Genomic DNA, 113,422 nt, shown 5'->3' with positions numbered 1-113,422 from the left:
TGCACATTATGTAACAGGAAAAAAACCAGACCACTACACTCTGGAAAGACTTAGCTACATGTGACACAGGAAGCTGATACTTATAAGCGAAGAGGAAGTGAATTGCAGTGAATGAAAAAGCAGGTATGTAGGAGGCAAAATATTTTACTAAAGCTACTGTGAAAATAAAAGTAGATTACCCTGGGGTGAGGAAGGGAACATCTGAAACAGAGCTCTTGCTTTCAAAAGGAAAGCTTTCAAGTGATAGCTGTAAAATGCAAAGACATGAAAGAGCTTCTCCTATACGTACCCATAATGTCTACAGGAGGCACAAAGCATTCTCCTGCTAGACCAATGTCCCATATGGAAAGCTGACGACAATCTGTTGGCTTGCTGCCATGTCAAAACCTATGTGAAACAAGCACGTTTTCAAAACTACTCTCTCTGTCATTGACAGGATTGACTCTGTGACGTACTCCTACACTGAATATTCCAAGCAGATCGAACTCTTCTGATATAAGAGAATTAAAAAGTCTATTTGCATATAGCTCACTTTCCAATCCACCTGATTCAAAAGAGAAAAGAGTGTTTAAACCCAAATTACAGATTGCTTCTCCATTTCATTAAAAATAAAGATTTAGGGCCCACTCCTCCATTTCATTGTACATGAGAGAAGTAAAGTCAAACAAAAAGCTGCAGAATAAAGGCCTTGAACAGACCAATATTGTTAAAAACGTTATCACAATTTCTATTCTTAATTCAAAGCACTGTTTGGATTTAAATATTGGTGTCACAGGCAATGCAGTACATTCTAGTGCTGGGGATTCAGACTGAAATGCATAAAAGTAAAGCTTTAAATTTTTAAAATTCATTCACTTTACACATGTTAAAATATAAAGGTTAGGTTTTGTTTGTTTAAAGAACATGCTAGTTTTAAATGGACAGAGTCATTCTAAAGCCAAGCATTGATTGATGCTTAGATAGATAAGATATTGATATAACAAGCAGCCCAGTAAGAAGCATTCCACAGTCTAAATCTAACATATTGGACAAAATGTGCACTGGGAGAATGGCTCTGTGCATCATTTTATTCACCCATAGGCTCAAGCTGAATGAAAGCCTTAGGCCCCTTTGCTACCTGTTAATTTCATGGGGCTTTGCATCAGTGCCCTAATTGTATTTGCTCTTTAAAACTTAAAGGGGACATAAGGTCCTCTGCCCATGATGAAATGTCTCCAATTGCAGGGAAGAGGACCAAGGCATAACAAGAGTTCTGTGCCAACATACTCCTGTTATACCAATAAGCCTACCTACTCAGACACCCACTCCTTCCTATTTTTTCTGCTCTGAGTCTTTTACCATTCACCCGATCTGTTTCTCTCTCACACACCAACACACCCATTTCCCACTGAACCTCTTCATACTTGTCAACATAAGCAATTTTACTGGCATTGCTACAGAAGCTATTCTGGAATAACTCATTAATGTTGACCTACTATTCTGAAATTCTGGATTAAAGAAGCTTTCATTTCAGGAGCTGAATGTCCAAAGAGACTTAATCCGGAATAGCTAAAGCAGGATATTTTTTCCTACAGTTATGTCAGGAAATCTTCCCCATATGTTTATTTTTCTTTCTTGTTATTTTTGCACATTTTTGATGACACATCTGAATCTATTATATTCTTAACAGACAAAAGGAATGTAAAAATTAAACTACAAAAATATTTTCCTCACTAGCAAAAAGAGACAATTCAAATGCGTGAAGAAGAGAGGGACAAAACACGTTCATAAAAATATTAAATATATAGGTTGAGATCTGGAGGACTAATACATTGAACATTTACACTATCTAAATGTAAAAAATAAATAAATAAATAAATAAATAAAAACTGAAGTTTACTCTAAAACAACCCCACACACTCAATGACACAATAGTACCATAGGACCAAGCAAACGTTAAGGAATTATGTTTAATAGATGCAGAAAGGCAGTTGCTCTAACATTCACGTTGGTCCACTGAATGCACTTATTTTCCCACAGTTAAATTCAGTTTGCATTATCATCTCTCTCATGAGAGCTAATACGTACAACTAGGATAGAATGCACTCCTAGTTTAAATAAGAAGTCAAGGAATGGGAGACAGAAAGCATGTGAATGGATTCTTCTTTAAGAAACAAAGATCTCCAATCTGCAATTTGGATGAGATCCAGTCAAGAAACAAAAAAACAGTTATAGCAAAGCCCACATCAAGCCAGTTCCACCCAGCTGTTAATGAAAGATGAAAGATCAGTTACAATGGAACTGCAAAGATGCAGTTAAATTGCAAGACAGCACTAGAAGAGTGATGTTCTCCACCTCTCAGAGCAGTTTACAGACATCATCCAACAGAAATATCTCCATCAGTTAGTTCTCTCCACCTCATAGGATGGACTTTGAAGTGCATGTTCACCCACGGAAAGGGCAAAAAAGTATTAAATGAAGAAAGTGTGCAGAATTACAGGGCTAGCCAGAACAAACGGCTAAGGACAAATACAAATCACAAGACTGGAAAAATAAGACCCTCCCCTCCACTTGCCTAGATAGGTAGGGGTATAAATACTATCTGACAGAATTTATGAAGTGCTACTGTGACCTCATAATAGGAATCCACACAAAAATCATTGCAATTATCACCAATTTAGGAAGTCTTAACATGAGGGGTCTGGAGAATGAAAGTCCCTTCATCAACATGTGGTCACTACAGAAGACAGCTAAGGCAGCACTGGCAGAAAAGTATAAAAAAGTTGTGCTGTAACTTCCTGTTCTTGCTCCATTATATGGATGAAGAAAAGGACTTCATTCTCCAGGACCAGCAAGCTGCCACCTAGGTTGCTTTGTTTTAAACAAGATGATGACAAGATACTAGAACTAAGTTTTGCCAAAATACATGTTGCTCATTCTTACCTGAATAGGTAAATCAAAGCAAGGAGGGAAGCTCATAAATCTCAAAATGTATACATGCAATTCCCATTAGCTTTAACACAGGTAACGTGCACTCTGTAGAGGATATTCCCAGAAGACAATGCATTTCCTTTTCACCACATGCTGAAAATTAAAGCAAAAGTGAAACTGCAACATGCAGCAGTGTCACACTCACAATGCCACTTCCGTACAGAATGGAGGTGACAGCTAAAATAAAACAAGGGTGACTGAAAATATTTGATAGCCAATACCTTTTTAGAGTGGCTCCAAGGTACTCAAGAGATAAAGAAGGTCTACAGTTGAATTAAAATGGCACTTTGAAATATGACAAAAAATTGCTGAAACTATCTGAAAGTGAAAAAAGAGCGACACAGGAGAAATCTTGATACAGCGAATAAGAGTTGCTGAGCTGATCCTGCAGTGAGCTGCACTAACAAAGCCTGTACCTATGCAGTTAGCAACATCTCAAAGCGGTTCACACAGCGATGATCATGCAGATAATTGGTCTCTTTTAACCTCTACAATGACTAAACTGCATTTCATCTCCATTTAAAAAAAAATACTATATCTTAATAGGACAAAAGGTCTAATTATCTTTAGTGTGTCGAGCGTTCACATAAGCCCCTCCAGCACCTACAAAAACAACCGGTAATGCCAGGGAACTTCCTTAATTTTTAACAATTTCCCACCATTAGACTGAATTAACAAGCAAAGACTCTATGGACTATGCTACCTGGAGGAAATGAAGCTGACACAGACTAGTAATTTGTTTGTTCATAGTTTCTAAACCCCGCTAATATTCCTTTAAGTCATGTATCCTTTGCTAATCTTTCCAGGATCCTGATCTCAGAAATGTAGTTTCAGTGACTCAGGAGAAACCTAAGTAAATATAGTGGACCTTCCATAATATGATAAGAGAGACTATGTGGAGATATTGTGAATGATTAACTAAATGCACTGTAACTATGTAATGAGATGCCCAAAAGTAGCAAAACCAAACACCAAATAGTAGGCAACATAACCTTTCATTCTGTATTCTTCATTACATGTAAAAACAAGTAGGTCAAATGCACAGAAGCATGTAGGGGAGCAATAGGGAACCCAGGCATAAGAAGAGATCTGTACCAAAGTTTTATCATCTCATCTAGGGAAAAGTGAATGCCCTAATATTCTGGACCATGGAAATGGCATGTCAGACCTGTCCTTGAAATATATCAAGAGCAGTAAGAGACCTCTCTGTGCTTCCCCTTCACTTAAACCACAGGTTCTGAGAGAGCAAAGGGAGTTGATGCAAGACTTTAAGTAAGGGACTAAGCTATTGAATCCTTTAAAAGTCATGAATTAAGATATGCTAAAAAAAAAAAAAAAAATTCACCATAATTCACATAAAGCCTCCAGAGACTGAGGACAAAATTGTCCCTGGAATTCAGTGGGTTAAAAACTCCAAAAACATGACCACATAAACATAATATAGTATGTCATTGATCCCTTTTCAGGATTCAGAATGTACTCTTCATTTTTCCCCATGGCATTTTTAATTTAAACCATCAAAAGAAATTCTTGATCAGGAACTAAATGTTTATAATAGCTTTTCAAACTAAAAGTTGTGAAAAAAGGTTTTAAAAACTGAAAGACAACATTCCCCCACCCCCTTTCTGGAAAAAAAGTTATTTTTCAATAAATAAATAAAAATTCTCTCTCCCTCAAAAAAAAAAAAATCAGCTCTACCTTGGAGAAATCTTGGGTTGGGATCAAGTATCAGAGCAGTAGCCGTGTAAGTTTGTATCCGCAAAAACAACAAGAAGTCCTGTGGCACCTTATATACTAACATATTTTGGAGCATAAGCTTTCGTGGGCAAAGACCGGCTTTGCCAGATGGGTTGGTATCACTTCCCTAGCTTACATCATGCATCATTCTGAGACTGTTTTACTGGGGTGTAAAAGTGAGTAGGCTCTAAGGTATGTTTTTCCATACTGTTTAGAAAAACATGCAGGAGTGGGTGATGTATGCTAATGATTTTCTGACATTTTTAATGCAAAAATTATAGTTTAAATCTGATGTTTGAAAAATCTGAAATTTTCCTGTTTGTGTCCATTGGTGTACATTACATATGGCTGGAACTAAGGCTGCTGTTTGCTGTTCAGAATGATGGCAGGTGGTGGATGGCTTGAGATAATGGAAGATAAGAAGGGAAATCATAAATGCACTGAATAACTTTGCTTATTTCCTGGTGTTTAGAATATCCATGAAAAAGCTACACAGTCTAACAATCTCAAAACTAAAGATTTTTTGTGCCATGATCCCATCAAATTACATAATCAAACAGATACATATTCACTTAGATGGCAGTCAAATATATGTATTATATACTCCATATGCCCCGTTGCAGCATCCCAGTTTCCAACATCAATGCACTCATTCATAACCTTTTGCTCCTTAACTGAACAACTCAACTTGGGCAAATGAACAAAATGAAGTGCAGTTTCTGCCTTTGCCACTTAGATGTGCAGACATACCAATCCTACAAGCAAGCATGCATGTATAATGTCAGTAGATCAGCAGTCTACTGTTAGTAGACCAGTAGTCTCAATATTGTGGGAAGAAAGATGAATACATGCATATTTGCTGCAGCAAGGCCTGAGAACATGGTAATGATCTTGGTAAGGAAAAGTCACAAAGGAAAAGCAATCTTGAATGGAACTGGAATTAAGTTTCTACCCAACCATAATATTCGTTGGATACATTTTACATAATTACTTATTTTGAAAAATAGTTTTGTTACAGTTCAGGATTTTGTCTGTTTAACATTGGTGTCTTTTTAAATGCAGGCAACAAAGTACATCAGTCAATTTGACTCATTTAGGGACGAATGATGTATGGTTGGATGATAACTGGGACAAATAAACTGTAAATATTTAACAGCATAATATCATAAAAAATTTTGCATGTTTACTAATTGAGAACTATACCCTCCTTCACTTCCCTTTTAATAAAAAACAAACCCCTTCTTCTCCACTCAACTCCATGCTGTTGCAGAGGCCTAAAATCTGAAGGCTGCCTGTGTTGCCAATGGGAAGGAGGGAAGGGGTACTGGAGGAGAGGGCGAGAATAGAAAACAGTTCTCAAATATCAATCATTAAAGACATATAGACATAACAACAACCAGGAATTACATTGAAAACAAATGTTCAGGCTACGCTTCTCATCAAAATTTCTGGAACAGTTTGTTTTTAAACATTGGTACAGGAAAGGAAATTGAAGACAATCAGTTGTGTGCTTGTAAGCAAATATATTATATAAATAATGTTTATTAGGAGCTGCATGACCCTTTGAGCCCCTTACATAAATGAAGACCTTATCCCGAAAACCCTCTTATCTACTTCAGAAGGAACGTCATGCTTGCATGGCTTGCCGTTGTGGGTGCAAATCCTCTTGGCTTCTCTTACAAGAATAATCCCCATTGAAACCAAGGAAAGCAAGATTTGGCATCAAGCAATACCATTGAACTAAGAAATAAACAAACTAGAAGCCCTACAAATTCAGAGTCATCCGCATAGAGTACAATTATCCCACCCCGACTCTGAAGGCAGGAGATGGCTAGAAGAACAGCTCATTCATGCCAGCTCCCTCTCCAGCAGCACAGTAGGGGGGTGGGCTTTGCCCACTCTGCCCTAGAGTTTGTGAGGCAGGTTCCCACCGCCCCTTCGAAGGGGGTGGACAATGGCCCCTGAGGAGCGACGAAATCTCCCTTAATCAAGGCACTCCCCAGCCCCACCCCAGCTCTGGAGATGGCTGCTCCGTAGTTGCAGAGGGGTGGGGCAGACAAGCCGCTGGCCAGGGCCATCCCGCCTCAGACTGAGCCCCCGGAGGGCTGCTGGCACTGGCGGCCACCCCACAGCCTCAGGGAGGTGGGAGGCAATTTTCCGCAGTGAGCAGCCACCCCGCGGATGAACGCGGCAGGGTGGGTCCCCCCAGCCCTGCCCGGCGAGGGGTGGCAGCGCAGCTTACTGCATCCCGCCCAGCAGGGGCGGGGGTCCCGCGGGTGGCCGCCCCCTCCCGGGGGGCAGAGGCGTGGGCGGGGAGAGGGGTGGAAAGCAGCAGCCTGGCGCGCAGCGCAGCCATGCCCGCTCCCCCTCCCCCCGGGCGGAACGTGGTACCCACTTGCCCCAGCAAAGGCTCCGCGACCGGCTGCATCCTTCGCCCGGGGCCGCTCGCGCAGCCCGCCGCCCAGCCCCGAGGTGCTCACCGGCGCCGCAGCGGAGCCGCCCGCCCGGACCCCGACGCGATCCCCGGAGGAACCTGCCGCTGCGGCTGCGGCTGCAGCTGCAGCGCCGTCTGGATGCAGCCGGGGAGCAGGCGGCGCACCGCCCAGTGTCTGTACCTAGGGGCCGGCTCGGGACCCCGCCCATGCTCTCCAGCTGTCACTGCCGGCCCGCCTCCGGGAGGCGGAGAGCGCCGCTCCCGCCCGGGGCCCGCCCCCGGACCACTCTGCTGTGCGGGGCTTTACCCGCCCGGGAGCTGAGAAAGGCCGCTGCGGCCCAGCAGGCGGGTGAGGAGGAGAGGCCGGGCGGGAAGCGCCGCGGCTGCTGCAGTGGGCGGGCAGCGGCTTACGCTGGGCTGGACGGGCGCGGGGGCGCAGAGCTGCGCTGCAGGTAGCGGCGACGGAGGAGGTGCGGGGGCAAGAGGCCGCTCTGCACGCGCCGGGGCTCGCAGTAGCGGCGCCGGGCACCCGGGAAGGGAGGGAGGGAGCGAGCGAGCGAGCGAGCCTCGTTCTTCCGCTGGAGCCGGTTGCCGCAACCTCCCCGCTTCTCCGTGACCCTCCTGTGCCCCTCTGGGCTGCAGCAGCGCCTGCTCGCGCGCCGTGACCTGCAGGCGCCCCACTGCCTGCCCGGCGCTGTGTTACTGCAGTACCCGGTGGCAGCCAGGCGTGCGCCGCGCAAGCCGGGCCTCCCACGCTCAGCTCAGTGGGAGCCAGTTCCCGGGGCACGAGCCCTCCTTGTAATTCCCCTTTGTGGATGTGTTTTGTCCAATAGGCGTCTTCCCGCACAGGGCGTGCCCCCCCCCTCCGTCAGCCGAGCCCCTAAGTGCCACAGAACAGGTCGGTGATATGCGGGTTACGGGGGAGGTTGCTTAGCACCACTTACGCTTACTGAGGCTGTGTCTACACTACAGTATAAAGTCCACTGTCAGGCACTTAGTTGGATTTTACAGTGTGACACTGCAAGTACCTTTAGATGGATTTTAAGGGGCGCTGAGTTCAAGCTACATCTACACTAAGGCTGTGGCCACACTTGGCCAAAATTTCAAAATGGACATGTTAATGGCCAAACTGAAGAAAACTAATGAGGTGCTGAAGTGAATATTGAGCACCTCGTTAGCATGCTGCGGGCCGTGGTACTTTTAAAGTGCCATGTTTTGCTTGCACATGGCTTGGCTACACGGGGGTCCTTTTCAAACGGACCCTACAGACTTCAAAATCCCCTTACTGCTATCAGCTTGAACTCGGCAAGAAAATTGACCTTAGTGCCCCTTAAAATGCCCCCCTGTGTAGCCAAGCCACACAGGAGAGAAATGCGGCACTTTTGAAGTGCCCTGGACAACAGCATGCTAATGAGGCCCTGAATATTCATTTCAGTGCCTCATTAGTATTCTTCAGTTTGGCTATTAGCATGGCCATTTCAAAATTTTGTCAAAGTGTGGCCACAGCCTAAGAGATAAATTCGAATTTATTAAAATTGATTTTATAATGCCATTTTTATTCGATTTTTAGTATCCTCACTTCCTACAGCCTCCCAACAAATTCGACACATTGCTTCCACACTGAAATCACCAAACATCGATTGTTGCAGCAGTGCAGTGTGGGAACTTATCTCACAGTTCCCTCAGCTCCGCATTCTGAGCCAGGAGCCAAGTGCAGCAGCGCTGTCAGTTTCCCAGGTCCAGCAGCTTGGGTAACCTGGGAAACTGACAGTGCAGCACTGCTGGCCAGTTTCCCAGCACCCACTAGTACCCTAAACCCTCCATTTAATGAACTAATGGGGGGAAGGGCTGTCTGTTCTTCCCAATAGTCAGTTAAATGTGAGGGTTTACTTCCTCTCCCTGCAGGCTCTCCCAGCCCCAGTCCCACTGTAACTTCCCCCCAAAAAACAACCCCCCCAAAACACTGCCCCCTGCAAAAAAAAAAAAAGAGAGAGAGAGAGAAAACCCAAACCCCTGACACTCACCAGCTCTGGTGGAAGAGCTGCTGGAGCCGTAGGAGGCCTGGCCCCATGCTGCAGGAGTGCAGCAGCCCTGGTCAGTGGGAGCTCGGAGCCAGGTGCAGCTTGCGTAGCTTTGTGGATACATAGGGGACACTTGTGGAGGCTAATAAATTCGATTTTAAGACATGGCACTTCCACACTAGCTTTTAATCGAACTTCTGAATTCGAGCTAAATGCTATACCTGTCAGGTAACGGCAATATGTAATCTCGATATCAGTGCTCCCAAAATCAAGCCAATGATATTTACAATGAAGACAGTCACATGATATTGAGCTAACTGCCTTATTCGAATTTATCTCATAGTGTAGCTGCAGCCTATAGTTAAAAGGTTGAATTAATGCTGGTGTGGAAACTATGTTACTTTAAATTGATTTTATCAGCCTCCAAGGTGTCCCACAATGCCCAGAATGTATCCATTCTGGCTGCTTTCACCTCTGCTACTCTCCAGGTGGGCAGAAAGTAGGAAGCAGGAAGCCCGGCAATTTGAATTCATTTTCTGTCTGGACAGCATGGCGATCACATCTAGCCATGAAGGAGAACCCCAACATGGAGCCATGAGGAGAGTAAGAATCTCATTTTGGCTAGTGGGCTGGCCCTATGAAGCAGCCAGCAGGCCCACACCTGCCCCACCACACTGCATGGCAGCTGGGCTGTGAGGATTGTGTTTGCAGACAGTGGCATGCCCTGCACTGCACATGGTGAATGCCTCTTCCCTGCACAGGATTTAGCAGCAGAGTCTGAGAAACTTATTTTCTGTGCTTCACATTTGTACTGGGCAGCTCCCCTCTCCCGAACAAGTGCCATGCAGCTGGCAGGCTATCCCGTGCCCCACCATTCCACATGCTGGCTGTGCAGTGCAGACGAAGCTTCCAGACAGGGAGAAGGCTTCTTCTCTGTGAGAAACTAGTTTTTTCTACTTCACATTTTCCAGGTGGGGCTCACCAAGACTGGCTCCCCAACGGCAAATTTTTTCAGGGGCTGGCCCCTGAGATGCAACGTGCACTGGGGACAGGGCTGGCCACCCGGCAGCAAATATTGCTGGGAGTGGCCCCTTAAAGAGCAACAGATATTTTGGGGGCTGTCCCCCCCACCTAGACAAACGGAGCCCCTGCCAGCTGAGTTTTTTGGGAGCTGACCCCTCAGAGGCAACACATGCCAGTACTCTCCCTTCCCAAAGTATGTGGCTTGGGGGAGCCACAGACCCAGCAGCGACAAATTTGGCATGTTTTCACTGGGGTGGGGAAAGTAGTTGAGCAGCTTGTTGACATGACACAGTCAGCTGTGGGCTCTCAGAGCTCATTTGCTAAGGATGTGTCAGCTTCTGAGGCCCACCATCTGTTTGGTTTTCTTTACCCTGGCATTCCTTACTTTTCCTTCTTTCCTTGAGAATAGTGCGAAGTCCTTCTCTAGTTGCATGGAGCTTGTTTTCCACTTGGGCATCGTGGGTACCTGGTACAGTCAGCTGGGTGTATTTTCACAGGGGGAAGACTACTGGTTTTCATGGTACAGTCAGCTGGTTGCTCCCAGCACTCATTTGCGTGCTTCACCTTCTGAAGCCCACGTTTTTGGTGTATTTTCCCTGGGAATTCCCTACTTTTCCTTCTTTGCTTGAGAATAATATTAAGTCTTTTCCTGTCATATGGAGCCAGCTTGTTCCACTTGGGCAGGTGAAGCCCACCTGTTCGGTGTTTTTCACTGTGGGAGAAGTAGTTGAATGACCTTTTGATGGGTAAAGTCAGTTTATTTTTTAAAGTCACTGAACAGAATGGGACAGAATGGAGAACAGTGCCAGCCATGGATGTGTAGAAATGGCTGGGGAGCGGGCATAATGCGGATGAAGCAAACAATTTCTCTCATTGGGCAAAGAGACTTAAAAAAAAAAAAGTTGTTTGTTTTCAATGGGAGGGGAATGAGGGCAATGCATTCTGGGAAGATGACGTCACACACCCACAGTCACTTGCAGGGCATTTTTTTTCATAATGCACCAGCAAGAAAAACCAGAATGCCACAGGGCTGAGGGTACTGTGGGATAGGTTCCCACAGGCACTGCAGCAACAGTCAAACGTTGTCGATTTACTGGAGACACACTAAGTCAACTATATGGGCAGGTGCAGGAACTCAACTTCAACTTTATAAAACCCAGCGTTACAAAGTTGACATTAATAAATTTTTCAACTTAATTTTGTAGTATAGACATAGCCTGAATGTATATAGGCATGATATTGCTTGTTTAGGAAAGCTTCTTTATAGATTTAATGTAGCGCTATTGATCACCATTAGCTCAAAAAAAATGAATCATGAGTAATCATGTGAGTCAACAATCGAATACCAATTTAAATGTATTAAATATGTTGGATGTTTTCCACTTTGTCAAATATATTGATTTCAGTTATAACATGGAAAACAAAGTACACAGTGCTCACTTTATATTATTTTCATTGCAAATATTTGCACTGTAAAAATCCAAAAGAAATAGCATTTTTCAGGTTAGTCTGGTATTGTAGTGCAGTCTCTTTATCTGGAAAGTGTAACTTAAAAATATAGGTTGTTGTTGTTGTTGTAGTATAACTGCACTCCTAAACAAATCAATATAAAACTTTAGAGCCTATTAAGTCCACTCAGTCCTACTTCTTATTCACCTGATCACTAAGACAAACAATTTTATATACATTTATGGGAAATATTGTTTACTGCTTCTTATATACAGTGTAACCTGAAGGTGAGACCAGGCATTTGTGTGGCACTTTTATAGCCATCGTTGCAAGGTATTTATGTGCTAGATATCCTAAACCTTCATTTGTGCCTTCATGCTTTGGCCACCATTCCAGAAGACCTGCTTCCATGCTGATGATCCTAGTTAAAAATGTGGTAATTAAATTTGTGACTGAAATTTTTTGGGGGAGAGGAGAATTGTATGTCTGTTGTTTTACCTGCATTCTAGCATATATTTCATGTTACAGCACATTTGTTTAAGAACACTTTCACAGAAGACATGACAAAATATAAAGAAGTCTAAAAATAGCTATAGTACTCAACTCAAGATTTAAACATTTGATATGCTGTCCAAAATGTGCAAGATACCAGGTGTGGAGCATGCTTTCAGAAGTGTTAAAAGAGCAACAGTCTGATGTGGAAACTACAGAATCCAAGCTACCGAAAAAGAAAATCAGCCTTCTGCTGGTGGCATCTCACTCAGATGGTGAAAATGAACAAGCATTGCTTTGCTTTGCTTCATATCTTTATCAGACAGAAACCAACATCAGCATGGATGCATGTCCTCTGAAATGGTGATGCAGGTTGCATCTCCCTTGTCTGGCACCCTTGGGACCTGATACATTCTGAACAACAGAATTTGTCAGACAAGGGGAGGTTCCGTGCCCGCCCTCTCCTCCAGCTCTAGCAGCCCTTTACTTGCCACCGGCCCCAACACCATGCATCTGTGGCTCCAGCTGCTTGCCCCTCGGAGGGTGGCTCCAGCTTCAGCCCCAGATGGGCTGATGGCTCCAGCCCCAGCTGGGGAGCCAGCACCAGGGACATAAGCCCCTGGCCTCCCTGCACAGGGCTGCCAGCCCCGCTGTCACTGGGATCGCACCCAGCAGAGCTCCCTGCCACCCTCCTTTCTCATAGCAGCCTCCCAGCCGGCACTCTCTGATCCAGTAACATCCATGGTCCTGCTGGATGACGGATATTGCTGGACAGGAGAATTCTGATTTTGAGAGGTGCAACCTGTAGGAGCATGCAGAGGCACATGAGTCTTTATTGCACCTGGCACATAAATATGTTATGTTACTACTCAAGCTACAATAGTGCCATATGAATGCCTGCTCTCATGTTCAGGTGACATTGTAAAGAAGGAGTCAGCATTATCTCCTACAAATTCTAACGAGACTTGTTTGCCTGATTAATTGGTTGAACAAGAAGTAGGACTGAGTGGACTTGCAGGCTCTAAAATTTTACATTGTTTTATTTTTGAATGCAATTTTTATCTAATTCTATATTTGTAATTTTATCTTTTGTGATAGAGTTTATATTGCAGGACTGGTACTAGGAGAATGGGAAAAGACTTTCCCAAAGACTTTTTTACAGAGCAAGTAACCAAAAATAAAATATATAGTAAATACTGTGTATTTTCTATAATTTATTATAATTGAAATCAGTATATTTGAAAATGTAGAAAATGCCCATAATATTTTAATAAATTGAATTCTATTACTGTTTAACAGCATGCTGAATGTTGTGATCAATCACAATAATTTAAGTGCTTGACAGTTCTAATTTAATTCTTTCATAAAGGTAGATTCTTGCTCATTAAGATTCTGAGGAGATGCCATTTATAAGACTCCTTTTGTTATTTTATGCACTATCACTATCCAATTGGCCCAATTGTCAATTTAATTCAGTTTCTAGGATTTTTTTCCTCAGGACCAGACAGCTGTAGTTTCGAATTGTTTCAAAAGTCTTGTTACATTTAGAGTCTGCTGTTAAATATAGTATCTGGTAGAGGCTCCCAGGCTTTGCCTGCTCTATTGTGACCTCAACAGACTGTGACTTTTTATCTACTGCTGTAAATAGGCTTTGAGCACAGCTTTGCTTTTGAATATATCTGCTTTCCAATATTGTCTTCCTCTGATGGTCTTTGCTATGGATCACTCTATATCAGTTGGCAAAATGGGTGAAAGTGAACAGTGTTACAGTTCAGCCACACGTAAGGTCATCCGTCTGTGAACGAAGAATGGAAACTGTAGCAAATCAGAATCTGTCCTGAAAGTAATGACTCTGAAAAATATTTATGGCAGACCAGTCAAGTCACAGTGGGTAATCTATTAAACCTGACCCCCGAGCACACAGACTATAGCTGTAATGTGGTTGAAAGAAATTGGCTGGCCCTTTAAGGTCTGCTGAACTCAGCCACACCTGTGTCAAATTAACTACCCCCATCACCAGCAGATGGTCCTGATTGGATGGGTAATGTTTTTAACAGAGCTGAGAAAACTCAGTTGAAGAGAAATCATAAGGAGCAAGTTAGTTCTTGTGAAAGGACTCTAAGAAAAATAGACTGGGGATCAGTGCTCTATGCAGAGTCAGAAGGCATGTCTACACTACAGTTAAATACCCCCAGTGGCCCATGTTATCTGACTTAGACTCATAAGCTCTAGACTCTGGTGACATTTAACTGCACTGCAGACCACGGGTTGGCAGCCTTTAGCACACAGCCCATCAGAGTCATCCATTGGCAGGCCACGATACATTTTGTTTACATTGACCATCTGTAGGTATGCCCTGGCCCAGCTCCCAGTGGCCAAGAAGCGTGAACTGCAATCACTTGGATCTGTGGGACCTGTGCCTGGGGATGGTTCACGTAAACAAAATGTCTCACAACCCACCAGCAGATTAGTCTGATGGGCCATTTACTGATGGTTGCCGATCTGTGATATAGATATTCAGGCTCAAGTTCAAGGCAAAGCCCTGGAACCTTCCTCCTTCAACTTGTATTACAACAGCAGCTGAGCTTTATGCATGTCCCTTCTGGAAGCCTAAGTCATGAGAATCTCACAGGCGGAGATTGAGATAGGAAATATTTGCAGCACGTTTGTCCAGACGGCAGCCCAAGAGGACAGCTGTGCTCTATGTGACAGGGATTCTTACGTGTATAATCAGTAGTATTGAGAAAGGCTATATTACCTCTGTATTTGGAGCTGTTGGAATTTCTGCTGAAAGTTTTGTGTTCAGCTCTGAGGTCAGCAATTCCAGAAGGAGGTAGATAAGTTGGAGAGAGTTTGGAGAAAGGCCCCAACAATATTTAAAGGGACAGCAAACTTGCCATAGGGTGGGAGACTCAATCAGCTCAACCTATTTAGCATATCAAAGGGAAAGTTAAGGAATGTGTTGACCTGTCTGGAAATTTGAAAACAGGGGGGCTCCAGTCTAGCAGACAAAGGCATAACAGGCTCTAATAGCTGGAAGTCGAAGTGGACAAATTTAGGCTAGAAACAAGCAGGGCCTTATTAATGCAAAGGCTATAGGGGCTGCAGCAAAATAATAAATAAATTAAAATATAAATGCTAGACAGTGGTCACAAACCCATTGATCACAATCAGATGGTCAAACCTAGAGTCTCTGCCAAATGATTGTGATCGCCAGGTTGCTAGAAATCTGATGGATCAGCAGGGCTCATGCAGGCTGACTGCATGCCATGACCTCACTCCACTCCTGGACATGGCTGGCTATTGGCATGTTTCTGCAGCCCCCTCAGTGGAAAGGGGGAAGAGGTGGCTCCAAATACGGACCCCACCCCCCAGCACAGACCACGGAGCTTCCATTGGTTGTTTTCGAGCCAATGGGAACTGCAGAGGCAGTGCTTGTGGGTGTGGGCAGTTGATGGAGATATGCTGACCCGCTTCCCAGAAGGTTCACAGAGACATGCCATTAGCCATCTTCTTCCAGGAGAGGAATGAGGCCATGTCATGCAGGCAGCCTGCCTAGGCCCTGCTGCACTTACAGTGGGAGCTGCCTATGTTTTACAGGGACCCCACAAAATCTAATGGCCCAGAGCCTACAGGAAAATTAATCCAGTTGGGAAGTGTGATACAAATTTTAACTTTGAGGCTAATTAATTGTTAAAACAATGTAACAAGAGTCATGGTGGATTCTCCATCACTGGAAATTTTTAAAGCGAGATTGAACTACAGCATATCTTTTACAAACATCAAAACAGGAAGTCCTGTGGTCTGCGTTATGCACAAGGTATGGTTAGATGACCACTGTGAATCCTTCTGGCTTTAAGTCTATGAAAGTCAAGGGCATAATCGAGGGCCTGGTCTTAGATACTTATTCTTCTCCCAGTATCAAGGTGTTAAATAAATGCCATATACAAGTTTTCTAGGCAATATAAATCAGTTTGAAGTATACACAGGATTCAACATGAGATAGTCCCATTGTCCTTTATGAGACATTTTGACCTAGTGTTGGCTCCTCTCATCAAAGAGAGAGGACGCTGCTGTGATCCATGAGCCAGAACCCATAGGGTAATCATGTTCAGTATCAGAGCTTAGGCTGATAATTAAAAACCTACGCAGATGCAGAAATGTGGATCTATATCCAATCCAGATCTATCAGGCTCAGCTTCTCATCTGATCCATAGTCCAGATTTTACTTCCATCCACACAACAAGTCTGGACTGGGGGGAGGGAGCACAAGGAAGGGGCAAGCAGCAGGAAAGCAGGGACCTGGGGCTGGAGCTCCCCAGGTTGATACTCACCTGGCAATGAGGGGAGGAGGGCTGTGAAGGATCAGGGAGATTTAGTTTTTCCTTCCCCTGCTAGCAATGCAAGTGCCCAACCTCCAGACACTTTGCTATCAGTGGATATCCACAGATGTGGATATGCCAGGCTCTAATTGATTAGTATTCCATTGCAGCACTTACATTATAGTGCAGCACAGCTATTCTGATTCACATAAGATGTCTAGTTTCAATGCTGCATATGGCTATTATATTTTCAGGTCCTTTTTGCTCATGTTGGAAATTGTCTTAATGAGGTTTATACATCTCATGCTGCTTCATATAAAACTAATATCCTGACCAGCAGTCTGTTGCTTGGTAAAATAATACAGGCTCAGATGTTCACTTCCTACAGTCTGTCACAAACATGCATAGGAGTTGCTGCTTTGGCAAGATTAGGGTTGCGTTCACAGCTGCTATATTACCACATTTTAACTAATTTTCCCAATACTTAATGAAGCATATGAGGTAGAACACCTTAGCTACGTCTACACGTGTATGCTACATCGAAATAGCTTATTTCAATGTAGCGACATCGAAATAAGCTATTTCGATGAATAGCATCTACACGTCCTCCAGGGCTGGTGCCATCGACGTTCAACGTCGACGTTGGGCAGCACCACATCGAAGTAGGCACTGGAGGGGAGCATCTACACGCCAAAGTGGCCCACATCGAAATAAGGGTGCCAGGGACAGCTGCAGACAGGGTCACAGGGCAGACTAGCACTTCCGGGGCAACAGCTAGCCGCTCCCTTAAAGGGCCCCTCCCAGAAACACTCAGCCTGCACAGCACGCGGTCTGCAGAGCCACAGGCACGCACACCCTGTCGAGGCAGTATGGACCCCAAGCAGCAGCAGCAGCAGCAGCCAGAGGTCCACCCACCCGCCCCTGCAGGAGCAGTGCTTGCCCTGCTCAGTACTATGCAGGAGGCAGCTGACCACCTCCTATTCGCAGAAAAGGAGCTGCCCCCAGGGGAAGAGGAAGCAACCCCAGACCTTGCTGCCCTCCGACCCCTCCCCCCTGCCGCACACGCTGCCAGCTGTGGAGCTACCCCATGAGCACCGACTGGTGGGAGCGGCTGGTGCTCAGCGAGTGGGACAACGAGCGCTGGCTCCAGAACTTTCGCATGAGCCAGCAGACATTCCTGGAGCTCTGCCAGTGGCTCACCCCCGCACTGAGGCACCAGGACACCTCCATGCGGCGTGCCCTCAGCGTCGAGAAACAGGTCGGCATCACTGTCTGGAAGCTGGCTGCTCCAGACAGCTACAGATCCGTGGGGCAGAAGTTTGGCGTGGGCAAGGCCACCGTCGGGCCTGTCCTCGTGGAGGTAAGAGGACCCGGGGGGGGGGCTCTGCGGGGGGAGCCCTGGGGTGGAGAGCAGCCCTGGGGGAGGGCAGCCCTGGGGTGGAGGGCCAGACACACCCTGCACACCCCTCACTGGTGCTCTCCCATGTCCTTCCCCTGCAGGTCGTCCGCGCCATCAATGCCCTGCTCCTCCACAGGCTCGTGCGGCTTGGGGACCCAGATGCCGCCATCACGGGCTTTGCCAGCCTGGGCTTCCCAAATTGCTTTGGGGCTCTGGATGGGACCCATATCCCCATCTGTGCTCCAGAGCACAGCGGAGGACGCTTCCTGAACAAGAAGGGCTACCATTCGGTGGTCCTCCAGGCCTTGGTGGACAGCCGGGGCAGCTTCCTGGACATTTATGTTCGGTGGCCTGGCAGCACCCACGACGCCCGGGTGTTCAGGAATTCAGGCCTGTGCCTCTGGCTGGAGGCGGGGACCTACATCCCCCAGTGGGAGATCCCTGTGGGGGACACCACCATGCCCCTCTGCGTTGTCGCAGACACGGCGTACCCCCTCCGGCCCTGGCTCATGCACCCTTACACGGGCCATCTCTTAGCCAGCCAGGAGCGGTTCAACACGCAGTTGAACCATGCGTGCCAGGTGGTTGAGCGCAGTTTTGGCCGCCTCAAAGGGCGCTGGAGGTGTCTCCTCACCCGATTGGATGCAGGCCCCACCAACTTCCCCCAGGTTGTGGGCGCGTGCAGCGCACTCTACAACCTGGTCGAGAGCAAGGGGGAGGCATTCTTCCAGGGCTGGGCTGTGGAGGCTGTCAGGGCTGACCTGCAGCCACCCACTGCCCCCCGAGGGGATCCAGGTCCGGGAGGCCCTGCAGGCCCATTTCGACCAGGCCGCAGGGTGAACGCTGGCAGGCCCCCCACTGCACCCCCCCATCCTCCACAACACTCCCTGCCCCCACACCGACACCACAGAGCACCCAAGAGCACACACACACACACTTTTCTTGCAAATAAAAATGGACCTGTTGTTTTTGAAACCAAAAAACAGTGAAATCTCTTATTATTAATACTACAAATATATATATATAGTAGAACAAAAGGGGGGAACTATTTACATGGTGGGGCAGGTACTATAAAAGAACAGGAGTCTAACACAAACTATATACAAATATATGATGGGGGATATGTACAAAGTGGGAGTGGGGGCCACGTCCTCGGCCCCGCACTCCTCTACTGTACGGCGCCCGGGGTTGGAGGGCGCGACCCTCGCCTCGGCCTGAGCCCTGGCCGAGACTGGGTGCGGGCCGGGCGAACCGGCAGGTATGGCCGGCGGGTGTCAGCAGCCCCAGGTCCCCCTCAGCGGAAGGCCCCAGGGTGGCAGACGGCGGTGGGACGGCGGTCGGAGCAGCGGGTGGAGCGGCAGGCAGGGCGGGCAGAGCAGCGGGCAGCACGGCATGGAGGGTCAGGTATTCCGCTATGCACTTTTACGTGCGCATGAAGGCCCTCCATGCCTCCTGGCACCAGGCCAGCACTCGCTCCTGGAGCTCCAGCCACCGCTCCTCCACCCTCAGGCGCCACTCCAACACCTCCAGCTGATGCCGGAGGGTTGCGAGCAGCTGAGGGTCTGTGGCCGTCCTCGGGATGTGGCTCCGCCGTCGGCCCCGTCCTGGGGCTGGTTGGTGCTCCACCGAGGGGCTGGCCTACAGCGATGGCCCCAGTGGGCTCTCCGGGACCACGGAGACTTCGCCGATGCTCTCCAGGCCCTCCGATGATGCAGCTGCGGAACACGGGGGGAAGAAGAGTGGAGACAGCCGTTAGTGTGGGCCCCAAGCCGTGGCCCTTGTCCCCCTACCCCTCTGCTGCTGGTTCCCCATCCCCGGGAGATGCTGCTGCTGCTGCTGCTGGGTGTCCCAACCCCTCCCCCCCCGGGGGACCCTAGGTTCCGCTCCCCCCATCCCCAGGGATGGGGCATGGCGTTGTCCTACTGGGGGGGAGGGGCTGATGCACTCTTCTGAGGGACATGCCACTGCTGTCCTTGGGGCCATGGTCATCTGGGCATGTGGAGGGCCCTGGTCATGTCTCTTGTCCCCGCCCCTTAACCCCAGGGGTGTGCACCGGGGGGGTACATACCTGGCGGTCCACTCCCACGGTCGGGGGACACCCTCTGGGTGGATGCGCTGCTGGAGCTCCGGGATGGGATGGTGATCCGCAGCTCCCTGTCGCTGGAGGAGGATTCCCCCTCCTCCTCCTCCGGTGTCCCAGGGGTGGGCTCCTGGGGTGGCCCCTGGGGTGCGGGGCTTGCCTCCGTGGCGGACTCCGTCTCCGGGGCCTGCTGGGGCTGGTCGCCCGAGGTGTCAAGAGTGGCCGGGGGGGAGGAGGTGTACCGGGGGCCCAGGATGGACCTAAGCTCCCTGTAAAAGGGGCAAGTGGTGGGGGCGGCCCCAGATTGGCTGGCCGCATCCCGGGCCCAGGCGTAACCCTGCCGCAGCTCCTTAACCTTACTCCTGATGTGGTCAGGAGTGCGGGCAGGGTGACCCCGGGCAGCCAGGCCCTCGGCCAGCCGAGCAAACGCATCCACGTTCCGCCTCTTGCTCCCCATTACCTGGAGCACCTCCTCCTCACCCCAGAGCCCCAGCAGGTCCCGGATCTCGGCCTCCATCCAGGAGGGGCTCCACTGCCTCTTCCCAGACTGGCTGGCTGTCTGGGAGCCCTGATTCCCCTTGGGGGGGTGCCCTGGGGGCGCTTCGGGGGCTGGCGGGCGGCCATTGCAGTGGGGGTGGTGGCTTGGGGCTGCAGGGAGGCATGCAGGCTGGCCGCGTGGCAGTGCTGCCGCCTGCACGCGCTCTCAGCTTCCTGCACAGGAAGGCAGAGGGCAGGGAGTTTTAAGGGGCCGCTGCACGCGGCGACCATAGAGCTCAGGGGCTGGAGAGCTAGTAATGCGGCCCCACAAGATCGTAAACTTTTAACATTATTATGTGATTTATATACATTAACTATATTATATATTTTGTACGCGGCCCAAGACTATCGTCACTCAATGTGGCCCAGGCAAGCCAAAAGGTTGGACACCCATGCTGTAGAGGTTCTAGGTTCAAGTTTGTCTGTGGGCAATTACACTTCCATTGAAGCTAATGGGAATTTTGCCCTTTAGTTCAATGGCAGCAGGGCTGAAGGGGCTATAAAGAGCAACTATTGGAAAATATAATTTAAAAAGTGTTTTGCTGTGTTCAAAACTGAATAGTTAGGAATTACAAAGGCACTTTGATTTGCTTATAGCCCTAATCTTAAACAAAACCTATATAATTAGTAAGGAAGATAAACTCATTATTTCTTCTCCTTACGATTTTTTTTTGCACTGATCTTAAAGAACCTGCACTTAAGTCTGAAGGGCTTCCTCGCATCAGATCAGTGTCATCCTGGTTCTAAATAAACTGCTACCATTAAAAACTGACCTGACACAAAAACATTTTAAATTAAACATCCCTCTCTCTATATTCAAAATCAAGTTGTAAGAATGTCTTAAAAGTTCAGCTCTGAATAAGTACACCTTACACTAATTCCAGAGGTGGTGCCAAATAGATTTATAAAGAATGGCTGAAATCTTCAATTTGTGAATTTAGAAGGCTCTCACTGATTTTTTTAATTGAAAGTCAGAGGCACATGTCAAAAAAGATGTTAGTTTTATATTGTATGTTTTGCAGCTATTAAAATGCAGCCACCTGCGATCAACTGTTTAATAATGCACAGCAACATTAGAAAAATTATATATAATATATTGTCGTATTTAAAACTTCTCATAGCTTGGTAATGAATACTATTAATGTATAATAATTCAGGTCAGAAAATGGAGAACAAACTATTCCTAGGGGAAATTTTAGGGAGGCAGAAAATAATTATCCACTCTAAGAATTGGTGTGTGGGTAATTCACATATGTGAATGAATTATTTTTTTCTATGAAGCCTGGTTCCAAGACCTTTAGTTCAGTCTGAGAGGTTCACAATAGCTCAACTAGAAGTTATTACAAGGTCTTGAAACCTGCAGTGTAGTTTCATGTGTTAGTTATTTTTAAAATATATATTCAAAATAAATTAATTACATTGTAATCACACAGAGTGACACACCTCTTGGGGTGAACTGACACAGGGATAAAATAGGGATTGTCAGGGAAGTGGCAGCTGTTTATTTGCATGTGATACGTCTGTAAGCCTCTCTGTGAGGTCAATTTATAACAACAGGCTAAGGGTAAAGCTGCACCAAACATCCCATGTAACTGGTGCAGGGGCAGCAGCTCCAAGAATTGAATGGTAATTCTGCAAGAGATTTACATTCTTGGGTTGGTGGCTGCATTTTTACCTCACATTTCACTTGTCTAGAGCCTAAACTATTGTGTTTTGTGGGAGTGGAATGAATTTTGGCCACAATGCGTAATTAGTTGGAACCAAGTCTTTATTTTACAAGTAAAAATACTATTTTGTGGGTGAAATTATACACTTATCTAGGATATGCACTGTAAAGATTTCACTCAGTGCACTGACTTAATGTGCCATAGGTGTATGTGCACTAGGTTGAAAGTAGCACATTACTTAATACTCATTCCAAATAAAGACCATTTTTAAAGTGCTAAACAGTCAAAGCAATATAAATACAATTAAGGACTAAATAAAGCTTTAATGATTCTAGGTTGAAGCGACTACTCATAGAGCTGTGCAATTCTGTCTTTCCAGTGTTTAAATATATATTTATCTCTGGGACACCTGGCACTGGCCACTGTCGGAAGACAGGGTGTTGGCCTAGATGGTCCTTTGGTCTGACCCAGTATGGCCATTCTCATGTTCCCATATGTGTGTGTGCATCAGAGGTGAAAGTGGGCCGGTACGGTATATGGGTAAAAACCAGCCACTGGTACCCACCCATACACTGCTGATGTTCAAGTGCTGCTATTGCAGCACTTCATGTCAGTGTCTCTTTTGCTTTCCCCTACTGGCAGCCTGACCAGCTGGGGGCAGGAGCAAAAGGAACAGCTACCCCAGGCCCTGCCAACATTAAAGGGTCTGGGTTTCCCGGCTGCTGCCCCAGTTTAAAGAGTCCTAGGCTCTTCTAATCACTGCCAGAGACCTGGAGGTCCTGGCTGCCGCCACAGCCCTAAGACTCCTGGCCAGTGTGACGGTAGCACCAGCCACTTCCACCCAAGGCCCCACCTCTTTTGGGGGCTCAGAGTCACCCGCGTCACCTTGCCAAGGAACCTGGTGTACTGGTAAGTCCTGGCAATTATTTTCACCCTGTTGTGTTTGTAATTTTCCCATCATCATCATCATCATCTGTTCCAAAAACAGAGCCATGGCCTGGTATTATCACTCAGCTCATGTGGTTCCTTAGAACTACAGGATGTTGACGGGCATTGCATGAAGCTCTGTTCAGAGATTTGCTAGGGCTAATCGTATTCACATTTGGGTCCTTCCTCAGGTCCTGCTTGTTCTTGTTATCGCCAGTCTATGCTACGCTGCCTCTCACTGTATTTACACAGCATGCAGAGTGTTTGTATGAGGTTAGTGCCTGGAGGATGTCATTCTGAATTAAGTAAGTTATCTATGATACATCTACTTTTGATAGCAATATATGGGGAATCACATTTTTAATGGAAGAAGAATGCTGTGCAAATACACTGGTTAAAAATTCTCACATATTATGTACACAAAACAGCTGAATTAAGCAAAGTCTGACAAACTGTGTCTTTGTATATTGTCAAATCCCATAAAATTAGTAGTGACATTAACATACGTAAAAAAAATCAATGACCATGCTGCCGCATAGCTCAATAAAGTGTTTGGAAATGATACACAGTAAACTAAAGGGGAAACCAGTGAAGTTTTATTAATGCATTGCTGAGGAGGAGCAATATCTGCATCAGAGATACAGCTTTTAAGCACCTATGACGATTGATCTCTAATGCCACATGCATGACTTTCTTTAACACAGATGTGCATATTTACATGATTAGCTGTAGTAAAAAGAGATGGAGGATTATAGTGGTAAAATAGAGGATACTATGGTGCCTAAGAAGAAAATCCCTGAGGCCTTTATCTGTGGCTCACTCTTGATTGTTTTAATACATAACTCACTACTCAGCTGTTAGTGTTTTGCTTCTGAAAGGCTGCTGAAGTGGGTCTTTAAACAGGGGAAAGTGAACATCAGTTATTCCCTATTCTCTCTTTTTAAGGACAGTTATGTTGAAAGGATCATTATTTTTTTCCAAAGACTGAGGTCTCTCCTGTAAAGAGCTCTTCTTTATATGGGCAATTTGGAAAATTATCCTCCTTTTCAAAATAAAATAAAAATTCTACATGCCAAGAAATAAAAATAAAACCAATGTCCTGAAAAAAATAAAACTAATCCCAATGTTAATGGCAATCAAGGTACTGCAGCTGAAGCTGTTTAAGCAGTCAGGTGTGCTTGTTCTGATGGTTGAAATCAGCAGCATATCTGCTATATTTTTAATTTGTGGGTTTTTTTCCACATCAAGCACTATTTTATTTTATTTTATTTTATTTTATTTTATTGTGCTCCTTGTATTCAGTAGTTGCTAAAGATTGCATTTCAAAATAAATCACTTGCGTCTTGAGCTAGGAAGTATTGACATTGGTGGGAGATGCATGTGTTTAGCACCTGGCAAGACCAGACTTGACATGAAGGTTAGTGAGTCAAATTATTTTCTGTTGCACAAATAAAACTCTGTTGAAGCCATTAGAATTTGTATAAGATTAAATGAGAAGAAATTTTGTTTTGTGTCCCTTGTCTCTGTATCTATCTCTGAATATATGCCATATCAGTACATATTTCTGTGGTCAGTGTTTGCTTTCTTCTCTGCATCTTCCTCCAAGTACACCAGTACAAAAAAGGCTTTTACCATAGGCCTGTTCTTAGTATCCAAGCAGGCTAATAATTAAGAGGTGGAATTTTTGAAAGCACTTTGCTTTGTCTTAGTTTTGTTTGTATTCATTTCAAGGGAGATGTGAGCAATTTTATAAAATTCCATACTAACATGCAATTTTTGTACAGTAACAATAATTATATATTAGAGCTATAATGCATAAGAAGTATCTTTCCCTCCCAAACAGAACTCTGTGGATTGCTGCAAATACAAATAGTGATGTGTTTTCGCATATAAAATGATAAAACAAAATATGAAGTTAGAACAACAAACAGACTTTTGATGTCTGACTTTTGATACATTTCTACACTACTTGGCTGCCTGAAATGCTTGTGCTACAATGGACAGTAAAAGTAAAATTTAATTAGTCTGTTGATTCTGACTTTGTATAAAGCAATCACTTTCACTATTACAATATTTTGTCTCCAGTACTAAGACTGCAGTGTGTGTTAGGTTTAATGTTGATGTATTTCAGTGATGCATTTTATATACACCATGGCTTTTGAAATTGCATCTGATGGCCAGTGGATATTGAAAACAGACCTTGTCTACATCAGTAAATTGAATAGAAGAGCAACTCGGGTCATTACCTAAAGTAAGGTATTTTGGACTCTTGATTATGTACTGTAATGCCCATGTTGCATAGAGCATAGTAAAAATGCAGAACGAATACATATTTTGAAAGTATAGGAAAAACACAGCATTTTTAGTTAGCTGCATCTAACATGAAGATGTACAATATAAGAAGAAAGATGAAGATGAAGAAATACAGTATGGCCGTGTCTACACTAGCCCCAAACTTCGAAATGGCCATGCAAATGGCCATTTTGAAGTTTACTAATGAAGCGCTGAAATACATATTCAGCGCCTCATTGGCATGCGGGCGGCTGCGGCACTTCGAAATTGACGCAGCTTACCGCCGCGCGGCTCCTCCAGATGGGGCTCCTTTTCGAAAGGACCCCAGCTACTTCGAAGTCCCTCTATTCCTATGAGCAGATGGGAATAAGGGAACTTCGAAGTAGGCGGGGTCCTTTCAAAAAAGAGCCCCATCTGGATGAGCCGCGCAGCAACGAGCCGCATCAATTTCGAAGTGCTGCGGCCGCCCACATGCTAATGAGGCGCTCAATATGTATTGCAGCGCTTCATTAGGAAACTTCAAAATGGCCATTTGCATGGCCATTTCGAAGTTTGGGGCTAGTGTAGACATAGCCTATAAGATTGCTAGATAGTCAAGTTAGTGTATGAAACAAACATGAATCATCTCCAAAGGCTATAGTAGTAAAATTGTGCCCAAGAACAGCATAGTTCAGCTTTGTGGTATATTGACTGAATTCAGCCAATGTGCACAATAAAAGGAACACATTTCAGGCCATTTTACTATAAGGATTTTGTTTTAAACCTGTTGTCCTTGCAGCCAATCAAGCTGCATTTCATTTCAGGGAAGACTGGGGGGTTGCCTTCTGTAGGACTTACCTCATTTTACAAGTAATTGGGGGAGTCTAGTTGAATCAGTCTTATTGGGAGTGGGGCAGGGATCAAACAGCCCATAAAGGTAGGGGAGAGAGGCCAAAAATGTGCCTTCCATATTCCTTCGCTACTGGATCTACCATTGGAAATTAAGTCCATGTTGGAATGGGGAATGTAAGGGTTTCAGGCCCACTTTCCCTCACCAAGAGCAGTTATTCTGGTGGATTACGGGGAGCTGGGAGGTGAATAATAGACTATTGTGGTCACTTGTCCAACACTCATACTTGGTGGTGGGACAAATATTTAAACAAAGGATATGCCTGAGGACAAGCAGAGGCTCTGCAGAGCTTTAGCTGTTGAACTAGATAGGCTAAAACCCTTGTGTTTTCTGATGCAGAACATAGGAGAGGTCATCCTGTTAGAATTCTGAAGCTGTCAGAATGGATCACCATAACTGCATTACAGAGTGTTACGCTGTCAAAGGAGTAACGCCTTTTGACAAACTTAGCATGTCTGTATTCGGCAGCATTTGTAGCTTGTGTCCCAATTATGGACATACAGTCTTTGATTAACACATTCAGCAGGCGTTACACAATGTCTGCTGCATCCAAGAAGGATACAAATATAGGAGGGCAGTCCTACAGTCCTGGTTACAATGAGACTGTGAGTCCCACCCCCTGGGATAACAGCTTGGGAGTCACCTACGGTGTCAACACATCCAAGCTGTTCTTGGAGATGTGTTTCATGTGCCCATTACATGATGCCCCCTGCTTTCCTGATGCAGAAGAGTCGGCCATCAATTCTGGTGTGAGGGAACTGAAGAAGAGAATGAGTGATTTTTGCTCTTCATACCCTCACTTTCGAGTACAAGGGATATGATAGGTGAGGCTGCCCATAATGCACATGGATTTTTTTCCCCTCATAGAGTCCTGCTGGTTTCAGTGGGCATCTTAAGAGTAAGGCTTTGTGTGTTCATGTCTCATTGAGTGTGGTGGCCCAATATAACAGATGATTGTTTACATTTACCCAAATTCAGACCTGTTTTCGGCAGGTCAAGTCTACTGAAGCAAGGAGCTACATATTTACATGAGGTCTCTTTTTGACCAGTCCTTTCATGATCCACTTTAATTTTCATGTCTGTCTTCACTGCTATTTTTACTGCTTCCTAACTGGTTTTCTCAGTCTTTTTTTTACTATGTTTGATACTACTCAGCTCGTTGAATTTTGAATATACTATACTTAATTTTTAATTAGCTCAGTGTGCTGACTTTTCTCATTCACGTGCATGCTCTTGTATTTCTAAATCTCAACCCCTTTGTCGTGAAAAAAAAAAATTTGTCCTACCTTTAGCCTTGGGAACATTCCACTGTACCAGAAATAAGAAATTATAAATTAAATTTGTGACTAAAACCAAAAGCCAAGTAACTTTTACATTGTCATGTTGAGTTTAGCCATGTAGTTCAATTTGTCAAAATGACTTGTGTGTGCCAAATATTCAAATCTGGGAATAAAAATGAAATTGTTTTGTCATTTTCTTTTCTCATATACTGGTGACTGTGTTGTGTTCTTAACCTAAAACCTTCTGTGCCATTTTAGAGACAGCAGTTGAAATTGGACATGGATTCTGCAGCCATAAAGGCATGCATATGGCAGAACTTTATAAAATGAGCTTGGATATGTAAATATGGTTCCAGAACTGCTCCAGTTTCATTTACAAATAGTGGACTCTAGTAAGTATTTTTTCTTTCGTTTTACTATTATTCAATATATACCATACAGAGCTGTTCAACTGTGGTGAAGATATTTGGGTTTGCGCTGGAGCATGGACTCTGGACACCCACCCACCCCATCCCCTTGCTGTGAGGAGGGAGTGTTGTTAATTGCAATGTAGACAAACCCTGAGTCCAGTTCCTTGGTGTCACAGACAATCACATCTCGTTCATAAACTTAACCAGGTTGCATCTTCAATCTAGTTAGATTGTTTGTCCTTCTTTTTTTTTTTTTTGTTGCAAGGCTGTACCCAAACTGTACTGCTCTGATTGCTAGAAAGCATTGTTTAGTGTTTAGTGCATTGGCTTTGTAAGCTCAAGGGTATGAGCTCAATCCTTGAGAAGAGCCTTTCAAAGTCCTGGGGCAAGTTAGATTTTTTTTTAAAAATCTGTGAAGGATGACTATAGGTCTTGCTGTGAGTGCAGGTAACTGGATTTGATGACCTCTTGAGGTCCCTTCCAGCTCTGTGAGATTATGTATAATCCACATATACACAACTCCCCCATGATTTATTTATAGAGAGCAGTCATATCCCCTCTCAGCCTTTGCCCTGCTAAGCTAAACAAGTCAAGCACTTTTAGTCTTCTCTCCTAAAATGGGCTTTCTCTAGTAGCCCTTCTCTTCACCTGTTCCAGTTTGCATTCATCTTTTTTGAACATGAGCGATCAGAGTTCTAGTATTCCAGATAAGATTTTACAAGTGCTTTGTGCAACTACATTAATACTTTCCAATTGTGACTGGAAATACCTCACCAGACATATCCTAAGATCACATTTGCCTCTTTCATGCTTGTATCGCATTGCTGGCTCATAATCATCCTGGGATCAATTGACATAACCAAGTCTTTCTCATCTGTTTCCAACTGATATGTCCCCTCACATAACTGAAATGCATGTTAGTTCCTAAGTGTATGACCTTGCACTTTGTGCTATAAGGCCTCTAGGTCATTCAGTTCTTCCTGTATAATTATCCATTTAATTTGTACCATGTTAATTTTTTATCATTATTGTGTTTTAATCAAAATGCTATCCAGTACTAAGTCAAACCTGTTGCCAAAGTCACAGTATATATGTTAGCACTTAATTTGACAACCAAATGTGTAATCTCACCTTAAAGTATATCAAGCTAGTTGACGGGATCTGTTTTCCATAAACCCATGTTGATTTATGTTAATTTTCATTCTTAATTAATGGAGTCCTGCATCAATTGTTCCTTTATCTTACACAGGATCAATAGCAGGCTGAAAGACTTACATTTACCTAGGTCATCTCATTTACTTGGGAACTTAGTCTTCTGTAATGACACAACTTTCAGTAGTACGTATCTCTCTAATAATATTAAAGATAGCTCCTATCCAAATTCAAATCAAGACCTCTGGGTCCACTATAGTTGTGCAATAGAACCTCTTATAAAATCCTTCTCTGAAGAGATTTTGACCACATGACAGGGCACACACCTTGACCCTCCGATTTTGACCCCTTGTTCTCTCCTTGCAGTGAATCAAGACACATCAGTCTGAAGCAGTACCCATGCTCGCTGTTCATGATCAGCTTTCCCACCACCGGTTCCCAACTACATACAGGCCTTACAACTGCTTGGCTTACCACAGCTCTGGCCAACAACAGGCTTGGAGGCTCCAACTTCCCTCTGAGCATACCCTGACCTTCTCCTCTTTGTCTCCATCCCCCCGCCCTCTTTCTTCTCACTTCCATCCAGCCTTATAACTCCTGCTAATGAGGCTGGCATGTATGGTTGGGAACTCAACCTCTCCTTTTCTACTGTCTTCATCTTTGCTTTGTTGTCTAAGGTTTAGCTCTCCCATCCCCTGGGGACTTGCATCTTCCTGCTCACTGGGGCCAAGTGGCATAGGGTGACTGCTCTCTTTCTACTGGTGGCTCCCCTCCCACAACCTCCTTCCTCCTTTGGGAAGGAGTCCCAATCTGTTCCCAATACCACAGAGTAGAGTTACCCCTTTACCATCCCACCTGTTGCCAGGCAAACCTGCCCCCTACCTCTATGGAGCAGTGCCTTCAAACCCCATGGATGAACTCTAGCATCATTCTCACCCTGGGGATAAACCCCGGTGGCGTTACCAGTCCTCTCTAATTGAAGGAGTGGACCAAGGGCATGTCCACACAGGCCCCCTCTCCCTCCTCACTTCCTTCCAGCCTTATAGCTCCTGCTATTGAAGCTGGCATGTGCACTCAGCAAGCAAACATAGGGTTGTTCACCCATTCCCAGTCCTTTCTCTCTGAGTGGGGCTGGAGTTGGAGGAGCTGGTTAAGGGCTTATAAGATACCATGGATACATTAATTTGCAAGGGTCTAGACTATATTAATCTGCAATTTCTGTTGTTTTCTCTGCAATGAGATAAGTAGTCATCCAGTTTTGCACCAACTCTTTTCTCTCTCACCATAGCAACACAAGTAAAATAATCTGACCTTGTTGCAGAAGAGTGGCTTTGTCACTGAGGAACATTGTATTGTTTAAAATAAACAGCAGCTGGCATTTATATCACCTTATTTAATGGCTCTGATGTCTTCAGAGCTGAAGGAACCTTGGTCCAGAAACTAATATTCCCCACCTCACCTCCCACCCTGCTTTCTATCATCAGTTGTTTTGCTTTTTTGCAATCCAGTTGTGAGCTTCAGAAAAATGAAGGAGAATGTTTTATATATTAACTTTCAAAACAACAAAATTAATTCTGCATTGAAGTTTTGAAAATCTTTCTTTTTATGTTTAAAATATAAAGTTACATTTTCAACAGCAGTCATAATTTGTAGAGGTCTCATTGAGCTCACAGTTAGCTATTCAACATACCCTATGTAATGGCAAAGTTCTCTGAATTCATGTGTGTACCCCAATTCAGTGAAGTATTGTACTTAAGCACATGCTAAACTACATGTGTGAGTATTCCCATTAAGATAAATACATGGAGGTAGGCATGTGTTTTAAATACACTGCTGAACTGGGACTATTCAATATGACAAAGGTACAGTTTTAACAGGATCCTTAGGCTGGAATTTCCCCTTCTTCCTACCTGGTGATAGGAAGAAAACTGGTGGGGGGGTCCTTTCGGAAGGTCCCATCTCCACTGGCGGCATACGATGCGAAAAGTGCACTTTTGAGTCGCCGCAGCCAACATTATGCTAATGAGGTGCTGCATATTCATTGCAGCACACATTTGAAGGAAGAAAACTAAAATTAAAAGTGAAATAAAACTGGCCTAACTAACGTGGGCTTGGAGTGGCTTCATAAAAGAGGAAAATCGGAGATGAAAATGGAGAATTTTAAACTGAATGGACCCAATCCTTTGCATTTATAGCAAGATCATCTGAGCTCCCTTTATGTCTCATTTGCAATGAGAAATTTGCCAACAACAAAAAATCTTCCTTGCTATGGTGCTCACTTCTGTCCTGCCTTAAGGTGGTACGGGTGGTACTCCTCATCCTTACCCCTCCCAGTGCTTCCTGTGCGCTGCTGAACAGCTGACCGCAGTGGGCAGCAAGCACAGGGAGAGGGGAATGAGGAGATCAGTGGGTGGGTAGGAGGGCTGAGGGAAAGAGAGAGGAGAGCTGATCTGTGTGGCTGGGAGTGGGAACTAAGCACCCACTATTTTTTTCCCTTGTGTGCTGCAGCTCCAGAGCATCCACAGAGTCAGCACCAATGGTACCTCGGATTCCAAAAAGGGACTGTCCCTTAAAACTTCTATTCCTTCAGTGCCCCAGTAAGTGCAGATTCTCCCCCCAAAATTCCCTCAGCCAGTATTGAGAAGGGAACCTCTTCACCTTTAACAAACCATCAGTCCCACAAATTGAAGTCTGTACTATTTGGGCCCTTGAACTTGAAGCTTAGCACCCCCATACCATCTGAAGGCAGCACAGAAGTGAGCACCATAGCAAGGGTGATTCACAACAGCCATCTTCTTCCCTGGAGCAGGAGAAACCTAAGAAGGGGAAGCCAAGTCAACCCCAGTACCAATGGCCAGCACTAGTAATGGTCCCTCTCATCTCTATTAAGGATACCAGTACTTGTATCAAGACTCCCCCAGTACAGAACTTAATATTTATATCCAGGTCTTTGGTGTCCCTGTGGCTTTAACATTAACCACAAATCAAGAGTTCCGGCAACAATCATGGTGCCAGTGTTACTGGTGCTGGCTTCTCTACTGCTTAGCAAATATGTCACCCGCCGTACTCACATTTCTATTCATGAATGATTGTTTCTTTATATATAAATAGGCATAAACCCCTCCAATCTGACAGAGAGCAGAAGTATTTCATTTGAACAGTAACATCAACTTGCCCAAGATCCCACAGGAAATGTGTGGCAGAGAAGGAAACTGAGCCCAAGTCTCCCAAATCCAAGGCCAACATCCAGTTCCAAACTTTATCCAAAGTATGGGTATGTTTGGAGACAGGGTTTAGGCTAGGGCTGTTTTTATAGATATATCAAATTTTATTGTGCTGAACAATGAGTCTAACTCTCATTAAAATCAAGGGAGTTAGGTGCCTTAGGACTTCTAAAAATCTGGTCCTCTGTGCCATACTTTTCCCAACTACATAATGGGGGTAATATCGCCCCACTCCCTCAATGGGGTGGTGTGAGGATAAATATATGTAAGACTGTGAGGGGCTCAGATACTAGAGAGTGGAAGCATACAAGTACCTTTGAATGGCTGAAATATCTAGCTGGGAGGAAGTGAGGCCAGAGGAAGTGGGAATTAGCTGCCACTTTGAAATCTGTACTCGTAATTATTGAATTGTCTCTCCCCACACATTTACACACAACATGCCTCTGGACACAATGAGCTCAATCTGTCCCTGATACAATATGATGTAGCTGACTTCAACAGAAGAATGCCAGGGTTTAATTTGGTCCAGTTTCATCAACAAAGGTTTGATAATGCTTCTGTGTCAATCAACCCCCTGACTTCAATACAGGTTGAACCTCTCTAGTCCAGCACTCTCTAACCCAACAACATCCATGGTCCAGCATGATTTTAGTTAACCAGATATCTACTTATCATGGGTGTGACCAAGTTTCCCATGGTCCCATAAAGTTTATTTACAGCCACCTGTCCTGGCTCCCAGTGTTCTATGCAGTTATTTAGCTCTAATTTACCCTTAAATATCTTTTAGGAGCCCAGTAAGTAGTGGAAGTGTTGGTAATGTGCTAGACAATATTTACTTTCTGTAGTTCTGCAAATGCTCTGGTTTGGCACCAGTCAGGTCCCATGGATGCTAGACCAGAGTGGGTCTATCTGTACCAGCACGATTGGACTCTCTGTAGGCAGGTGTTAGAGATATAGTAGCCTGTCCACTTGAGGGCAGGAAATCATTAAAGAACTAAAACAATTTCAAGGGTATACTGTAATGGAGAACCTTCTTCGGAATACGCTTCTTTCCAAAATCCACAATTTATATAGGTACTCAGATACTACAGTAATGGATTTTAAATAAGAACCTAAGTGGATTTTTCATTCATTTCATACTTGGAGACATGGATTTGATTTGGTCTAAACATTTGCTAGTGAGATTTGTTTTTTGTCTAAGCTTCTGTCAATTTTAATCAGTAAAATAAGAGTTTATATTGCCTATTCCTTAATTCCTCAAAGTCAACATGAACCAATGCAAATTCTGCCTTGGCCATATAGTATTGTTCTTCTTTCTGTTGTGTCATTATCTGGGAACTCCATCATACACCAGGACCTCTTTTGTTAATATTATACAAAAAGAATAAAAAGTCACTACCAGTCCCCTTAAAAAGCTTATGAATCCCTTTTTGTAATGCAGCTGAATTGATGTTTGTAATATGAGGGTTTGGGGAAGCTGCTTTTTCTAATTATTTTATCTTTTCTATAAAGATGACCAATTTTCCCCAAGAGTCACTTGGCAAATATGCATTTTTGCCCTTTAGCAGAGAAGAATGAGGTGTTCAGGAGCCATCTGGTGGGAACCTTATGAATGTCAGTCACATAATTTAGGATCATGAATTAGTGCAGGGTTTAGCAAACTTTTTACATCATCCCCCTTCCCCTCCCAACCTGTTTAATGCAATCGAAACTGACAATAGTTTAGGTTATGTTCATATGAAAAAAAACTTTTGGCATATGTAAGAAAATAAGTATGTAGAATGTAAAAACTTGTTTAATAAATATGTAGAATGTAAAAACTTTATAATATACATGCATAAAAACAGTAACATAGGTCAACATTTTAATGAGATCAGAGAGCCTGAGATCCAACAGCTGATTATGCTGTGCAAAGTTACAAAATTTCATGCCCCTCAGAGAGAGCCCACCCACCGCTTTCCACACCCAAGTTAGCGCACAACAAAATTGTCCCATGCAAGTTTGTCAGATAACAGTGACAATACCTTTGATCTGATGAAGGTGGTGTTAGTGGGGATCTATTCTACATGGAGTACCACTAATTTGCAGCCATTTGCAGATGTGGAACTCTAATTCTTGAAACATATAATCAAAATCTGCATGGGAATAGGTATCACAAACAGCAGCTAAATTATTAAAATCTTTCTCTGGAAGGTAAGGGATTGGTCATGCAGAGAGAATGTTTCAGTTTACCTGATCCCTATTTGTGTAACTACAGTGGAAAAATATAGGGAACTTTTAAAATGTGAGCTTTTTGATGATGTAACTATATAATAATTATTTACCACTCTCCCTTTCCTTTCACACCTGTGCTCATACATTTATGTTCAAAGATTGAATGGCCACTTCTCTGGGCAGGAAGCAGTAAAGACTTGAAGGTATCCAACTCAGTTTCAGTTTGAATATTTCATTCCTAAAGTAATGCTTTTCAGAGTTTAAATAAAGGGCCAAATTCTGTTCTCCACTATGCCAGTAAAACCCCAATCAAGTTGTAGGAATTGATCTGTGATAAAATAAGTGAGAGTAGGCTCTGACCTAAGATATTTCTGCCATGTGGTTTATAGTGAAGTCAGAAACTCTTTCATAGTATTTTAATTTCACATTGTAAAATGTATTAGTTGGATCATAAGAATACCTCTTACAACATACTTTCTGGCAAAGAGATTCAGCATTAAGACATGATGATTAAACTTCCTAGGAAGGGATGAAATGTAAACCTACAGAGAGAAAGAGAAATACAGGGATGAGTTTACTGGAGTGTAGCAAGTGTGGGTTTGGAGGAAAGCAAAACAGATTGCATTCTTGGAGGAGGAGACTAGTTGGCTTTTACCTTGTCATGAAGTTTTGGAGAGCGCAAATGGGAACTTCAGTAGAAAAGTTTTTCACTCTGCAGCTATGCAGAAATGTTTTCATCAGGCCTGGGCTGAAACTGAGCAAAAGGAAAAGAGATTGTGCTTAGCTAAAGTTCTATTCCATTGCGGTTAGTCATTTTAAAATTCATGAATCTGTTGAGTCCGTGCATTTTACAGCATTCTTTCTAGAAGACTATTATGTGAGTGTCACAATTGTAGCTCAGAAGCCAATACGTCTGATTATAGCCTACAGGGCTACACTGCTTGCTTGCCTAAAGATATTTATATGTTTTATTATAGTTTATAGGTTTATATCAAAGTAATCTGGCTGTAATGCAGGAGACCTACAGGCCATATCCTGTACGTTAAGCTAAGGCAAGTTAGTATTTTTGTTTGGGACCTTTCACCCAGATAACACAGTTATCTTACATATGCTTGGGATCTTTCACCCAGACAGCAAAAGATAACTTGCATATGTTAGGGACCTTACACCTAGATAGATGGTGATAAGATAGAATGACTTTTCATGGTATCGGGGCTTCCAATAGTAGCCTCAAGTTAACAAGTACATGAAGAACCAAAATAACATAGAGCTAACACAGGTAATAATGTAGGTCAGAATGATCTAATATCATGAATATGTGTACACAAGTCATCAGTACATACAAATGTATGTGTCTATCCTACGGCATAAGTTCACCCCAATAGTTTGTGGGAGAGGAAGTTAAATTTGGGCATAGAAGCACAGCCCAGGATCCTATGCTTATAAACAGGCTACCCAGAGCTTTTGATTAGAAGAATAATAGAAGTAGAAGAAGAGAAGAGAAGAGAAGAGAAGAGGGAAGGAGAGAGAGAAAAATGAATTTCAAGAAAAGCTAGGAGTCGAGATTAGTCTCTAAACTTCGTCTTTTCAACTTTATTTTTATAATAGTTTCTTAGTTTAATCTAGATTATGGTCAGTCAGTTAAGTAAACTAAGTTAGCTTTAATAAGATTTGATCATTAGCCTTTTCACCTCTCAGTAGGGGACTAAGAATCCTGTACCTGAACTGCTGTACCAGAGGCAAGGTGCATCCTTCATCTCTTATCAACAGGTTATCAGGACGAAGAGTGAGTGTATTAACCAATGTTTTTAGAAAAAAATATAATATGCATCTTAGACTAATAATACTGCATTCAAAACTCTGATTTATTTACTACTCAGACTGCTATCTGATTTTAATTCTATATATTTTAACAAAGCCTAAAATTAACTTTGTCTCAATGTGAAATTTTGTCACACCCTGAAGGTCCCTGGTATAATGTGTATAGTCTGATTCCAGGATAAGAAACTTATCTTCTGATTAGTTCAACTGGTTAGCCTGCAACTCAAATCCTTAAAATTAATAATACTTACAATCCTTAAATTGGGCTACATGATGCAAAGCTACACCAGTTCATATTAAAAACACTTTACATTTTGGGGTTCTCTGAGGGTTTTGGACATTCTCATTGTCACCAAAATACCTCATGGCACATGAAGGGAAAGCTAAATCAGGGTTTGTTTGTTTTTTCCAGATATCCCAGCAGATTTGTAAATTCTATTTTCCTCTTACTGGCTTGGGTTTGTTTCTTTTTTTTAAGGGGGTAGGAATTAGTAATCCATAAAAGACACAGGCATTTAATACATGTGGCATATGTATCTTCTCCAGCTGGCAGCTGGATAGAACACTAGGCTTTCATCACTAGCTGATAGATATGACATTCATTTCCACTAGAGGTCACTACATGCAAATGATTACTTGTCCTCATTTTAATATCAATTACTTCTGTTGGTTTACAGGAGAAAATTCGTAGCACACTTAACAATTCAAGAGGTTAATGAGGCCCAGTAGAGATGACAAAGTGGGTTTTTCCCACAAAAGATCATGACCTCATAAATTTGTTAGTCTCTAAGGTGCCAAAGGACTGCTCTGCACACTAACACAGCTACCCCTCTGAGACAATTAACTGGTAAGCATACCAGTAAGCACAAGGCTTTTACTTACTGATTAACCAGCCCTTGACAGCTGACAGATCTCAAACAGTAGTTGTTCATGGGGAATCATTATCAAACATGAGTGTTTCTAGTGTGGTTCCACTGGGATCAGTAGTAGGTGTGATAGTCAACATTTTGACCTGGAAGTAAATATAAAAGCACCAAGGATAAAATTTGCTGATTGCACAAACTTGGTGGCATGGTAAATAATGATGAGAATGGAACAGTCTGGATCACTTGGTAACTTGTATCGGAGGGGTAGCCGTGTTAGTCTGGATCTGTAACAGCAACAAAGGGTCCTGTGGCACCTTATAGACTAACAGAACAGTTTTGAGCATGCATGACCTCATGCTCAAAACTTTTCTGTTAGTCTATAAGGTGCCACAGGACCCTTTGTTGGTAACTTGTGTCCATTAAATAAATTGTGTCTGTACATCTAGGAACAAGGAATACAAACTATACTGTGGCAGGGTTCATGCAATTCCTGGGCCCCAATCCTCTGTTCAGGCCATAGTCCTGCAGTGTGGAGCCCGGTTGCCCCTGCTGAAGGTTCAGTCTTTGGTTCCAAGTCCCAAAGTGCATCAGGAAGGAGACCCACCTGGCTCAAACAGGCTCAGTCCTCAGTCCCCTCAGCCTTTGGCTGAGCCCTCAGGGTACCTGCAGGAGCTGCTCCGTGCCTCAGCTGTCTCTGGGGTGAATATCAGGTCTCTGGACTGCTCTCTAACTTCCTCCTTACTTGTTTGAATCTCCAACCTCCTTACCTACCTTCTCTTACATATGCCAGCTGATTCCTGGGAACAGTGTAGAGGCGGGCACTGAGCTTTCCTGCCCCACTGTAGAGGGGCACAGGGCAGGTTTTGATGCTCTTTTCTTCTTCTCCATCTCTCCTCATCTGCACTGCAGCGGAACTTCTCACATTGTGCCACTCCCTCACAGATTATCATTCTCCACAGAGGACAGTATTGGGTAAGGTTCTCTCAAGTGTCAACACCAATGCTGCACTTTGTGTGCTTTCAGCCTGTCCTTATATTGCGTTCTCTGGCCCCCAACGCTCCTCTGTCCTTCCTCCAACTCAGAAAACAGAATCTATTTTGGGAGGCACAGATCAGACATCTGAACTTCGTGACCAGTCCAACAAAGTTTTTGATGAATGATAATGGCTTCAATGCTGCTCATGTTTGACTCTTCCAGGATGCTAGTGTTTGTGAGCCTGCCCTGCCAAGAGATATTTAGAATTCTCCTGAGGCAGCGTTCATGATATTGTTCAAGTGCCTTCAGATTACACTTGTGCATTATCTAGGTTTCACCTACGTACAGTAGTGTTGGAATGACCACTGCATGGTATACAAGGAGCTTACTAAAGACCCGAAGAGGGCGAGGACGTTGCCTCCAGAGGAAGCTCTGTCATATTGTCTTAGCACTGGTATTGCACTATCTATAGACTGCAAGACTAATTAGGGACTTCCATCCAAGGAATGCTACAGAGAGAGAGTGCAGACACACGCACACTTGATTAAGAGGCACCCATGAGAGGTGAGTGCACCACATTTGGGTCCCATTCCTGGTTGGCCCCTAGGCACTAATAATAATAATACCTAAACTCAGTAGTTCAAGAGGTGTGCTAGAGCCCTACATTCCTGATCCTATTCCCACTACACTAATTTTATGCTGGTGTAATGCCAAGGAAGTCAGTGGAATTTTACTGGTGTCCATGCTGTTAGACCAGTTTAGAGTCAGACCTAAGCTCTGGATTGAATGGGAGAGATCGTTCAGCTATCACAAGATTTATTTCTCTCGGTGCATTGCCTCGCATAATACTCCCGATGTTGCACACAGTGTGCATGTGCCACATGGCAATTTCTGAATCCTTACCAATTGCACAGCAATCAACCTCTAACTAATGCTTCATGAAAATATTTATCAGCTTCTAGAAACTGTTCCAGTCAGAGTACACAGGGTTTGTACATAACCTGACTGATAAAATGCAACGAGAAATTGGTTAAAACATGGACTAATAGAAGAGATCACTATATAAGTGTATGGTGTATTTGAATAGAATAGAAGGGAAATAGGTCAGAATAAATACTGTTCTCTTGATTAAACTGTTAAAATTATCACTAAGAATTTCTTCCTCAGAGGAACTGTAAGATGTTTTCATTGAGGCTGGGGAATTACTTTCTTCTCTGCTATAGTGACCCAGAGCTGGTTCCATTTCAGCTGTGGTGGAGGTAGATAATTGTGGGAGAACCTGTTTATTATTTTTAATCACTAAATGACTACATTATATAAACTTGCAGTATTATAGTTGTTTACTGTGATATCATCTCATTATTTTTGTATGCAAAACTTTCCTCTAAGGTCATGGTGTCCAACACGCTAGCCACTAACCACATGTGACTATTTAGCTGGTTAAGTGTGGGTAGTTGGCTTGAGCAATAACTATATTTCAGGATAATGTGGCTAGTTCACTATAGTGCCTACTGCTTGAGAACTGGTTGGACACCACAGCTCTAATGCTGGTGCTCACTTTGGATTACAGATGCTCCAGTAGAAAATAAGAATTTCAAAGACTGCTCCACATTCTACAGCCAAAGTGGGGGATGAGCACTGGCCCCAATGTAGACAATTAACGTTATCTTCAGGTGAGTCTGTTATTTCCTCTATTCCCAGAATTCACCAATACATGTATACTAAGAAGCAATTTACTTCTGCCTGTATGCCAAGTATACCATATATAAGTTCAAGCAATGATTTGTATTACTGTCTCCCATATCTTGATTAAACAGTCTTTAAAAGAACTGGCCAGAATCAATTAGCTCTGACTCTCACTATAAACAGTATTTGTGAAAGCAATTTTGTTCCTGCACAAAATGACATGGAGTGGCTCAGTTATGGGATCCTTTGTTCTTGTTGCTATGGGATTTTGTATAAGCACAGTAAATGTCTGAAATTGAAAGGGCTTGTAATCAAAATTATTGCAATATTCTCTGATTATTTTTGTCTTCTCTACAGATGTGATTGGCAGCTACACTACTGCAAAATCTGACAGCAGCAAATGCAAACCAATTATGAGTAATAAAACATATTGGGGCAGTAAAGCCACTGTAGTTGTCAATGGAAGTTTATACCCTGGGTGAATTTGGTTCATGTTCAAATGGTATTTTCAGCATTTTATATGGAATTTTAGCTGGTTATTTCTGTAGAAGTTAGTGAGACAAACACAGCAGTCAGGTAAATTAATGTAAATGTACATATTAGATATAAACTTATCATGGAGTGTATTGTGTACTGAATAGTTAAGTGCAATGATTGGGAGTTATTGCATGCTGTAAAGACAATATGCAGCCTCAAAGGCAGAGGGAGTGACATGCCATGGGTGAATAAAACCTTGAGGATGATACAGGCATAAGTAACAGAGGAAGACTTCATTTTCATTTTACACCTTTGTGCTAGTTGTTTTTAATGCTATCACCCTCACTTCAGCATGAAGGTTAAACTTGCTGAGTACACCCACTGAGTGTCAGATCGATTGTTCTGTATAGAACTATATCTTAACACAAGTATAAATTGGTGGGGGAAAGCAGATTGCAGTAACAGGATTCATTAAATCTAAATAAAACCAGACTTCCAGCCAAAGGAAGCAACTGAACAAATAACACAATACATGCATTTAAGTCCCTGATAAACACTTCAATAGATTCAGACTGCAAAAAAGTCACTTTCTTAAAAACAACCCTGTTGCTCTAAAATGTCATGTTCATTCGGAGTAATTAGAATTTTAACTGCATGGCTGCTGCAATAAGCACACTTCTCAATTTGCCTCTGAGCTAAAGAAAGAAATAATATTGGCATGACTTCCAAATGCTCAGGAAAAAGTGGATTCCAGAAACCATCATACCTTCATCTCTGGGCAAGACACAGGGAGGGACTTCATTTATGTGCCTTTAGAGATTTTTTTTTCCAAAAATTGGAGTCAAAACTTTGGCTCCGAAATTGAAGATATATTTATTATAGCTCTCCTTGACCTGCTGGATGCACAGAATTTGAAAATCAGGATTTTTCCTTAGCTGTGTCCTATTTCTGAAAATCCTGGCCAATATTCACATTTGTTAATGGTTCTTAAAGTCCTCTGAAGAGTAAAAAATGCCTGTATAAACTGCTAAATATTATTACAATAAAACTTAATTTAGTCCTACCATAGCAGTAACACCATGGTACAGTTATAAAGACACCACTTTTTATACACTTTGAACCCTATAGTCTTCTGTTTCCATGAAGTTTTATGTCATAGTATTACACCATGTCATTAACCATAAATCCTATGCAGATCTAGGAGCTACTTAGTGGTATTCTCCCTCTCCCCCACCTCCCCACTTCCTCATCCCCCAGGATGCCGTTTATCTTACAAAATAGAACTTCGATAAAATATGCCCAAAAGGCAAGAGATTAGACCATAAAATGCTTTAGGGGAATTGTTTAGTTTCTTCTGAAGAGCAGGAAAAACTGAAATTGGTTAATCAACCTGGATTCAATTGTCTTCAATAAAAAGTTCAAATTTTCTCAGACCGCATTGCCAGTTGCTCCTGAAATTAACTAATTTATGTCAAGTTGTGAACCTTTTTAAAACTCTCAGTGGAACTAACTTACCTTTTTTATTTTTGTGATTCACCAGTACTGAAATATTAGTAGATAAACACAAAGTATTATTATTAGTATAACACTGACTTCCAAGATTCCACTGGTATCTTACAGAAGCTGTAGGGGAATCATTGTAATGCTAATTACTTTCTAAGATTCTCTACTATATATAGAATAAAATTATAGGCACCATGGATGGAGTTTGTGATCTTCATATAAGTACTACTCTTTCTAGAGATGACTTGTCTATGCTCTGTCTGCCCTAGTTTTATCCCATCTACTATTAAGTTCTACAAAATAGCTGCTGTCAGGAGTGCCAAAACACAAGGACTAAATCCGCCTACTAGATTTAAAAAACAGGCTGGATGTCAGGGGTGTTGTTTATATGGTCAGTAGCAATTCAAAAGCGAAATTGTGTGTAAAATATCACAGATGTAACAAGCACAGTGATAAATTACAGAGAAAAATGTTAGGGATATGAAGCACACCCCAGAAAAATTACTCATACTATCTTACTATTAGCACACTGATTTATATACAGAGAAAGGGAGAGAGAAAGTTATTGGGCTTCTGTTCATTGTATTACAAAAGCTAAAATATTAAAATTTAATCAACTTACATCATGAAAAATAATTCCATAGTGAGCGGAACAGTTTCATTTTTGAAAATGACATTCATAGCCATGCATTTTGAAACATACAAATATTTCAAAATGTACCTCATTTTCAATATATATGACATTTTCTTCTCGGTAGATGATATTTATTTAACATTTATTGCATCTGTTCATTTTAAAAAAAAATCAATTAACATTAGAACATGGGAATGGCCATATTGGGTCAGATCAATAGTCTATCGAGTCCAGGAGTCTGTCTTCCGACAGGAGCCAGTGGAAATTGCTACAGAAAAATTGAACAGGCACTTAAAGAGTAATCCATCCTCTGTAGTCCAGTCCCAGCTTATGGCAGAGGTTTAGGGACACCCCCGTACAGACGTGCATGGCTGGACATCTTGGGTAATAGCCATTGCTGGACCTATCCTCAGACTTCTATTTTTTTACCCACTTATACTTTTGGCCTTCGCAACATCCCATGGCAATATGTTCTAGGGGTTGAGAGGATTTGTGTGAATGTCTTATGTGTGTTTTTAAACCTGCTGCCCATTAACTTCATTGGGTGACCCCTGCTTCTAGAGGTAAGTGAAGGGAAGTATTACAATTCCCTATTTAGTCCCTCCACACCATTCCTGATTTTAGTCCTCTCATAACACCCCAATCATTTATTTTATAAACTGAAGGCACCCTGTCTTCTTTATCTCTCCCCTCATTGGGAAGCTGTTCCATCTCCCTAATATTCCTGTACCTTTCCAAATTCTAATATAACTCTTCTGACATGGGTCCTACATGCAGTATTCAAGATGTGGCTTTCTATGCATTCATATAGTGGCATACGGGTATTATTTGTCTTATCTACCTCCTTCCTAATGGTTCTTAACAACATGTTAGTTTTTTGACTGCCACTCCACACTGAGCAGATGTTTCTCTAGAACTATACACAATGACTCTGAGATCTTTTTCTGGAGTGGTAACAAATAATTTAGACACCATCACATTGTAGGTAGAGTTGGGATTTTTTCCAATATTCATTACTTTCCATTTATCAACATTGAATTTCAGCTACCAGTTTGTCCTCCACTCTAGTGAGAGCCCTTTCTAACTTTACTACCCTGAGTAATTATGATCCGCAAATTTTGTCATCTCATTGTTCACACATTTATCCAGATCATTTATGAATATGTTGCCCAGTACAGATCCTTAAGGAATCCTTCTGATATTTTTCTACAAGGTGGAAAACTGACCATTTATTCCTGCCCTATTTTTCTTTTACTCTGTTACCGACCCATAAAAATACATTCCCTCTTATCCCATGACTGCTTACTTTGTTTAAGAGCCTCGGGTGTAGGACCTTGTCAAAGGCTTTCTGGAAGTCTAAGTAGACTGTATCAACTGACTCACCCTGGGAGCTTCCTGAACCCTTCAACAACTGAGACTGGTGAGGTACGATTGCCATTCATGAAAGCCATATTAAGTCTTTCCCAGCATAACGTGTTCATCTATATCTAATAGTTCTATTCTTTAGTTTCAACCAATTTGATTCCACTGTGCATGTATAGTATTTCCTTTGTATATGTTACTGTACTAATTTAATGGTTCTACAGCTTTTTCCCCATCTCTTGAGTCCTGTGTTTTGGCCTAAGTCAACAATGTAATGTTCTACATTAGTTTAAGTTCTATGATTGTGTATATGGGTGTTTTGTTTTGTTTTATAGTTTGGGGGTAAAGGGGGTTGGCCACTTAAAATGGTGAAAACTTAACCAGTTTGCTTTGGATTGCATCCACTTGCTGCATGCCCGTGCCTCAGTTTTTTAGTCTAAATTAAAACTAGCTTCTGCTCTGTGCAGATTGAGTACTTTGCAACACCATCATATGATTCTACGAAGCCTTATTCCTGTACATAAGTGAAATTTGACTCACTTTCTAACTTTGCATACTTTCTCCCACTCAGAATGATTTTTTTCAGCATAAAAAATGCCAGTGTAGAATATTAGCCTATTTCAACCAGAGAAGAAAAAAATACACCAAAGATTTAGCGGGGAGGCAAGAAATGGCACTGTTCGTGGTTTCCAGTACCTACATACATGCAGTCACCTTTTTTTTTTACTGCTTTACAGAAGGTACAGGGATATAATCTTCATGGTGCACACACAGGCAGGTTTTGAGCAAGCAAGGTAGGACCAAAGAAGGTTGTAAATTACTACATTTTGCTGAGGTAGGGGAAAAAAAACAACTAAAAAAACTTGTACGACTTTTGGAATTCAAGACTAGGTCCTAATATGGTTTATGTTTCGAAACTTTTGGGATGAAATTCCAGTCCCACTACAGCCAATGAGAATTTTGCTAATTCAATGAAGCTAGGACTTTTTGAGTATGTGTGCATGTCTTTTTTGAGAAGACTCTTCAGGGAAATTAACATACATGTTACTCCCCTTTAACTCTCCATCTGTGTATTAGAGAGCACAATTTAACTCATAAAACAGGAGATTGGATTAGGAAAAAAAGCATGATAGGGAGACCCTGTTCTTTCAGGAAGCAACACAGATATCAGGGTATGTCTACACTAAAAGTTCTACAGTTGCAGAACTGTGGCCCTGCGGCTACAGCACTGAGCTCTGTGGTTTAAACACAAATGGTAGGGGTATTTTTGCCGATGCAGTAAATCCTCCCACTGAAGAAGCTGTTTACAGAAGAACTTTTTTCTGAGATTTACAATGTTTACATTGTTTTTAGGATGGCTCATCTCCATCCCGAGCATCAGTGTTAGGTCAGTGTAATAAAGCTATGGCTGCACTACGAGAAAACCCAAATTTAAGGCAGTTACCTCGATTGTACCAAGTGACTGTCTTCATTGTAAATACCATTAGCTCGATTTTGGGAACACTAATATTAATATCATAACATCTTTGAAAATGGCAGGGTGTAGCATCAAGTTTAAAAGTTTGAATTAAGGCCAATGTGAAAGTGCCATGTCTTAAAATTGAATTTATTAGCCTCCAGAAGTGTCCTGTATATATCCAACAAAGCTATGCCGTTACCCACCATGTATGGCCACTTCCATCTTCGCTGCTCTCCAGGTGCACAGGAAGTAGGTCATAGCAAGACTGCAAATTTGATTTAATCAAAATTCATTTGAATTCATTCAAAAGTGCATGACAGTCTGGGAAATCGCCATAATGGTTTGTGAAATGACTTGAAGCTTTGAGGATCCATGCTTGCGCTAGCACTGTGCCAGAGAAAATGGCACGATCTCCTGTTCGTTTTCACGCTGTTAGTAGGCGCTCTGAATTCTGGGACAGTGACATCAAACACCCACAAGCAACAGAGGCAATCTTTTTCCCCACAACTCATTGGTACAGAACCTCCAGAAAGCAATAGGGCTCAGGCCCTGTGGAAGAGGTACCCATAATGCATTGCTCATGCAGTCAGACTTGGATAAGGCAATGGGGACGCAGTAACTCAACACTTAGAAACGAGGGGTCAAATTTCCAGAAAGTCTGAGGACACTTAAATTCAAATAAGAACGAGGATAAAAAATCAAATTTAGCAAAAGTAAAATTTATTTCTAAGTGTAGACATAGCCTAAGTTTTAGGTGCAAACTAGGCATCATATGCAAAACCTAAACACCTTTACAACAAGTCGAGGTATTTCTCACCCCTGGTAGGAAGAAAGAGATTGGTATCTGTAAATATCTATGCAGCATTCAGACAGTACAACAGAACCTCAATGTCACAAACTTAACAAATACAGTAATGTGTGTTAAACAGAATTATGAAAACCAAAGTTTAAACAGAAGTTTGACAAGGCAAGGAAGCTGTTGCTGTATGTGCTTTTAATTTAAATGAAGAGGTTTAAAAGCACAGTTTGTATGTAGCAGTTTCAAATATGCATTGCCATTTCTAAACTTTTGATTAGCCATAACATTTTGTGCAGCTAGTAGCACTTTAGAATTATGAACAACCTCTGTTGGTGTTAGTAATGTAGATGTCCTTTTAGGGTGTGCACATGCCCACAATTCATCACTAAATATGTTTTACCAGTTGGGTTATCTCACCCAGGCCGGGCTGGGGCCTTACACGGTCTGCAACATGACCACCTACCCATTTCCCCAATCTGAGGTTCTGCTGTGTGCTGATGGGTACTATGATACTTCCTAGATAAAGGTATTAGAGGGGAAGCTGTGAACTACTCCCTTGCCCCAGTCATCTCCATCTGCCCTCTCCTCCTTCCGGAACACAGAAGTCTAGTGGGAAAGAAGTCCAGCTTTATTGTATTTCTTTGTAGTCCTCCCTCCCCACCCCACACCACCCCACCCCACCCCACGCCCGCCTTGCGGCTCAGGCATTAGCCTGGGGCATGGGAGAGCTGGTTAACATCTCCCTGGGGGACCTTACTGCCCCGTGAAAGGCGCTGCTAAGATGCAGAGAGGAATGCTGACACGGGCAGGCATTGAGAAGAGTTCCTAAGCAGATCCAATGACAGAGAGGTAGCCGTGCTAGCCTGTATCCTAACAAACCAAACCAGCAGCCCTGCAGCACTTTAAAGACTAACTAAATAGTTCATTAGGTGATGAGCTGTTGTGGGGCAGACTCACTGCCTCAGCTCTGGAGATAGCGCTGTAATGGAAATGCAGATCTAGCAGGGACGACGCTGGGCTCGCTTGGGGCGGGTCAGGCTGACCTCCCCCCGGGAGGCACTGCACCCCCACCCGGAATCCTGCCCGGTCCAGCTCCGATCGGGTCCGAACGCCGCCGCTCGCTGCGGTGCAGCGCCGTGACTCCCTCCGGCTACCCCACTTTGCACCGCCCCCTTGGTCCTGTCCTGTCCTACCTGGCCCTGGCCCTACGGGCGCCTCGCGCAACCTAGCACTGGCCCGCGCAGTTCCCAGGCCGCTCCCAAGGCCCAGCACAAGGGGAGTGACCACCGCCCGTCCGCCTATCACAGGAAAACACACCCCGCGTCCCTGCCCGCCCGCCCCGGCAATACAAGGTCCCGCCCCCTCCCCGCCGCTCCCAGCCAGCGGCCGGCCGACCCGCCCAGCAGGGGGGCGGGAGCGCGGTGAGTGGCAGGCGAGCTGCCCCTTCGCGCGGCGTCGGGCAGGGATCGGGGGCGGGCTCGCAGCTTCCCCGGCTAGGGCTGCGGGCAGGCAGCGCAGCTTTCGGAGTCTGCGCGCAGCCGTGGATGGAGCCGGAGCTGAACTTCGTCGGGGACTCTTCCTTGCCGGGCGCGGGTGAGTGTTTGGGGGCCTGGAGTCTCCGTCAAATAGTGGAACCTCCCTGCCTGGCTGGGCACGGCCAGCCTTGGGGCGCTCTGCAGCCCTTGGTGGCGGTTGCCTGCACCTTCCCCCCAGCTGCGCCCCCTTCTCGGGAGCGGGACCCCGTCTGCCTGCTCCCGTCCCCCAGCTGCGCGCCCTTTTCGGGAGCGGGACCCTATGGCCCATGTTTGTCTCCCCAGCTATGCACTCCACCTTTGGGAGCGGCAATCTGTTGTCTGTTCCAGCCAGCCGTGTACCCCTCCCCAGCTGTACACACCCCTTCCAGGCTGGACCCCCCCCCCCAGTTCTGCTCCTCCCTTGGCTGTGGAGCCTCCCTTGTGGCTTCCTTTATTTCCCTTTCTCCCCTCACCCTTCTGCGCAGTGCCCAGTGGAAGCAGGATCCAGTACAGGGACCCTGGACCTAGCACTGGGCAATGCAAATAAGTTGCATTGTCATGTCCAGCTTCTTTTCTATGAGCTAAGATGCAGACTCTCGCCAGTTTCATCCATTCCGGGGACCGTTGCTCACAGCACACACCTGCCTCCTAAATCTCCAGCCTCCCCCACTAAGCGACTGCGGGGAGACCTGCGGTGCAGCCCCTAAGATGTACTCAGTTCATTTTCTTGTGATGTTTGCTCCCAACCTGCTAACCTGGAGCAGCTATCTAAGTACCTGCTCTTTCCTAAGCATATTGCTTCCCTCCCTCTCTTGTGCTGTTGTTTTGATGAATCCCCCAGAGCTTCGCGGTTAAAAGTGGTTGGGCCCTGCCTTGCTGAATTTCGGTAGAGTCCCTTCAAGTAACAGTTCTGGCAAGGGCAAACAGAGCATTTGCTCTTTTTGCATAGCTATGCTGGCTCATTGGAGTAAACACCTTTTTTGGTAAGCAGTCTGAAACAGTCCTGCCTCAAACACTGTTTCTTGCATTTTTGTTAAGTTTCTTACATTCCTTCCTGTCCTTTGCAGGATCGAGAACTTACTCTTATTTGGAAAGTTTTCTGAGTGTACAAAAGACTTTTTTTTTTTTTTTCAAACTTGGCTTAGAAACCCTCACTGTGCGCATTCCCTTTTCAGGATTTCACAAGCAAATCATAGGATAGGGATTGTTTCCAGCGTTGTCTGTTGCTGAGGGCTTTTAACATGAAAAGACAGTGAGTTCACTGCATAGATTGGGTCACTGAACAGATACTAGAAATGCTTTGCATTTTGAAAAGGCTGATCCTCTTATAAATCACATGTCAACAAATTTGCCTACATTACTAGTAATCTTTTGGATAATAAAAGTAAGATTGTTTTTCAGTGTAGTTTGCTTTTGTTTAAACTCTTCCTTTACTTTCTGTGTTTCTTTCAGCTTGGACAGAAAGTCAGTTCATGTTTATACAGATTCTTAGTGCTACAGTGGCTGAATATTTTACTTGTTTTAAAAAAGTTGTCTTTGTTAATTTTTCATTGAAAAACACTATGGGGCTTGTTTTATTTTTTCATCCAGTTGAAGGTGCTACAGGTTGAATCTCTCCAGTCCTGCAACATCTGTAATTGAGAGTGCTTTCAGTTAGAGGATCACTTATCATGGGTGTGGCCAAGGTTCCCATGGTCCAGTAAAGTTTTATTTACAGCCACCAGTCCTGGCTTTCAATGTTCTGTGCTCTTATTTGGCTCTAATTTTCCCCTAAGTGTCTTCTAAGAGCCCAGTAAGCAGTAGAAGTGTTGTTAAAGGGGTAGACAATATTGACCACCCATGGTCTGGCAAATTCTCTTGTTGAGCACTGATCAGGTCCTGAGGGTGCTGGACTAGAGTAGTTCAACCTGCACTTTCTCTAACTTTTTTATAGTAAGTTTGTTTTCATCTTCCTTTGAAAATGTTGGAGAGCTGCTTTCCTCACCTGTTGAAGTGAAGAATTGAGAGGAACACCCCCTCACCCCAACTCCAAGAAAACTTTGTAACATAAGATAACAATAATTCCACTACTTTATTGGAAAAGGTCATTTTAATCTGTGTTTTCCTGCATCTGATAAGGCAGAACTGTTTTAGCTGTTCATGCTGTGAAATAGAAGTTGTAATGCAAGATAGCTAGTACAGCAGTCACCATTACTGTAATAATTTTCGGAGCGATAGCTGTGGTAGACTGTTTCAGCAGAAACCACACGGAATCTTGAGACACCTTAAAGACTAACAGTGTTAGTTGGGCAAAAGCACAAAAGCTTATGTGCAAATAAAATTGTTAGTCTTTAAACTGCCATATTACTATAATATTCTTCTTAATAAAAAAAGTCCTGTGAGTTGTCCAAATTACTTAGTACCTTACAAGATAAATATTTATCATAGACATTTTTATTGTTTTATGACTTAGGATTTTAGCGATCACTCTGCTAGTACAATTCAAATTTTGAGCCCCAATTTATTGAAGTCAGTATTCATCTTTGTGACTATAATTATAGTTACTAATTTTGAGCTTGTGTTCATAGCTTGCCTCTATTATGCATGAGCATACACATTTTTTAGGGAAAAAAATGATTAGAAGAGGATTTAATAGGCTGATATTTTAGCTACTCTGTTAAAGTGGCTTCTGTGGAGTTTTTGTGCTCAGGCTTTACACTCAGTTAAGTCAATTTCAGACATAAAGGCTGAGTCTACACTTAAAACATTAAAGTGCTGCTGCTGCACCACCGCTTTAAAGTGAAAGTATGGCCACAGTGGGAGAAGGCACTGGGAGAGGGTCCCTTTACACTAGTGCTTTGCAGTGCTGTAACTTGCTGCAATGGAGGTGAGTGCGAGTGGGTTTCACACCACTGAGCCAGAAAGTTGCAGCACAGTAAAGTGATGGTGTAGGCATGGCACTAGACTTATCACGCTCCTTACTGCGTGGACACACATCTTTGTGTTTCCAGCCTTGTAAAATGTAAACTTCAGTATTCCCTTTTTTTCTGTACAAAATAAATGACCTTTTAATCTTCTAGGGGGAGATTATCAGTCAGAGTTTTTGTTCCTAACTGCCTTTTATGCAAGACCATACAACCTAATTATTGTGTTCTTTTTCTCAGTTATAAATTTAACTTTTTTTTTTTCCCCCTGCAGCTGAAATGGACTCAGAGCCTAATCCTTCAAGCCCTTCTCACCCACAGCAGGGCAGATCTCAGCTAAATGCAGCTGCTACTGTGGGCCATAGTGAGAGTAATCAGAAACCTGGTTCCCCTTCAGGAGATCCATTGTCCTCTGCAACTTTTTCCCCTTCAGCTGCCAGCCAGTGTAACAGCAGGGAGAGGACTGAAAGAAGCGGTGAGTCTGAAATAATACTTGTAAAATCAGAACATTAGAAATACTGTCAAAGTAAATTCCTGCACTTGAAGGGACATGATCAATTTGAAAAAAAAGATTACTGCAGGGATTTTTTTATATGAAAGATGGGAGAAATTTGTTTGAGTATAATTGAGAAACTACAAAAGGGAAGCAATCTGTTTCTCTCTTTTGTGAACACATAGCAACAGAGCACTGAGAAGGTTTATTTTTTAATCACAAACTAATAGGGGGATTCAAGAACAAACAAACTATGTAATCAGAAACTGCTTTTAACTAACTTCTTAAATTAACTAGATTACACTCTTGGGGAGCATCTACTTCGGGGAAGTTTGACCTGGTCAGTGTCGATCTTCCAGAATTCGATTTTTGCATGTCTGATAAAGATGCGCAAAATCAATCTCTTTGGGGTCAGCAAATGACCTTTGTACTCCATGCTATCGCATGGCGTAAGGGGTGTTGATGGAGGGGAAAAATGCTCTTGTTGACTTTCCTTAATTAGGACATTCAGATATATCAATTTCCGATATGTCGGGAAGCTTGCCATAACTTGAATTGTGCATCTGAAATTTGACTTATTTCCCTAGTATAAACTAGCCCTTAGGTCAGGGCTGCAGTGTAGCCCTATCTCAAAATAAGTTACACAGTTTGCGTTGTGCAAAGCGTGTAACTATTATTCTCAGGCATCTTATTTTGAACCCAGTGCAGGCTACACTGCATCAGAGTTCAAAACAAGTGCTTAATTCAAACTCGCTGTTTTCCCTTGTACAAGAAAGGTTACCGGGAGCGAAACACCGGGCTTGGAATAGCCCTGCTATTTTGAGCATCATGTTTGGCCGTGCAGTTTCTATTTCCGAATACAAATGTATGCCAAAATAGAAATAATGGTGTAGCTTTAGCCCTAGAAAGACAGCAAGGGTCAGGCAATATCTTATACCAAATCAACTTGTGTTTATGGAAAAAGATAAGCGATGTCTCTTACACAGAGCTCCTTTTCAGGTCTGGGAAGGGTACTCTGATGTCACAGCTATATACAAGGTGGAACAGATCCTTAAGCATAAGCATGTTACAAGAGACCATTCCAGGTGAGGTGGGCAGTTAAAACTCTACCTTTTCAGAACAAAGGAGGTTTAGTAGGTTACAGATTGGATTTATGGCTTATTACAGCAATATTTTTCAGTTTACAATTTTCATTGTCTAGCACAGGCATCCAGGCTCATCTTTTGAAGGTGGTATCCAGGTTTCTGTTGAGATATCACATATGTGGTGACTGCTTTCTGAAAACTGTTAACCTTGGGGTGATATGGTGTATCTGTCTTTTATTATTTTTTTCTCTTGTGTTCATTTGCAAGCTTAATGATTATCTTGCATCACCGACCTAGTAGTTGTTGGGGTATTAAGTGCATTAGATGAGGTACACCACATTGTGTGATAGGCATGTGTAGGTGCACCTTGTGCTCGTGAATGAATTCACAGGGCAAAATGGGGATAGATTAGTATGTATGTAGGAGTTCTGATCAGGATTCATGATAAATGTTGAAAATCAAAATGCTACTTGCAAGTTACATGGGGGAAAAATGTAATGCATTATTAAAAGTGATGGAGAGTGAAGGTGGTCTCTTTGTAGTTCCTGGAAGAAACAAGTGTCCATCTGCAGTATTTTGGACTCCTGAAAGCAGGTTTTAAACTTACTCTGCAATCTCACACCTGTATACCACTTTAGCCTGTTCCAAATTTCTCCAGTCCACTGTTCTCTTTTCTCTTTTTTGTTGGGGTTTCCCAGTGCTGCAATCTGCTGCTTTTTCTTGTTCTGAGTTTAAGATGGAAATCCATATGAAACTGAAGTGATATAAGTATACTAACAGTCCTGCTATTGATGTTTTTTTTTTGTTTTGTTTTTTCTTTCCTCAGACTGCCACAAAACATAATTTTGAGCAAATATATCTTTGGGTTTATGCTCATATATTTCAGATGTACAGCTTTCATCTAAGCAGGCTGTGGCTACTACAAAATTAAGGCCGTTCACTTGGGCCAGGGAGCAAATTCAGTGGTTGGGGTAATGATTTGTTGAAGTCCCAACTTTCTGATTTGCACCGTTAATATATTATCAGCTTTCTAACTCGCCCAATGAGGAAGTACTACAGAACTGTTGAAGAATTGACACTTTTGACATTAATTACATGATTATGAAATTGCGATTAGAGCTAAGAGGTACTTGTTTCCCCTCTCCCTCATCCACCTGTTTCTTAGTACTCTTCAACATGAAAAAGACAATAGCAACAATATGAAAACCCTGGCATTGAAATGTATCGGGCTTTATGTAATTTTAGAAAAGAGTGGTATTCTATTCATGAGTTATGCAAAATTGTGAAAATATATGCCAACCATTACTATACCGCCATTACATACAGAGGATTCTGATAGGTATGACATCTCCTTTCCAGTCAATTTTGATAATTTCTAATTCTCTATAAATGTCTAGCTTCTTAAAATACTGCTAAACTTTGTCTCTCTTACATCTCTTTGCAGGTCCTTCACTGTGTTAACAATACGTTTTGTTAATTTTACAAAAACATACACTTTATTTTAAGTGTGTTGCTTTTTCATTTTATTTAATGTGCCCTTGTTGTAGTAGGAGGATAAATAATAATATCTGAACAATCTGTATAATAATAAAAACAAAAAGCAGTCATGTAATGTTGTTAGCCTTTAAAGTGCTACATAACTGCTTTTTGGTTTTGTGAGGTTACAAACTAATGCAGCTACCTCTCTGTGACTATAAACCTGTATCATATTTATTACTTATCCCTCATTAAACAAGTACATTACTTATGGGAACTCGCTAAAACGAGGGACACACGTACTTACTTTTGCTCACTAGACGAGTGGACACCTCCCCGCTGCTGATACGAGCCTTACCCCAATCGCCATGGCCCCAACTGGCTCCACAGCCCCACTGGAGCCACCACCAGGTTTTAACCCTCCCTCCCACTTATAGCCCCAAACTGCCCCCAGCCTTTAACCCTCTCTAACACCCCCCACACCACCCCGGAAACCCAAGGTTCACTTACCTTTCAAAGGCAGCACCACATCTTGCCACTCCTTCACTGAGTTAGGAGCACTAGGAACCAGCAGAGACTTTAACCTAATTCTTGACCTTCTTCCCCCTCCCCACCCCTCCACTCTCTGATTTGCTCACCTTGATTATCTTTTTCTGATTTGTCCTCCTTGCTTACTGTTTTTGGTTCTCTGTGCCTTAAATATTGAGTCTGGTCTGGTCTGGCTATGGTCTGAAGAAGTGGGTCTGTCCCACGAAAGCTCACCTAATAAACCATTTTGCTAGTCTTTAAAGTGCTACTTGACTGCTTTTTGTTTTGATAGACTTTAACCTGTATTTAATGGTAACTTAGTGTCCCTCTTACAAGTCTTTTGCCTATGAGCAGACAGTTGGGAACCAATTATCCTGGTATAGCGAGGGATGAGTGTATTGCATTTACTTCTATCATATTTCTTCTCTAAACTATGGAGTGTAAATGTTTTCAGCTCTCTCATTTTGAAAGTGTCTTGATGCTTCTAATTCAGTGATTGGCACACTGTGGCTCATGGGCTGGAGATGGCTTATCAGAATTGTGTGTGTGGCTTGCAAGACATTTTGTTTACCATTGCCAGGTGCAGAGTTGCCAGATTCTGCTGCTTTTTGTCTACATTGTGTTTTTCCTACCAGTATTAACAAGTGACACCCATGTAAAGCAAGGATCCATTAAGTGAGGTGTATGGTGATTGTGCACAACATTGACTGTGACAGCTGGCTGTGCTTTCTGCCTTCAGTCAAAGCGCTGCTACATTTCAGTTGGTACACCCTGTAAATTCTAGGTGTGCAATCAGTTAGTGAAACTATTCTGTCATAACAAAGATAATCTTGTGGCCCTCAGAGATGGAGTACCACTCATGTGGCCCACTTCCTGCCCTAGGTTGTCCATCACTGTTGCAATTACTTTCATCCTCTGCCCTTTTTTCTTTTATTTTTTTCTTCCTCTATCCCTTCTTTTTGTGTTATCTTCCTTGAGATTTGAGCAAAACCAAATACCATTTTGGTTCAGGCATACCATCAGTTTGTAGAGTAGTAGTAGTATGGTTTTGGTATGATTCTCTATCCCTTGCATAATGTAGTCCCCAACATTTTAAGCATTGCTGAACATTAAACAGCTGTTTTCAGTGAGCTGTCTACCATGACCCCTGGGTTGTTGTCTTTTTTTTTTTTCTGCATGATTGATTACATTTAATTTAGACAATATGGCTGTCAAGGCTAAATTATTTCAGGCAACAGGCATGACTTTGCATTTTTCTCCAGCAAATGCTATCTGTCTTAACACTGATACCTTGAATTTGTGGGAAGGAGAATCTCTGCAGTAGCCTCTTCTCCCCTCCAAAAACCAGAACAAAACCTAAAGCTTTATTTGCAGGAGGGGCGTAGAGGTCGTCTTCTGCCCCAACCATGGCCAGTTGAAGCTTAAACATAGAATAATATGGATAGAGTTTTAAAGAGATTCTGATTACAAGGAAGAATAGGTTACTCAAAATGCATTGTTGTTTTTTGCAAAGTAGTAACACTCAAAGACAGGGTATCTCCAGTGGAGAATGACGGAAATCAGAATATCTGAAAGCAGTGGTATTAATAGGAATTTCAGGATCACCACAGTTTATCCTGTCCCAACCCCCACCCCCAACTGCTGGTGACTCACCAGAGCCACTGCTACCACTCTGGAACCTCTGGGCTTTCATGAGCCGCACTGGGCCCCGTGGCTTGCACTGCGGCTGGAGCTGTGCTGGCCACTTCAGGCCACGGCTAGGGCCAAGCCAGCCAGGTCAGAACTGCCACCGGGCACTTGTGCCACCAAGTGGTGGAGGGAACTCCATGTAAATATTGGAGACATATTGGACACCACAGTCTTAAAGTTGTCTCTAAATGAGAGCCACTTTTATTGCTGATGAGCCAAGGAAGAATGAGGAATCGAGATTGTAAGTAGCAATGTTGGCTGATGTGGTCTTTCTGGTTTAAAAAACAAACCAACAAACAAAACCAGAAATAGGCAGCAGGCTCCTCAGGAGAGATCAGATTCCCTTTTTTACTTGGGTGAATTAATGAGTCAATAACTTGGAATAACAGCTGGGGGTCATTATCTTTTTTTTTTTTTTTTGTGGTGATTGAAACTGTGAACAAGGAGGATAATAGTCCATTAAAGTGTTGTTCAGAAATATGTGTAAAACTGCTTATTGTAAATACTTTTTAACAGTTTCAGTGTGTTATCCTTGTAACCCTGAATGAAGTATAGCTAAAAGTTGTGAAATATTAAAAGTACTGACCACTTTCGCCTGACTCATGCCATACAACTAAGATTGCCAATTCTACAGACTTAAATTTGTAGATGAAGTGATTTAAAAGCAGTAATTACTAGTGGCTTAAAGAGTTACTGTGAGGAGGGAGAATTTAGATATTATGGTTGTTTTAAGACTTTTTTTAAAAGATGCATACAGTGTATCAAGCTTGTCTACCTTGATAGCATGATATAAACATATTGGCACTTGTTTGGGGTGGCCTACGGAACTCCTTTATGACTCTAGTACTTCCATACACCTACCAATAATAACTTAGAGAACATCTGTTTATCTTAACAAAGAAGATTATGAGATGGTTGGAATAAAGTCTGAAAGTATCTGTATGGGGAACAAATAATTGATAATGGGATGTTCTGTCTGGCAGAGAAAGCTATAACATCTATTGAAAATAAGACAATTTGAGACTAGAAATAAGGCATACATTTTTAAAAGAAAAATTAACCACAGAGCAATTTACCATGGGTCCTTGTGGATTTTCTATTACTGACAATTTTTAGATCAGGTTTGGATGTTTTTTCGAAAAAGATAAGCTCTAGGATTGGAATTATTTCAGAGAAACTCTGTATCCTGTATTATAGATTAGATGATCACAATAGCCTTGGAATCCACATCTTTATAGTATATTTCTCCTAACTTCATCTGTGTATGCTGCGCTTAAAGGTATAACAATGTTATGCAGATGTCACGAGAACTTTTGTGCTCTAGGTACCCTCTTTATCTTCATTTAGGGAGCAGTCCTGCAAGTTGTTGAGCAGGCTGGCCTTGGTCAAACACATACTCTTAAGCATGTGCTTAATTTTGAGACCATAAGTAGTCCCATTGGATCAAGCTTCTTTTATCAACAAGTCATGCAATCTCTCATTCTAGGTATGTCAAATGGTTAACTGATAAGCATAAGATTCACTGGTATGCTTGCTAGTTAATTGGCCCTTGCTGGTGAACTATGATAGCTAGACTAGGCTGGCTAGGCTGAAGTGGCCATGGAGGGGCCAGCAGGACTGCACGGCTGCAGAGAGGCTGGTCGGCAGACCTTGATTTAAAATGGTTAACTTTTAACATCCCTGCTCAGTTCCTGTGTTAATTTGCTGTTAGGGAATCTGTTTGCTTTCCAAGGGTTATTCATATAGTTGACTTCACTGTGGGTGGTAATGATAACATGAGGATTCTTTATATAAATCAGTACTGGTTTGAATGTAAACTCAGCACGCAACTGGCAGAGACCCAGCAAACATAAAGCACGGAGTCTATTTTCAGTAGAACAAAGGTCCACTCTCACCTCACCCTGTCAGGAATCGTTCAAGTCTTTATGGAGAGCACCTGCAGAAATAAGTGTCTGTATGTTTATGAGAAATGGGGGAAAAGGGTGGTGGCTGAATACTAAATAAAAATAAGAATAACTTTCTATGGATTTAGCATGAGTGTGTCTTGACAGGGAATTTGTCACTGAATTATGTGTATAAATGAGTAATTAGGGCTTCTGCAGCTTGGAATTGATGCATCATCTCTATCATGTCTGAGATTTACAGTTAGTAACCGCTTAAAACCAAAACAATCCTGGTATTCCTCAGAAGTAGTGAAAATACAGAATACCTTTTGAAAATGTGGGAATTGGCTGAGACGACCAGTCTGGACCCTCGGTCCCACTTATAAATTTTACATGTTACCTTGAAAATAGCAGAATAATTAACCCTTTTAAGCTGCGGTCTCTTAGACGAGATTAATTGATGAGCTTCTTTGCCATTAACAATATAGATGATACCCTGGGGCCTGGGCAAAGCTGGGGAATGGAGTGAAGGAGGCTGTCTTTGTGCATATTCGACATACTTACCTACCATAACAATTGTGTTCTACCTGTCAGCAGGGTTTGAGGGGAGCAGTGGGAAAAGGAGGAAATAGTTTGATTGGGAAGTCTGAAAGGTTTTTGAAGTTAAGGACTTTTATTAAGAATTAGGTAATGCTTTGTTTTGTGCATTTGCTCTTACAGGTGTATGGATTTTGTTTATTACAAGCCTATTAAAGAAGGGAAGTTGAGAGCCCTTTGAATGGGAATTACCTTTTATGCCATACTTGTATGTATACTTGGGATTCTCAACATCCTTGGATGAGTCTAGTTATTGTATACGTTTTACAGAAGAGTTAACCTAACTACTGTCGGTTGGGAAGCTGGTGTTCCTGACCCAATGGAAAAACACTTTGGCTGTGTCCACACTGAGATAAATTCAATTTTTTTTAATAAATTTGATTATTTAACCTCGATATTATGAATTCAAATTAAGTGTCTACAAAGCTTCTTGAAATTCGACCCATCTTTTTTTTTCCATTCAAGTTTTCCCATCGCCATTGCCCTGTACAAGTTCAACAGCATGGGCATTGTATCATGAGTACCTATCCCACAGTGCCTTAGCCTCGGTTGGTTGTAGGCATTTCATGTTTGAATCCCAGAATTCAGAGTACCAGTAACCATGCAAAAACTAACTTTATGATGGGCTGGCCCCTGCCCTGAAGCACAGCAACACAAGAATGAGGCCAGCTTTAGCAGGTCAGAAGTGAGTGGCAATCACGCTGTGGAAGTTTTGCAACGCTTGACAGTTATCGGTTAGTGGCAAATCATTTTGGGATGGGCAGATCTACAGTGGGATCCGTGGTGATGGAGGTGGTCTATGCAGTCTGTTGGCATCTCCTCCTGAAGACTGTGACCCTGGGAGATGTACAGGCCATAGTGGATGTCTTTGCTGCCCAGGGGTTTACTAACTGCGATGGGGCAATAGATGGTACACACATCCCTATCATGGCCCCAGACCACCTAGCCTCTCGGTATGTAAACGAAAAGGGACACTTCTCAATGGTGTTGCAGGGGTTGGTAGATTACAAAAGTTGTTCCACTGACATCAGTGTTGGCTGGTCAGGGAGTGTTCATGACATGCACATCTTCTGAAATTCTGGACTGTACAGAAAGCTCCTGGGATGGGACATTTTCCCCCAGCTGGGAAATCACCATTGGCGACATGGAGACACCTATTGTTACATTGGGCAACCCTGCTTACCCTCTGCTCCCGTGCCTTATGAAGCCCTACACAGGAGCCCTGGACCCCAGCAAGGAAAACTTGAATCCCAGACTCAGCAGGTGCAGAATGGTGGTAGAATGCACCTTTGTCCATTTAAAAGTGAGGTTCCGATGCTTATTAACCTGTCGACCTTTCTGAAACAATTGTCCCCACCATTATTACAGTGTACGCTATTTTGCACAACATATGAGAATCCAGGTGGGAGACATTCCCATCCATCTAGAATTCCTAAGCTGAGGCCATAGGCAAGGCTTACATGTAGCTGCCTGCACAACTATTCACCAGTAGCCATGCTGAGGCAGCAAAAATAAGGGACACTTTAAAAAAATAGCTTCATGAATGATCTGTAACGCACATGCTGTCAATGTATTTCTCTGACTTAATGTCAATAAATCATACTGTGTTTTAATGAAATGAATGCTTTTATTTGGTAGGAGGGGCTTAAGTTGCAATAAGTAGAATGCATGTGGCAGGCAGCTGTGCTTTCAGCTGTCCCCCAACCACCCAGTGCTCTCACCCCATGTCTGCTGCAGACCAGGGAGTATGGCTGTGCCTTCAGCAGCAGCCGCGCCCCCCTGGCACACCAGGTAATCACACCGAGCTCAAAGGAATGATATTATTTGGTGAGGAGGAGAGGTTTATCTGGCCAGGAAAAGAAGCCTTCTCAAGGGTACTTGAATGGCCTTTTGCAGCAGGGGGCACAGGACCTCAGTTGCTCCATAACTGCCGTTATGAACTCTGTCATGGTATTGCTCTGCGTTGCCACATGCTGCTGCTGGAAGTCAAGCATTTTCTGCTGAAACTTTGCTTGACTGTGACATCAGTGAGTAGTGTCCTTTATCAGCATGGTGTGCTCAGCTTCATTCCTCTCCATGTGCTGCAGGATAACATCCTGCTTGCACTTCTTTCTTCTGTTCATCTCTGCTGTGCTGGACATTGGTTCTGGAAAATGAAGGTCATAATTAAGATACAAGTCACGTGTGGCTTTTTTTTTTTTTTTGAATGAATGGATCTCGGGTGTGTCTACTATCAGGGAAAGTTACCTTTCTGAAGGCTTATTAAGGATGGGATAGTAAGCATACATTTCACGATACATCATTTGCCTTCACTTAGCACTTATTTCTTTGTGGACGTGATAAGCTACAAGCAATTGTCCACTTTTTGGGGAAAGTGGAGGGCTACAAAGTGGGGCAAGCCTCCAGATGTCCTGGCCAGGTGTCCTGGGGGTATCCTGTGGCAGGGAAGAAAAATTTTCAGCTGTTCCTAGAGCAGTCCTCTGCATTGATGAAGCCACGTAGAGGGGATGTTGGGGAAGGGTTTGATTACAGACACGTGGTCCGCTGTGTGGAGGGGTTCAATGTACAATAAAAGTAAAGGAAAAAAATAAATAATTCAAAGAGATGCTGGATGTAAAGGCACATGGGAGGGGGGGCACCCAGCAGTGTACAGCAGCTGCGTGGCACCAGGGAGTCCTGAAAAATCCAAAAGAAATGCTGGTGGAAAGAGACATGGAAGAGGAAATGCCCAGCAGAGTGGGGTGGCCATGGGGCCCAAGGGATTCCTGAAAAATGAAAAGAAATGCTGGTTGGAAATGGACATGGGTGGGGGGACAAGCCCCACTGACCCGGCAAACTGTGTTGCGGGGTGGGGAGTGGAGCACCCGCTGGCTGAAGCAGGCAAATGTAAAGGGGCAGAAAGCATGTTTTTAAAAAAAAAAAAAAAAAATCCAAATTTTTTTGCTTCTGCAGGTTGCCAAAAAAGAGATCACCCTCCTAAAACTAACATATGGAAAAAGAATATCTCCGCATGCCATGTGACCGAAAGCCTGGAAAGTTTACTAAAATGCTTTGTGGTCCCATGACAACACATTGCTATCTGGTTGTCTGGCATGGCAAGGTATGCTACCGTGGAAGCTGTAACAAGTCAGGTCTGCCCAAGAACCTCCTGAAACAAATAGAAGAATGCCTGGATGAGGCCTTCGAGGAGATCTCTAAATAGGAAACCCCTTCCATCCCAAGAAACATTAACATGCTCTTCTGAGGGGCAGAGAATCATAGCTAGCAAAACTGTACTCCTCCACAACCCTATAGCTATACCCACCCCCAGCCTCCTTCTAGCATGCGCCATACTCACCCGAACTGCTTGGTCCAGGGTGCTTGGGGGCTGCCGTGGAGGAGACCAGTTCCAGGTCTATGATGAAGAGCTCCAGGATGTCTAGCAGAACTTCCTCTGTCTCTTGCTCATTGTCCCCTTCCTCCTCCTCTTTGACCTCTTCCTTCTGGCCCACCCCAAGCTTCTTATCAGGGCCTCCAGAAGTGTTGTAATTCAGACTGGGCTCCATAGTGGGGTTGCTCCCCATAAGCACATGCCGCTATTCATAATAGCAGCACATACGTGACTGCTGGTTGACTTCCTGGACTTTTCATAGGCCTACCAGAGTTCTTTCACCTTCACCTGGCATTGCATTGAGTCCCGGGAGTCACCTCAGGCAGTCGTCTTACACAATATCTGATCATAGATTGCCATGTTCCTCTTGACCTCCCCCCCCCCCCCCCGAGTTTCTTTGCCACCAATTGGTCTCCACAAATCGCAAGATGTTCCAGAGTCTCCTGGTGGGTCCAAGCTGGGGCTCTTTTGTGACCCTGGGAAGTACTAGGCAGATCACTACTCTGAGTGCTCATGATTGCGGTATATGGCTAAGGATGCGATTGTTACCATTGCGGTGCGACACGATGGACAAAGGGATTTTTTTCATAATGGATGCCCATTTTATTTGCAGAGCTGGGCTGCTAAATTCCCATCCAAATTTTAATTCAAATTCAGTCAAAACTTCGCAGGCTTCCTGTGATGATCTTCCTGTGCATCTGGGTGGAGAGCACCGTACAGTGAAGGCTCACAGTGTAGCTTTGTGGGATACATCCAGGACACTTCTGGAGACTGATAAATTTGGATTAAGGACATGGCGCTTCTACACTCATCTTGATTTGAGGTTTTAAATTCAAAATTGATCCTATATGTGTCCTGTAATATTGATATTTTATTGATGATATGGCTCAATAAATCAAGCTAATAATATTAACTGTGAAGACTGACATAGTTCCTTCAAATTCAGTCACTGTAGGCTATGTTTTCACTACAGGTTATGCCACCATCTCTGCAGACCTGTAGCTATGCCGCTGTTTTCCCTATCTAGATATGGCATTAGAATTTTATGGTTTAGCTGGATTTTTGTATTTAGCATTTTGATAACTTTGTATTTGTATTTTCAGAGCATTGTTAAATGAAAACAGATGCAATTGAAATTCATAATATCCATATGTTCCAGAAAAGTGCTCTCATCCTCAGAGTTAAGGTTGCTAAAAGGCTTGTCTTTAAAGCCATATTTAACACTCTGGTGGGAAACTTTCCCATCAGGATAAATGCTGTGTATTGCTGTCTCTTGAAACTTGCCCTATAGTTACCACTCTGTGTTGAAAGATTATGTGATAGCTATGACTGTAGTAGCTATCACCTTTATCTTAAAACCCATGCTTGGATACAGTCCTATGCAGTGACTTGCTGTAAGAATTTTATTTCCACTTCTCATCCTGTGGATATCAGAACCATTGTTTAGTTCTTCACTTTAGTGGAAGTATAATTGATCCCTGTGTATTTGTGAAAATATGTTGAACCCTCTTGATGTGTTTGGTGGTTTTTTGTTTTTTTTTTAATTAAGGTAGGTGATAACTAATGCCGATAAAACATTTCCTTTTCGTCAAGTGATAGATGTCTGTGTATTTGCCATTGCAGGACCAGGATTTTAGGTCTGACAGTGTAGGTATGGGTGGTTTACTATCTAAATGGAGGACAGCTTCTCCATAATTAGTCGAATACAGTTTCCCACAATAAAATTTATATTTATTCCTCTTGTAACTGCTCCCCCAAAAGATACTTCATTTGTAGAGTTAAGTATCTTTGACAACTATGGCTCCTGGATATAATTTTATAGGGAATGACTTTAATTTTCCCCATCGCTTTTTTTTTTTAATTTGAAAGTTGTTAGCGTTTCTTTGTGTCTCTCTGTCTCCCCCCGCACAATTCCCACTACGCTACAAAAATTAAAACATGGGAAAGATTTTATTCTGGGTGATGGAAGCAATGGCCTTCAAGACAAGGACGGTACAGACAGTTTGAAGAAACTGTTCATTATTTAAAAACTGGATACAAACACTTGCCAGTGAATATGTTTAAGTATACTTTATTCACTGCTGCCAATACAGTAAGGACTACTCTTCAAAAGTGAAGGAAAATTCCAACATTTTGTTTTTTTGTGATGTGTAATCTGACATTTCTGGCAAGTAACCCAAACGAGTAGTAGTCTTTCAAAACTGTGATCATATTTGAAGCTAGACAGCCTTTTAATCTAATGGTCAATGACACAACAAATTCCAGTTGCTGGAAGTTGAAGCTGGAAAAATCACATTGGATGTAACACAACTTTTTATCGGTGAGGGTAATTAACTGGTGAAACTTAACACCTGGATTATCACGTGGACTCTTCAAAATGAGTTTGTGTGTTTTGTTTTTTTTTCCCAGAAAGATGCTCTATTTCAACTGTAATTCAATACTACTCCCTTACGTGGTAAGGAAGAATAACTCCCTCAATTTTAGGAATTCTAGAATGCTAATGTAGTTCAGAAAGTCAGATTGGATTTTAGCTGTCTCTTCTGGCTTTAAAATCTATGAATTTATCTGGGGAATGTAAGAGTTATAATTTTACCTATTTACGTGCTTGGATTTCTTAAATTGTATAATAAATTGCTAAGTGAAAACATCCCTTTTTCAAGTAAATATTTTGTGTTATGCACTATAGTAATGACTTATCCTAACCCAAAGCGAGCAAGAGTTTTGGTGCGGGATATTTCTGCAAAAAGAACCTTGTGCAGGGAAAAAAAAAAGTTGTATGTGAATTATTTTAAGTGATTTAAATGTTCATTGTACAATAATAGTTACAGTGGAAAGGAATGCAGATTTCTCTCAATGCCTTTATAATCTTGCTTTTTTTGATAAATCTCTTAAAATATGTAACTTCTGTGATATCACCACTTTCATTTTTCCACCTACACACTTTTAACTGCTCTCTTATCTTAATTTTGTGGGGGTGCAGAAGTTGCTCCCTTTGGAGCGTAATGCAATTTGATTATTTGAGATTGTAGTGTAACTAACTCTATTAACATAACTACAAAAATACTCTGCTGTTCCTGGAGAAAGCGGCACTCAGTTCTTATACTTTTTAATGACCTTGTGAGTGTGCCTGTGCCACAAATGCATTTTGTCATCATGGGTGTTTGGCCAGTGGTCTGTGGAACTGTTTGCAGGCCAAAAAGGGTGAGAACCACAATTCTACCTGATACTGAAAATGGAATGCTTGACACCATTCATTCTGCAAATACTTGATTCAGAATATTGAAAAATATTCCAGGCTTCTTTTACGCAACATATGGAAGTGCCACTTGAAAGATCACACTTCTCATGCCTCTTATAGTATTAAAAGGCTTTAGGTTAAATTTTATGTACAGTAAACCCTCAAGTTACGCAGGGGGTTGCATTTCTGCAGCACCTGTGTAATTCAGATTTTTGTGATTCCTGACTACCTTGGGCTTGCAGGAGCAGGGCTGGTCAATTTCCTGCCTCCCAGAGTGGCAGGGAGGCAGACTGGTTCCTGTCTCCCTGCTGGTCGGTTTCCAGGGTCCCACAAGTGTCAGGGAGCTGGGAACCAGGGCGTGGCCTGGCTCCCAATTCCCCTCTGCTTGCTGAGATGGGAAACTGAGCAGGGCAGTAGCCTTGGTCAGTTTTCTGGCTCCAAGGAGTGGAGGGGATCTGGGAGCCTGGCTGCTGCCCTGCTCAGTTTCCTGGCTCTGCACGTGGAGAGGAGCCAGGAGCTAGGAGCCAGGCACTCTGGGGACTGGGAAACTGCTCCTGTTGGAGGCAGCAAGCCTGACTCTCAGCTGCACCCCAGACAGGGGTGGTTTCCTGCTTCTTTCAGGGCAGCAGTTGCATTAACCTGAGACATGCACAACTTGGTTGTACGTATCTTGAAGGTTTACTGTACCAGGTTGGCCAGTATTGTCTATTAAGCTGCTTTGCTTCTGATTTGAACTGAGTTCCTGAGACTTGATGCCATGGGCCTACAGAATTGTCTCTTACTTCTTGTACTATTTAGCAGTAATTCAAGGAACTGACAGACCTGTTTCCTGTAGGAATTTGTTTTAAGCATGTTAGCATAAGGCTAACAATCTTTGTATTTTGGCATAGGTAGATGGTTTAGCGGTTGCCCTCATCTTTTGGAAGGTTGGGATAAGAGGAAAGCTTATGCACAGCAAACTCTGTTCTAACCGACATTTAAACAATCAGAATTCTCAGTTACCTGGCATTCCCTCCCTCTCCAGACGTAGATGCTGATTCCCCTTCTTACTCTGGTGGTTTCTTATGCATCGCCCAGCATCCCTCCCTGCCACTGCCCTACGTGGCCAGCAGACTCCTCCATTCTACAACATAGCTACATGTGAGCCCCACGTGGCTTCTTGCATGTCACTCTGCCCCTCGCAGGCTAGCCAAGCTAGCATTCTTCCGTGCTGCAGCCACGTGAAGCCAGCTGACTCCTCTACTCTCCAATGTGGCCGTGTGTGAGCCCTGCATGGCGCAACTTCTCATGCATTGCCCCACCTCTCTCGGGCCGGCCTGCCCAGCGTCCCTCCATCCTGCGGCCGTGTGCGACTGGCCAGCTCCTTCTCTCTGGTGCAGCGATGTATGAGCTCTGCATGTAGCTCCCCAGTGTCCCCACCAACAAGGTAACAGGGCAGTGGTTGAGTGGGAGCTGGTGCTGGAGATGTGTGCGGGGGAGCTGAATTTTGTCATTTGGCATATTTGAATATCCAACAACCTCCCAGTCCCAGGGCTGCCGAATATGAAAGAGTTTCCTGTATAGTGATACCGGTTAACTGCAGGACCATTGAACTGATAACCAATCTTTGATATTTTAGGATAAAATTGTCGGCAGGTGTTTAACAATTTACTTGCTTTAGCAAATAGTTGATATCTAAAGTAATAAGAACTTCATATGCTAACCTATATGATAAAGGCACCGCAACATCATTATTAGAGTGAGGAAGTTATATCTGGACATAGGAGGCATGGCATCTATATGGATATGTATTAGAGTCATCCTTAGGCCCTATAATAGACCAGATCATTACAGAGAGGGAGTTGATCTTTGGTCGTCATGGAGCTTGATCTGGACTTGATTGGCATGCCACGTAAAGAGTGTTTCCTTTCTCTCTCACTACCATATCCCCAAGAAAGTATGTAGGTGTATAAGCATATGCCAAGAATGGTAGCAGTAATACAGAATTAGTGGTATCTTTGATATATATTTGGTTTGGAGTTTTCTTGTCTTTAATAATTGGGCTTTATTTTGCTCTTAGTCCCTGTGTCTACACGTGCCCCTTCCTTTCGAAAGGGGTGTGTTAATGAGCGGGTTCAAAAGATACTAATGAGGCGCTCCAATGAATATGCAGCACCTCATTAGCATAATGGCAGCCGTGCCGATTCGAAAGTGTGGCTTTTCGAATCGCACACTGCCCATGGAGATGGGACCTTCCAAAAGGACCCCCCCCCCCCAGTTTTCGAAAGCCCTTCTTCCGATCACCAGATAGGACCCAGCCAGTGTGAATGTCATTGCTATGTATGATGGGGTTCTCCACCATATATTGAACTTTTCTTATAGTTCTGTTATGTCTGATTCTGGGTCTAGAACCGTGTCCGCTCCAGCTCTTTTAAATCAGCACTAACTGGCTATCAATAAGTATTAACTGCATGAATCAAGCTATTTTACATCTTACATATGCTGCAGTTGCACACTCAAGCTGCAAAGTAGACACATCCTAAGATCATATAACATGGAAGCAGAATCTGTGGAATTGCAATTGGATGATATATCTCTTTTTAATATGGCTTTTATATTGCAATGAGGTCTGCACTGGCAGATCTCTGTGCCTGCACAGTGCTCAGTTGATATCAGTAAGTTGCTGCGTGGATAGATTCAGGAGTCTATGCTCATGGATGAGTAGCTGGTGAGTTCAAAGCCGGAGCTAAGTTGAAGAACAGCAGTAATGTTGTGCAAAAAATGTTGTGATTATTTCCAGTCAGGGCTTGTCTGTGTGTATGCTTTCCTTGTTCTGTAAAGCTTGCATGCATGAACATAATGCAGAAGATCTGCTTTTAAATACTTCATTCCTGTATAGGCACAATATAGAGCAGTCCAGAACTTTTTGGAACTTGTGGAATGTGAGTAGGAGTTTTTCTCCAGGGAGGCTGAAACTGGCTCTTCTGCATGCTTAATGGTACAATCTGATGACATTCAAAAGCTATTAGAACACTAATTTTTGTTACAAATGTACAGATCACTTTTCAAAAAGTGCATTGGTAATAGTCTAAATTTGCATCAGAGAACCATTTAAAATCCTATTTATAGCAATCTCACCCTCTCAAGGAGATACATGCCAAACTCCTTACTTTTGCATAGATGTTGTAGCAATATTTTCTACAGCACCAGTTGGTAAAGTTTATTTTGTCGTATGTTTTTATCTACACCTAGAGTGCAGATGGATCTTTTAAAAAAGCTTATTTCATTTTTCAAACTATCCTAGTTAAAAATTCGCAGACCGTTACTAGATAGAATTGATTCAGTATCACAGTACTTTGTAATGATCTTTCTTCTCCCCGGTGCTACTGTTTCCCATCCCAGACAAATGCACACTTTTTTGTTTTTTGAATTCTCAACATATGAATGAGAGAGGTTACCATCTATATGCAATATTATGGGTAGTAGCTGATTGTAACACTTTGTTTCAGTCTTTGATTTTTTGGCATGGCTATTTTTTGCTAAAAGTGGCAGGCAAGATGTAGGCAATAAACAATAAATTTATCGAAGCTGGAGCCCATCTGCCGTGGTGCTGAATTAATGAAATTTTCAGGAAGTCATGGAGGTCTTGTAAAATCCATGACTGACCTTACTTATATTTAGTCTGACTCACGCTTTCTATTTTAAAATATTCCTGTGACCTTTTGTTGAGAAGCCCTCTGCCCTCTATTGCTTGTAGCAGACCTTTGATGGTCAGCAAGGGGAATTCCCTCAGGAGACCAAAGTTAATTTTCTTTTCTCATTAAATTCCATTCAGCTTTTGCTGACCGAGAAGGTGGTAAGGAATTCCCATTTCCTTGCTTGCTTGAATTCTTCAGGAAAATTCTGGCTGCCTGCTGTAATAACGGAGCGCACAAACATTCTGAGCTGTGCTGATGCTGTCTTTACTGCAGCTGGTTCTTTAACACTTAGAAGCTGCCACAGTACCTCTAAAGATGGAGAGAGAACATACCTCCATGACCAGTGATCAGTCTAACCCAGTATTCTGTCTCCAGCAATGGCCTAAACGAGAGATTCAGAGGGACCGAACAGAACTGTGCAATTTATTGAGTCTTTCCTGGCTAGCTTCTGGCAATCATAGGTTTAGGTTGCTCTGAGCATGGGGTTGCATCCCTAATGCACTTGGCTAGTAGCCATTTGTAGATGTCCTTCATAAATATTTTTAGGGGCCAAGCTATATTTTTGGCCATCACAACATCTCAAAGCAAAGCATTCTTTAGGTTAGTTGTGCTTTGTGTGAGAAGGTAAATGGTCTTATCTGTGTTCAGCTTGTTGCCCATTAATTTCATCTGGTAACAGTTTTTATATTGAGTAAAAATTGTATTGGGCAAAATCACTAATATTCACTTTCCAGACCATTCCAACTTCTGTCATATCCTTTTCTGGTCGTGGCTGCATGTTAAGCCAAAGTTTTCAGAGAGCTAGCTGTAGTGATTTCTCTTTTGAGTGGTAACAGCTAACAGCTATGCATCTGTATTGTATCAACGTGCACTACTTCATACTTCACATTGAAGTTCATCTGCTGTTATATTGTCCCATCCCTCTCTTTTTAGTGCAGGGGGTCTCAGACTCATTCCATTGGCCATCTACACCCCAAGCACTTCCCCAATCTGGCCTGCAATATATTTTGAAAAAGTTATTTAATCAGACCCATGCAGCTGCTGGCTAGTGGGAGATGGGAGGCACTTGTAGGCTCATGTGTACACATAGCTCCTAGCTGCATTCAGGTACCCCAGTGCCCAAATAGTCACAGTCAGAGAGGGCACCATGCTGTGCCAGAAGCTGCCCTAGCTGTTTCTGCTGTGATGTCAACCATGCTGGCCAGGGAGCCACCTGAGCTGACACACTAAAGCAGCTGCCAGGGCAGGGCCCATAGGTTTCACTTTGTTACCCCTTGCAGAGGATCCCAGCATGACAACATAGCTGGGAGGTTCCAAAAAATAAAGAAGCCCCAGTTATCAGGAGGCTTGTGATCAAATCAGCAGAGTTGACATCACTGATATCCGGTCAGTTTCACAAAGAGTTAATAGTTTTGCAGCTTACACGGATGGACAGGATGGCTCTGCATACGCCTTCCCTGGGTCTCTGGGGACATAGTGGCAGCGTGAAGCTAGCAATGAGAAGCTACTTTAGCACCACTGCACTGTCAATGGTGGCAGCAGGTCCCTCGGTGGTTTTAATTTGCCTGGGGGCAGACGCCAAGAGATGTGTGGGCCAGTGGGCAAGGCCAAGAGGAGTGGGGGGTGAGAAATGCATGGCGGCACCCCCAGCGGCCTACCAGGAGGAGGTGCCTGCTTGTTTACTAGCATTTGAGGACAGACACTGGCCCTGAGGCTGGGAGTGTGGGGTGTGCAACCAGTTAGGGACTAACACATGGATAGAGTGCAAAGAGCCTTGTATTATGTATTTATTTTTACACACATGCACGTGCACACATACGTGTGTGTGTGTGTGTGTGTGTAATATACAATATAATAAAGTGGCTAAGTGCCCTCCTTCTCCCAAAGAGCCAGGCACCCCCAGCCTCCCACTCTAACCCAATGCCATCCCCATCCCCCAGAGCCAGGCACCTCCTGCTCTAACTCGATGCCACCAAGTTACTGGAGCTGCTATCATGCGCTTTTCCCACCAAGTGCTGGGGTGCATGCACAGAGCAGCGGTGGCACTCTCAGCACACAGCTCCGAGCAGGAGCCACATTTAATTGCTCAGAATCACATGCGGCTTGAGAGCCACAGGTTGGCCACCACTGCCATAAAGCAAATTGAGTTTGAGACCCTGGTTTAGTGTGGTTTCCTCCTTCCCCTCACAGAACTCTTCAGTCATCTTTGGACTTAACCATCTTCAGTAATTTTTTTTTATCATCTGCTAGCTTTTCCACTTCACTGTTTACTCCCTTTTGCAGATCATTAACGTATGTGTTGACCAGCAGAGTTCCTAATACAGATCCTGCAGAGTTATCTCTGTTCACCCCTCTCCATTGTGAAAACTGACTGTTTAGTCCTACCCTTTATTTCTATTTTTTTTTCAAACCAGTTACTGATCCAGGAGGGGAACTTCCCCCTTTTCCCATGACCTCTTGAAGAAATTAACAGCCTTTGATAGGGAGCCTTGTCAAAGTCTTTCTGAAAATTGAAGTACCATATATGGACTGCATCAGCTTTATCCACATGCTTCTAGGTGTCCTCGAAGAACTGAAATAGATCAGTGAGGTATGACTTCCCTTTAATAAAAGTTGTGGTGACTCTTCCGCAACACAGCATATTCATCTGTGTTTGATGTGTCTGTTCTTTACTTAATATCGTTTTGACTGCCTAGTGCTGAAATTAGGCCCACTGACCTGCAATAGTCAGGATCACCTCTGGAGCTCTGGTACAGAGGCTTGTTTCAGTGATAGGTAAAATATGACAGTTCTGCAGTTTCACATTCCAGTCTTTGGGACGTTGGGGTGAATACTGTGTGGTCCTAGTGGCGTATTACTTAATTATCAGTTTGTTGTAAAACCTTTTATTCACACATCAATGTGGGACAAAACTTAGGTTAGTTATCCAAAAAAGGATAACATTCTTTGCAGTGAAGGCCAAAGTGCACCCCAAAAATCTAGCATCTCTGCAGTATGTTCCTTGTGTGCAATGTTCCTTCAACATCTTGGTCATGTAGTGGCCCCACTGTCTGTTAGCCAGGCTTCCTGCTGCTGATGTACTTGAAAATTTGCATCCTTTCTTAGCCTGAACTTGTGCACCTTCCTACTGCCTTCGTTAGGGATCTGACTTGCGGATTTTTAAAAGATGCTCTTTGGCCTCTAATGGCCTCCATTATCCTTCTTCTAACCAAAGTGCATTCTTTTGGTCCTCTTGTCTTTTCTGATTGGGGTATACATTTAGTCTGAGTCTTTTTATTGTGGTATTTTTAAGTAGTCCTCATGCTGCTCAAAGGCATTTAACTCTTGTAATAACCTCTTCTGATTTCCATCTAGCTAGCATCTTTACTTTTGTATAGTTCCTTGTAAAAATTACCACGTGGAATGTTTAATATTAGTCTTCCATGCCAGGAAGTTAAATTTAATTATATTATGGTCACTATTACTGAGTTTTCAGCTATATTTATGTTTTGTTCCACTTAGTACTAAATCAAGAATTGCCTCTCTTGTGGGTTCTAGGACTAGCTGCTCCAAAAACCAGGAATTTATGGAGTCTAGAAATTTTATCTTTGCATCATTCGACAAGGTGACACACAGTGCAATAATAATGTGTGATTGACTTGCTTTTTGTAGCCTCTTCAGCTTCCCATAGAATCTGAAAATCACTGTCCAATGTCCTGGTACCGTTGTCAGTAGTGTATTTCTACTCTTAATCTCTTTAATCAAGCACAGAATTTCTGTCCATAGAAATTCTACAGTACAGTTTTTCAAGTAAAATTTTGCGTATTTCATTCTGTGCATCTTGAACGTGTACAGCGCTAGTCCCTCACTGACATGCCCTACTGTCATTCCTATACATTTGTTGGGTCCTCTTGATTATCCTCATTCCACCAAGTTTCAGTGGTGTCTTATATCAGTATCCTCTTCTGAATACCAGATGCTCTAGTTCACTGATCTTAGTACTTAGATTTCTAGCATTGGCATAGAAACACTTGTACATTATCAATATGCAGTTTTTTGCCTTCATGTTACATTTAAATGGGACTTTTCCACTGACTGTTCCTCACTAGGACTGTTCCTCCTGCATTTTATCAACTTCTTTGTGTTCTCATCATCATCATCAATAACCGTGGGCTCAGCGCCCGTTGGTGTCTGATGCCTCTCTCACTATTTCCTTCCATCTTTCCCTGTCCAGTGTGGAGTGGCTTAGTTTCTGTAGACTAGCTCTGCACCAATCTACAATATTATCTACCCATTCTCTGTGGGGTCTGCCTCTCCTATTCGAACCGTACATTATGCTGAATACCAGGATCTTGATTTTTTCATTCGTCTTTCATTCTGCAAGTATGCCCAAATAGTTGTAGCTTCCGTGTAGAACCTCTGCAGCAGGTTCTCTTTTGGCTGTATCTTTCTATATAATTCCTCATTGGTGATCTTCTGCATCCATCCAATTCTCAGAATCTTTCTATAACAACTCCTTTTGAACACCAATATTCTTGTCTTTGAATCTTTCGTTATCATCCATGTCTCACATCTGTACAACATGCTGCTGAATACACACGTTTTCAAGATGCTCGGCTTCATTCTTAAGCTAATCATTTTGCTTTTCCAGGTCTTATCCATCGCCTTCAAACTCACTCGTTTTCGCTATTCTAGTTGCTATTTCCTACTTACAGTCTAGATCGTATGTTACATTGCTCACCAGATATGTGAACTTCTCTACATTTTCTAGTTCAATACCATCAGCACTGGTCTTCCTTCCTATTTTCTTATCTCCAAATACTATTGGTTTTGTTTTATCAATATTCATAATCAGTCCGTACCGCTTCCCTTCTTTGTTTAACACCTGCATCTTTTTGCTAGCTTCTCCTCATCTTCCTCAATGATAACTATATCATCTGCAAACTTCAAGTTGTTAATTCTTTTTCTATGCACAGGTATCCCTTCTACCTCTTCCTTGATCTTGTCCATCACTCTCTCCAGATGTGCAATGAAGATACTTGGTGATGTTGGAGCTCCTTGTCTCATACCTCTACTTATTTTAAACCAACTTCCCAACTCCCCACATGTTCTCACCACTGCCTCCGCATTCTCACTGATATCCTTCAACAGCTATATCAGTCTGCTATCCACTCCATATGACTCCAACACTGCCCAAGTCACTTTCTAACATATACTGTCAAATGCCTTTTGAAAATCGATGAAGCAAGTGTATAAGTCCTTGTTCTTTCGTCGAGCTTTTTCTGCTGTCGGTCTTAGTGCCAATATCTGCTGTATGGTACTTCTATGTTTTCTGAACCCCGCTTGCTCATCTGCTATATGTTCTTATATCTGTGATCTTAACCTCTCAGTCAGTATTATCATCAACACCTTGCCTAGATGACTCATTAGGGCAATCGTTCTGTAGTTCTTGCACTCCAATGTACTTCCTTTCTTGAGTATTGTCACTAGCATAAGTCTTTCCATTTCTTAGGCGCCTTCTCTTCTTTCCATGCTATGTTACATAGTCAGTGTATTTCCTGAATCATGCTTTCTCCACTGTATTTGATCATCTCTCCCGTGATCTTATCATTTCCAGGGCTCTTGTTGTTCTTTAGTCGGTTCCCTGCTTTTTCTACTTCCTCCTTTGAAATATTGTTCTCGTTCTCGATGGAGATATCTCTTTCAGTTCTTCAATCAGTCCCTCTGAGACACTTGAGTCCAACTCTGCTTTGTATAGAACAGTGCAGTATCTCGTCCATCACTGCACAATCTTCTCCCCATTCATGAGCACTTCTTCATCCTCATCTTTGATTGCCATCTGCTTTGGTTGCCATTTCCTATTAATATTCCTTATTCTCTTATACATCTCCCTGATCTTACATTTGCCATAATACCCCTCTATGTATTCACATTGCTCCTCTAACCATTTTTCCTTATCCTTTCCGGCTGCTTTCCTTACTTCATTGCATTTCACCCTATATTGCTGTTCTGCCATCCCAGAAACATCTCTTCTGATCTTCAACACTGTCTTCTCTTAAACCAACTTCAGTGTCTCCTGAGTAATCCATTTCTTATTGATCTTTTCTTCTTCTGGAACAGTCTGCTCCATTGCCTCTTCTATAGTGATGGCTATCCCTGCGACTCTCTTATCTAGGTCTTTCTGTGTGGAGATATTCTTAATCTTCTCTTGGAGCATTGCTCTATATGCATTCCCTGTTTCTTCCTCACATTGCCTCGCCGTGTCTCTTCTTTTCTTAAACTGTGTCTTACACTTTCTTTGAGTTTTATCTTGATGTTTGTGATCACTAGACGGTGGTCTGAGTCTGTATCTGCTCCTTGGAAAGTTCGGAACAGCTGTATTGATGTTATCAGTCTTCTTATCAAAATCATATCTATCATATTCTTGGATTTCCTGTCATTCAATTGCCACTTCCACTTCCTACTGTCCTTTTGTTGGAATCTTGTGTTGCAGATGACCATCTCGTGCTCTATAGCAAACTCTAGTAGTTTTTCACCTCGTTCATTTCTTTCTCCACATCCAAACCTCCCCATGACTCTCTCCCAACCTTTATCTTTTCCAACCTTTGCATTCCAATGTCCTCCGATGATCAACACATCTTTCTTCAGTATCTCCTCCACTGTCTTTGTCAATGTCTTTATAGAATAGCCCAATCTCTTCCTCCGTACTGTCTGACATGGGTGTATGCACCTGAATGACTGAGATGTTCAACGGTTTTGCTTCAAATATCGCAACCATCATTCTTGCACTCACTGCTTTACTAAAATACATAAATTCATACCTCAGGAAGGTTGTCTTCCTGAACTGCATCTTCCTTTGTACCTTTTGGCTTTTCCCAAGCCCTATACTATTGCAAAGTACTTCTTTATATTTTTAGCTTTATGTGCCAGTAATGGTGGAACTTGTCCCCTCCTGTATAGGCTACTCTTTCCCTAGACATTCTTCAGTTCCTGATACTTTTAAATCTCTCTTCCCTGCACTGGTGACTTACCACTCAGTGAAATCTTGCAGTTCTGCCATATAAAAATGGAAGCATTTCAGACAATGTAACCATGGAAGTCTTGGACTTCTTAGACTCTTAGCTACCAGCTTGAATTTAGCCTGCAGGTCCTCTATCCTATTATTTTTCCTTTGTCACTGATACCTAAATATACCATGACCACCAGCTGTTCCTTAGCTCTACCAATAAAGCTATAGGGTATGCTCTATACCATATATATAAAAGCTGTGGGGTATCCTCACCTCAGCCTCCACTGGGTGGGGCAGGTTGTGCTCCCATTGGAGTTATGGTGTGCCAGACAGTCCTCTGGCTGAAAATAGCATGGCTGGAGTCAACTTGTTGGACCTTGGGATCAGGAAATCGTGGCTGATTGGCCCAAATCAATGAAACTGCATCTGAGGTAAGGCCTGTGTCACCCAGTAACCAAAGTCAGTAGCTCCTCCGTGGGCTCAGTCTTGCTGAGTGGCCTGCTGGTTAGTGTTAGCTCTTCCTATGACAGCATCCTTGTGAAGTTGCTTGTGACAGAGGTGTTGGGCTGGGCTTTCTGTGCAGAAGCACTAAGCTGCCTGGGGATAGAGTTCTTTTGTGTGCAAGGGAGTGCTGATCCTCTTCTTGGCTGGGGTCCAGCTGAGGAATCCTTAAGGCAGCACTTCCCTTCTCTGACAAGTCAAACCCAATGGACCTTGCAGGTGGACTCAATGACTCATTCCTATCTGATCTTGGAGCAGGATGTGCCACAGGAACTCTCATGGTTCCTTGAGGAGAGGACAGATGGGCTGAGCTGGGCTTCCTCCAGAACAGCAGTGTATCCCTCACCTGGAATAACTGCGAACTAGTGTAGTTTGTCTTGTAGCTCCAGCAATGAAACATGTTGTGGAGGTAAAGGGTCAGGTTTCAGATCCCACTAATGATGCTTCATGAGATGCTTCTTACAACTACATGTGATAGAAACCACTTAGGAAGTCTTATTTTTAAAAAATACAAGGGGTTAGAACTTTATTTAGGTTGCAAAACCCAGTGTTTGAAAGTTCAGAAATGCTTAGTTTATTGCTTTCTGTACAACTCTTATTTGCCCTTGTTTGACAGTTTTATGAGGGCAAGTACCAGATTTGTGGCAAACATCTGTGTACGTGATACAAAACCACTCACGCTTACCTTTATTCTAGGTGTGTATCAAAGAGACTTGTAAACTAGCTGCTATTGGCCAAGTGTAAACTTAAATTGCATATTTGCGCATATATAGATATGGTTGATTTCTTGGCTCTCCCTGACTGTTAGAGGGTGTTTCTGAAGTATTTGCTATGATGTTAAAAATGTAAAAACTAGTACCAAAATTTTCATATTTTTCCAAACACTGCTTTCTTCCTCCTCCTTCTACAAGACCTTGTCACTTTCTCCCCTGAGCCCACATACAATGCTTGTCGTCGTGATCGTGAAAAATGGGTATGCGAAGCAGGTTTCCTTCGTACACTTAGTGTGGGTGTCACCTAATGCATTAAGATCTTTTGTTCAGTAGCATTTTCCATGCAGTTTTAACATTCACTTGTAAAACCTATTCATTCTTTTAAAGTTACATAGATACAAAATGACTATTTTGCTATCCTTACTGCTTCCTCTTTGTGAATTTTCTTTAGTGTGCAAGTTTAGTCTCATGTTGTTGATGTTTTCAGTGATAAATAATGTCCTGGGTGTGTGTGTGTGTGTGTGTGTGTGTGTGTAATACACTGACCCAGTGTGTTTTGAAAGCATGAATCTATCTACCCCAAGTGACTGTACAGTGGATCACTTGCTTACAGCCAAAGAATAAGTTCTTTAGCTCAAATTAAAGGTATATCGCTTTTTTTCCGTAAGTTATGCATTTAACATCCCTGCCATTTCTAGAAATCTCCCACCCCACATGTAGGCTGCTATGGTTGGTGATTAGGTACCAGTAAATATTCTGATTTCTCTTTTTATTTCCTGTATTCGGTGCACTGCATTATTTGTCTGTGTATATTACATAACTTGCATTGGAAAATAAACTGGAAAGCTTTTTCCTTGTCTTGGGAAGACAGGGCTGTCTAGTGGTTAGAAGAGGGCTTGGAGGCAGTAGATGGAATTTATTATTTCTGACTCTGCCACTGATTTATCTTTGCAACCTACAGCACATCACTTAGTCTGTACTTGTTTTTGTACTTGTAAGAGAGGAATATTAATACCTAACCTTTCATCAAGCACTTCAGAATTCACAAATAGAATGAACCCACATGCTGCTGTAGAGGGCAGCATATGATTACCTGTCATATCAGTGAAACATGCATTAAAGGAAAATAATGATAATATGTTCTAATGTACATTAATATGTCTGGGTAATAATGTATTCTGCTGTCCGACTTACACTGATGTAAAGTCAGCTTAGTTACTGTGGGTGACTTACACTTCCATTAAGTGAGGATGGACGATTCTGCTATTGTCTTGTGCTGTGATATTGGACAGGAGACTATAACCTTTTGGTCACAGGCTTCTCTGCCCTTTTTAGTTTGGTTGAACTTTGAAAATATTTTGTGTTTTAGACTCTTGGATCAGAACATCTTGCTCCTTCCTTCCTGATTGGCCCTAAGCTCTGACACTGTTAATGCTGAAGAGGATTGTTTTCCTCTCTCCTGAAACTATTGTTCATGCACAATGCTTAAAGTGCCTCGTACATGTTTTTTTACTTAAATGTTAGGCAGTAAAGCATTAGAAGCTCTGTCTGACAAGGAGCCACACAACAGTCTAGGTGCATTTATAAATTAGCAAATAAATGAACAAATATGGAAGAAGAAGGTGTACTGCATCATAATTAGGGTTGGAAGGATTAGATTAGATTTTTATTTGTAAATGTCATGTTCACCCAACATCCACAAACCCAGGAAAAAATATTTCAATTGATCATAATCAAAATTGACTGATAAGCAAAATAAGAAAAATGTTGCATGAGAATTTATTAGAGTTTGATTCAAGGTTATTTACTCTGTTTTGGCAGGTGATGCTGCCAATTTTTGTGTTTAATGGTTATAAAGCTTCAGCTTTTTGAATCGGTCTTTACTCTCATTAAATAATAATAATCCTTGCCCTCTACAATTTCCTGCAATTATGAAAATGTGAATAAATATCTGAAAAAGTCTTAAAAGTAAACATAGATAATATTCATCAAAATTATAACATTGAATTCTGCCATCCCTAATTATAATGTGCTTTTCATTTTTGCAAATGAGATTTTATTATCCTTAATACTTACTGATAAATGCTGTGTAGTATTTTTAAAAAAAATTCTCAGATTTTATTACCACATTCTCTACTACATTTTGCAGGTGAGTGAAATGAATTGACTGAGGGATAGATGCTGTAAAAATAAGTGCCTGCTTTCACTAAAGTTAATGATAACTTGCATGGAATTGATTTGTTGCATTTTTGAGTATCGCTGTTAGTTTTATTAAAGCAGGTTACAGTTTATGGCTGAATGAATATATTCTTACATAGTTGTATTATAAATGTAGTTTATGGCTCTGTTTTTATGAAAAGGTCTTGTTATATTTTTTCAAGTAAATACCATGTGCCAAGCACTGTATAAAATCTAAAACCAAAATAAGGACCATGGTCTTGTAGCTGTGCTCTGTTTCTTCTATTATGTATAAAATACTGTATCTACATTTAGCTTGTATTTTGAAAGTCTAATGAGAATTCATGTAAATATATTTACAATTCGGCAAAAATTGGTCTAATAGCAGCATCTCAATAATAGCTTGAAATCTCATTACAGTTACTTTTTAAGAAACTTAGAGTTAAGAAAACGTACACAATGCTTGATACTATGATATGTACAACACTTCATAGTGAAACCTGTGGGGATCTTCAGTAGCCTTTCCAAACGCATTTCTGATTAAGTAATGCTGAGTCCTCTTCCAGAAGGATATTTGATGTGACAGCTTTAACCTTTAAATTGAACACTTAAATGCCTACAGTAAATACTTCAGCAGCGATCCAAGGGATCTAAATGCCTTTTAATAACATGACAATACAAAAGCAGCAGAATGGAAAATTATGTATCTGCTCAATCTCGTGCACTTCGGAAATCTTTTGTATTTGGTTCAACTTCTACACACCCCTTTAGCGCACACATGATGTGAAAAACTAGGAACCCGTATTTTTGGACCCATTTCTTTAGATCTTTCAGGATGCTTGTTTCCACTGAGATTGTGCAATGTTTGAAGAGGACCCTTGTTTTCTAAGTCTTGTGATGTTTGTAGTGAGCTTAGAGGAGTTAAAGAAATAAAACCGGCTTCTAAATGGAGCAAAATATTGTAAGTAAATATTTACTTCATATTATGTAGGTTTACCATATGACACATGATGATAGATGCTGTCCTTCTGAGGACCAAAAGTGTAAATATGACCTGAACATTTTCTGTACCAGCCTTCAGAAAAAAATGGTGGTCATTAGTTGAGTGACTGTTGTTTGTTGTATTCTGTTGCAGTGGTGAGCTAAGAAAAGCAAAAGCGTGCATTGCAAAGTTTTATGCATGAGAGAACTTTATTGAACTTCATGGTTATTTTATTGTACTAGCTGCCGTGCATCAAAAATCAAGTCTGGCATTACTATACGTTACATTTAAAAAGATTCTCCAGCTGAAGTATTTAAATGGCTGCCATCTCAATAGTATCAGAACATCTCATAATCTTTAATGTATTTATCTCAGAAGAGAGAAATTCTGTTATCCCCATTTTACAGCTTGGAAGCTGAAGCACGAGAAACTAAATGATTTTATTCCAGGTCATGGAGAGGGAATCCATGGCAGAATGAAAGATTTGACCTGTAATTTTCAAATTGAACCAGGGTCTCTCACATACAAGGCGAGTGCCCCAACTACTGAAAACTTTTGTTGTTTTTCTCTTTGCTTTATCTTGCAGCACTTATGTTAGGAGCGATACCTGCCCATTTGAGTGTCTTCACTTGCATCCTGTCACATCCCTCGTGCCAATGCTGCTACTTAAAGCAGTAACTGGTAATGTCTCTGCTGATACCAAACAAGCAAGAAGAATCTGTTTTAATTATCAGAAAAGATGTATGCAGTTTTATACATTGAGCATTAATCATTTCTGGAAAATATTTATGTTCAAGATGGAGGGAAATTTGGCATTTAAAAAATTCTGTTTAGTGAGGCTGGAAACTAAAAGCTTTTACTGATCGTATTCTCATTGTTACACTTTAATGTGGGAGCGATACACATGAAAAGGTTGTCTAATAATATGCACGTTAAGGAACAAGGATGATAGATATAAGGTTGGAATAATTGCTTATTTGTGATGTGATTGTTTTTTATGCTTTCACATGTGAAAAGTTGCTTTTTGCATCATCTGTCCTCGTTCTCAAACGTTTCTCAGTGCTTTTAACTTCAATGGGTGACCTAAAGTGGCAACCACCCAACTTCAATCTTTTACACTTATCTTTATTTAATCTTTTGTGTTAAGCCTACTAGTTTTAAATCTCAGTAAGGCTAATATTGTGTTCGTCTTCCTTGCTAATTTTTAAAACTCAGGTGAGTTTCTTTTTTGGGTTATTTGGAATGTTTGCACACTCCTGCAGGTCCATTCAACCAAGTGTGCCAAGTCCAGTGGGCGATCGTGAGTTGTATCATCATTACGAGATTCCCGGAATTGGCGGGGGGAGGAGGGCAGGGAGAGTTGGGATCAGAGAAAGTTTGAAAGATAGTCAACTCATGAGGAATAGTACCTCATGGAACATCAGTTGTTTTTTATTAAGTTCTTTGCAATATTAATAGAAGTATTTAACACATCAGAATATAGCAGAGTTCTCTGACTATACAGCCTTGCTAGCCTTCTGTGTTCTTCCTCATTTACACCAATGACTGATAGTACTTTTTCATTGCTCTTAGTCCATTTTCCCTTTGTACCTAAAGGGAAATTGTAGTACTCACCTCTTTGGCGCCAGTAAGGTCTTTTATCTAGTTTGTCAGGGATTTGTAGTATGTTACCTTTTCAGCTGCTGCTTTTTCAAAAATGTCGTCTTTGTATTCAAACTGGACTGTGACATCTATAACCACTGCCTTCTCTTCCCTTACAAAGATGAGGTCGGGGTTCTTCAACTCTCCATTGATTGTGAGCAGTTGTGTTCTTGGTATATCACCCACTCTTGCCTTTTTAGCTTCACGTTTCAGGATGTCACAGAGTTTGTCTTTGAATGCGGGCTCCCTGCCTCTCTGTTACACTCCAGAACATATCTGATGAGGCTTTTCACCTCTGTTCTATTACTACAAAACACAGTCTGGAGATGTAATCTTAATTATTGTATGCATCATCATTCCCTTCTTTTGATGTTTATAGAACATATGGAAATGAGAGATACTGTGCTATTTTTGTGTCTGTCTGTTTAGAACAGAACCCTGAGAATCAGATCTAAAGTACCATCATTGCTTCTGGCCTATCGTGTAGCTTTTGGCAAGTCACTTGGCAAGATGAGTGATAAACTCAGTTAATCGTGGTCTGGATACTATGAAGTTCTAGTGTTTCATTTAGGCATGTAGCCACTGGTGCTGCTAGCACGATAGGAAGGATCCCCTTTTCACCTAGCCTGCATCTTTTCTCAGCATAATAGTCCCCTGATTAGCAGTTAACCTGGCAGAGTCTATGCCTTTTATTTTTTTCCATTGTTGTGCTTTGTGAACCCAGGCAGTGTTTTTTTTCTGTTGCCCATCCATGGGCAGAATAAATTTTGTGTGTACCAAGGCATGTGCGGATGTGCACCGCTAATAGGAACACATGCTGCCAGATGTGGGCGGTTGTGGGTCCTCCGCGAAATACTGGGCGGCACCTGAGTCTCTCCTGGGAGGCTGCTCAAGCTCTCAGCTTACAGGGAACACTGAACCCAGGCATTTCCCCAATTTGAATTTCCATTAGTCCTGCCTGTAGTTCCTGTATTAACAACCTGGCATGCCCAAAACAGGTCATTGCCTTGATGTACTAGGACGGGGGCCTACAACCTGCAACTCTAGAGCCACATGCAGCTCTTAAAGGACTTCTTTGTGGCTTCCAGTGCTATAATTGCAAAGTTAAAAAAACAAAAACAAAAGATCTCCGATTATTTTTGATAAACAGTGAACGTCTGATAGCCCAAAAATGAACAACTCGTATCTAAATATCAAACGGTATATGATCTCAAAACATTGGTTACCTCCCTATTTAATATTTGCAGTGCATTGTGGGATATGATATTATTATCTGTGTTTTGATAGTGTTGATAATAATGTCTTGATTTTGAAGAGGAAAGAGAAGCTTGCAGCATTCCTGTTGTGAAGGGCAGCAAGCATTTTAAGGAAGAGAACTGAAATTAAACATGAAGTAAAATTGGCATAAATAAAATAGTACAAACAGAGGAAAGTTTGTGAACATGCATGTAAGCATGTATCATTTTACAAATCTTTGTGTGCGCTGTCCTTAAAATAGGAATTAAAAAAAATATGGTTTGATATTATTTTTAAGGACTGTCTCATATTCACGTGTATTGCGGCTCTTGAATTATTGAACTTTTTACCAAATTGGAAAAAATGGCTCTTCTTGCTATTTTAGTTGCTCACCCTGGTACTAGGATGGTTAGTGACTTTTGTCCTATTCCATTGTAAGCGGTTTCCATTTGCCTAATCAGATGTCCTGCTATACTAGCTTCCTGAACATAATGTAGATCCTTTCCTATATACTCATTGTTATGTTTAACTGTCACAGATTTTGTAATTTGGACTCTTGCGTTCTGATTTTCTTCCTACAATACTGTGGTATTCATGTGATTCCATGCTGATGTTCCTAAAACCTTACATTGTTTCTTCTCTCTTCCCCTGAGGAAGACAGAGCTGCTGTGGTAATGTTAAAATTGGTTAAATCCAGTACAACAGGTATCATTTGGTACTGTACATTATTATACGTAATCTCATGTTTACAATTTTTTATTGGTCCAGTGTCAAATACTGCTTCTTTTCCTGGCCATGGGTCATCTTGCTTCAATTCTGGAGAAGGAGGTATTTTTACTTCAATATGTTTAGGAGTGGTAGCCATACTCTGTCAATCCTTCATCTCATTCAGAGAGGAGGGCAAAGTCTCAGACTCTTGTCTGACATAATAAGGAGATTCATGCATCTAAAGTAACTGTCATATTTCCTCTGCTAACTGCTCAGTGAATGGCTAAGTTCAGCCATACCATTCCATTTATAACTAGTGTACCAAGTCCCTGATCCTGAGATTGTTTGTTTGTGCTGCAGGATTCTCCACCTTGGCCATAGGCCAGTCTCCACCAGAACACTAGATTGGTGTGGGCAATAATTTTTGAAAGTGGTCAAACGCTGCACTCTTCCATGATATTAATGGAAGAAGTGTGGGGTATAGGATGGAGGCTGGGTGCAGAATGGAGTTTGGAGTAGGGAATTTTCTTGTTCATCAGAAGGTTGGATTGAGAATCACTTATTCAGCAGGCAGGTTTAGCAAATCTTGATTTGTGGCAAATCATTCAGCAAGTAGTAAGAATTTACTTTCAAGTAGAAAGCTCATTAAGGACAATCTCCTCTCAGTCACCTCCAGCATTGAGCTGTACAGCTTCCCTTTGTTACACAAAATGTATAACTTTGTTATCTTTTCGCATACTTCTGTATTAGTTTCTCATTTCCATGTTAACCTTCCTTTCCTGTCGGTACATTGTCGGTTCAAATGTGTCTTTTTTTTTCAGCTTTCTAACAACTGTATCTTTTCTTTTATTCACAGGCATGATTACTCTGCAATTTTTTAGGTGTGCAGTTTTCCCTATGTTTATGCTGTTAAATGTTATCAGAACAGAGTTTTAAAATTCACAGCAGGTTTTTATCAAGTCATAATAGGCTTTTGCTCTGAACGGTTGCTATAAGTAGAAGTGTGCATGGCTTCCTTACAATTATAATAAGCAAGCACAATGAAATCCAAAACAGTAATATATGTACTTGGACCTTGAATAGGGCAAATTATACGAACCTAAAAACAATCGAGCCAAATCATTGAGTAGGAAGGACTTAATCTCAAAAATGGAATGATAATTGGCAATCATTTAAGAACCTTACTGAATACTCAAAAAACTACAAATGCCCCAAATGAGGAAGAATGGCCACTTTGGTTTAAAAAAATGTGGTTTAGAGGCAAAGTAAAGGCAACTACTGAAAAATATATAACAAGGGGGAAGTTAATTGTGTTGAGTACATATTGAGAGTTTAGAAATTGTAGAAAAAACAAAAGGGCATAAATGCCACATCTACACTAGCCCCCTCCTTTCAGAAGGGGCATGGTAATGAGTGAGTTGGGAAGATGCTAATGAGGCACTTCCATGAATATGCAGCACCTCATTAGCATAATGGCAGCCGCCGGCGATCCAAAAGCACCGCTTTCAAATTGTGCACCACCCATATAGACAGGGGCCTTTCGAAAGGACCCCCTGGACTTCAAAAGCCCCTTCATTCTATTTGGTTTTAGGAAAAAGGTACTTTCAAAGTCCAGGGGGGCCTTTCGAAAGGCCCCTGTCTACACGGGCATTGCACAATTCGAAAGCAGCGCTTTTGGATCGCCTGCGGCTGCCATTATGCTAACGAGGCGCTGCATATTCATGTCAGTGCCTGATTAACATCTTCCCAACTCGCTTATTACCATACCCCTTCCAAAAGGAAGAGGCTAGTGTAGGTGTAGACAAAGAGAAATCCAAGGTCAGCAGAATTAAGGATAGTAATGAGTTTTTAAAGTGTGTTATGAACAAAAAAGAATCCTGGCAGTGGTATGGATCTATTACTACATGGAAATGGTGGTAGAATTTTTGATAATTCTACCAGAAAGACAGAAGTTTTCAATAAACATTTATGTTCTTTATTTGAGGAGAAAAACAGATTATGGCTACGTCTACACGTGAATGCTACATTGAAATAGCTTATTTCGATGAATAACGTCTACACGTCCTCCAGGGCTGGTGCCATCGACGTTCAACGTCGAAGTTGGGCAGCACTACATCGAAGTAGGCGCTGCAGGGGAGCGTCTACGCACCAAAGCGGCCCACATCGAAATAAGGGTGCCAGGAACAGCTGCAGACAGGGTCACAGGGCGGACTCAACAGCAAGCCGCTCCCTTAAAGGGCCCCTCCCAGACACACTTGCACTAAACAGCACAAGATCCACAGAGCCGACAACTGGTTGCAGACCCTGTGCATGCAGCATGGATCCCCAGCTGCCGCAGCAGCAACCAGAAGCCCTGGGCTAAGGGCTGCTGCACACGGTGACCATAGAGCCCCGCAAGGGCTGGACAGAGTGTGTCTCAACCCCTCAGCTGATGGCCACCATGGCGGACCCCACTATTTCGATGTTGCGGGACATGGATCGGCTACACGTGCCCTACTTCAACGTTGAACGTCGAAGTAGGGCCCTATTCCCATCTCCTCATGAGGATAGCGACTTTGACGTCTCGCCGCCTTATGTCGATTTCAACTTCGAAATAGCGCTCGCCATGTGTAGACGTGGCGGGCGCTATTTCAAAGTTGGCACGGCTACTTCGAAGTAGCCGGCACGTGTAGATGCGGCTTATGTAGTCTAATCATATGGTGGTAACACTTCCTATTCCACTAGTATTCTAGAGAATGTTGAACAGCTACTGAAGTGAGACATTTTAAAATCAGCAAGTCTACTGCAACCAGAAGTTTGAAAGGTGGTAGAATAGCTTGCTTGACCATTAACATTGATTTTTTTTTTTTTTTTTTTTTTTTTTAATCTCTTGTGGAGCAGTGTAAAATTGGCAGAAGACTGGAAGAAAGCCATTATGACAATTTAAAAAAAAAAAAAAAAGTAAATTGAGTTTAACATTGATACAATTCTTTAAAAAAATCAAGGAGGGTAATGTAACTAATGCCAATCAGCATGGGATTATGAAAAATAGGTCCTGCCAAACTTGATTTTTATTTTATTTTTTTTAAAGAAATTACAGCTTTGGTTGATAAAGCTAATAGTGTTGATGTTATATACTTATCCTCTTCTGATTTGGTATCTCATAACATTTGTGCTTTTAAAAAAGTGATATAAAACCAACAAGGCAACATAAATTGATTAAAATCTGGCAATCCAATCTCAAAATGCAAGTGTAAATGGGGAATCATCATCTAGTGGCTGTATTTCCAGTGAAGTCCCATTGGGATCAGTTTTTGGCCCTATACTGTCACATTTTTATCAGTACCTGGAAGAAACCATAAAATCAACACTGATAAAATTTTCATATGACAAAAATTGGTAGAGTGGTAAATAATGAGGACAGTTCACTATTTCATGATGAGTATGGTTGAATATTGCTAATGAGGAAGTTTTTATTTTTGGGTTGCTTTATAGAAGTCATGAAAGAAGAACCTGAGATACTCTTTGAGGAGCTTCTGGAAAAGGCCAAAGCTGGAGAAGCAAAAGCCCAGACAGAGGTAACTTGATATGTTTTGTTACTACTTTTTACGCTCTTCAAAGACTATTTATTGATTATAGATAAGACAAAACCTTTGTTAGCTACATCGGAAATTATAGCTTCAGAGAGCACTGAATACTGATTTGAACATCTGTGAATATGTGTGAAACTTCATCCAGTGTTGGTAGAATTTTAATTTACGATATGTTATTACACACTTCCAATTCTTTTGGCGTTATTATCTCTTCCATGAGTTGTTCAACTGAACCACATTCTTTTTAGAATTTTAAATCGCTCGAAGTGAGTTAATGCCAAATACCTTCTTGGCCTGTACAACGATCTGTACTGAGGAAGCATATCCGATTTTTCCAGGTTCCAGCCCTCCACCTGCTTTTGGGGTAGACTTGGAAGTTAATTATGGATTATAAGCAGCTTTGGGCATAGAGTGTCATATAAAGTGGTTAGACCTCCCTGTTCCAGCATCTTTGGGACCTGACTGGTCCTGGACTAGGGAGTTTAAGGGACCAGGGGTCAGTGCCTGGCCGCCAGGCTTCCTGCTGCCATCCCCAGCTGCTGAGCTCTGCTCCCAGCCTCTGGCCCTGGGGCTTTGCTGCTGGTCCACTAGCCCAGCTTCTAGTCTGGTAACTATCCATGTTCATGCTGCGCTTGTTTTTCCCCAAGTGCTCCAACTCTGGAGGGTCCAGGCAGTCACCAACGATGATTGACCACAGATACTGCAGAATCAGAGTGGCCCAGGCCATAGGGGTTCAAACTGTATTTTCTTTTTTCTAGTGTCTAATACAATGAGATTAAGAGGGAAGTGTCCATATAGTGACTGCTGTATACTGTTTTGATTAACTTATCTTTGGAACAAAATGCAAACCCCATTCACACTTGGCACTATGACTATATAAATAATCAACAATACTAGAGGAATGCCATAAACGCAGCAACTCTGTGTTCTTTAAAGGTTTGTGAATGTGTCCCCAGCATTGACCTTGGTATTTGGAGCTGTTTCCTAAAGTTTCAGGAGACGAGCTGAAGCAGAAGATTTGTTTACTTGAAGTATACTCAGTGCAGTGAGAGGGAGATCTTGAAAACTGAAGTGTGTGCATGGGCAACAGTGAAAAGGTGGTAGGAGTACAGTGGGACCAGCAATTAAGTCAGAAACTGAAGAGAAAATTGTACACTGAATGTGTGTTTTCCCTGCCTGCTCTGTGGTTTGGAAATGGCAGGCCATATGGAATGTGGAAGAAAGAGATGGGTAGTAAAATATATACACTGAGGAGAATGGGTGGGAAGTAGAGTGTAAACAATGCACACAGAAGAAATAGGGAGCAGGATGAACTTGGGACTCTCAGTGATAGGCAGGACGTGTGATAAGAATGGGAGAACAAGCACCGTTTAAAGGAGTTTATTAGCCTGGAATATGGTCTTTACTTTCTTGTCAGTAAGTATTTTCATATTACTGTTGCACTACAACTTCAAACATTTTTAAATGAAAGTTGAGCAAAACAGAGTGAAGTTAGTTGGTTTAAATAAGCCCCAAACCTGAAATCTCTAGTTCACTCTACCTCCTCTTAACTCTTCTCTCCTCCAGTCCCCCTTCACTGCTTATAGTGAATAAGGCTCTTGTCCAGAAGGTAATTGTGTTTCTCTCAAAATAAACAGCAAAAAAGGTAGCTGGAGCCCTTCTGTCCTGTGGATAGGGGCAAGAGGAAGGAGGGAAGGAAGATTAAAAACTTTCTGGAAAAATATGTAGTTTCACTTCAGTAGAACTGAGGTGAGAGTGAGAAGCTGAGGTGGTAATCTTCATAACTTGCTTTACATCTTAAAAACAGACTAGGGAAAAAAATTTCAATTCAGCAACTTGGAAAACTCACTGTAAGATTATATAAAAATACCCTGGCACTCTGACTCTCAGCCTCTGTTACTGGGATTTGCGTACAGTACAGTTATTGAAAAGTAGCTGTACAGTGATTATGCAAATGAGACACCCACAGTCAGATCTGTCTAATGAAGAAGAGACATTGAGGTCTCTGTTGTACAGGGTCTTGGCACTCTTGCCTCATTGTGACTACTCCGTTTCAGTTAATAGAGCACAATGGCATGAGGGAGGGAGCGCTCATGTTAAGGAAGTAACCTGAAGATGTATACTGTTAATTGGGTTCTAGCTACCTCCTTCTACTTCCCATCTTACATGGAGATATATCTATTGCATAGAACTGAAACAAACCTTCAGAAATCATTGAGTCCAGTCCCCTATACTTACAGCAGCGCTTATTTGCTCCAATCTCTAAATGGTCCCCTCAGGTATTGAGCTCACAACCCTGGGTTTAGGAGGCCAATGCTCAAAGCACTGAGCTATCCCTGAACCCGTTTAGTTCCCAGTCTGAACAAAGAGCATCCTAAAATTAATCTTACAATGGCCTGAAAAACTGGAATGAGCAGGAACGGATACTGTATAATCAAATGCCCTCAGTCAACACACTTCTAGTCATTTTAATTTTTGGTGTAATACTTGCACAAATGTCTTCATTCTTAAGACTTGTCACCAACCTAATTTTAAAGCCACTGTTGCACAATTCACTCCATAGTATATAGCGTTTTTCAGTGCAGTTGCAGGGAAAGAGTAGATATAGGTTGCTCTGGTTTTTCTGAAGCTTTCAGTACTTTAAAAAAAAACAGTAATTCAAAGAGCTTACGTACCTTAAGAACTAAAATAAGGCTTAAACATTGTATCCAGAAGGTAGCCAGTTATAGTTGCTGCTATTGTACATTAATCAGATTGCGCTATCGCAAAACCCAAGTAACCCTATTCCTTGTGCGTTAGTCATTCTTAGGGCTGATTCCTTGATTTGTATTGGTAAATAGTTTCTGGAACTATGGGATATTTGAAGAGCTGCATAAAGTGCTGCTATTCTTGTGTTTTAGTCAAATATCTGATGGTAGTAAATATAAACACACCGTAAGAAGAGCTGTGCTTGGCACAAGTATTGTTGCCACATGATTTTCAAAACAATAACTTCCATATAAAGCTTGCTTATCTGTAGTGATGACATACTGCCAATGACAGTACTGGTACCTAAACTGAATGCTTGACTTGCTGCCCTGTGTGCTCTTCCCACATTTGCCACTGCATCACTTTACTTTCCCGCGTCACTGGGCTGAGAGATACCACGGTAGTTATTGTACACTGTCATTTTGGTTTACTTGGTCTGAGTTCTCCTGTCTAGTTGCAATTTCATCTGGTAGCTTCAATTCTTCGTAGTGTACATTAATCAAAAAGGCCCTGATCCTGCAGCTGGATCTGGCAGATTGGTAGGGGTAAGGGTCCAACTGAGTGCAGCCAACCTGCTGACCATCCAAGAAAAGTTTGTTTTGTGTAAGGTTGGGATGTTTTTAGCACTGCAGAATCATTCATAACAATAATTAGCAATTCATTTCTGTAGCATAGGTTTGGTTTTATTGAGGAGAAATGTAAAGTTGGGAATAGATTTGAAACACTCAGGCTACGTCTACACGTGCAGCCAACATCGAAATAGCTTATTTCGATGTTGCGACATCGAAATAGTCTATTTCGATGAATAACATCTACACGTCCTCCAGGGCCGGCAACGTCGATGTTCAACTTCGACGTTGCTCAGCCCAACATCGAAATAGGCGCAGCGAGGGAACGTCTACACGTCAAAGTAGCACACATCAAAATAGGGATGCCAGGCACAGCTGCACACAGGGTCACAGGGCGGACTCAACAGCCAGCCGCTCCCTTAAAGGGCCCCTCCCAGACACAGTTGCACTAAACAACACAAGATCCACAGAGCTGACAACTGGTTGCAGACCCTGTGCCTGCAGCATAGATCCCCAGCTGCCGCAGAAGCAGCCAGAAGCCCTGGGCTAAGGGCTGCTGCCCACGGTGACCATAGAGCCCCGCAGGGGCTGGAGAGAGAGCATCTCTCAACCCCCCAGCTGATGGCCGCCATGGAGGACCCGGCAATTTCAAGGTTGCGGGACGCGGATCGTCTACACGGTCCCTACTTCGACGTTGAACGTCGAAGTAGGGCGCTATTCCTATCTCCTCATGAGATTAGCGACTTCGATGTCTCGCCGCCTAACGTCGAAGTTAATTTCGAAATAGCGCCCGACGCGTGTAGACGCGACGGGCGCTATTTCGAAGTTGGTGCCGCTACTTCGAAGTAGCGTGCACGTGTAGACGCAGCTTCAGTGTTTTGGGGCTAATACTGGTAGGAAACTCTTGGAGGAGGTGTGTCACTTTATTTTCATTTAATGTGTAACCATCACCTTGATAATCTTCCCCACACCCCAAAAACAGGTTGGATTGAATTAGTGGAAAACATTTTCTGTATGCTCTACCTACACTGGCATAATGAGTAGTTAGTTACAGCCATTTTTAGCAATAGGTGCCCTTTGATTTCATGAGTACTGGTGTTTAAAAATGTAAATGCTGGGTTTTTTTTAAACTTGATACAGCATTTGCTTTGCTTTTTGTTTCCAAAAATGGTGGTACAATAAGTTGTTCTGTTTAATTCTTTAATATGATAAGAGGCATATAATCTGTATTAACTGATCTTAGTACTTTCAAGTTTTTCAGTGTTTTTCATACCCATTAAGTATAAATGAAATCCTCATTGCTATTAATTTGAATAAATCAGGAAAAAAATTGGAGGGACATCAGAGAGCACATGTTTAGCCATTTGTGACTCATTGTTAATTTCATCCTCCTCACTAGTTAATCATGCTCAATTTCAGCTTTGACCTAAAGATAGCTCTTGTGTTAAGAATCAAGTATTTCAATGTCCATAAGCTCTCACCACATCAGGTTCTTGCAACCTGTGGATCAGGAACCAAAATTGGGTTGCTACAGTGTTTCAGAGGGTCACAGGGCTGCTCCAATGACTCCAGTCCCAGACTGCTTGGGTAGGCCCTATTACTCTATGCAGTGCAACATCTGGAACCCCAGTACCACTCAGGTTTGGCCCAGTTAGCCTGCCAATGGGAGTCCAGGTAGTACAAATGTGAGCAAGTGGAATTGCAACCCCAGGAGCCGAGTCACAAATAACTCTCACAAATTTGGTCTAGTCAGGGGAGAACCTAAGCTGCACATGCAATACCCAGATTGGTGAGCTTTAGGCCAGCTAAATCCAATCCCACAGCACAGGAGCTGCCACTAGGAGATGAGTACGGGACAGGACCTGACTGAAGGTACCCTGTGGCCTTCATCCCAGACAATTTACTGAGTCAGAATGTACCTTAAACATTTATAGACACATCTGGACCCCTGAACAGTTGAGAATTGCTATATCAAAGCCCTCTACAGAGAGATTACTGCATCTAAATTCCTGTCTGTCATTGATACCATGCTGTGACACTTCTTACTGCATTTTTAAAATTGATCTAGCAGTGTTGCATGACCATGAATTAGCTTAACATCTGTTCTTTGCATCTAGCATTGGTAGCATTCCCTGTTGCATCTAGGTGTGTTCAATTTAAGGTTAACTAATTTGCTGACTTCATCAAATGTTCCAGAAATCAATCATTGCTGCTGTTTTTGCATCTTGTTCTGGAAGTTGATTGCTGATCTCTTGCCAGTTTGCTGATGGCATCTTGCAACCATATGCCTTGGTGGTATTTGATCTCCTTCACAGATGTAAACCTCACTAGGTGAGATTTTGAACTAACTAAGAAATTCTGTTTGTTCGCCATGCTTTCTAGGTGGGAAAACACTACTTGAAATTAGCAGAAGAACAGGATGAGGAACTCAACAACTGTAGTGCCATTGACTGGTTGATTCTTGCTGCTAAGCAGGGTCGAAGGGAAGCTGTTAAACTGTTACGTAGATGCTTAGCAGACAGAAGAGGTATGGGCTATTCAGAATTTGAACTCATAATTTTAGTCTGTACTTCAGCTACAAATAATCTGTTCATTAAAGTATTGGTGAAATGGGCTAAAATATTGTAAAATCCGAGTATATTTGTAGTTAAATTATTTGAACAGCTGCTTTCATGTTTCAATAACAGTTAAAAGGACAGCATGTGATCTTATATATAGAAGTATTTGTGTCAATCTTGTACTTGAATTCCTCCACTAGATTCTTCTTTCTTATGAAATCTCATTGAAACTCTTTATCTTAGACTTTAAAGTTAATTTCACACCCACCTACATATCTGCTGCTGTTCTCTTCTCCTGTCTCTCTCATTCTCCTTTTATTCATCTCAGTCCTCTTGCTTAATTGGTTCCCTACATCATATTCTCCCACTTCAAGATTCACGCCTTCTTTCATTCCACTTCCTACGCGTGGAGTAGTCTTCCTCATGTCTGCCAAGTATCTGATCTCTTGCTGAAACCCACTTCTTTAAATAATACTTCCTAACTTGTTCTCATCCCTGTACTTGGGGCTGTCATCTTTCAGCTGCACTGTTGTCCTCATGTCTTATCACCAGGCAAGATGGAGACTCTTTGTGGCAGGGAACATATCTTATGCAATCTGTAAAGTGCACTGTACATTTCAAGAATCAGTAAGGTCTCAACATTTGCAAGGCTTCCATGTTGAGAACCCTTGCAAATGCTGACTTTCGCAAATGGCTCCCACCTGGAACCCAGCTGCTGGCCCTCCTGCCTGGGGCCCGGAGGAAGCAGCCAAGTTGCCGCTTACGAATAATTGATTTCATGAACATTAAGTTTGCAGATCTTGAGACTCTACTGTATATAAGCTATTTAAGTTCTGTAATTTTTGTTGGTGAGCTCTGGACATAGAGCAATGTAAGAAAAATTCAGTTTAACTTGAGAAGGTGAAGTGTGAATCAGCATGTCCAAAAATTTAGAACTGAAATGAAAACAATTGCAAATTGAGAGTGTGTCTAATCACATCTTCCTGAGATGTGGGATGATAATACCTAATATGCTTTCTTTTCCTGAGGTATCACTTCTGAGAATGAGCAAGAAGTGAAGAAATTATCATCTGAGACTGATCTGGAGAGAGCAGTGAGAAAAGCTGCCTTAGTTATGTACTGGAGATTAAATCCAAAGAAGAAGAAGCAGCTAGCAGTGTCTGAGCTACTGGAAAATGTTGGGCAAGTTGACAGTGAAGGTGGGTTTCCTGTAGTCCAGAAAATAGACTGATTCTTTGCTAATGTCTGTCTAAAATACAAAGTTAAAACCAGTTTACAGCTTAAAACCTAAATGGCTGTATAGAAAGAAAATAACTGTAAATCCATTAACGGAAAAATAGTTATGGCAATGACTATTACCAGCAGCCCACTCTTCCTCATTAAGGCTGATTCATGTGCAGTCACAAGTCTTGCTTTAAGGTGGTTCACTTAAATACCAATGAGAACCACCAAAGACTAAGAAAAGTCTAAATTTTTAATCTAAACTCACTGGTTTTTTTTAATCATACTCTTACTTACTTTGATTTTTATCAATAACAAAGCACCCTAGTATCTTGCTAGATAATTTGAAGTTACTTAGAAATACATCACAAAATAAACGTATTGTAATGAGAGACACTATTTGTCTTTTTGACAGTGTAACTGAAATCAAAACATGCCATTGAGCCTGCTTTCCGCAAGGGCATAATGAAATGAGTTCCATTTTTAGAGTTAGTTTTGTGTTGCCACTCTATGCAGTGCTTTCAAGGAACTGAGCAGATTCTCACTCCATGTTCTGTGTTGCAAAGGAGTGGCCAACCCTCAGGATCATAGGTGCTCTGGAGGTAGTTTTGCTTGTCCTTGAATAGGGCTGCTTTAAAAGAATTTCTGCCACAATAGGACCTGATCATATATGCCTTCGTGCAAACCTTTATCTTTTTGGTTTGAGAGGCTACTGTACTCTGTATTGCTTGCTAATGACGTTTCTTGTTTGTTTACTCAATGACAACTTTGTAAAGTTCTGTTTTTGAGCAGATGGTGAAAAACCACCTGGCCCAGTTCCAAAGTCTGTACAGAAGCAAAGAAGAATGCTGGAGCGATTAGTAAGCAGTGAATGTAAGTGCACGCTCCCTGTTTGAAATCTAATGACCATGATTTAATTTTGCTTTGTTTTGCTAAATAAATTTTTGCATCAGCTGTAAGTTTCGGTCCTCCACTACAGCATGTAAAGATAAAAATATTTTCTGATTACATAACATTTAAGCTTAACATCTAATGTACACCGCTCTTAAGCCTTTGTTGCCTTGCTCTAACTGTTATATTACCCACCACCACCTGGAGGATTCTCTCTCAAATTAGTCTTCCAGTAAATATTTGATTGCAATAGACCTCCTGCACCCCCTCAGCTCCCAAAAAACTGTTGTTGCACTTAGCTGTCTTTACTTATCACTCCAGAGACCTAGATTAAAATTTTTGGACTGCAGGCTTAAATATAAAAGAGAAACATCTCTTCTTATGGCCGAATAAGATGGCATTTCGCTAGAGTCAGAAAAGTGCACCATCCAGTCCTGCTCAGGTGAGAGAGGTCACAGCGCCATTCAGGCGTGAAAGGGAAGGAGCAGCTACTGAAGATGCTTCTAAATTACTCCTGTCATGGCTGTTGCTGGGGAAGGACAGTCCTGTTTACTTTAATTAGTAAAAATGCTACTGTTAGAAGGAAATTGGTATTTTGTATGGTTCCCTGGAAGAGAGAGAACCTCAGGTGGAAGGTGTGGGGCTGGGGTCTAAACTCCTCAGCTAGCCCTTCAGCACCACCAGATGTTCACTTCTGGAGCTCCAGTGGTGATTTCAAGGACATGGGATTCCTGCTGCTGACAAGGTAATGGCTGTGGTGCCCAGGAGCCCCAGATACTTTAAAATCACCAGGCCCTGGGACAGCTCCCCACTTTCCTTCGTTTCCTGGGGCTCATCATATGTATGTGCTGAAAGTATCATTCTCCAGATGAACTGGTACTTTTGCAGTTTTACATATGACAAGTTAATGAAAATTGCCCTAATATGGTGGCCCTAGAGAGGAAAGCACAGGATTCTATTTGGCGTGGGGATTGAAGTTGGACATGAATTTTATCCTAGCCTTGCCAGGCATTTCACATAGACGTGGGTCCCACTGGGTTTTATGGATCAATTTCCACTTCTTGAAAAATGGAAATAGCGTAGGGCCAAGATTGCCACATCATTTTTTCTCCCCCGCCCCATATTGGAAGAGGTGTCATGAGTTCATTGGAGAATCTTCTGCTTTGGCACACATTGATGATGGTATTGTACATTCCATCCCTTACCTGCTGATCTTCTGAATCAATGCTTCTCATTGATGCTGGTAACAAACACATGCAAAACGAGCCACTTTGTTCTGGATCCTTCAGCAGCTCACAGTGGTGGGGGATAAAGGGGCCAATAATTCTCTGAAGGCTTAAATGGCAGATGAAATAACAGGAGGGTAATGAACCTATATGTGAGTGTAGGCAGAGATTGATGTGCACATTCCTTTTTTTTACTGCAAATGGAGGAGGCAGGGAATTTGTCATAACCAAACTGAAGAAAAATCTGAATAATAAAGTAGAACCTACAACATATGCTTTTAATATCAATTGAAGAGAGACTTGGGTGTCAAGTTACTAATGACATTTAGAAATGAGAAGTTTTCATGACTTAAAGTTGGAGGTGGCTGTTCTCTCCTCTGCAGATATAGAGCTGGCTGTCCATGCATGAGCAGAAGTAGCTATTACTAGCGCACATTCACTTTCAAGCCCCAATCAGTTTAACTTATGTTGTATATTCTGCCAGAGGCAAGTTTTATTTTGATTTAATGTGTTCCCAACATGTGAAAACTTGACTTAAGGCCTGTTAGCAAAGATTTTGTACAGGGTGAACTGAGAAGACCATATAGGCTATTATAGGTGACATTATCTGTCTGTGTACAATGATTACAGTGTCTGAGAATGTAAATATCGTTGCATTTGATTTAACACGTCAGTCATGCATTACAAACTGAGACCGCTGACTGTCAGCATATCCAAGAAGCACTGTCAAAGAATTTTGCTCCATTCCAACCCTCTACTCCTCTTGAAAACCTCCAGTGAAGGACATTGCACAACTTCCCTAGGCAGTTTGTTCTGTTCTTCTTCCAAACAGCAAAGAAGGGGAATAAGGAATAAAATTTAACAAGTTTCTTGACAATTTTTGACATGCCCAGTCTGCTGCAAGACTACTTTAAAATATATGCTTTAAATGTGCAAATCAACATATATCCTTGTTAGATTTAAGATAGAGGCATGTGACGTTGCCTTTTTTTATACATTCTGGAACGCTCTTTTTATACTTGTTACATTTTGGGGGTAGGAACATTATTTTATAAAAGATGCTGTGAGCTTTCTATAAAGGTAGTATTTTATGTAAAACTGTTCTAAAATTACGGTGAGACCACAAATCCAGTACAAAAAATCCTTCACTTTTATAGATAATTGTTTCAATGTCTTCTGTGTAACTTGTGTTCAGAAAAGAATTAAGTAGATGAGACTTCATATCACTTGTCAGCTGACTCTCTAAACTTACTGTGTGGGAGGCTTGTTGTCGGTTTTTGTCATTCAAAAGTCTTTCATATTTGAAGCAATATCAGGTGCTTCAGTGTGTGGGGAAAGTTGGCATTAATTTTTCCCCATAATTGACATTGAACTTGTTTACCATGGAAACTGACTAAGCTACGCTGGTTGGGACAGGCCGTAGGAGGGGATTGAGACAACTGTGTACATGATCTTGTGTCCCAGTACTCCTCGGGAAGTTCACAGAGGCTATTCCATTCATAGGGCTAGAGGGGAGTCTCTTACCCTCTTGGTGTAGGAGGAGCTTAGTGGCAGCCTATGAAACTCTCCCACCCCTTGAGCTTCCAGCAGTAGGACTTGACGAAGTTGTAAAGAACATAATTTTCTAATAAATTCCTGACTTTATATGACTTGTTATTCTGCCCCTCAACTGCCCCTTCTTTGAGGTGTCCCTGTGGGTGCTCCACCCTAGGTTTCTGGGCACCTCTGTTTGCACATCCAGATGATTTTAGGCAGTGTCTATGGGTCTGTCTGTGCATGCACTGAGAGCCTGTTGACAGGGAGAGATACTGCGCATGTGTGAGCTCTGTTCCCCTCAGTTCCTTCTCTACTGATAAAGACATTATGCTGCCAGAAGCACCCACCTCCAGCAGACACACTGCTTCATAGTCACCTTAGGTGGAGTATCCACAGGGCCACCTGGAAGAAGAAGAAAGGGTTACTCACCTTCTGCAGTAATTGCAGTTCTTCAAGAGGGGTGTCCCTGTGGGTGCTTGAGCACCTGCCCTTCCTCCCCTCTGCTTCCGGGAATCCTCTGTGTGCCTATCAGGGCAGAGAAGGAGCTGAGGGGAACAGGGCTTGTGCATGCACAGACAGCCCCATAGGCAGTGCTTAAAACCTTCTGGCTGTACATTCAGGTGTGTCCAGACACTTTGGCTGTCCCTGCGGTGTTCCACCTTTATCAAAGAACTGCAGTTACTGCAGAAGGTGAGTAACCCTTCTCCCACTGTCCCACCCTCATGCAAGGAAGCAGGTCCTCAGGCGAGATGTAACCTCCATGTTTCTCTCCATCTTTTCGTTGTTCTGTGCCTCCCTGATAAGCCCTTTTTCATCCTTTTCCACTTCCCTTTTCATATAAACTCATTTCCCCCCCTCCACCAGTTTGCAGCCCCACACTGTCATTTCACAGGCTTGCGTGCACGTGTGATCTGTCATTTAAAAAAAAAACCAATTACTTGTGCAATCGTGTACATCTTGTTCTCATCTGTTTTTATTTTAGTACTATATGAGATTCAGAACTCCTTGTGGCCGGGGACATGCTTAAAGCGTATAGTGCGCTTTGTGTGGATGCTTCCTGAAAGAGGAGTAAGAGATTTGTCTCCGAGTTCTTAGCCCAAATTGTTCTGTATCCTGCTATTGTATGCAGAGGCAGCCTTCTGCCACTTTGTCCCGAGCATGGCTAAATTTAAGCAATGGCATGTGTAGTGTATTGAATTTGAGTGCTTCTGTATTGGGCAAATCAGCAAGTAAGCAAACAGATAAGACGAGAAAATCAGCTACTACATTATTTAAATGAGCTGTGTTCAATTCGTTAGCCATTCAGTTTAGATCACATATAATGATGCTTCATAGCATGCTGATGAATATATTTGTTTGAGGAAAATATATAGTAGCCAAACTGATTTTGGACAGAGGGAGATTGTTTGGAGTCGTGTGTGAGAATTAAGAGATGTTGCTCGTTTTACTGAATGGTTTCCAAGATATGATAGGCATATAAGTGATGTAGTTACCGGGAAACTGACTTCTCAGTGCAGGCGTTCAGTGGGACATGGAAGAGGTCTTTTTAGCATCGCAGCTACTGAAAAACTAATTGTTTTTACTCCTAAAATGTTATAAAGGGAAGCTAAATGCTGTTGTTGGATTCTGACACAACCACCCTACAATGCTTAGCTTGTACCAAGATAAATAATAATGTGATCTGAAATCTGATAAAATTGCAGGGCGCTGGAATAAGTATACAAGTACCTTTGCAGCTTTAATCCTGATGAAACCTGGACACAAAATATGAAATACATTATATTGCATGTAGTTAGCTTCATGAACATATTCACAATTTATTTTTTCCTGTAATTTGCATACTATAGTAACAAATACTCATCTAAAGAAGACCCACTACACTTACAGGATGTACTATGACCACTTTTTGCCACCAAAATTAATAGAGGTTCAATTTTTCCATAGTACAAACACAAAGTTTGTTAGAAAATAATTTCAGCATCTGTCTTAGAAAAGATTGTGCCTGTTGTATAATTAATGGGATGCTAGTTTACTGTAATTTTGAGCTCTCTCTTTGTTATCTTCATTACAACTTTCAGCTAAGAACTATATTGCTTTGGATGATTTTGTTGAAATAACCAAGAAGTATGCAAAGGGAATCATCCCAGTTAACCTGTTTGTTCAGGAAGAGGATGATGACGAATTGGTTGGAAAGAGTCCTGAGGAACTTCCACTACGACTAAAGGTGAAAACTAGTTAAGAAGACATCTTAGTTTATGGCCAAAATAGCCTAACTTCAAAGCTTGTATCTAGTCACCCAAATCAACATTGGTACACCTTGTGTATCGCTGCACATGTACGCATACACTGTGTGATCTTTTTGTACATATGACATAAATTTAGAAAGAAGATGTATTGAAAAAGTAAAAATTAATCTTGCAAAAGGACAGTAAATCTCTATACTCACCATGTGGTGGATGACTGTCTCCCTTTTGCCATAATTGTATTTAGTTGTGCAGTAAACTTCATATCCAGCAGCCTGGGGACCAAGAGTATTGTACACTGTAAACTTATACCAGATGTGTTGTATTTGTTTGTCTTTATTTTTGCTATACTGTACTTATGGAAAACATAACTAAAATTTACTTATAGTTAAAAATGCCAGTTATGTGAGATGATAGAATGCCATGACACTGTTTATGACAGTGTTTACTGTATATCTTTTTATTAATTAGAGATGCCTGGAAATAACGAATGAAATGTGCAAATGTTCATATGCAAATGGCAAAACATGGACTAGGCAATGGACTAGGTTTCTAAAACAGCTCATTTTCTATGGTGAGGGAATTAAAAGATGAAATTGGTTGGTCATGATTGGTACAGACCAACACTTTTCTGTTAACAGTAGAAACAAAATCTAAATAGGAGAACTGAGATGTACGTGCGTACATTGATGTAATTTCAAACTAGCAAGAGGTAGTGAGCATCATAGTGCAATCAGTACATGAGTTCTTTACTTGTCCTCCTTGGATGGTGTATCAAATTTTAAGAGACAAGTAATAGACTATATTTCCTCTAATGCTTCCAAGTAACTGACATAATGTTCTGAAGGAGATGTACTTCAGCAGTGAATAACTTCACTGTTAACTTCCTGGGCTTGCTTCCCCAGTTAGCGATGATGTATACATCTCTGTTGAAGTACTTGACACAAAGGCATGTGTTAGGCGCACCATGGAAACTGATTTTTTTGGGTGTGGTTTTGAGGCTGTGAAAGTTCTATATTTGCCAGCTTTTTTTAGGTCCTTTCCATCTGTCCTGCCAGAAAGGGAGTGTCTTCCCTCCTCTCCCCCCCCCGCACCCTCCGACAGTAACTCCAGTGGTATTTGACAAGTGTCGCTCTGCTGGGCAGGAAATCCCTTGGAGGATACGTGGAATATTTAAACCTGTGTATTATGTGCATAGGAAGGGAGATGAAATAGTACTAGGTGTTTACAATAAATAAAGAGGTTGAGAAGGGCTAACATGGTTTGATACCTGCTCGATTACATACTTTGGAAGCAAAATTTTGGAAAAATGCAAACGAGCTGTAAAGGGTTGGCCTGTCCACATGGCAAGCTACTGCAAGGGCAAGTCAGGGTATGAATCTACTGCATGGGAAGCTCTAGTTTCATGTCCCTTACAAACACTGCTGCGATACTGTACCACTTAGCATGCTTTCACTGAGCTTTAGCAACATCCCAGTGGGACAGTATGGGTGGCAAGCTAGCCTACCACAGATTCACACCCTGGCTTGCCTTGTAGTAATTTTGCTATGTAGACAATCACTTAGTGCCAGTATGAATAACAGTACACGGTGTGTGACAGAGTCACTGGAGAAGCTAATAGTGACAAGTAAAGGAAAGATACAAGATATTTAAGAGCAGATGAGATAGACATCTGTTAGGCATGATCTGAATGGTGCATGGACCTGCAGTGAGTGCAGGGGACTGGACTTGATGAAATCTTGAGGTCTCTTCCAGTTTTAGTATTCGGTGATTCTATAGTACAGAATTGCAGTAATTCATAATATCTATTGGCATGTCTGCTCAAGTAGGTTTCTACTGAATACGAGATTAGGAAGCCTTTTAATAAAAATGATATGACATTGATAATTAGATTTGTCTTCCTTTCTGAAAACTTTTAGATACCAAAAGACAAGTAATGTAATTTGTGCCATATCTGCTGAAGTTGATATCAAAACTGTCACAAAGAAAATCCCATTTTGCTGTGCCCCACCTCCTGAGTAGAAATATTTCAAAGCAAGTTAGTCTTGAGTTACTGCACCTGCTTTAACATGAATGTACATTCCATACAGGTACAAAAGTGGTGTTAAACTATCTGTTTTCCTTTCTTTTCAGGTTGTAAAATATCCTCTTCATGCCATTATGGAAATTAAAGAGTATCTTATAGATATCGCATCTAAGGCAGGAATGCATTGGCTGTCTACTATTATTCCAACACACCACATCAATGCTCTCATCTTCTTCTTCATCATCAGTAATCTGACAATTGACTTTTTTGCCTTCTTTATCCCATTAGTCATCTTCTATCTGTCCTTCATTTCCATGGTGATTTGCACACTGAAAGTCTTTCAAGACAGTAAGGCCTGGGAAAACTTCCGCACCTTGACTGACTTATTGCTTCGTTTCGAGCCAAATCTCGATGTTGAGCAAGCAGAAGTGAACTTTGGTTGGAATCATTTAGAGCCATATGTTTACTTTTTGCTCTCGGTTTTCTTTGTCATTTTTTCCTTCCCCATAGCAAGCAAAGACTTCATACCGTGCTCAGAGCTGGCGACAATTTCTGTTTTCTTCACAGTGACAAGTTATATGAGTTTAAGCACTTGTGCGGAACCTTATACCCGAAGAGCTTTAATGACTGAGGTGGCTGCTGGCTCCCTCTCTCTGTTGCAGATACTACCTGTAAATTTAGGCTATTTAAAATATTTGGGTAAAACCTTCTTTACTATTCCTATAGGCCACTTCTTCATCCTAAATGTGAGCCTCCCATGCCTTCTGTTCCTATACTTGTTCTATCTGTTCTTCAGAATGGCACAACTGCGGAATTTTAAAGGCACCTATTGTTATCTGGTTCCCTACCTGGTGTGTTTCATGTGGTGTGAACTCTCAGTGGTTATTTTGCAAGAGTCCTCCTGCATTGGTCTCATTCGTGCATCAGTTGGCTATTTTCTGTTTCTTTTTGCACTCCCAGTTCTAATGGTAGGCATTGCACTCATGTGTCTTGTACATTTCATAAAGTGGTTCATATCTCTGGAGCTCATGAAAATTGTGGTGACTCTTGTTTTGTGTGGTATTCCTTTGCTTTTCCGATGGTGGACAAAAACGAACTTCTCGATGGTTGAAATGATGAAATCCCTAACCAGGAGTTCTATTGTGAAACTCATTTTGGTGTGGATTACTGCTGTGGTGTTGTTCTGTTGGTTCTATGTGTACCGATCAGAGGGAATGAAGGTCTACAACTCTACCTTAACATGGAATCAGTATGGCTTTCTCTGTGGACCCCGGTCATGGAAGGAGACTAATATGGCACGTACCCAAATTCTGTGTAGTCACTTGGAAGGACACAGAGTGACCTGGACTGGACGTTTCAAATATGTCAGGGTTACAGAAATTGACAATAGTGCAGAATCTGCAATAAACATGCTTCCGCTCTTTATTGGTGATTGGATTAGATGTTTGTATGGTGAAACCTACCCTGCGTGTGACCCCAAAAATGTTACCATGGAGGAGGAGGAACTGTGTCGTCTCAAGTATCTGACAAAGCATAACTGTCACATGAAAAGGTTTGATCGGTACAAATTCGAAATAACTGTGGGCATGCCTTTCAATGTGAAAAATGGAACTAAAGCTGTAGAGGAGGATGATATAACCAAAGATATTGTGCTGAGGGCAAGCAACGAGTTTAAGAAAGTGTTGTTGAACTTGAGGCAAGGCAGCATAATTGAATTCAGCACAATTCTGGAGGGTCGTCTTGGCAGCAAGTGGCCTGTCTTTGAACTGAAAGCAATCACTTGCTTAAACTGCATGTCTAAACTTACCCCTGCAGGACGGCATGTGAAAATAGAGCATGACTGGAGAAGCACAGTGCAAAAAGCCATGAAATTTGCTTTTGATTTTTTCTTTTCCCCATTCCTTTCAGCTGCATATTGAGCTCATGGAATGGTTCAATGATACCTTCAATGTATACTGCATTAACACTACCAAAGGTTTGGCTTCTTAACAAAACCTGCTGTAGCAGTGTTCAAAATGTGTGCTATTCCAGAGTTTTAGTTGAGTTTTGTAGGTGTAAACACTCTACTCAGTGCTTGTACCCTGTAGGATTGAGGCTATAAATTCTAGTTAAATATTCTACATTAATGCACAGAATTCCTGCAGAGTAAATGCATGAACTCATTTTAACCAAAACGAACTCTTTCTGTGGTACACTACTAGGGTGTGTTCATCCGCTTGATGTTAAAAGCACTTTACTCGTGAAACATTCACAACATTGCCCTTTCATACTTTCAGTGTAGAATGGATATCTTGCAGGCAACCGACAATGTAATGCTTCTTGTATTTATTCAGTGGTTTCTAGCAAAGTGTTAATTGTATAATTAGGTTGAATCTGGTGCCATGTGATTGGTGTGTCTAGAACTGAACTTTTTTGCTATTTATTAGTTAGATATGATTTCAACAGGTCTTTTGGAGGGAGACACCTCTTCACACACCAGCCAGGTTGCAACAAGAACTCCAGTTTCCATTTTAGTTTTCTTAAGTATTCTTAAAGTGAACATGCTATTCACTGTAACTGTTTATGATACTAACTGTTTCTGAGACTATCAGTTATAATCCATGATAGCATGTAAATGATAAGCACCAAGTAGTAAGACTGGTATTGTGGTGGTACTAATAATAAGTGAGCCAAATCAGTTGCAAAGCACTGTATAAATGTATAATGGAGACTGAAATAAAATGTCTGGTTAATAATCTGTATTGTGCAAATATGTGTAAATACAAACTGGCATTAAATGGGATTCTATACTGTATTGCTTACACTTTGTCATTTTGAGTAGTTTATTTCCAATCTAAGGGTAACAGCTTTAAACCACTTTACATTTCATTTAAAACACAATTCCAGTAATAATTATAATTCAGATTATTGCAAGATACAGCAGTAAAGTTAGAATAATTCAAGTTGCTGTAAACCACCATTGGTGAGAGAACCCAGAACAAGTGGATGGGTTGGGAGAAATGCCCAGCCCCACACATTACTCCACACATGATCCACAGGGAAGGTCCAACCACCATAGACAGAGGGTCCTTCAACTTGTAGTGCGCACACAGGCATGGGGAAGAGCTCAAACACCCCCTGCCTCCCAAAAAAGGGAAGCTCCTTCAAGAATCTGATTTACATAGGAGTTTGGGGCTGGGAGATGGAGTTAAGATTCCCATGTATGAGCAGGCACCACTGGTACTCAGATGGAGAGGGGACAAGGCTCAGATACCTACAATGACAACTCCCTAGTACCTTGTTCTAATAGAGAGAGATGGGGGCAGACTCCCACGGAGGGGCAGGGTCTCCTCAGCTCCTGACACATACATGAAGAAAGGGAGGAGGGGATAGACACTCAGAGGAGGAAGGGGCTCCCAGCTCTTAGCCATTGTGGCAGCAGGAGAAGGAGCTCAGACACCTCCCAGAAAGGCAAAAGCTCTCCAGAACCAGGCTAATTGTGATGGGGAGCAAGGAAGGTGTGAGGTACCAACAAGTGGGCAAGGCTCTCCCTGATCCTAGCACGTGCCTGTGTGCATGGGAAGCCAGGAAAGGGACTAAGATGCCCATGGGAGTCAGGAATCCCCACTCCTAGGGGTGTAGGGAGAGGGAGTCAGATGCCCTGTGTCAGTGATGGGTAATCTGCATGTAGCTGGTCAAGTTAAGCTTCTTGCTGACCACCAGAGAGGCCAATGGGAGCTGCAGGCAGAGGTACCTGAGGATGCTAGGTAAACAACCTGTCTTTCTGGTCCTCCAGCAAGCTTATCTTGATAACCAGTGTGTGGCCTGCAGGCCACAACTTGTCAACCATTGTCCCAGATTCTGGTGCATCAACTGCAGTTGGTCCAATGAAAGATATTACTACCTCACCAATGCTGTCTTTTCAAGGTGGGACTCACTCCACCTCATGAGCTCAGTGTGTGTAGAATTTGAGAACAACAAGAAGTCCTGTGGCACTTTATAGACTAACATATTTTGAAGCCTAAGCTCTCATGGGCAAAGACCTGCTTTGTTAGATGGCACTGGGCCAAACTGATTAGGATGATCTGAACTCTTGTTTGCTCTACAGCTATAAGCAAAAGTCGGTTGTCTGAAGGGGAGCACAGATCAATGTTTGTGTCATACTCCCCACACATTCCTAGCCCAGGCCAAGGAAGCTATTAATGCTCCAACCCTTGGGCCAAATTTGGTCATGCCCCTCTCCAGGAGGGTTTGGGCACTGCTTGCTCTTGGTGCATGTTAGAGCCCTAACTTGCACCCTTGTTACAACGGTTCCAGCATCAGGAAAAGAAGGATGCCGGGGTGCACCTCTTGTTCTTCCCCAAACATCTCCTATTGCAACACCCTATGTGGAGGGGGAGCAGAGCTGATGGAATAGGCTTTATGGCTCTTGCAGACTGGATCATCTAGGGGTCTGTGCAGCTGCATGAATTGACCCTTCTCATTTTCACAGCCAAAGTGCTACCAACTCTCAGGATTTTATTGAGGGTCTTGTCATATCTGTGGTCGTGTTTAAAGGCTCAGCTCCTGGTGTCATGTTGTATAAGGCTCTCAGTTTTCATTTAAAATGTGAGTTTCTGCCCATTAGGATTGCGGAAAGAAGCTTGAACGCATGATTTGCTCATGCATTAGAAAGCATCAGAAGGCAAACAAAAAGAAACCTGGATTTGTTATGTAGCATCTCATTTTTAAGTTAATTTCATCATTTTTGAACACTTCAGGGTGGACCAAGACTCTGAGCCAGTGATGTTCCATAGGCCTTAAAAAGTTAGCATTGAGCCTTGTAGCAAATTAATTTTACTGTATCCAAATCACACCTAAGAGGAGATGTTTGTAAAAAACAAAGAACATAAGCTTAAAAACCTACCAATTTTGTACTGATTTATGTTCATGTGCAGAAGTACCCATTCCAGTAGCCTCCAGCTGGTTTATACACAGATTTAGATAATCTTTTGCCTTTATTAGTAGCTCATCAGGTTTTGCAGAAACTAATACTTTTATGTCTGAAATTAGGCATATAGTTTCTTTTGTGGGTTCAATCATTTCTTTTGTACCAGTGACAAATTTTTTTGAAATTATTTTAAGGTGTTCAGTCTACTTCAGAATAATATAATACATGGATGATTTAAAACAATATATGGATGATTTTCATCCATACCATCAGATGGCACTCAAAGCCAGCTCTGCATTTTCTCTCCATTTAACATTTTATCCAGAGGGAAATACAGTATTGAAAAAAGTAAAAGCAGTGTCTCCTTTTAGTGCATCTGAGAGAAAATAAAATGTAATATAAAAATCCTCCCTGATAAAATAACAAGGAGATGGTGGATTTTAGACAAGCTGTGTTTATTTTGTTCCTGATAATTTGTTACAGCGAGCATATTGAACAGAATAAAAACAAAAAAGCAGTCCAGTAGCACTTTAAAGACTAACTGAATAATTTATTAGGTGATGAGCTTTCGTGGGACAGACCCACTTCTTCAAGATCATAGCCAGCCTCTCTTTCCACAGTAGTGTGAAAATTCCTCTTCAGTAAGACGCAAACTTTCAGATCATTAACAGAATGGCCCACTCCATTAAAATGTCACACTTCAGAAGGCCCTAGGTGACAGGCCTGTTCTCTCCTACAGACAACCTCCCAACCTTACGAGGATTCTCACCCACAACCACAATTTATACCGCAGGAACACCAATCCTGGAAATTTTCCTTGCAACAAAGTCCATCACCAGCTTTGTCCACATATCTGTTCTGGAGATACCATCGCTGGACCTAACCAGATTATTCACAGAATTACGGGCACATTCTCATGTTCCTCAACTAACATCATATACGCCATCATGTGCCAACAAAGCACAGATGCTCTGTATATTGGACAGACTTCAAACTCTCTTAGACAAAGAATGAATGGGCATAAAACAGACATAAAAACACTCCTGATTCACAAACTGGTCAGCCAGCATTTTAATGGAGTGGGCCATTCTGTTAATGACCTGAAAGTTTGTGTCTTACTGAAGAGGAATTTTCACACTGCTTTGGAAAGAGAGGCTGCCAAACTCTTTTATATTCAAATTTGACACATTAACACGTGGCTTGAACCAGGATGGGAATTTTTTAGGTCATTATAGGGGCTCTTTTGTATACTTGGCTTCATCTAATTCTTGATTTTCCCCCTCCCCCCAACTCACTCTGATTTGCTCACCTTGATATTATTTTTCTGATTTGTCAACCTTGATTACTATTTTTGGTTCTCTGTGCATTAAATATTGAGTCTGTTCTGGTATGGCTATGATCTAAAGAAGTAGGCCTGTCCCGCAAAAGCTTATCAGCTAATAAATTATTCTGTTAGTCTTTAAAATGCTACTGGAATCCGTTTTGATCATATGTAGACTAGCACCACTTTCTTTCTGTTACTATTGAACAGAATAGTTATGCCTATTCTTGTTCCCATGTTGAAACCACAGCTGTGAGATACACATAGGCTCTAGTTTGTGGAACCCTGCGATGGTGGCACGTCTAAAGATAAATTACCAATTTGTGCTATAGCATATGTAATGCAGCTACACACAGAGAGGCTGTGCTAAACATGCTATCCACACAATTTGCAGACTAGCTGCTATGTTCGGGGCTTAACCGCCTCATTAAAATTGCTTTAATGGACATTTTAGAGTTAGTTTGTTTTTGATGCTGTTGCAACTTTCAGAATAGACTTAATGTCCCTCCGGGCAGGAACCATAGTTTCTTCAAGGCCTTGTTTTGCATCCAGCATACCTTCAGCACTTAACAGATAATGACTAAAACTTAACTCTATAATACCTGAACAAAGGAGGTATGTATGGAGTCCAGTTTATAATGGTGCAATTATATTAGGAGTGAAGTACAAAGCAGGCTATATTTTGAGGGAAATTGGCAGCCTCTTTTAGTTTAGAGCCGTGTTAAATTCTCTAAATTCTCCCTGTGCAATATACGTTGATTGGCATTTTGTTTGATGGGATGGTAGCTCAGGCAAAGGCTCCATATGTCAAAGAGTTCAGAGTCAGCATTCTGTCAAACAGATTGTAAATCAAACGGAGATATTGTAGCAGGTGTTCTATAGCAGCTGTTTGTTATTAGGATTTTTGGCTTTGCTTGAACATACATGGTAGGCAAAATTTTTGAACAATGATAGCAAATTCAGCAATACAAGATGCTGTGCAGATGCTGCTAACAATGAGAAATACAGTTCTTGACAGCAAGAACTTAGTGTCATTTTAAATTAGAGTTAGGCCCGAATGGAAATCCTACTCCTAATACCCTGAAACTTTGATTGGGTTGGAGCCCATCTCCAATCTTTCCCTCTGTCTGTCTTTGCCTTAAAAAGAGAGTCATTACAACAAAGCATTTCTTCTCTAGATCCCTTTTCTCTTCCTCACTTTTCAAAAGGATCCCATCCTTGTGACACAGATGTTTCTACGATGCCGATCCATTACGTTGCCTCAGGTGAAGAATTATAACTTCAATAAATAATTAATAAAATAAAGCTTTGCATGGTGAACTGTTTAAAGAATGGAAATGTTATTTTAAGAGGTTTAGCTGCTTGAAAATGTCACCCCCCCAAACCCTGGTTGAAGATGAAATCTGACTCAAATACAGCCCCAGGCTTGTTTGTAAAAAGATCCCACTAATAAGGTGAGAAGAGGTTTGCAAAGGCTTTAAAAAGGCAGATGCCTGAGAGCCTCCATTTTAGCTTGGACTATGTGATTTTTTTTTCCCCCCCTCATAGTCTCTTTCACTGTGAAAGTCAGTTCAGAAAACGTGTATAGTGTGTTCTGCTCCCAGGAATCTTGCCTCTTCCAAGGACAATGAAGAGATTGTTGTGGACAGAGGTAGCTTGATTCTGGTTCTAATGCTAAGGTCTGCTCTATTCCCTACTCTAATAAAATTGACCATTGCCACCTACAAGAGCAACCATTCAGATTAACCTTGGACAGTAAAGTGACATAAGAATCAATACAGCTTCCATTTCAAGTAATGTCAGGACATTTTACTTAGAGCTATAGGTAAAGAGTGAGAAATTAACCTTTTCCTCACCAAGTGATATGCTGCTGAGATGCAGAGCCCTGGTATTCCGTGTGGGTGGAAGTGCTCACTCTGCTTTCTGTCCAGGGACAGAATATATTTTATGTTCACCAAGGAATGTGCAGAGGGGCACCACCAATTGAAACACATGTTGCCAGCTGTGAGTGCTGTGCTAATCAGCTGGGCAGACCCTGAATCTCTCCTGAGTGGCTGCCCAAGCACTCTGCTTACAGGGTGCACTAGTATGCAGACAAAATACAATTTTGGGGAGGGACAAAATTGCAAAAGTGAACTAAGTTTCTTGGCAGTTACATAATACAAATACACAACATACACAGTGCACTTAGGACTGTAGGTTAATAAATGGAAAAGAAGGTCCAAAAATCAAATCAGGCCCATGTAGAATAGTCACAATTAGATGTTCTTATTGTGAAATACAGATTCAGACTAATTATGGAAAACAATATAAATTTCATGAGTTTTTTTCTTCTTAAAAATGGGACCAAAATTTTGAGCAAAATCTTCAACTTCTAAAATTTCAAGGTTTGAAAAGTGTAATTTCTTCCCAGTCAAGATGTTTTAACTTTACAAGGGATGCAGTTTCAAAACTTTAACAGTTCACTACAAAAACTACCATGTTATGTAGTAACAGCGAGAAAGCTGTGCTAGTCTATATACTATCAAAACAAAAAAGCAGTAAAGTAGCACTTTATTTTGTTAGTCTTTAAAGTGCTACTTTACTGCTTTTTTGTTTTATACCATATTATGTAATTATGAGGTTGCAAAATTATGAGTATTTGGGAGGGGGAAATTTTGAGAAATATATTAACTTTGCATGGGCTTGTGAGTTCTGTTTATGGACAGGACTTAGTAGCCGCATCCACACTAGGAATAAGGGGCTTTTGAAGACTGGGGGGTCCTTTCAAAAGGCCCCCATCTACACGGCCAGTGCGTGATTTGAAAGTGGCACTTTTGAATCGCTGCAGCTGCCTTTATGCTAATGAGGTTCTGCATATTCCTGGCAGTGCCTCATTAGCATCTTCTGACCTTGCTCATTACCATGCCGTTTTCAAAAGGAAGGGGTTAGTGTAGACATAGCCAGGGTATATTCACGTGCAGCTACAGCACTTCAGGAGGTCGAATGGAAGGCAAATGATGATTCATAGGCAGTTGATTTGCAGTAAATTGATTTCTCAGCCTTCCGCATGTGAAAGACCCTTTCCTGTATTTATAAATGACTGAGTCATAAATCTCTCCTAAAGCGACTTCTGATAATTGCTCAAGTGAGTGGTATTTTGCTGCATTAAATGGCGAGTCTTATTGGAACTATTTCAGTCCTTTATTCTGAAGGTTCTTGATCCCAGGATAATTGATCTTCGATTCTAGCTGAGATGCTTATGTAAAACATCTTGAAAGATCAACTTGTTAAATGTGACTGATACTAGGTTTCCCAAAATAAGCTAGTGGGTGATAAAGTAGTGCTTACCCATCCTTTGAACACAACCTGAAAAACAACTGCAAACACTGATTGTTACCTCAGGGAAACTATGCAAAAAGATGACTCAAATGTATTCTGGCTTCAGGTTTTCCTTCTTGCTGTACGGGATGTAGGAATGGCAAATAGCATAGGATCAGACCATATCTTCCAAAGAAAAACCTGTAAGAACAGTTTTGGAGATGAGGAGAACATTGCAAAGTTCTTCCTGTGGCGTTTGGCTCACTCCTTGGGGGATTAGGAATGACATCATCCCCAAATACCTAGGGGCTTGGCATGAATTCAATACAATTTCTGCAGATACCCTGTGTCTTCCCCCTGCATCCCCAAACTGTCTCCAGCCAGCATGGCTATGTCTAGATTGCAGGCTTCTGTAAGGAACCTGGGCGGCTCCGGACAGAAAGCTGCTGGTCTGGTTATCCTCATTCCATGAGGAAGAAGGTAGTGTTGGCAGAGGAGTTTTGCCTGACATTTGGCCCTATGTGGGCAGGACAAATGTCAGGAAAGCTTCTCACAACAAAACTCTCAGCAGAAGATATGCAAAGGCAGTGCACAAATTTCCAGATCTTTTGCTGACAATTCTTGGCAAGCTAGACATCGCCTGTGACGCAGATGGTTATAAATGGCTTAGCTAAGAGAAAGTCTGTGAAATGCATAGGTAGCTCCTGTGGGGAAGGAGGATAGATGCCATTGTGCAGACTCATTTTAGAAACTACATTTATATAGAACAATCGTGGTTTTATATGCAGAATGGCTGAAGTGGTTTTGTGTATGGTGCATGATGACTGGGGTAGATTTAAATTAAAAATTGAAACAAACAGGGTTTATAAGCATCTCTTGTTGCTAAGATACAGTCAATCAAATCCTGTAAATCCTTCTCTGGCAAAATTGCCTTTTAGCTCTGGCAGCACAGGAAAATACAACTTTCAGAAACAGAGGGCCTGAAGAGCTGCTCACCAATTCAGCCTTCTTTTGAATAGCAAAGCGAAATGAATTAGAACCACACATAGTTGTTTACATAAAAATATATTCAGTGCAAAGCTGTTACAAGGTGCTAATGGTTGTCATCAGGCGCAGCTGTCAGCCAACGACAACATGAGGGCATCTGCCCAACCAGCCGTTCACAGCAGAGTCGCAGAGCCAGGGGCACGAGACTCAGATTCATGGGTCTTAAGCTCTGGTGTTAAAACAGCGATGCACAGAGGCCTGTTTAGGCTGGAGCTCAGGCTCTGACGCCAAGGGGGGGGGGGGGGGGGGCAAACATCGCCAATGCTGCTTTTAGCCTCCTACTATGTGCACACCACCCCCCCCCACCCCCCCCCCCCGGCCTTCCCGGCCACCGAGTCTGTGCCTGTCTACCCAGGTGTTGAGCGTCACTGTCCTTCTCTGTATCGAGCTTCCCTACAGCCCGTGAGCATACCAAGTGTGCTTTTCAAGGAGGCACAATCAAGCCACTTTCGACAGAAAGCAACAACTGCAAACAATGGAGGGGGCAGCCAAAAATAATTTTTTTATTTCACTTTATTTTTTTCTGTGTCAAAAAAAATGCTAAGCACAGGAGCCTGGGGAGCAGATGGGCATATTCAAGTCCCAACAAGGCTGATCCAAATTCAGGCAGGCCAGTGAGGCACAGCAAGATCGTAACTAAAAGCTCAGGTGTGAGTGGTCTATCTGAAGTGGAGCAGAGGAGATTAGTTTTGTGGTTGGTGTTTGGAAGATTATCACCCTTTTTTTTAAAACCTGTCTCTCAGTTTAGCCTGAT

At 42.1% G+C, this 113,422-nt stretch overlaps 1 protein-coding gene and 2 long non-coding RNA genes across 3 annotated transcripts; 2 read left to right on the top strand and 1 right to left on the bottom strand.

The window, feature by feature from the left end:
- Nucleotides 1–7,404: 7,404 nt before the first annotated feature.
- Nucleotides 7,405–40,315, top strand: LOC142011972 (uncharacterized). The gene is made up of 5 exons (XR_012645235.1): nucleotides 7,405–7,490; nucleotides 7,975–8,039; nucleotides 27,778–27,911; nucleotides 39,752–39,854; nucleotides 40,225–40,315. It is a non-coding gene; the product is annotated as an uncharacterized LOC142011972 (long non-coding RNA).
- LOC142011971 (uncharacterized) lies at nucleotides 33,953–38,117 on the bottom strand. Its single transcript, XR_012645234.1, has 3 exons — nucleotides 37,978–38,117; nucleotides 35,175–35,273; nucleotides 33,953–35,061 (listed from the first exon to the last, which is right to left on the bottom strand). It is a non-coding gene; the product is annotated as an uncharacterized LOC142011971 (long non-coding RNA).
- A 7,274-nt stretch (nucleotides 40,316–47,589) lies between the features above and the next one.
- Nucleotides 47,590–104,880, top strand: WFS1 (wolframin ER transmembrane glycoprotein). Its single transcript, XM_074992465.1, has 8 exons — nucleotides 47,590–47,694; nucleotides 50,793–50,993; nucleotides 86,976–87,058; nucleotides 92,773–92,917; nucleotides 93,977–94,147; nucleotides 94,962–95,042; nucleotides 99,901–100,046; nucleotides 102,199–104,880. Exons 1-8 carry the CDS (start codon nucleotides 47,646–47,648, stop codon nucleotides 104,008–104,010), a joined length of 2,688 nt encoding a protein of 895 aa, XP_074848566.1. The 5' UTR covers nucleotides 47,590–47,645; the 3' UTR covers nucleotides 104,011–104,880.
- Nucleotides 104,881–113,422: the final 8,542 nt, after the last annotated feature.

This window comes from Carettochelys insculpta, chromosome 4, assembly GCF_033958435.1.
Source record: "Carettochelys insculpta isolate YL-2023 chromosome 4, ASM3395843v1, whole genome shotgun sequence".
NCBI lineage: Eukaryota > Metazoa > Chordata > Testudines > Carettochelyidae > Carettochelys > Carettochelys insculpta.
Note: the sequence above shows the minus strand (reverse complement) of the source record. Positions and strands in the feature narration are given on the sequence as shown.

What these genes read in the sequence shown, in the direction of transcription:
- WFS1 (XM_074992465.1), top strand. Translation starts at nt 47,646, where the DNA reads ATGGAGCCGGAGCTGAACTTCGTCGGGGACTCTTCCTTGCCGGGCGCG. An exon ending in AAGCAAAAGCCCAGACAGAG is followed by an intron (nt 87,059 to 92,772) that starts GTAACTTGATAT and finishes CATGCTTTCTAG; the next exon opens with GTGGGAAAACACTACTTGAA. An exon ending in AACTTCCACTACGACTAAAG is followed by an intron (nt 100,047 to 102,198) that starts GTGAAAACTAGT and finishes CTTTCTTTTCAG; the next exon opens with GTTGTAAAATATCCTCTTCA.